At 44.3% G+C, this 115657-nt stretch overlaps 3 protein-coding genes and 1 long non-coding RNA gene across 6 annotated transcripts; 1 reads left to right on the top strand and 3 right to left on the bottom strand.

The window, feature by feature from the left end:
• Positions 1-8785: 8785 nt before the first annotated feature.
• O-fut2 (O-fucosyltransferase 2) lies at positions 8786-52170 on the bottom strand. 3 transcript variants are annotated; one of them, XM_070537790.1, is made up of 8 exons: positions 51908-52169; positions 50165-50461; positions 46979-47244; positions 45873-46125; positions 44551-44617; positions 42769-43075; positions 21615-21738; positions 8786-12389 (listed from the first exon to the last, which is right to left on the bottom strand). In XM_070537790.1, the coding sequence occupies exons 1-8, from the start codon at positions 52066-52068 to the stop codon at positions 12230-12232; spliced, it is 1635 nt and encodes a 544-aa protein (XP_070393891.1). In that variant the 5' UTR covers positions 52069-52169; the 3' UTR covers positions 8786-12229. The 3 variants fall into 3 exon arrangements, with proteins under 3 accessions (XP_070393891.1, XP_065298166.2, XP_070393892.1); XM_070537791.1 differs by lacking the exon at positions 8786-12389 and adding an exon at positions 20703-21022 and having other exon boundaries at positions 51908-52170; XM_065442094.2 differs by lacking the exon at positions 50165-50461 and having other exon boundaries at positions 51908-52167.
• Positions 32069-38428, bottom strand: LOC135910088 (uncharacterized). Its single transcript, XR_010566902.2, has 3 exons — positions 37578-38428; positions 36434-36545; positions 32069-36220 (listed from the first exon to the last, which is right to left on the bottom strand). It is a non-coding gene; the product is annotated as an uncharacterized lncRNA (long non-coding RNA).
• A 188-nt stretch (positions 52171-52358) lies between the features above and the next one.
• Positions 52359-59355, top strand: LOC135910086 (prefoldin subunit 5-like). The gene is made up of 5 exons (XM_065442093.2): positions 52359-52541; positions 53048-53182; positions 57373-57447; positions 58655-58760; positions 59197-59355. The coding sequence occupies exons 1-5, from the start codon at positions 52458-52460 to the stop codon at positions 59271-59273; spliced, it is 477 nt and encodes a 158-aa protein (XP_065298165.1). The 5' UTR covers positions 52359-52457; the 3' UTR covers positions 59274-59355.
• Positions 59356-60750: 1395 nt separating this feature from the next.
• Positions 60751-114379, bottom strand: Start1 (Steroidogenic acute regulatory protein-like). Its single transcript, XM_065442092.2, has 12 exons — positions 114203-114379; positions 112751-112794; positions 102757-103024; positions 100823-100903; positions 91529-91904; positions 80381-80502; positions 77856-78005; positions 76121-76216; positions 73354-73430; positions 68856-68960; positions 65263-65356; positions 60751-60954 (listed from the first exon to the last, which is right to left on the bottom strand). The coding sequence occupies exons 3-12, from the start codon at positions 102973-102975 to the stop codon at positions 60841-60843; spliced, it is 1434 nt and encodes a 477-aa protein (XP_065298164.2). The 5' UTR covers positions 102976-103024; positions 112751-112794; positions 114203-114379; the 3' UTR covers positions 60751-60840.
• Positions 114380-115657: the final 1278 nt, after the last annotated feature.

Raw genomic sequence — 115657 nt, 5'->3', positions numbered from 1 at the left:
AAATCAAAAGATAATTATGTTCAATTGAAGAAAAAGAAAATCTTGCCACAAATGAGATCCAAATGGTTAGCATTTTTCACTGCACTCAAATCTCGTTAATTCGATCGGACGCTATAGTCCCGTCAAAGTTATGTGTATTCCAATGGGCGAAAACGTGCAAGCATTTGCGATGGTTAATTCGAACATACTGCGCTCCGACAATGGTCTCGGCGGCGGTGCCTCCAACCAGCAGATCTGCTGGCAGCTGTTGCCACACCGCGGCAACTTAGACGTTCGATGTTCATTACCAAGCTTCTTGCTGTTCGGTGCCGTGTTTTTCGTTGAAACAATTCGCCACTGTTAACAGTGGCGCCGACTCAGTCTTTGTAATCCTCGCCAACGGCTTCGGAGCGCGGAAAGCATGGCGCGTTGCATAACACCAGTTCCCGAAAGGCAGCTTCGCCATTATACAGCAGCGTTATGCGGTGAAGTACACCAAAAGTTGGAAGGGGGCAATTGCCACGGGACATGGTACGTTTCCTTTAATTATACACACGTGCACCCGCCGTCTCCTATCACAGTACGAGCACCGATACGCCTAATAAGTGTATTAACAGGCCTGTACAGCTATTTCGGACGTGATTGTGACGATTTGCGCCCTTGCGGGTAGTAAGAGGCATGCACTCATTCTTTCAGACGTTTTTCGCGACTGCTAAGGAGTCCGAAAAATCGGACGTTGACTGCAACTTATAAATACGTCTTAATGAATCTTGTGGAACTTCCCGCTCATGTGTTAGCTCAATGCACATGCGCCGCTTCAGGTACGTCCTCTATTCAATTAGCTTCCTTTAATTCAAGACCCGCCGTGGTTGCTCAGTGGCTATGGTGTTGGGCTGCTGAGCACGAGGTCGCGGGATCGAATCCCGGCCACGGCGGCCGCATTTCGATGGGGGCGAAATGCGAAAACACCCGTGTGCTTAGATTTAGGTGCACGTTAAAGAACCCCAGGTGGTCAAAATTTCCGGAGTCCTCCACTACGGCGTGCCTCATAATCAGAAAGTGGTTTTGGCACGTAAAACTCCAAATATTATTATATTATTATCCTTTAATTCAAATTTTTTTACCCCTTCGTGCTCGAATTATCGAGATTCAACTGCACAATTAAAGGGTCCTTGAAACAGTTTGGAGAAATTTTGTAGACGCATAGGGTACAGCTACAGTAAAATATTCGCATGGTGATTTGAGTGAAGCATAGCATATAAGAGAGCTACAAATCGTTTCCAAATTATCCTCCAAGGGAGCCATGCTTTTTCTCCTCAACTCGTTTGCAGAGTGATCGGGGCTAAGCTTCTTCTTCACTACTCTGTGTCATGATGCCTACTTCCGGCGTCTTGGAACCAGTGCGCAAAGCTCTCCAACCTCTCCGCTGGCCGTCGATGCCCAGCGAGATATATAAGCAGCGTTCTGTCCCAGCACTGAGGACCTTGAAGTGGCCTGCATGGTGCAGCCACCTCATGGTGCGGAGCTCAGACAAGGAGCTAATATTGCGGTAACCAAGTGCAAAACATCTTAAAAGACGTGCACCCGCTATTATCCCTCAAGAGAAAAGTGTATAACAGCTGTGTCTTGCCAGTACTCGCCTATAGGGCAGAAACCTGGAGGCTTACGAAAAGGGTTCTACTTAAATTGAGGACGATGCAACGAGCTATGGAAAGAAGAATGATGGGTGTTATGTTAAAGGATAAGAAGAGAGCAGATTGGGTGAGGGAATGAACGTGAGTTAATGACATCTTAGTTGAAATCAAGAAAATGAAATGGGCATGGGCAGGGCATGTAATGAGGAGGGAAGATAACCGATGGTCATTAAGGGTTACGAACTGGATTCCAAGAGAAGGGAAGCGTAGTAGGGGGCAGCAGAAAGTTAGGTGGGCAGATGAGATTAAGAAGTTTGCAGGGACAACATGGTCACAATTAGCACATGACCGAGGTAATTGGAGAAGTATGGGAGAGGCCTTTGCCCTGCAGTGGGCGTAGCCAGGCTGATGATGATGACCCGCTGTCGTGGCATAGCGGCTTTTGTGTAAAAATCCTGGCGGCTACATTTTGATGGGGGCAGAATGCAAGAACACCTGTGTACCGTGCATTGGCTGCATGTTAAATAACCCCAGGTGGTCAAAATTAACCTGGAGTCCCCCACAATGGCGTGCCTCATAATCATGTCATGATTTCGGTACTTAGAACTGCAGAATTTTTTTTTCAATGACTTGTTCACGATAATGATTTTGCCGAAAATTTACATCAGCAGAAAAGTAGAATACACATGGTTACTGCTATATTAGCTCTGCATTTGTCTGGTTGAGCTCTGTGCCACCCGGTGGCTGCACCCTGCAGGTCACATGTTTGCATGTCCACCCATCCAACAAAATGCCCATTTCTGCTTGTGTTTACCGGAACACCACATACACTAAAGCTCTATTGTGGTGGTAATCCTCCAGCGTGAAGTAACAGCTGCAAATGCGTAGATCCTGGTGCTGATCAGATACCGACAGCCCTATGCACTGCAGCCACTCTGCTCGCCTGTTGCTTTGCAGAGGCAGAATGTCGCAGCTTAATGTGTTACCAATCACTAGATTTGCAGCCCACAACATAACAAGGGCACTTCATGGTCCTCACAAAAATAAACCTCGGGACTAACGATGGCTGCAGAGCTTGCAGTAAGATGGAGCACGTAACACAAGTAGACAACACTTGCTGTGTGCCGGAAGTGCTTGAGTGTAGTGATTAATTGACATTGTGTATTCTCTTTCTGTTACTGTGTTCTATAGAAACAAATTAATGAACATTACAACTATTGCGAAAAACCTTTGTTCACCACAAAGTTGGAAAAATGATCAATGACACAACTTGAGCAGCCATGCCTGCTACATAGATGGTAAGGGGGTGGCTAAAAACTCGGGAGAGTGGCACCACTGTGATCAGTAGTGATGCACATTTTTAAAACCTTATGACAGACTACACGCTTTACACAGAGTACTTAAAGGTGTCACTTAATGATCAGAAGGACCTACCCTAATGACTCAGCATGTTTGTACAATATTGTAAAAATTGTTTCAGGGTGCCTTTAAGCTACTACGAATGCCATCCTTTCATCCACTTATGTATGAACAATGCATTGCTTCAAATAAACATTTTCAAGCAGATAAGCAGAGGCTAGAGTGCGCAGTCAAAATAGATCTTGATGATAGCTATTTGCACTGGGAAAAATGGCAAACGGCTTCAGCGAAAATAATCTTTTACATGTTGAGAGGTGTATAGACAGCAAATGATGGCAGGCCATGATACTGTGATGACTCCTGTCAAATGTCTCATGCAAGTCTGCTGATGCCAAGTGGTACTGTATTTACTTGCATAATGATCGCACTTTTTTGTTGAAGAAGATCGATGCAAATTCAGGGTGCGATCATTACGCGGATTAAATTTCCCACGAAAAGAAAAATTTTCTTTTTTCATACCGCATTTGCTCTGGGATGACAAGCAGGCGGCTGCCGCTGTCAGTGCGGGACACCAAAACAAAAATGGCGACCGGCAGAGCAAGTCGAATGTGCTGAACGCGATTATTTTTCTTTTCGTGAGTACATTACACGCATAGAAACAGTTTCTTCCGTATCAGTAATAAATAATACCATTAATATTGGCAAGTTTGCGACAATAACATAGCCATGTCCACTTTGAGGGGACAGAAACAGAGACAGGCGCGCTTAGCTGCCAGTGACAAAGAAACACATGGCGGGCATGCTGCGGAAATTGCGGCATATGTCTTCACTGCTATCCTAATACGGTACGTTTCCGCTAAGGGTGGGCGAATATCTTAGCTGCGTTACAAGCGTCGGCATATGAATAGGGTACACTTCTAACATATCAGTGTAAACATGGCCACTATCATTGCCACTCGCAATTTGTTGCATGCCCACGAGTGCAGATGAGAGGAATCGAAAGGCGCCCTTTATGTCATTGTTGTTGACCAAAACCATTATGAAGCCTACAAATAATAAAGCCGAGGCAAGTTTGGTTGTAGCTTGTTTTTTCATGTAGGTGCGGAAAGTGATAAATGGAATGAAATGGGGGATCTGCTTAAGAATGTTGGGTGCATGCAGTCCGCTTGGTATGTCTTTGGTATATCTTTGGTATGCCTTTGATATGTCACTTGGTATGTCTAGAATCGTTCGCGTAGCATTCGACAGATGGTAAGCACGATCATCATTAGGTAAACTTGGCGCATGACATATCGCTGCGGCAGGTTCAGGGTGCGATCATTACACGGGAAAGAAAAAAAAATCAAATTTTGACGACAAAATTCAGGGGTGCAATCATTATGTGAGTGCAATCATTATGCGACTAAATACGGTACTTAATAATTTTTTTTTTCAAATACTGTTGGCCGTCTTGGCCGTAACAGGGTGGGTACAGCAAGTTTGCACATAGCGTAAAGAATGTAAACACCTTACAAACGCAAATAGGACATAAAGCAATGAATGTTGGAAATACAATGCATTAACCACCAAAACAAATAACCAATACAAATACAATATTTTGGCTAAGAAATGCATGTTTGTAACATCGTGACAGTGATATCGGAAGCAGCATAAAAGAAAGACTATAGTATGTATTCTAGAATAGTCTGACAACGTTTGCACGACACCACTAAGATTCAATTTCATAAAAGATTTTTAACGCGTTCCTCAAAGCCTTTAATGGTACTCAACTGCAAAACAGACGCCGGCAAACTGTTCCATTCCTTAATCGTTCGCGGAAAAAATGAATAAACGTAAATGTCCAGATATGCTTTTGGGATTGAGAACATGCAATGATTGCTTGACCTGATGTTTCTAGCCTGCCTGGGAGCAAGATAGGGTGCGAGTTCAATATTGAAGTGGCCTTTTGATAACAAAAAGAGAAATTTAAGTCTAGCCAACTCCAGCCCTTGAGCCAGTGGAGGCAAATCAAGCAACAGAAGCATTTCAGAAACAGAGTCAGTACGATAATACCGTGAAAGAATGAACCTTGCTGATTTTCTCTGTATCTTCTCAATGTAGTTTATTAATCCTGATTGAAACGAATCCCAAATGACACTGGCATACTCTAATGTCGGTATAATATAAGTTAAATATGCAAGTAGCTTGATGGGTGTGGTTGCTAGGTTTAATTTTCGGCGAAGGAACAATAACTTTTTTCTGCAGCTCCACAAATTCCGTCTATTTCAGCTTCAGTTAGAATTGTTGAATTCATCTCATAATTACACTCAATAACATGCTGTGTCTTGTTTGTAACTCTGAGCATGACTGATTTAGGTTCATTAATTTTCATTTTACATTTTGCGGCCCCGACTTCTACAGCTTTAAGGGCTTGACTAAGTGACGCCTGATCGTTTTGGTTATTGATTTCATGATATAATAAACAGTAATCTGCAAATAACCGGATGTTTATGTCGTTATTTATGTGATGAGCAATATCATTTATGTAAACTAAAAAAAGTAGTGGTCCTAAAACGAATCCCTGTGGAACGCCTGAGGTTATATTTAATTGGTTAGATTTGTTACCATCTATTTCAACGTATTGAGTCCAATCTGTAAGATATGAGCAGATCCACATAACAAGATCATAATTTATATTCATTTCCATCAGTTCATTAATTAATTCGTTATGTACGACCAGATCAAAAGCCTTTGAGTAATCTAAAAATATAGCAGTGACCTGCTTTCTATTGTTCAAGGAAGCTGAAAAATGATTGATCGTTTCTATCAACTGCGTGACAGTCGAAAGGTGCTGTCGAAATCCGTGCTGGTTGGGGAAAAAAGCTTTCTTGTCTTCAAGGTAGGTGTAGATCTTCTGGTGTAGAACTTCTGCTTTGTAGGTAGGCCCAGCAGAAACTGGTCCTTGGTCCAGAAATTTTCATTGCACTGCACAGCAGTGGTTGCGTGTGACACGTCTGTTTGGCTCTAAAATTCCTCCTGACAACTTGTTCCTTCAACGACACTTCCACATTAGTTGAGCTGGTCTGCCTCGCACTGCTTATCATTCACGTGGCACCTCGCAGACCATTATTTCACTAATTGCTTGTTTTTCCTTCTCCGCAGCAGCAAACCGTAGGCTACAGGAAAGCTGGACAATTCCAGGAGCAGCTCTCCTAACTTATGTTGTTACTTGCAGTCTAGTTCTTTCTGTGCTTCCTCTAGCACACTCCATTTTGTCCTTCAGTACCTTTATCATGTCCAATCCCACCACTGTTACCAAAATAAATACTATGAGAGCACACCATGGTGCAAACACTATATTTTGCGCTAAACTTTGCACCATAGAGTCAACTTCACTTCGTCCTTCTCTTTTACTGTAACTTGTCTTCTTCATTCTTGGCCCATAACAGCATACACTAGAATAAGCTAGTCTTTAAGCTGGTATCCTTGTCCATGTAAAACCAACACTACCTCTAACACCGGTGTGTTATATGCTACTTATTTCAGGAGTGATTTCGCTCAAAGAAAGAGCTGTGCACTGAGCACTTCAGGCATTTCCTTGTCCACCTCCATCTTTTACGTTATCGTGTAAGCACATGTTATGAAGCCTAGCCACACTGTAGGCACCATGCAGCTTCTATAAAGTGTACTGCAATAAATATCACCAGCACCTCCTTTGCGATTGGCTTGTTGCATTATGCAGGAGGTACAAATGCTTTTCAACCTGTGCTATTTGAGAAATTTCTGCTTAAGTGAACACAAACACTGCTAAATATAGCGTGGGCAGTCTAGATTCAATATTTTGTGAGGAAATAACCTAAATACAAAAATTTCCTTTGGTGTCTTTAACCATCATTTGGACATTAATTGGAATGTTTTCAATGGGCTCCTTTACACCTAATTTTACCCAAGTGTCACTGTTTGTAAAGCAACTGCAAGTATGGAAAGGCACAAAGTCACTTGGAAATATGCTCAGTCACTCAATCCGAGTATGGCAGGCAGTTTAGCGGTACACTGTGTGGTGGAGTGTTGGCTACAAAGCGGTGCTTGGCAGGTTCCAGAGATATGGAACTTAACCATGTCTGCCAGAAAGTACTATATCCAAAAGCATTATGACACACTTTAAAACAAACAGGCTTCACATTGTATTGGTGCCAAAGCCAGTCGCACGTTTTACAGACCGTGAAATCTGTCCAGGTGATTTTTGATGCTCGCACTCCAAGCCAAGGTGCTCCTGATGCTCACAGGGATGCACTATACTCACTTGCACTTAGTGGCTTTTGCTGCATCACCCTTAGTGCTATCCTGCTGTAGACAAAGGTCAGCTTCTCACACTTTTGTGGACCTGCTGTCAAAATTCTGCTTTTGCTGTTTGCCTTTCCTGCTCCAGCTAACCCAACATAGCTCTTCTTCCCTGTCATGATTCACCCATCGCTGTATCATTTATTCTTCTGTGCCATTTCCTTGGTCATCCCGTTCAGTATTATGAATGCAGACTTTCCCAGGTGCCATTATCCTATTGTGACTGAAGCGAGTTGTGCAATGTGCAATGGGTTACACAGGGAATCATGCAGACAGTCCATTGCTGTTGCGGGGTATACAAGCGACAGGACAGTGAGCTTGAAGGGGCCCTCCAACACCTTTGCTTCAAACCCAAAAGCACACTTTAATATCTGCAATGCCTTTCAATGAATAGATTCCCCAAATAAATTTTTAATAGGACTTAAAAAGAACAGCAATATCCTGTCAGTGGGTGGCATCAATAACAAAGCCCTGCTTATACTCATGCGTCAGCATTGTTAGGGTACTTAAAGAACTTCCCGGGAGCTATGTATCTACCTGGTCTAAGTACGTTTGTACCTTACCATTTTCCTCACAACCTGGCTCACTCTGTAGTCCATAGTTGAATAGTGAAAGCGCCAGGCTGCTGTACTGAGGAAACAAGGTTCGAAAGCAACCATCAGACCAACTTGAGTCACCGAGTATGTGCTAGTGTGTACATATGTACCCCTCTTCAACGAACCTCTTTCACACTGACATGGGTCACTGTAAGTGCAGGACTGGGTAGACACTGCTGTTCGAAGGAAGTCTGTGATGCCGACTGGGAGCATTCGATCTGTGTTGCTCTTCAATGAACCATTGTGATGCCAATTAGGGTAACTTGGCATGTGCCACTGGGGATGTACTTCTCTGCAATGACGAAAAAGATCCCTTAAATTTCTCCAATGCTGAGTGAAATCGAATCCACATCACAAGGGTTCCTCAAGGGCAGCAACCCAATGCATTAGCAGGCTGCGCTGCAAATGCACTCGGAATGTGCCGTTTTCAATGAACGGCTTTCGAGCCAACGCTTTAGTGAGTCGCGCCGTGAATGCACTGGACATGCGCCAATCTTCAATGAACCTCTTGCCAACTTGAGTCACTGAGTATGTGCCAGTGGCAAGCGAGGGAACAATTCTCAATGCTTGGAGGCCACATATGGACTTCTCAGCAGTGCCACTAGATAGTGCAGCATGTCCAGAAAAAAGTGCATTAGAAGAGTCTGGTTGCTACATGACGTGCTTCTCAACGTTTGCATACACTGTTGTGCCACGCATTTCGGAGGCCACGCATAGGCTTCGTGGCGACAGCACTAGATGGCGCCAAGTGTTCCTTGGGAAGCACGAAAGAGGAGTCCCACTGCAGTACATGTCTCATGCATAACTCGTTTCGGTGGTGGCAAGCAATACGTTGTGTCACTATATTGATTCAGTGCTACTGCATTGGTGTTGACAGTCATTGTGAGATGGGTTTTGCTGATCTTTTCTTATTTATTTATTTCAGTTACTCTCAAAGCTCAGGGAAGGTACAGTGCAAGTAAAACAAATCAAATGCAAAAATATATTAGTACCGTCGTTTGATTACGAGTCCATTAACAGCATTCCTGCTTATACAATGCTAGCTAGCGCATCATGGAAATGTTCATTGTTACAATATCGGTGGTAAAGCAGTTCTACTCTTGCAAAGTGTGAGGCACGAATGACTGAAATTATTACTTAGTAATGAATGTGTCAATGCTTAACTTATCAACATGATCAACATGTGATGAAATGTAGTGCGGTGAAGAAATGAAATTGCTCCTTTCTCGCTTTTTCTTTCCGCAATGCACTTAGGCATCCGACAAAGGCACCCCGAGAACGACAATGGGATGGTGACAGGGCAGGCAAGCGTTTGGAAGCTGTCTTTTCTTCTTTTCTTTGTTTTTTTGACTAAACTTTATAAAAGTTCGCAGGCTTGTTTAGTTTCTTCTTTGATTATAAAAATACAATGATTTTTTTCTATGGATTCATTATTTCATGGGTAACTTTTAAAACCTTCCCTTTTGTTTTGAGTACAGCTGACAAATAACCACTGTACAAAAACATACAAATGGCACATGGATTAATACTAGAAAGCGTAAGGCGCACAATGACGGAAGAAATTCTATGATTGGGTCATTTCTTATTTTACAGCACAATGAAGCCTGCTGTTTTGAGCATGGACCTGCAGTGGCCACACAAAGATAAATTTTAAAAACTGTAAGACAAAATGTTTGGAAAATATGCTCCTTAGATTGTCCGCTTTAACCATCTAGCTTCATGCTGCAAAGAGAATTATTCTTCTATTTGTAATAGGCAGAGCCAACTCCCATTAATTTGACCTCAGTAAATTCGACTTTTCACTTAATTGGAATGCACCGAAACATCTCAGCGAGAGACCATACATTCTGTGGCAGGAAAGCTTGTTTAAGCAGAACTCAAAAGCATGCCCTTCATTTACTTTGATCCACACCAACCCACACCAGTGCCCTCTCAGGTGTACAGTAGTTACTACAAGCTTGAAAACAAGACATTTAGCAGGCAGTACTACTGCTTCCCTAGGCATGAAGCTGCTTTATATACATTTATTTTAATCTTTTTGTGGCCAGCGCTCCTCTTACTGGTAAAGCAATGTGCCGCTTGTTTTGTATCGCCTCACACTGAGCCAGTGTTTAAATGTGTTGGCACTGTTCCCCTCAGGCTGGTTTAGTCAGGCTTCAAGAGCAAGAAACAAAATGACAATAAAAACTATTTAAAGCAATAAAAAAGAGTTATTCACATTCGTTCATTTTGCTGCTATTTGTTAATTTTACCTTTCAGATAGCTGATAAAGTATTGTGGTGCCACAAGGGTCAAATTAACAGAAGTCGAATGTACTGAGATATCACAGTAACAGATTTCCTAGGTGTGCAAAAATTAGTATTTTGGGAAAGTAAAGAAAACAAACAAATGTCGTGTATAATCAAGAACAGTCAGAAATATGTACATGTACACACAAAAAAAATTTGAGTAGGCTTCAGGAGCACAGATCAAAATGGCGGCACATGAGGCCATGAAACTTGAGTGCAGTGTCATTACATGTGTGTTGTTTTATCATCAACACAGGCAAAAAATCACTTGCCTTATTTGTTTTAGAACTGATATTGCAAGTGAAATAGCCACATACAAGATAAGGAGCCCTGTCACATACAAGCAATTGCCAGTGGAGCCCCGTCAGAGGGAACCACCCAGGAATAAACCGCGCAACAAAAATCAACATTTGATAATTTTTCGGCCTAAGGACCCCTGTCCCCCTGACCCTTGAGGGCAATGACATTAAGTAGTTATCTGAAAGACCACAATTTATTATACGAAACATCCACATCTCATACTTTGTTCTTTATGTGCACTTGGATGTCCACAGAGCACTTGGCCAGTACTCTGTGCAATGCCAAGCTTTGATCGTTTGCTCACAGCCCCGTGCTTTCTCTTAGGATATAGTTTTACAATTTATAGAAGTGTGATTGGAGCTATTAAAGAACACTACATAAAACAAACTACATCTTCTTTATCCCCCTATTTTAGTGTAAACGATTAGCTAATTGCAAGCATGTCTCCTCGCCTAAAGATTACCGCCAAAATAAACGTAGACACTATGTTCAACTAAGTCGAACCTTGATATAACGAAGTTGTACTTGCAGCGAAAAACTTGTTATATGGCGAATTTCGTCAATTCGAGGTTTTAAAGTTTCAGCATTAAAAACAACTTCACAAATTCCCAGAGCATTCCGGTTGGACAATATCTTGTTAGTAAGCACTTATAAACAAATTGCAAGAAGGTCGGGCCATAATAAATCAGTTATGAGTGCCAGCGGGTACAGTTCTGATCGCATTGGCAGCAATGCATCGACATGGCTCACGGCGTCCCGAGATTTGTGTGTGTTGCGCCGTGCGGCGCCGTAAATGTTGGATGCCATAGCTGACCGCGCTTAGTGCCGCAGCCGGTGCCCACAAATTAAAAAAAGTGTAGAAAGATGCAAATATTGGTCCTGAGCCAAAAAGAAAAACGAAAGTCAGTTTCGCCAGAAAGGTGGAGCATTGATGGCGTTAGCAAAGAGACTACACAAAGTAAGGTTCGTACTTTTATCAGTGTCACACGCGCTCAGGCAAACATTAACAGATCTCAGTCGATACCGCGAACTCACAGTCGTGCACAGCACGAGCGAGTGCTGCGTACCAAGCCTCGGAAACGTGAGATTACGCGGCTGCCAACACTAGACGCGCGGGAACAACAAAATGCGAGTGAAGGCACCATCCATTTCGGCTTGCCGTGGAGAGATGACCTCCAGCGCACGGACACACGCGAGAAGAAGGCAGATAGGAGCACATTCCTGCACCCCCCCCCCAGCACGTGCTTGATCACATTACCGCATGTTCACTCCCTCCCCATCCCTTCTCTGTAGAACGAATTGTCAGCTCTTAGTGTTTATCTGAGTTACTTACCAACGTGACAAATGGTGCAGCGGTGTTACCTGCCTACCGCGTCCCGGTGCACGCGCTTTGACAGCGGTTTTGTAGCTCAAACTTTCCATGCAAAACGACGCTTGCAATAACTTTTGCCTTGGCCGACATACTTTTTTGCTAGATTTACTAACCTAGAGGCTTCAAGTACATGATTGAAATGGCCGAAAATTTCGTTAGATCGAAACTGTGCCATGAAATTACTTCATTAAATCGCGGAAAATAAATACGGGGTTTTCAATGCAACTAAGAATGGGAAATGAAAATAGTTTGTTACATCGCGAATTTCGTTAAATCAAGGTTCGTTATATCAAGGTTTGGCTATACGCTGTCATCTGAACAAAGAATGTAGCTGTAGACCAAATGCCTCCAAAGGCAGCATGCTGTTACTTGAAATGATAATCAGTCAGGATATGCAATTCTCCATCTTGTAGGCTGAGTGCATGTCTTTTGTCCATTTCCACAAAGCCTATTGAATGTCGTGTCAGGATCAAAATTCATTATCTCTCTTTCCTCTTGAATGCGAAAAGAAAATGTTGACTCATAGCTGCCCACAAAGTACCTGAAAAAAATTAATATGCCTGGTGAACACCAATGAAGATGGTTAATTTTGCATAACTCAGTGCTCCCTAATACACAGCTTGCAGCTCTACTCCATTCTCAAGACATTTGTACATTGGCAATTTCAACATCTTTTATTCTGTAGACCCTTTCTTCTCTGTATCAAATTGAGTTCAGCATAAAATAACTAATGCAATGATGGAGTCAGGCATATGTCATCCGTACCAAGGATAATGACAGATCAAGCTGCACGGAAAGCTGTTTACGAAGAGACAGTGTTGTGTGTCCATGCATAAGGTTGAAGGAAGAATGGCAAGAAAAGGGATAATTCATTGTGGATAATCAGTGCTAACAAAGATAACAAGAATAAAGGATAACAAGAGAGGTAGTCTGAACAGTACTTACAAATACCTTAGAAAACATTGGATGACATTTAACAATTTCTTTTGTATTGGCAGAATCTGGCATATTTGAAGTTAGAGGATAACTTCTACTTGAAAGTGCACATTAACATATTGCGCATTCAGCAGTTGCACATCACTGCGAACAGTATAGTCAGTTCCACTTCTTTAACCTTGTTACTGCAACAGCCAATCCATGAGCCATTGCTGCTTTTAGCACTCACTATTCACTAATGTTGTGACACAGCTAGCTTTAAGATCAATTTTCAAAAGAGTAGGTACCAGGTTTGATACCGGTTGCAGTTCTCTATATTTATCATACTTTTACATTTCGCATATCATAAGAAGCCAACACTGACACCAAGGACAACATAGGGGAAATTAGTTGTGCTTAACAAGTGAAATAAAGAAGTGATAAATTAATGGGAATGAAAGCGGATGAAAAAACAACTTGCTGCAAGTGGGGAATGATCCCACAACCTTCGCATTGTGCGAAGGTTGTGTAAATTAATGCAAATGAAAGTGGATGAAAAAACTTGCCGCAAGTGGGGAACGATCCCCACCTGCACCAAGTTGCTTTTTCACCCACTTTCATTTCCATGAATTTATCACTTCTTTATTCCATTTATTAAGCACAAGTAATCTTCCCCATGTTGTCCTTGGTGTCAGTGTTTGTTGGCTTCTTATGATATGACTAATAAAAATCGGGCCTCTTGGTCAACCCCCTTTCTTCTCGCTTTTTACATTTTGTGTGTCACTATAACATAATGATGACCATTTCTCGTTGCAGTAGGACATGGCTGGACAGCTTTGGCATAAAGTGCTGCCTAAAAGCTATCCATACACTAGCTTCTTTAACAATGTCATGACACCGTGGTAATTTTTTGTTGGTTGTGCAAGAAACACAGCCGTACAGCTTTGGCATGTCGTTTAAGAGCTTAAGGTGCAACTTGTGATCTACACTCGCAACCTGCATTGGCTTACATGACCAACACAGCTGTGCACTGTTTTGCGGATTTCAAGCACAAACTGAGCAAGAATTCTGCTGTTTTGCAGATCAAATGTTCCATAAACATTTGACATTGGCTGTAGAAAGCAATGATTAAGACAAGCAGTGCAGGGTGGTCCAACAGCACTGCAAGCAGTGCTACTCCTCCTATGTATCAATGAGGTACATTTATATTTAGCATGCAAGCATTAAAGGGGCCCTGAACCACTTCTTATCGAAGTTGAGATATGCATATGATGTCAAATTAGACTGTTTCACAAATACCTTGGCACAAAATAAAATTCAATCTGTATAGCAGAAGTGAAGCTATTCGCAATCAAGCAGCCCCATCACGGTGCTTCCGTTCCTTCAATGAGTTGTATTGCGAAGGCTACGGGAGCAAGGCATGCCTACAACTGTTAGATACGGGACCTTTTTTTGAGCCCCCTTTGAGTTCCCCAGACCACATCGAATCGCAGCACAGCTAATTGAGAAGCACAGAAACACGGAAAGCACATTCCAGAGGAGCGCACGTGCAAACAAGTTGAAGGCCCCCACTTCGTACACAGCCGGTGGAGCTATTCACTGCTTGACTCTTTCAGAAAACGAGGGGATAGCCCGGCACTGTTCCAGGTAATGTGAGTCCCGAAGCCAGACGGCTGTGATGTACCGGGAAGGCCTGGCAGCTTCGCACCGGCCACCTTTGAAGAGGGCATTTGCAAGCCAGCGAGGCCATACCGCCGGCAGTAGGGGGCTCTCGGACAATTGGGGCCCAAGCGTCGCCCCCCCCCCGTCCGCCTTTGTGACGGCGCGTAAGTCAGCAAGGCAAGACCGCAGGGAGCCGCCGGGTGTGACACCACCGCACGGGCGCCTACCATTGGCCGAACACGACACGTCTTCCAGACCTCGAAGGGTTTAAAAGACGCAGACCAGAAGCAGCAGAAGAGCATTCCAGGATTCGTAGAGCATTCCCGGATTGACCTCTCTCGAACTTCTTGTCGCGGGCCGCAGCGTCCGAGTTGCTGCCGGCCCGTAATGACTGTACGACTGTTCATTGACGTCTCACTGTAAATAATGTAAAATAAACCTCCCAAGTTTTTTCATCCCGAAGTCCGTCCTCAACTCCTACACAACACTCTGCCTACTGAATGTCACCATGGTGCATAGTTCGAATTTGATTTTGGATGTTCACGAAGTGCTACTATTTCCGATTTTGGTGCCTATGATGCATCAAACAGTTAAATGTGGTTGTCCTGTGAGTTCAGCCAGCAGCCGCATCGCGGCTCCACACGGCAGTCCCGTAGCTACGTAGCAGACCGCAGCTACAAGTAACTGCAGTGCATATGCGCAGTGTTGGCTTTGTGCACGACACGGCTAGAGTGCGAGGTCACGCTTATATGCTCCTGTCTGGCTGTGATACGTGGTGTGGACCGGCGTTGTTCTGCACCAGCTTTACCAACAGATAGTAGCAGCATCCAACTTGCGCATTCTAAAGCACTATCGACAGCTCAATTTGAAGCGGAATCTGCCAAGGCGTCTCAGCGGCCAGGAGTGAGCACACACCGGCAAGCGTGCATGTGGCCTGACCTCAAGTTTCGTATCGTTCGAGGCTAGGTGATCCTATAAAACTAGTCGAAAGTAGCGAGACCGATGGCTACGACACAGATAAGCAGGGTGGCCAAAGTTTAATCTCAACGTGGGTGTCCGCAGTCGAGCGTGAGCAGACAATAGCCAGCGTCTTCCAGAAGTACATAATTATTCATCATCATCATCAGCCTGGTTGCGCCCACTGCAGGGCAAAGGCCTCTCCCATGCTTCTCCAACAACCCCGGTCATGTACTAATTGTGGCCATGCCGTGCCTGCAAACTTCTTAATCTCATCCGCCCACCTAACTTTCTGCCGCCCTCTGCTACGCTTCCCTTCCCTTGGGATCCAGTCCGTAACCCTTAATGACCATCGGTTATCTTCCCTCCTCATTACATGTCCTGCCCATGCCCATTTCTTTTTCTTGATTTCAACTAAGATGTCATTAACTCGCGTTTGTTCCCTCACCCAATCTGCTCTTTTCTTATCCCTTAACGTTACACCTATCATTCTTCTTTCCATAGCTCGTTGTGTCGTCCTCAATTTGAGTAGAACCCTTTTCGTAAGCCTCCAGGTTTCTGCCCCGTAGGTGAGTACTGGTAAGACACAGCTATTATATACTTTTCTCTTGAGGGATAATGGCAACCTGCTGTTCATGATTTGGGATTGCCTGCCAAACGCACCCCAACCCATTCTTATTCTTCTGATTATTTCCGTCTCATGATCCGGATCCGCCGTCACTACCTGCCCTAAGTAGATGTATTCCCTTACGACTTCCAGTGCCTCGCTGCCTATTGTAAATTGCTGTTCTCTCCCGAGACTGTTAAGCATTACTTTAGTTTTCTGCAGATTAATTTTTAGACCCACTCTTCTGCTTTGCCTCTCCAGGTCAGTGAGCATGCATTGCAATTGGTCCCCTGAGTTACTAAGCAAGGCAATATCATCAGCGAATCGCAAGTTACTAAGGTATTCTCCATTAACTTTTATCCCCAATTCTTCCCAATCCAGGTCTCTGAATACCTCCTGTAAACACGCTGTGAATAGCATTGGAGATATCGTATCTCCCTGCCTGACGCCTTTCTTTATTGGGATTTTGTTGCTTGCTTTATGGAGGACTACGGTGGCTGTGGAGCCGCTATAGATATCTTCCAGTATTTTTACATATGGCTCATCTACACCCTGATTCCTTAATGCCTCCATGACTGCTGAGGTTTCGACTGAATCAAACGCTTTCTCGACATAATTATTATCAAAATTCAAAAGCACATTTTCGCTTACTTCTGCCTGTTTATTAAACTGTGTCAATAAATATTCACAATAACAGCATCAATATATATTCACAATAACACTGATCCAAACACCCTCCTTCATTGACGGCCGCTATTGGCCAATAGCAGCCACGTATGGGAATCTGCTATATATTGCGAAATAAAGCATCCAGAAAAGAGTGAGTAGCAGGCTTCTGTTGAATAAAGTTTGAGAGAAAGCTGACTTTATGCTCCGATTGCGAGCTCCACACGCCGTGTACGACAGCAAAACATGGCTGAGATGTTCACAGCAGTGTCCGTTATCTGTAGACTATGTTTTTTTCACCAAGCTTGAGAGGTGGTTCAGGACCTTTTTAAGCTGCATGGCATAGTTTTTATTTCTGCTGCAGGGATCACCAAAGGCCATGCTTTTGAATGTTGCAGTCCTGTCCAAAGAAGCTGTACTATGATATGCATTTTATACAAGCACGTAAAATACTTACAGTTGCATTTCTTTTCTTAAATTACCATCAAAAGTGGTCGTAAAACCCCCAATTTCTGCCTTGTTTATTTAACCCTTCGACGGTCATTGACGTAAATATACGGCGCCGCGAACAAGTCCAAAAATGGTTGATGCCGTATATTTAAGGCGCCGTCTGTACGTTTAAAAAGCGCGCCAATTTCGTAACTTTTTCTTTTCTGTCATGTGCTGCGACTATGTGGGGATACAGGGAATTTCTTTCGCGCGCCTCCCTCTCTCGGTTTTTGTTGCATGGTTTGTTTTAGTGCTAGTCTGCTCCCACCCGTCTATATACTACCGCTCGCGCATTGGTGTGCGCGCTGGCGGGCGGCCGTTTGGATCTTGTCTCGCGGGTGGTTTCGGCTTTTCGCGCTTGCGAAACTGATGGCTACCTCGTTCCTAGTCGCTCAAAGGGCAACTGCTGATTTCTCGTTCGTTTAGTGCTCACAGGAGTGCGCATAGAAAGGATGCCACCGTGCATGCGTTTCCGTTTCTTTTCTTTCTTTTTAAGACTCGCAAAAACTAATTGCCCTAGCTGGTTGGCGATAAGATGAAGATTAGCGGAAGTTTGTCACACGTGTTGCTTTTTTTGATGGGCACACAACCGAACAGTTTTCTTGAGTGCGCGCACCGACGCACTTCGATTACGCTATGGACGTACGTATTAGCGAAAGAGCAGGAACATTTGAGGCTTGAGAAATATTCTCGTGTGCGGATTTTCAAAGCCTTGAACTATGTGCATAAAAATGCATCAATTTTTTAAATTCTGATAAGTTTATGCCCTTTTTTATTGTTGTTATTCATGAATGCAGAGTGCATATATACCAACGCAAAATATTTTTTGCTCACTTTACAGTCACCCTAGAAAAATAACGGTATTTTTTTTTTGAAATAATTCCATAAGAAGAATCGGAATCTGCAATAAAAGGAATCGACCCTGGGCGGTCGCATATGGTGAAAAAATTCGACCCTCAAAGGGTTAAAAAAGAACATTTGCTATTTTTCTTCCGCACTGCATTAAGATTATATTAAATTTAGTTTGCATTAATTCAATGTGAGGGGTTGCATAGATGTGGAGTAAAAGGGTTAACGTGTAGAAAACTCTATACCACGCGTTTTTAAAGTTTGTTCTCTATACCACGCGTTTCTCCATACAACTCTATACCACACGTTTACCATGCATGTTGTTCTCAATACTACGCGTTTTTAAAGTTTGCAACGTTTTCCGACTCAATAATGAAATTATCGCACCTTGTCTCAGTTTTCTTGTGCGCGAAAAAAAAAAATTATGTCGGAAAAGTAATTGCAGTTCCGCAGTATGGAAGGATTTTTAAGCCTAATATAAAAATTAAAATAAAATTAAACTATGGGGTATTACATGAAAAAACCATGACCTGATTATGAGGCACACTGTAGTCAGGAACTCTGGACTAATTTTGGGCATCCGGGGTTCTTTAACATGCACCTAACTCTAAGTGCATGGGTGCACATTCTTATATTTCGCCCCCATCGAAATGTGGCTGCCGTGGCCAGGATTTGATCCCGCGACATTGTGCTCAGCAGCACAACACTAAAGCCGCTAATCAATCATGGCAGGTGTGTGTGTGTGTGTGTATATATATGTATGTGTATATATATATATATATATATATATATATATATGTGTGTGTGTGTGTGTGTGTGTGTGTGTGTGTGTGTGTGTGTGTGTGTGTGTGTGTGTATCATCATCATTATCAGCCCATTCTATGTCCACTGCAGGACAAAGACCTCTCTCAGCGATCTCCAATTACTCCTGTCCTGCGCCAACCGATTCCAACTAGCGCCTGCAAATTTTCTAATTTCATCGCCCCACCTTCCTCGACTGCGCTTTACTTCTCTTGGTACCCATTTTGTAACCCTAATGGTCCAAGGGTTACCTAACCTGTGCATTACATTACCTGCCCAGCTCCATTTTTTTTCTCTTAATGTCAATTGGAACATCGGCTTTACCCGTTTGCTCTCTGATCCAAACTGCTCTCTTTCTGTTTCTTAACATTATGCCTAGCATTCTTCGTTCCATCGTTCTTTGTGGGGTCCTTAACTTGTTCTCATATATATATATAAATTAAGTGAAAATGAAAAATATTTGGGACCCATTTTGCAACTGTCCTCATCTGAACACACCCAGCTGTCTCATTTATAGTAGTGGCATCATCGCGCTTTCCCACTAAGCTGGTGCATTGTTTATGTACACGGGGAGCAGACGTAACTAGAGACCAATGCAAGAAATAGGTTCCTCCAAATAGACTATTTAAAGAAATTGCTGTATGCGCTTTCCCGTGCTTGCTACCTCAATGTACTGTAGTAGGAATACGAATGCAGAAATCCTGAAAACTCAAGCGCAACTCATTTCAAGGTTAAAAGAGGCAAAAATGACAAAATCTGAGCCACACTTGGTTACTACAACAAAAAGAATGAGTTCAGAATTCAATATGAGTGCGATTTTTATTTTATTATTAGAATGAGGCTCATCATTCAAAGGACCATAGATGGGTCTTAAAATAGGCTAAATTTTCTCACTTACAATAACATAATACAAAATGTTATTTCAGTACTAGATTTAAGAGTCCTTTATGGGTATTTTATGAAATTTTTGTAAATATCAATAGCGATTATTTTTTTCACAAGCTCTCTAAAATGTTCAAATTTTCGTTATTTTTGTAATTTTAGCATTTTTAAATTTTATAACAAAATAAATATGTGGGGTAGCTGCATACTTTTTCTTTAGTTTGCTAGAAACCCTTTGAAGATTTGTCAGCAATATTTTCAGCTTCATCACCTTAGCTAACGTCGCCCGAAAAACATCTGATTTCGGGGTCAGTCAGACACAGTTGCTCAAAAACCAATGTTTGGCAATTTTTCAAAAACTTACATTGGGTGGCATAAATTTAACTTCCCGTGGGCCAATAGTACTAGTGGTGTAGATTTACCAAAAAGAACTTGGCGTGGTACAATGCGTTAATTTTAGAGTGATAGGCCTTCAAATTTGTAATATCTGCAAGTCATTAAAACGCTTCCACCTTCAGTGAATCACAAATTTTTAAAAAAGAAATCTGTGCCAAGTTTCAAAAAACGAAGGCTGATTCCTTTCTCCTGAGACAATTTACCATCTCACAAATATTTGGCTGAAAACTGTTGCGATCTGGTTTTGGGGCTCGTGGTTAGAACTTGGGCATCAATGAAAGGGTCGCTTGCCTATGCCACAGGGGCGCCTAAAACATGGTAGCTAGCCTGCGCTATGCCAGGGTGCCGTACTAAGCTGGCTAAGCGGAACTACGCCGTTGTTCGTACCAAGGGTTGCTTTCTGACGAGATTAGTTCGAGAGATTGAAGGAAACGAGAGAGAGATTTAATTTACACAGAACTGGCTCCAGATGTGGGAGACACCCCATGTAGGAGCAGTTTAAATGTGTGAGCTACCTACCTGTCTGAGCACACACGTCAGCACACACTCACTGCACCAAAGGCATCCGCTTTTAAAACAGTCGTTTTCCCTAGATAACTGTACGAGGGAATCTGACAACTGTCGCCTTAGTCAATCATAATGGTCGAACTGGTTGCAAAATCTCATCCATGATCGCATCACTTTGCTGGACTCCGCCTCTGATTTCCAACCTTCGAAGCATGGATGAGGCAATCGGGAGACAGGGGTCCACAATCCTCTTAAGAAAGTTGTCGACACTGGATCCTTGCCTTCCGTGACGGTCAGCTTGTCAGGGTCATGACTGGCCTTCACAGTCCTTACCGCTTTCACCGAGGGCAGTGATTTTTGTCACCTTGAAGCGAGCTTCTTCATTTGTGCATTACAGTTGGTGTTTGGCCCCTTTGCCATCCAGGCAGGCACTGGTAAAGGGGCTGCCTTGCAGGAAATGCCCAAAGAATGCACACAGCCATTTTGGGACGCAACAGAACTAATAGTCAGGACCCCCCTTAGTCTGTCTTTGAACACACCCCTCAAACACTGAACTGAAAAAATAAAGCATTCGCCTTATACGATGCACCACTCAGTGTAACTTCTTAGCTACAACCGACTCCCATCATTGCACATATGTCATGCAGAGGAGCCAAACATCAGACAACATGAGAATTGCACAATAAAGACAAATGTAAAGGACTGCTGGAAAGTTGAAAAGGCAAGCTCCCTTTTCAAAGGGAACAAATTCAAAAATAATACTCCCACTTACCTTTCCTTCTCTGTCCATGCAAAAATTAATTTTTATATATGGCAAGCATTTATGCTAGCGTATAGATCTGTACCTCAGTATCATCCAGTTGGTGCAGCACAGTCAATGCGACTTCAGTGCAAGGTTTTGTCATAGCAGAATGGGTTTATACTAAAAGAATCCTCTGTCCTTCAGCTTCACAAAAGAAAATTTCAGTTATACTAAGTAGTACATAAAATGTACGCATCTGGCCTAGTCTGAAGGCTAGTGAATCAAGGGCTTACCTTGCATGCGCTGCTATCCACTGATCAACAATTGCAAGCCCACCATCTTTGAGTTCTTTCCGAAGTTCCTTGCTGGGCTCAAACCGTACAGCTTCAGGGAGGTATGTCTTCAGTGCTTGGAATTCTGAAAAAAAAGAAAGGAAGAAGGATAAATGTGGCAGCAGCACTACTGAAATGGTTTAAGTACAGTAATATCACAATGCAACATCATATGTACATTACATAAAACCAGCCTTGACAAAAAAACAATTTTCCGGCAGGAACCATCTAAGAGTGAATAAAAACGTTAATGCAATGAGCAGTGGAGCAATATAGCAACTACTGACGTTGCCTAGGGGTCAGGTCACCCCCCCCCCCCCCACCCTCTTTCCCACAAAGTAGAAAGTTTCATGAGGTGGGCTCTAAAAGAGCGACATTGATGAAAGGAGAAGCTTGAATGTGAAAGCAAGGCAAGATATAGCAGCAGTCCAGAGGGGAGGAAGGTCGTCATGGGGCTTATCCCCTTGCCTATGCACAAAACACTGCAGCCCCACTCACAGCAGCACGCCTCTACTTCATCCCTGATTGTGTTAACCATAACTGCTGAGGGGGGATCAACGCTAAAAATTCCACACACAGATGAAGATGGGATGAGCGCATGCATAAAACTTGGAGGCATTGTTGCTTGAAAACACGTTCTTTTTTACTGTCAAACGTTTCGACTGGTGGGCCAGCCTTCGTCAGTGACTGCTCCCCACCAGGCTTTCGTGTTGTCGAAGAGCCGGTCATTTCTGGCATTTGACCAAATCATCAACCACGCTGTGCGGAAGAAAAGCATTCCGAAAATATTGTAACTTGCTCATCTAGGAAACACGTAATAAACACCCCCCCCCCCCTTTTTCTTTTTCTTTCCCTTGTCTCTAGCTTCCATTATGTTAATAAACTTGAGAAGAGGGTGCTGTTAGGCTACTTAGTACAAGCTATTAAGAATGAAAATATGGCAAAAAAATAACAGGACAAGAAAGAAAGACCTACAGAACGCTGATTTGCACATGGCAAAATATATCAAGAATGAGGGTGCTGGGCCAGGGAAGCTAAGAAACTGCCACAAGAAACAGGTGGGAGGGCAGGTAGGTGAACTGTCTCGATGTTCATGCAGAAACAGAAATACATAAACGTTAGGGGCCACCACACTGTTCAACAACTCGGTGAATGTTGAAGAGTGCAACAATAAGTAATGGAAAATAATTTTAAGAAGGGGACTGGGGTGATGGATACGAGGAGGAGGGGAGGGGAGACACCAATGAAAGCCGTCAAGAATGACGTTGGCAGATAATTATGGACATAGGGAGAGCGTCTTGTCACTGCCCAATCACTCAACATCAGACGGCCATGGCCAGTTGCCTAGTTGAGGCTCACCTACCTCACCGTAACATGTTCTGCTTGCTGTGGGAAGCCCATCCTAACTAAACATCTCTGCAATTTTCAGAACCGAAGGGTGTCAGGAGACACAACACTTTCAAATCTCTTGGAGCTACTCGCCCTTATTTTACTGTGAAATACGGATGCCATAATTTTCATGAAGGCTTCTAAACAAGAAGCAGCCCTGCTTCATCACTTCCTGACTGTGATCAAACAACAATGTGCGTTGCGTGATGACTAGAATACCATGATCGCGAGTGACTTCCAAGCATCTCTTCCAACAAGTCGGATAGCAGGTCACTGAAAGTGGGTGAAACTTGGATCAGAAGATACTGTCGAAGTTCTAGTGCAAAACTCCGTTTCTATATTTTTAAATCTAGAATAATATAGCATGCCCACAACGCTGAAAGCGCAATTGAGTGATAGGCGACTCGCAAAAAAGTGGCCTCCCTCTTCTATATGTAGCTGTGGCCATACTACTCATTAGAAGATCTGGTCGGAAAACAACGGTTACTATCTCCACTGTTACTGGGGCAGCAACAAGTCTGGCCTGCAAACAAGACACACAATAGTGCACTGTCTTGATTTTGTTTGGCCCTGTTTTTAGTGCTGTTCATTTTTCATCATGTACCAGCTAGGTCATCGACATACATTATATAAATGTATCAATTCATAAATGAAATTTTAGTTCTTTTAGTACTGTTTTGAGCCACCTATCCTACAGACGAAATAGACGTTGCATAACAGACGAGAAAGAGGACAAGCTGTGCCTCGGCCCGCCACCTTTTGTTGTTGTGGTGCCACTTGCTGCCACTGTGTGCATATTATACAAAAACCCTGTTTGACACCTCCCCGTAACATCTTTGGTGGAGGCATGGGGTATATCTGAAGAACACCATGGAGCTTCGCAGTGGACATATTTTGGGTCATACGACCATGTCGACTGAGCAGCCTGCTGGCTCAGCCTCGGCTACGACAACAACGGTCGTCCTGGCCCAACTTCGAGACCCTGGTAACTTCTCCTGTACTGACTCCATGGTGACTGAAGACTGGTTAACTGAATACGAGCGAGCCAGCAAGAACAACCGGTGGTACACAATCATCATGCTGGCTAACGTTATCTGCTACCTCAAAGGAACAGTCCGTGTTTGGTTCGAAACACGCACTGAGGAACTGACTAGTTGGGACACAAGTGCAAGCAGAAACTACAGGAGCTCTTCGGGAAGGCAGCTGGGTGCCAGCAAGCCACTAAGGAACTTTCGTGCCGGGCCCAAACATTACCTGAATCATATGTCATGTACATTCAGGACGTGTTAGCTCTGTGTCGGCGTGTTGATGACAAAATGCCTGAAGCTGATGAAGTCGGCCACATAGTTTGTGAGCTTAAAAGCATCGCCGATGACGCCTTTAATTTACTATATATATAAGGACTACCCAACCGTAGACGACATCCTAAAGGAGTGCCGCTGCTTTGAGGAAGTGAAGAGCCGTCATGTCACGCAACAATTTGTGTGGCTCCCTAACTCCACCGTTACTTCAACGTGTGAGGACGTCCTGCCGCCTGGTGCCGAAAGCTTGCTGTGCCGTGCGCAGTGTGAGATTGAGGCCGCGTCTCCATCTGTTCCTCACGCCTGTTTTTATCACTAGCTGTCGTGCACGAAAAGCTGGCGAATGCAGGCATTCATCCCATCTGTACTATAAGTTGCCCTGAGGTCAGCAATCTCTTTCGGCCCCCCCACCCACAATCAACCTATCCCAGATATCGCGATCCAAACCAGTGGCACACATGTGACAACAGGCCAATATACTTAATCTGCAATTGGATAGGCTATATTTCCCGCCATTGTCACTATTGCCCGCCGTCGTCACCTCGTCCCATGTACACTTACCGTCCAGAAGACAGTCGGTCCTCTTCATTTCGTGCTCGCAATGACCCACCGTACCCTGATGGTCCTGCCCCAACTCTGTGCTAGGACCGATCACCATCCCCACAGAACTGGCGTTGTCGCTCTCCACTGCCCCGTCACTCACCCTCGCCATACCCTCGCCATCCATCTTTAAAAAACGGACCAGTGCAGCTCCCAGAGCTGATGCTGCACTGGCCAACCCACCCAGAAATTGTCTGCTGACTCTGGCTACCTGACAAAATTTTTTGGACGTAGAAGTGGACAGCGCGCCGGTTTTGGCGCTCACAGACACTGGGGTGCAACTATCTGTCATGAGCACTCGCCTTTCTCTTCATCTCTGCAAGGTTCTTACGCCCGCCATGTCGCTTGTCGTTCGTGTTGCCAATGACAGTACACATATGCACTGCGAGTGCACTCATTCCGTCATTCACATATGCACTGCGAGTGTAAGCTTCGCTGGCCACCAGACCTCAGTTCTCTTCGCCATTCTACAGCAGTGTCCCCATGACATCATCCTCGGCCATGACTTCCTGAGCACCCATTGTGCACACAATGACCGCTCATCTGGCCTTCTATAGTTTGAACTTCCTTCTGTACCCAACCGCAACACCAAGTCGCCACTGCATTTATGTGTCATCGAGTTTGTTCATCTGCGACCAGCTATTGCAACGTATGTCACATTGACCTCAGAGCTACCTGTTTGTGACTGTGACTATGTAATCTCCCCTTCTCTCTATGCTCTTTCGACGCAGTGTGTTGCGCTCCCTCAATCTGCTGCGACTGTTGTGCAGAAGAGGGTGTGTTTTTCTATTCTCAACTGTGGATGCACCCCACAATTTCTTGCCAAAGGCATCACATTGGGCAGTATGTCACCTTTAGACAGACGTGACACTCTGGCCCTGACAATTGATGCTCCACAGTCGTCACCTGCAAACCCGGACACGAGTACTTCGCTTTACGACCCTGCTGATGGTATGATTGCCCCTGACCTTAGCCCTTCTCAGTCCGAAGACCTTTGCAGCTTGTTAGCATCTTACCGTGATGTTTTTGATTTTTCTTCGCCCCATCTTGGCCAGACATCACTTATAACCCATCGCATCGATACTGGGGATGCTAGACCCATCCATAGGTGTCCTTAGCCCTTAGCAAGTGTCTGCATCCAAACTCCATGTCACTCAAACAGAAGTTGAGAAAATGCTGACTAAGGACATCATTGAACCACCTGTGAGTCCTTGGGTGTCCCGTCCTCTGTGGTGCTTGTCAGAAAAAAAGAGACAACACCTGGCAGTTTTGCATGAACTATCAGCACCTGAACAAGATTACAAAAAAAAAGATATCTACCCTTTGCCACAAATAGATGATGCACACGACTCTCTGCATGGCGCAAGGCATTTTTCTTATATAGATCTTCAGTCTGGCTATAGGCAAATTGCCGTTGACAATCAGCATCGCAAAAAGACTGCCATCGATATGCCTCATGGGCTCTACCAGTTTAAAGTCATGCCCTTTGCATTGTGTAATGCCGCAGCGACATTTGAACGAATGATGAACTCCCTCCTTCATGGGTTCAAGTGGTCTACTTGCTTATGTTACCTTGATGACATCGTCGTATTTTTTGCGTACATCATCTACAATGACTATCATCTACAATGACTAGTCATCTACAATAATCCAGTCATCTACAGTCATTCTCATCACCCAGTCATCTACAATGACTATCAGCTATTTTACAGCTATTTTGCAATGCCTGGCTTCAACTAAATTCCTCGAAATGCAGTTTCCGACGCTGAGATCACCGTACTTGGCCATCTTGTTGATGCGCTGTTCCCAACTTTCCAAAGTCCCATTCTTTGCAAGACGTCCACTCATTTGTTTGGCCTCTGTTCTTACTTTCGTCGCTTTGTGAAAGACTATACGGAGATAGCACAACCTCTTACATGCCTGCTCAAGAAAAATGTCCCCTTTAACTGGGGTCTTGCCCAAGCGTCTGCCCTTTTGCAGCTCATCACACTGCTCACTACAGCACCTGTGCTGGCTCACTTTGACGATTCTGCTCCCCACGGAAGTCCGTACAGATGCCAGTGACCATGACACTGGCATCAGCACTGCTCAGGCTCAATGTCGATGTAGTCAGGACTGTATCATTGTGCATGCCAGCTGCTTCTTTTCCACCACTAAGTGAAACTATTCGATTACAGAGAGAGACGGCCTGGCTCTTGTTTGGGCCATCACAAAATTTTGCTCTTATCTGTATTGCAGGCCATTTATCGTGATCACTGACCATCATGCCCTCTGGTGGCTATCTTCGCTCAAAGATACCACGGGTTGCTTTGAACGGTGGGCATTGCAGTTTTAAGAGTACTCATCTACAAGTCGTTTGCATCGGGATGCCGAATGTGTTTCCCGGTACCCCGTCTACTAACTGCAACCTGCACCGAGTGACTACAGTCCTTGCATGCTTGCCATTTTCGAACTCTTCAACACTGCTGCTGAAGAACACCGCGACCCAGTCCTATGCAAGATTATCCAACATCTCAACTCACAGGCTTCTGATGCCTCTCTCCACAATGACACTTTACATCGCTATAGTTTGCTTTCTGATGGTCTTGACCTCTTACTTGAAATTCTGGCACACCTCCGCTCAACTGTTCTGAATCAGCTTCACAATGCGCCAACAGCAGGGCACCTCAGTGTTTTGCACATATACGATTGTGCATGCTGTCGGTTCTACTGGCCAAGCATGTCCCACTCGGTGCGTCATTACTTGGCCTCTTGTGACTTTTGTCAGTGCCGGAAAAAGCTGCTACTCCTGCTTGCTGGCCATCTTCAGCCTCTTGACATCCCATATGAGCCGTTTTATCTCGTCGGCCTCGTATTACTTGGCCCATTTCCTCTGTCTGTCTCAGGAAACAGATGGGTCGCCATAGCTACAGACTATTGGACAGAGTCACCATCTGTCGGGAGCGCTTCCCTTACGTAGTATGAGGGATCACGCGGCGCGCTCCTCATAGGTTTGGCTGTTGGCAGAGCCCTCCTGGACATTTCTGTAAGTACTCTCGAAATGACGGAAGTTTTCTACTGTCAAGATAATCTTCAGTAAACAGAAAGCACAGAATAGTTTACAGACTCTACCTTTTTACCGAATACGTACAGTTAACACCGCTGCATGCAATCGCCGCGATGGAGTCTCCCGAACCAGCTTCTTGCGTGAAAGGTAGGCAAACGCTGACAGCAGACGATGTGAAATATGTTTTTATAGTGGGCTGTCTGCATAACGAAATGGAGCATAACAGAATGAAGCCTCAATGCAGCAATTGCACGGGTTCGCAGTGACCGACTGCGTGCCTACATGCCTGTCCTGCGCACATTATTTCACTTTCACTATGAGCGCGTTTTTTCACCGTGCTGTGAGCTTTATTTAGGCCACAGAATTTGAGTATTTGACAGTACACAAGCAATCATTGCTGTGTGGATGCTGTCAGGGCTGTTCAAAAATAATGTCGCTATAGAGACTTCGACGCCTACATCGACTGTGATGTGCCGTCGCGGCGATTCAATGTTTTTTTTTCTTCTAAATTCTGGGACTTTGCAATATTATTTCCCAAGCTGTGTCGTACTGTATGTTTATCAGACTTCTAAGCGTGCGATTTCCCGCTGCTTCTTTTTCGTAATCCAGTGCGTTAATTCATAACACCAACATGACCGCATGCCATGCCTTTTTTTAATGTGCTCCTTAAAACCCTTAGACCCTTTCCATTCCAGTGAACTTGTCGCTGTCTAGCATCAACAAGTTCATAGACCAAACCATCATGACACTAGCTGCGCAGCGGGCACGGGTGAACGTCTCAATGCGCATTTTCTGCTACTCACCGAACATCCCGATGCTGTAGCAGAAATCTTCCTCTCGTCTGTGCTTGCTGCGCACCCGAGTTGTCGCCGATGGCTGTTTGCCGGTTCTAAGTTTCGTGAGCCAAGCATCATGCAGCTTTTCGTTCTGCGGCTACGTGTGAATAAGGTTGATACCGGGCTCTGCTGCGTACGTCCAGCACTGCGGCACCGAGCAGTAGCCTACCATGCTGCATGCCTCCAAAGGCAGCCACTACCTATTATAGTGCTTTCAAGTGTTGTCAAGCAGACACCCAAGGCGGCAAGGCCTCACCACTTAATCAGAACTGCAGCACAAGTGGGACTTCAAACTTTTGTTTTCAGCTCGCTTCAGAGCTTCTGGAGCAGCCAACGCAGCCGCTGTGTCCATGTGATCCCTCATGCCACGTCACGCCGACAGTGGCGGCAGCTTTACCAGTGGTGGAGCTCGCCCCCAATACTATGCGATCCAAGATCAACCGTGCTCTTCCAACCAGCTGCACGACCGACGTTGCGGACTTCTTACTCCATAACGTCATTTTCCAGCATGGGGCACCTCGGCAACTCCTAATTGACCGGGGCAGACAGTTTCTTTCGAAGGTGATCGAGGGCGTTCTACAGTCCTGCTCGACACAACACTATCTGATCAAGGCCTACCATCCAGACGAATGGTTCGACGGAACTACTGAACCGAACAATTACCGATATGCTGGCAATGTGCATGTCTGCTGACCACCAGGATTGGGACACTGCACTGCCTTTTGTGGCATTCGCGTACAACATGTCAAGACATGAGACCGCTGGTTATTCGCCTTTCTTTCTCTTATTTGGCCGAAATCCTAAGATGCCCGTGGACACACTGGTGCCTTTTTCCACATGCCCCCCTACCAAGTTTGCTCGAGAGGCTATTGCCCGTGCTGATCATGCAAGTTGCCTGCGCTTGATTCAGCAAATCGCAGATCCAACAGCAAAAGCGATACAATAGCCATCACAGGACTACCCACTTTGCCCCTGGGTCACGTGTCCTCCTCTGGTCCCCAGCAGGCTTTGTCGGGCTTTCTGAAAAGGTGCTGTTCCTGTACACCGGCCCATATCGAGTGTGCCGCCAAGTGACTAATTTAAGCTACGAAATCGCTCTGTTGTTTTCGTTCCCATTGACTCAATGTTGCACTGACATTGTGCACGTCATCTGCCTGAAGCCATGTCTCAGACACTGATTAACCCTGTGTGTGCGGTGAACCTTTCCGTGCCGTCGTATTTCTATTGCACCGAATCGGTGCTTTCGCCACTGAAGGATAATGCTATGAGCCACGTCCTGCGGACGAGAAAGACTTTGCATAGCAGATGAGAAAGAGGATGAGCGCTGCCCCAGCCCGTCACCTTTGTTGTTGTGGTGGCACTTGCTACCATTTTTTAAATGTTGTACATAAACTATTTTTGACATCTCCCTGAAAAAACATCATCATTTTTAAAAATAGCATAAGGATAATAGCATAATTTGATGCGGAGTGGCTGCGCCTTAGCAATTAAAAACTTTGGTCAGAAGTTAAGCAAAGTGTTGTTTTGGCAATGCAAAAACGTGCATCCTCGATGTTTAAGAATTCTTGTCCGAGGTGAGCTAGGAGTTTGTTTCTGCACAGTGTACAACCTCCATATATATATATATACACACATATGCAGTCAAACACATTTATAACAATATTCAAGCACCACGAAAATTCCATTGCTACAACCGATATTTGTTATAACTGGGTAGCATAAACAAACATCAAAATGGGGGATGGTGCAGCTGTTCCGAGAAAATTATAATGGCCGGAAGGCCACTTCTTCTCCCCACCACCTCCCTCCATCTGGCTTCTGATTGTGTAGATTCATTAAACTGTTTAATTCTCCTTCCTGAGCACTCCAATCGTGTTGTTAACAAGCCGTGGCTGTCGGCATTCAAGAATGGCACTGTTATAACAACTGCAAAGAGAGGTTACTGGCGGCAAGTGACATACGAGCTCCGCTGAGGCATCGCTTTGGTGGCCCCAAAAAGGCATCTTTTAAGGAATGTTGGAATGTTGCTGCAGCAGCATCTCAGTGTGAGAAATCCAGAAGAAAGGCTGGGACAAAATTGCCACAAGCGTTTCTACATGTACTTCTCACAGGTTTGCACGAGAAAACCCCATGTCTGTCAGCCTTGCTTGCTTTACACGAAGCTTGACGACATCCTTCTCCAAGACATCCAGGTGCTCCATGTAGTGAAGCGGAAGGTCCCTCGCGAAAACAATCCCATGAGGGACTGAATCATCTACAGGGCCTCCCGCAGGAACAATGTTGAGGCAGCCTGCCCTACCGCGTAAGCGCTGCCATCGTGGCCGTCACTGTTACTAGCCGATGAAAGCATTGTGACGATTGCCTCATCGGTTAGAAGTACTTCATTTTGAAATCTATAGCAGTGTGTTTTCTTTTCACCAGCAACATAGAATGCACCAGCTGGTGCGTTCTAATTTCCAGGAGACTGAAGAGCCTCTACTGATGCCCATACAAACAAGCCACAAGTGAGTGAACAGGACTCACGACTTTATTGACAGAAGACAAACAGTGCATCTTCTCATACAAAACCAGAAATAAAATTTGCATATCGAGATACGCTGAAACCATTTATGCAAGCTTGTAAACTGCTCACTTTCAGCTTTGCACATGAAGGCCATCATGCAGAGCAATTGCAAAGCAATCGAGTGACTCGTGCATCTGCTGCCACGTCCAATACAGCGACATGGACTACCCTGCATTTTAATGTTACCTCCTTTTCAACCTGCCCATTTTTTTTTATGCGAAGCATATTACGAGAGCTCAACCCAGCTCCTCAGGCGCGGCGGTGTCGCCTTGAAACCACGTGACACCGTGATGTCACGACAGAGGAGAAGTGGCTTTGGCTCAACTCTTGCAAGACGGGCTGGTTGGGAATCGAACCAGGGTCTCCGGAGTGTGGGACGGAGACGCTACCACTGAGCCACGAGTACAATGCTTCAAAGCGGTACAAAAGCGCCTCTAGTGAATGCGGTGTTGCCTTAGAAACGAGCTGTTTCTAAGGCGTGCGTCTCTTGCTCAGGCGCACATTTCGTTGCCGCGCCGAACACTGCTTTGCTCGACGCTCACCGTGTCCAATGCGGGGCGCGTAGTCGCTGCCCTGTAGCCCATTGTCTTACACCCCTTGGCGGGTCGACGGGAACGCTGTCGCGTTCCACTCTTGAAGGCGAAGCAGTAATGCATGAGTTGTTTCTTCGTCTAGCTGAACCAAATATAGCCAAGCAACAGCAGTTCACCAGGCTAAACAGTGGTTCAACAACTAAAATAAAGGCTAGTATGCTTCGCATCCTGGGCTTAACCTTACCTAAGCCACAGCCATTTTTTCTTTCGGGGCCGCTAATGTGTCGCTCACACTTGGTGCCCCACTTTCATTGAATATGGACATGGCCGATTTAATTCGTAGGCATCACCTTCGGTAGCCACTTTTGCGGGCCTTTCCACCCACGTGACTATCAACTTCATACACTTCAGACCATGTAATCACGCATGTTGGTCTCCGTTCACGCCACATCATAGCCAATGAAGGCCCACAAGCATAATTTGCCCACAGCTGCAGCAGGAAAGGACAAACGGGGAGCGCCACTTATGGTGCGTGTAAATTAGGAGTCTTTGTCGCTGTATGGACTTCAGGAGCGGATACTTACCTCAAGAGAGTCTTGCCCAATGCAGCAGACCAGGCCGCCACATCCGAGAAACATAACATAGCGACCATGATAAAGCGAGACTAAGCATTCAATCACTGCATAAGGTTCAGACAATACACTATACAGTGGCCAAGATCCACAGGACAGCAGTGAGCATTCACGCACCATGGGTCGTTTAAGGCACATTCAGCCATCCAACTTCGGGCACAAGGCTTGCCTTTGTCGCACATGATGGTCTGGTAATGAGCGACCACCAGCAGCGCAAACAGATTGGACAAGCAGATCCCACCTGTTTACACCGACGGTTGCTGTTGAAGATGACCAACTAGAATTGTGAAGCAATTGGGTGACTAAGGCAGCTGCTGCCACAGCCAACACATCGACATGAGCTACCTGGCCTTTTAGTGTTACCTCCTTTCCAACCTGCAAGTTTCTTTTTGTTCTTTTGGTGGCTGCTAATGTGTCGCTCACACTTGCTACCCCACCTGCTCTCAATGTGGACATGGTCGATTTTGTGGGAATCAGCACTTTGCAGCCGCTTTTACAGACCTTACCACCTATGTGGCTATCAACTTCACACACTTCAGACAATGCAAACACGTATGCTAGTCTCCGTTCACGCCAAATTGCAGCCAAAGGAAACCACAAGCAAACTTTGCCCATGGCTGCAGCAGGAAAGGACAAACACGGAGCGCCAATCATGATGTGTGTAAACAGGGAGTCTATGTTACTGTGCAGACTGCAGGAGCAAGTGCTTGCCTCGGGAGACTGTTTCCCAATGCAACTGACCAGACTGTCACATCCGAGAAATGTAACACGACAACCATGGCCAGGTGGGACAGCATTGAAATGAGACTCTGCAATCAAATCACTTCAGCAGCATACCTCTAACATAATGTTCAGACTATGCACAATACATTGGCTAAGATCCACATGACACATGAGAACATACACGCACAGGGATCGCGTAAGGCACATTCAGCTGTCTGACTGCAGGCATAGTGCTTACCTTCATCGCATATGGTGGTCTAGTAACAAGCGACAACCAGCAGCACAAGCAGATTGGATAGTGTCCCATCTCTTTGCACCGACAGTTGCCGTTGAAGATGAGCAACTTGCATTGCGAAGCAATCAAGTGATGCAAGCATCTGCTGCCGCAGCCAATACAGCGACATGGACTACCCACCATTTTAGCGTTACCTTCTTTCCAACCTGCACGTTTCTTCTTCTTATACTGCGTGCCGTAATATGTAACTCGCACTTGGCCCCCCACATTCCCTCAATATGGGCATGGTCGGTTTTGTGGCCATCACCATTTTGGAGCCACTTTTGCAGGCCCTTCAACCCACGTGGCTATCAGCTTCATACACTTTGGCCCATGTAACCACGTGTGCTAGTCTCCGTTCACGCCAAATCATGGCCGAGGAAGGCTGCAAGCAAAATTTGCACACGGTTGCAGCAGGAAAGCACGGAACGGGGAGTACAGATCACGGTATATGTAAATTCAAAGTGTATGCCGCTGTGCTGCCTGCAGGACCAGGTGCTTACCTCGAGAGACTGTTTCCCAATGTAACTGACCAGGCTCCCATGCACGAGAAACGTAACATGGCGACCAGGACTAAGTGGGACGGCAATTAAACCAGATTCTGCAATCAATCACTTCAATGTAGCTTGTGCAATAACCCAGGCTATCGAGCAAGAAGAACAATCCTGAATGAGGCTAGGAATTAAATATAGGAATGAGAAAGCTTGCATTCAAGAAAGAGGCCACTCTACCCTGCAAGCAATGAAGTCCAAAAACATTAAGAAAAGTCAAGTGCTACATAGCACACGGTGCAAAGGTTAATGCAAGACACATGCTGATGCCGCATCAGCTATTTCAGGACAGGAATTGCACATGGCAACGTACACTAGAAAATACAGTTGAACCTCGCAGTAACAAAATCAGCGGGGAATGTGAAAAAATTCGCTTTAGCGAGAATTTCGCTGTTGCGAAAAGAGACAGCGCAGATAGGCAATGCATCACAGAACAAAACTTTACTGTCATGGTTCTGTTAGCCTACCTTGGCAAGCTTTGCATGAGGATATATAACTGCATTGCCAACAGTACAAAGTGTGCCGCGTGCGTCAACCAGCAGTGGTAGAACTGCCATGGCACAGTATTCTCAGTCAACTGCTTTCGGAGATGCAATCCCTTTTGTGAGACTTTGCATAACTCGGCACCGGACGCAGAGCAACAGCGCGAGCAGCAGCATTTCTCCAGCGCACGCTGTTGCCCGCAGGCGCCAACACGTCCGGTGCCGAGCACAAGAGTGATCAAATCTCGTGTACGCAAAGGCAAACGATTGAGATAACAGCCCTTTCGCGCAAATCTACGTCCGGCGCCGAATCTGCACAAGATGCCTGTCGTGTGGCACCAGAACCAGCGTTCTTGAAGCAAGGGATGCGTATTCCCAGACGATGGCTCAATCATGGCCTGATGCGTGACACTCTATATGCCGCGACCGCCATCTCAAGCGCCATAAACAATTCTATGTAGGTGGGACGTGAATTTCTTTGTTTTTGCTGCATTTTTCTCACTGAGGCGCCCGTTACGCAGTGTACTGCCGCAATCCGGGATTGTTGTTCAAAACACGCATCCAGTTTGCATTCAGTTTTGCCTCACACGATTGGCCTAGGCCTCGCCGAGTCATCAGCAGCGGGGAACGCAAACTAAATGTGCGTTTCGAACAATGATCTATGATTTCGCCTAGTAGGCGTGCAAACACCGTCGTAACATGTCGGTAGCAACGTGTGTGCCGCTCATGGTGCCACTTCAAACGGGCGATCAACAAAGAAGATGGCGGCCATGACGCGTTTCCAGCGCACTGATCGCTTGCAACGCTTGGTTGCTTTTGTGAAGAAAAATGGCGGCGCCTGCACAAGTGTAACGTGGTAGTACTTTACGCAATTTTAGTGCAAAACGATCGCATTTGAGTACATTTTGAAGCCTGCTAGCCTTACGCAATATGCGGAGTTACGTTCCGGCTAATTTAGTTGATGAGGGATTGCAGTACAGCGACATTTCGTTGCGGAGAGGTATGAAATGCATTGAATCCTATGGGCGCTCGCCAGGGATACGAAAATGTTTCGTTGTCGCGAGAATTGCATTGTTGAGGTATTTCGTTATTGCGGATTCCGACTGCACTGCTACAGATATGTTATGATACTAGACAGTGACTGGTATTAAGTATGAGCAAAGAATCAGTTCACCCTTATGTTTTGATGAGGAAGAGGAATGAGATCTTACAAGAATAGACAATGAAAAAGCTTGCATTCATTGAAAAAAATTATAATACGTGGCACAAATGGAATTTGACAAGGCCAGGAAACTGATCAAGAAAGGGCAGAAGCTGATTAAGAAAGGGCAAGCTGGCGGAATTTTTTTTGGCCAGAATCGTTCGTCTTGTTTAGGGGTTGCAGGTGCATCTGAACACACAGATTTTTTTTTTGTTGAGGTACCTGGATGACTCAGCCAATAACCGTGCTGATGGAATGATGGCCGAGGCTCTTTTAACTTTTGACACAGTCCCCTGTAGACTTGATATCTCATTTTAATACTTCTGGATCGTCTTTGTTCATTGTGTAAAAGCACTGCGGGTTTGGCTCCAGCTCCTTCCTGTTGGTGTAGATGGGGGCTCCTGTGACAAGGACCAAGATGTGCTTGGTGCATACTCTGTTGGAGCAGAACAGTAACACATGAGATACAGCACTCATTAGCCAAACTTATGTAGTGTTTTCTTTTATGTTTGAACCAATTATATGCTGAACCGTAAATATGAACAAACATTCATAGCATCTGCTACAAATAAATGACATGTATCTCAAGACTAGCAAGCCAATACAGCATATATCAAGCATATTTATTTCTGAACCCGGTGCTGTTTACCTTGTAGGAGCAGCAAAAGTCCACACAATGGCCTTGCTGTAGCAGGCAGTAGCTTATCTTTAGTGTGTGAAGTGTGTTGTTTTACACTGGTGCTGTCCTCCTTACTACATGTCTGGAACAGAAATTTTGACTGCATCAGAAATAGAAAAAAAAAAACCAATTTTGCAATATGATATGTAAAAAGGAGTGACATATATGTAATGGTGCGACTGTAACGGTCTGTGACTGCAGAACACATGCAAATGTACACTGTTTGTTCTAGGGTGCTTAAACAACATGTTAATTAAATAAGTATTGCTACTGCCCACAAAATTGATGTCTGGCTGACTACAATGCGTGTCAATAGCTTCAGTATTATTAGGATCACAAACGAGAACGTTTTTGCACTCATTTATCCACTATAAGAGATCACCCTACTGGTTTCGCAAGCAAATGCATGAAAGACATGAAGCTATTAGAAATTATGCATTTTTTTTTCTGCCCAAACGTGATGCACCGCTTGACTATTGCAAAAATAATTGCTCTCAGGTAAACCAAACCGAACAGCAAGAGCACTTGGAGCCAACAGGTACGAAATAGGAGTGAATTATCATGCGTGCCCCAACTGTTTAATACATTAAATTCTGTACTTTCACTTCAAGTTACCAAAGGGTTATTTGGTTTTGTGGGCGAAAGAAGTTGTAGGCGGACTTGAAAAAAAATATATATATATATATATATATATATATATATATATATATATATATATATATATATATATATATATATATATATATATATATATATGTATATATGTATATATGTATATATGTATATATGTATATATATATATATATATATATATATATATATATATATATATGTGTGTGTGTGTGTGTGTGTGTGTGTGTGTGTGTGTATATATATATATATATATATATATATATTGATAAGGATACTTCACCCATGGCTACGGCTACAAAGAGGTGAAAAATGTGACGCACATTCCGATATCGCTCTCTCTTTCTTTCGTGATTGTGTGTGTATAATGACGGCCTCGCAACTAAAGGATTATTTAGGAAACAGCAATGGAGGATCCTGACTGCCCATATGTAATGAGACAAGTACTACATAACAATTCAAACAGCGATGTTAAACAACTTACCATTATCGTCGCAGCAGAATCCGGCTCCTGTTTCGATGCAGATGCATTCCGCATGGCTCACGAGTGAAACCTAGCTTTCGGGCTTACATCTCCCCTCGCAAACACCTCACTGCACCTCAAGTTAAACAATGCATGTTATCGAAGTGCAATAAACTGGTTTTGGCACATAACGAGCAACCAGCTTAAGTGCACCTACCAATGGATACGTGCCCGCCGTGCATGCGAACATACCGGTAAAAATTTAAATCCAGGCCAGAGGTTCTGTGGGTAGTCAATGATGCTGAACGTTATTTTGCGCTTATAATGGCTAAAGAAAAGCAGAGTAAGTGCTCAAGAGTACAGTGTATTATTATGAATATTTTTGTACTCTTCGTCATGTAATAAAATTGCTTCAATTAAGGTGGGAGAAAGCTTGTAGGTTAAAACTGCACTTACTACAGGCACCTCTAGCAGATGATATTGCGCTCACGGGGGAACCTTTTTCATTGTATTATGCCTGTTTTTTTTAGCAGCATCGCGCGGTAAATTTTTTAGCCCTCTGTGGCCATTTGTTGAACTTGAGAGTGTTCGGGGCCTGGCACAGTTGGCACAGTCCATTCGTATTTTGGAGGGTGGCACGGCACAGAACTATGGGCCAGTCCATTCGTGTTCGGAGGGGTGGAAGCGCGCAGCGGCAGTTGTGGTGGCGGGCGATCGTGCAGCAGCTCATTTCACTTTTTCTTTTCAAGGATTTCCCATTCTATTACCTTTTGGTATGGACACCCAGGAGCCAGACTTCATCGTTATAACCGATAATGCAGTGTGAAGGCATAGTAGTAAGCGGATTATATTTCCACAGAAAAGAAACAAAAGTTGAGGGTGCAGCAGCTTTCATTGTTATAACTGATATATTGTTATAACCAGTACATGTATCATAATAAGTGGGTCCTACAGTGTGTGTAATATATATATATATATATATATATATATATATATATATATATATATATATATATATATATATATATATATAGAGAGAGAGAGAGAGAGAGAGAGAGAGAGAGAGAGAGAGAGGTGAAGGAGGGCAAGGAATGGTAGTTGTCGGCGGAGAACCTCTTTTACCCGAAATATATTTCTGGCTAAGCCACTGATGGCAGTACACTGTATTCATACTGGCAAAACACATCATGTATGAGGCGTGTATTGCAGCCAGGCTCCTCTCTCTCTCTTCCCTCTGGACACACTGTGCCATCTAGCGGTCCCACTATGAAGGAAATGCATAGCGCATGTCTGCATATATATGAAGTGGATTCAATTCTGCCCAGCACCGAATAAACCTTAAGGGATTTTTTTTTGTTGTTGTTGTTGAAGAGCAACACACACCCAGTGACAAGCTGGCATCAAAGAGGCCTACTGAGAGGCACATACCCAAGGGCACATATCTGGTGACCCAGGTTGGGGTGAAACAGGTTCATTGAAGAGCAGCACATGCCCTGTTGCACATACCAGTATACCCAGTGACCAAAGTTGGTGAGAGAGACGTGCATTGAAGAGCTGCACATGCCCAGTGGCACATGCCTAGTAACCCAAGGTAGGGTGAACGAGATTCACTCAAGGGCAGCACATACCCGATGTCACTTATTCATGATTCTAGTTTTTTCACTTGGAGCGACCATGTGAGGTTCCTGTCGATCGTCACTCCAAGAAACCTTTGCGTCCTGACGTATGGAAGGGCGCGACCACCCAACACTAGTGGGTATTTTTCCATACACCTCCGCGTGAAAGCCATGGCAACGCTTTTGTCGGGGGACAATTTCAGACCCCTTGGATTTAGGTAGGCCGATATATTTGCTAGCGCTCTCTGGAGGCGTTGTTGGGTGGTACTGCGGGAACGCGCCGCACTCCAAATGCAGATGTCGTCCGCATACAGTGTGATTTTGACGCCAGGGGGCAGGTTTCTTTTCAGATGGATGAGGACTAAATTAAATAATACCGGACTTAACACAGCTCCTTGTGGCACTCCCTTCTCGACGGCATAAAGCGCCGTGGGGCCGTCCGGGGTACACATGAAAAGTTGGCGTCCTTGAAGATAGTCTGCAATCCATGCGTAGAGCCGTCCTCCAAGACCAAGGGTTTCCAAAGCGTCAAGTATTGCTGTATGATAGACCGAATCATATGCTGCCTTAATGTCTAAAAACAATGCAGTAGGTATGTTGCCAGAGACCAATTCCTCTTCAATTGATGAGACCAAGGCAATGACATTATCAATTGCGGATCTATTTTGCCGGAAGCCATTAATTTCCCCCGGGTAAACTTTTGCAGTTTCCAGGAACCAATTCAGTCGTTTGTAGATCATTTTTTCAAATGGCTTCCCTACGCAGCTAAGCAGAGATATGGGTCTGAAGGAGGCGTAATTTGTTGGCTGCTTCGATGGTTTCAATATAGGAATGACTTTCGCAAGCTTCCATTCCGTAGGAACCTCCCCAGTTATCCATGAGGCGTTGTAGTACTCAAGAAGGCGTAGGCGAGATGTGTGACAAAGATTTGCGAGTGCTTCATAACTCACGCCGTCATGGCCAGGTGATGATCGCTTGTTTACGTCGCTGATTGCTGCCGTGAGCTCTTCGATGGTGAATGGTAATTCTAAGTCAGGAAGGGTAGCTCGAGGTGGACTAGGCTGACGACTTGCAATTTGCCGCAAAGGTTGTGTCCCATTGGAAAGGAGCCTGCAGTACTGCTCTGCCACCTCTTTCAGGGATGCGCGCTCATGTAATGAGAGGGCGATAAAAGGATAAAGCTGTTGCAGCTCTTTGCGAATGCCTCTGACGACTCGCCAGATTTTGCTCAGCGGTTGTCGTATGTCCAGTGTCCCACAAAAGTCCCTCCACCTTTTTCGGTTCAGTTTGGTGAGGTAACGTCGTATATGTCTTTGTGAGAAGATTTCCTCGGCGTCGCACGTATTCCGATTTCTAGCCGGATCACAGTGGGGCAGCACCTGTCGATCAATGGTGCTCCTCCATAAGGCCTACGTCAATGGAACACTACGATATTACCTCCCGATCCTACACAATATATCTCCCACAAGCAAGAGAAAACTCGAGGCAGCACGAAACAACTGCCTTCGCGTATGTCTTGGCCTTCCGAAGGGGTCGTCCCGCTCAGGGACTGTAGCAGAAGCTGGATGCCTGCCTCTGGAAGTGCTATGTTCGCAGGAGACACTTCGGATACACCTCCGCCACGTCATTCATACGAAGACTCACTTCTTAAAGGATATTTCCAGAACCCGTGCTACATCTAGCTTTGGGCAGGCCGTCGGAAGCATATCTATTTCGATTCCTGCTCAGGCGTCACAAATTATGCCGCGAAACATTTCACCATGGACACTGTCCCCACTGGAAATCGTGCCATACATACCTGGAATCAGTGCGAAAAAGAAAATGCCTCAAGCAGCGACTTATCAGATAGCTTTAGAATATATGCACAAAGAATACGCAGCCGCAACGCACATTTTCACAGATGGCTCTACAACTCCACATCGTTCATCATGCGGACTTTTTGTTCCCTCTACAGGACAACGATTCTCGTTTCGTCTTGAGCGAGCGACATCATCTACTTCAGCGGAGCTATATGGCATTAAGGAGGCCCTTGTGTATATACTTCGACAGCAGCCGCCAAAGACATGGGTGATATTCACAGACTCAAAAGCAGCCCTACAAAGTATGTGGAACAGGCACAAGCGTTGCAATAATCAACCAGCAGCATTTGACATGGCTTATCTTCACCACAGGGCTAAGATTGCTGGGCATTGCATAAAGTTCCAGTGGATACCTGGCCATGCCGGCATTTCGGGAAATGAAAGAGCGGACGAAGCTGCCAGAAATGGACTCCAATACCGCAAGTTCAGAAGAACATATTTTACAAAAGCCGACGCTTCAACCATGACAAAAAAATATGCCTATCAAGAAAAAGACCGCATCATGAATCTGCCGCTTCACCAAGATAACTTCCTACGTTACATTGACCCAGAAATGAGACCGAAAATTCCACGACCACTTCCTCGACACTTAGAGACATTGTACCATCGTCTTCGACTGAACGTGGCATATACGAACAATTATCTGTACCGCATAGGACTTACCACTAACCCATACTGTGATAACTGTCGCAACTTAGAGACAATTGAGCATATATTACTAGAATGCCCCGCGTACCGCGACGAGAGACAATTTATTGAACACCAAATGGACATGATTCGCCACGAACCGTTAACGTTACCGAGCATCTTAGGTCCAATGCCCGGCCCTTCAAAACAGCGACGGGTTTTGGATTTATTGTTCAAATACCTGACAGAAATTGGTCAAATAGGAAAACTTTAAAAATTGCATCCTTCCTATACAAAAGCCTAAATTTACCCGCCATGTCACGTGTAAAAATTAGTATCAGGTCCACTCGGACATTTCATATTTATTTTTATCCTTTTTTTTTTCTCCCACTCTTTTCTGGAATCTTTTAATCCCATTCCCCATCCCTATACAGAGTAGCATGCCAGCGGTTATATACGCGCCGGCAAAATTCTCTGTTTTTCTAATAAAGAGCCCTCTCTCTCTCTCTCATGATTCTAGTTGGCTGAATGGTCCGGAAATTTGTACCACCTAGGGTTCTGTAGTGTGCACCTACATCTAAGTACACAGGTGTTTTCGTATTTTGCCCCCTTCGAAATGCGGCCACAGTGGCCGGGATTCGATCCCACAACCTCGTGCTTAGCAGCCGAACAGCACAGCCACTAGGCGATCGTGGCAGGTTAGGACAAGCTAGCTTTGCCTGATGTGTCTTATACAGTTGTGGCCACAGTAAAAAACAGAGTAAACCTATTCTGTCAGTATTAACATGTGAAAGTGAAACTTGCAATCTAACAAAAACAGGCTGAAGCAAAAAGGCAGCCCTATGACCAACAAAAACGAAAACTATATATATAACATTATGAGAGAATGAGTGCAGCACAGATTCGAGAATAAGTGCAAACTAATGATATCCTTGCTGGAATTAAGGAAGGACACATAATATATTTAAGAGACATATCCAATGACATAAATACAGGTAGCCACAAGGAGATATCAGTGTTAACGAGAACTGGCGACAGAGTATTAAGTGGTGTGATTCCAATAGGAAACTGACATGTGTACCTATGTATAGAGAGCATCTGCAGTCTTACCTTCATCGCCTGCATCAGTTGCAACAAACACCTTCTTCAGGCCTTGCTTCTCAAGCAGCACTTGGATCTGTTCTGCTGCCCACTTGAGGTCAGGGACATCTTTGGGACGACTCTTTACATAGTCCTGGCGCCTGAGATGAACTGCGAGATATGGGCCACCCAGGGCATGCTTTGTACGGTTGGCAACAACTTTCCAGTCTTCCTCAAGCACTGTGCCATCCCTTTCCTCATCCGAGTTCAGGTTGTCTCGGCGAAACTTGTCTGCCACATCACGAAGTCTCTTTGAGAAGCGCATGCTTCGCCTTATCTGCACATGCGCGAACAAACAAAGAAAATGGCCATAAGCTTAAGAACCAAATGTATCCGCATGTGAAAGTGGTTTCCTCTAAATTAAACAGCAGCATTATCAACATCAGAATTTCAATATAAGCCAACACCTAACGGCATGCAAGCAATAAGGTCGAAATTTAAGGCTTCTAATATAACGATGCGTTCGGTGCCCTCAATGCACATGCATGTGGCTTCCATACAACTTGCTACCATTAACGAGCAAATAGGGCCTCTGTTGTATTAAGCAAGGCCTTAACAGGTTGCAGCTTCAGAATTTGCCTCTCGCAGTAGAAGGGCACCTTCATCATTCTTTTTTGTTTTCTTAAACCAAATTTAGAAATTGGGTGACTAAATATGAACATGGCTGCTGGCATTTACAACAGGAGGTTCACTCTGAAGAACAGAGGTTCACCTACCCTCCAAAACTTCAGTTGAAGAACTAAATTGAGGAACCGAATGTTCCAAAACTGCACAGAAGGCTAGTGGAAAACTTCAGATTAACTTTGACCACATAGGATTCTTTAACATGCACCTAAATCTATGTAATTACAGAAGCGTTTTTCATTTTGCCCCCATCTGTGGCCAAGATTGAATCTTTGATCTAGTGATGAGCAACAGAACACGATTGACACCGAGTCACCATTAGTTTCATAAAACTGTATTTCGAACTTTAAGTGCTTGTCCCTTTTTCCGAATGCATATTTGTACCAGATTTATAAAACTATATACAATTGAGGCTAATAATAATAGTAGTAGTAGTAGTACTAGTAGTAATTATTATTATTGTTATTATTATTATTATTATTATTATTTCTAGGGTTTAATGTGCCAAAACTATGACATGATTCTGAGGCACACTGTAGTAGGGGGGGCTCCAGAGTAATTTTGACCCCTGGGGTTCTAACATATATTCACTGTACAGTACACAGGCGTTTTTGCATTTTGCCCCCATCGAAACATGGCCACCGCAGCCAGGATTTGATCCCGCACCTTCAATATGTGAAGATAAAGATGAAGGTATACTAATAAAATACAAGCACAGGGCAGTTTATTACAGTATAACTGAGAGTTGGGCGAGTTGTTAGTGATTCATTGTTGAACTGCAGTGCGCAAAAAGGCAAAGAACACAGGCAGAGTTACCAACAAGCGTGGAACTTGCAACTCAGTTTATTTTGGGAGAAGGATGGTACATATATATACCAGCTCACTTTTTTTTGCCCTACAATTCAACAATGAGGCAGTTTATTAATAATGGTGCCCATTTCTTAATGTGGCCATGAATAACACTTGCACCTGACTTATAACAGGCAAAGAGCATCACCACAGGAAATAAAACGCTGTACTCATCAAGAAGTCGCATAGAAGAAAGGCAGCCACTGCAAAGAACACTCAATGCTATAGAGCCTGTACAGTTTCCCATGCAGAGGCAAAAAGCCACAAGCAGATGCTAACCTCCCAGTAAATTGGGTCCCCGAAATTATCATGGAGGATAACTTCAGCACGGTCTAGCATGATGGCACTGCAAGAAAGACAAAATGAGAGGAAAAGGCACAATGTAATGAAGCCAGTGCCATCATTTCGAAGCACAGGGAGAAAAAAAAAAGATTTCTATGCCCCGCGTCTCATTCATAACCACTCCTAGAAGGACTGACATAGAGAAGTGGATATAAGGTACCAACACTAACCGGACCAACTGCCTAACCAGCAACACAGAGAATATAATGTGAAGTTACATCAGTGAGTGACTACAAAAGTGGATTTGATTATGTGAAGTAGTTTACCTACCCAAACGTAAATTTGTTATTCTCACATGTGCAATAACATTGGACTGTTTCGTTTTGAGCGCGTGTGTAAAAATACATATTTATTTCTTGTAGAAACTATACTCTAATTTGCTTAAAGTCTGAAGTGACTTCCTCCACTTCGGTCATGCCAGGTATTAACCCTTTTAATTGCTGTGTACAGAATTGTGTATGTCAAGACAGTGCATGAGCAGCACGAGCATTGATGAAAGTAATGATATTTAAAATGTGTCACATATACCTTGAAACAATTCTGATTGGAATTGTGTTGCAAGTTTTAATAATGTGTGCAAAATGTTTTAGTAAAATGAGTTGGAAGGTAGAGAGCTGCGTGTTTTTGCTTTGTGGCGTTGTATGTAGCGGAAAAAAAAAATTAAAATATTATGGGGTTTAACGTGCCAAAACCACTTTCTGATCATGAGGCACGCCGTAGTGGAGGACTCTGGAAATTTCGACCACCTGGGGTTCTTTAACGTGCACCTAAATCTAAGTACACGGGTGTTTTCGCATTTTGCCCCCATCGAAATGTGGCCGCCGTGGCCGGAATTTGATCCCGCGACCTGTATGTAGTGGACACACTTCTTTTAATTGTATTTCACATTGTGTGGCATAAGGTGTAACTTTTGAGTACCTGGAAAGGTGCTTTTCAAGCTTGCTAGATATGAAGTCATTGATGTCATATCTGATGCTCCCGTAGTGAGTTTATACATGAAGTCTACATTTTGTAATCTTGACAAAACAAAACAAAAAAAAATACAGAATTCTTAACCTATTCTGAAGCTGTACACATTTTATGATTCTGAAGATGGAACAAATGTAGCGAAAGTAAGTTTTCAATCGATAGACTTGATTGGCACCTTAAGTGGTCAAGAGAAAATAAAGGGCTTGAGAAAATATTATATATCTCTTCCTTAGTTTGCTGCATTTGTGAGAGAACATCCGCTACTAAGAGAGCGCTGTGACATCACATACGTGTGGTTTGAGTGCTCTTGAAGCAGTGGTTTCAATGTGGAGCCAGACCCTTGGACATAAAGGCAAGCAACTTCCTTGCTTGTGACATCGTAATAGCCCCAAAACCAGCCACTGTATTCTCCATCGCTCTCTTCATAGTAGCCAGTTTCCTCAAGGCATGGACTTTCTTCGTATTTTTCAACCCACATGGACGAGGTAAATGTGCTTGGATAGTGTTGAAGGAAGAATATTTTGTCAATAAGTCTTCCTACGCCTGCAAAGGAAAGACAGCACAGTGTAGGTGAGGCAAGTGTAGGCATCAAATGCAATGGGCTTTTAATGCTGAGGACTGTATAATTAAAAAGAGAATACATGTTAACTGAGTACTGACGCAAAAATTTTGTGCTGCACTTTTTTTTATTTTTAGGTAGCTGTCAACTCCATGATCGCAATATAAAGCTTCACTTTCTTGAGAGCACCACAAATAATTACAGCTCCTGTTATGCGATCCATTCAAAATGTGCGCCAAGGCCAAGTACAGTGGAGCTTTAGACATGAAAGAGGAGACTATTCAGGTCACCAAAATTGGAGGTGGCGGTCTGGAGGTTTCACAAACAACTCAAGAGCACGCTAGTCAGCTCGGTGCGGTGATTGAAGACCATACAGTGACTCGTGTTGCCAGAAGCTGCCAACTATGCCCTTCATTTTGTGTGTTTTGTTTCACCTCATGTGAAACAAAACCAAAACCTGGGAAGGGGGGGGGGGATACAGTAAGTGCCCACCTAGTAGACATGTACATTTCGTCTGCTGCTAAAGTTCTGACTGGCTGGACTGAGGAACATGTCAGAAGGAAACAGGCACCCTCGGCCAATTGGCACTTCAGCAGCAGACGAAGTGGACATGTCCACTAGGTGAACATATACAGAATACCCCACTTCCCCCCTCCCCCATAGTTCATAAAAAAACTGCTATGGTAAATTCTTCAGGGTGCTCTGAGACTTGCCATTATGTTTTTGTATGGTTTTAGGGCATAGAATTTTCATTTAATAAAAAAATGGAAATTCATAAATCTTGTGTCAGTCCCCTTCAGTACTCCTTCAAATAAGTGAATATACAGCCATACTCACTGTGGATGTAATCTTCAAATTCCATGACAGGCACATAGCCAGCTAAGCTGTTTATATCAAAAAATTCTTCCCATCTGATCTTGCTTTGTGAACCTATATCTTTGCTGTGCCAATGGTATAATGGACCCCACGGCGGCAAAACCAGCGTCCATTTTTCATGATGAGAATCTGCATTAAGTGCTGCTACAAGCCTTGCAACTCTCATGTAGACATCTCTTCTCAAGTTGAAACCCTCACCAGGGTTGACATCATGCAGCAGGTACTTCCTGCAACAACAAAGTTGAATGGAACCTAAATGACTGATCTCAATAAACTGTATTGCAATCGCTTTACAGTGTACTAAGCATTGAGCTTACATGGCATTCTTTAAGGTAGAAGCAACATTGAGCTCTATATGTGGCTGAATTAGTTTAAAGGACTGCATTGGAATAGAAAACTGGGCTAGTTCGTGAACATTTATGGTTGTGTGGCTACATAGACGTAAACAAAAGGCAATAAGAAATACGACATGCACTGTCCTGTTTCTCAGAACTGATGATGTTTGTGTTTCTGGACAACACGTCAAGTGAGAGCAGAGAGAGTTGGTCTTTGTACCACTACCATACCACCATAGCACAAGGAATGGATAAATTTGAATGTCATGATTAATCCACTGGGCTTATTTAAAGTTCTGATGCTGACCAGCATGGTTCTGGGCTCTAAATAAACCCCCTTGGGGTCCTTTAAATTGCACCCATGAGGACATTTGCACTCTGGCCTCAGCATAATGTGACTCTAAATGCCACGCCAGGGAGCTGAACCCACGACTGCATGTTCAGTGGCAGAACAAACACCACTGCTACTGAACCTGCCTGGCAGAAAACGACAGTTATCAGGAACTCAGAATAGCACATCCAGTTGTAAACCGATGCCTGCAAAAGACAGTTCAGCATGTTGCATGACAGAGTATGCCTGTGCATGTAAAATTATGTGCTTAAACTAGTGGCACAATGCATCTAGAGTTCTAGACCAGTTACCGACATATTAGTGCTATGGCATAGAAGTACAAATAGAAACAAGACAGGATCACAAGATGGAGACCGGCAATCATCAATAGTAGTTGAACAAGCAATGTCACTGAAAGCTTACCAGGAAACTTGCCTACGTTTCAACAAGGGGTTAAAACATTGGCAAGTTCCCTAGCTGAAACGTTGGCTCCAGTAACATCCCTTGTTTGACCAGTGCTGATCCTTAGGAGTACAAATAGTACTATAGACTGTAGTTTGCATCTTCATTGAAGTTGATCGTCATTGAAATATTCAAATAATGGCTGCATCAAGACTCACCTACACAATCCAACAATATAAAGTGCACCCTCATAGGTGTTGATCCCAATTGGAAATACCAGACACTGCTACATGCAACCAAGGCAGAAAACTCTAATAGATAAATAAGCCTTTGATACAGTAAAAACAACGTATAAAGAATTCAAATAAGACAGAGGCATCCAGGAAGATGGAGACAATGTTATAAACAGTGGCTGAACAAGGGATGCCTCTGGAGGTCCTGGTAAAGGCAAGTCTCCTTGTTGAAACACTGGCTCTAGTTTGACAGTTTGACCACTCCTGATAACTTCAAGTCTCCATCTTGCTGTCAACTTCTGTTTTCTATGGATTCCTTGTGCATGGGATATCTCTAGAGACAACAGGTCTGTTCACTTGGCCTGCACCACCTGAACCAGCTCGTGAGGTGCTAAAAAAATTACATTCTGGGGTCTTACATGCAAAAACCACAATTTGATTAGGAGGCACGCCGTAGTGGGGGACTCTAGGTTAATTCTGACCACCTGTGGTTCCTTAACATGCAGTCACAGTACGCAGGCATTTCTGCATTTCACCCTCATCGAAATGCGGCGCCATGGTCAGGATTCGATCCCACACTGTCAGGCTTAGTACGACGCCATAGCCACTACGCCACCACGGTAGGTCAAGAGCTGCTGCACCTTGACATTTCTTTCAGCGGTGCAGCAATTGCACCTTCTTAGGCACACCATTTGTTTTAAAAGATACCAGAAGGATGCAGGGCTGGTTCACAATTTTTCTGCAGCCTTCCTACCAACAGTGCCAACTTGGTACAGAAATGCAGGTGCGAAGCAGCAGTGCAGCAGACGATGCAGCACATAGGCATAAGAGCTGTTGAAACCCTACTTACACACCTCTGCTGTTTCTATGTAATGCAAGGTGTACTTAACGCCCCTGAAGCCGATCATACCTGTGGCGCAGGACCTCTCAAGCTTATGCAGATGGCACACTATACTACCGTGGATTATGACTTGGTATTCCATCTCACTCACTCTTTATTTGGGGGGGGGCGGTGATGTCTTCTGGGCAATTTTTGGTATTGCTTTGTGTAGTTCACAGAGCTCAGGCATGCGAGCATTTATCTTTTCTCGCATTCCTGAATACCAATTGTGATTGACTTAGCGCTGTGTCAAAGATGCTTGAAGATATACTGTAACGGTGCATGGAATGGTTCTGTAGCATACCTGCTGTGGTTGCTTAGTGGCTGTGGTGTTGGGATGCTAAGCACGAGGTCGCGGGATCGAATCCCAGCCATGGTGGCCGCATTTTGATATGAGTGAAATGCAAAAACACCCGTGTACTTAGATTTAGGTGTACGTTAAAGAACCTCAGGTGGTCCAAATTTCCGGAGTGCCCTACTATGGCATGCCTCATAATCAGATCACGGTGTTGGCATGTAAAACCCCATGTTTCTTTTTTGCTTGTTCTGTAGCAGATTGCGGGTTCGACTCCCAGCAGCATTTCTATAAAACGCTCGTCTACTGCACTTTGAGTGTACTTTAATTTACCCCAAATGTCAAAACTATAGGGCTGTGCATATATTCGGCACTTTCGTATAATGATTAAAATAGTGTTCTATTTGATTTGGTCTTCGAATTGAATAGTCACTATTTGTAAATAGAAATATTCTTTGAATAGTTGTTAAATATTTTAAAATGTCAACTGTTCGCAATGTGTGATAGGAGTTTGTACTATTTGAATGTCGCGGCCGAATGCGCGTGATTGCTGTGCGGCGGCGACGGACGAGGAAGAAGAGAAGGGCCGGTGTCTGGGCGGAGACGGCAGCCATGCGATCTGCCTGAGCTGCTTGGACTGGCCGTCCGAACGAGCCGAGCAGTTAGTCTACCTAAGGCCGGTGTTCCTGGGTGTGCTGGAAGAACAGGCCGGGCTGTCCTTGGGCTTCAACCGGCCTGCTCCACTGCTGGGCGAGCATCCGACACCGGCATGTTCCGGTGCAGCTAAGCCTTCCGAACGGTCTACCCTGTGGCGGGCAGACGTCCCGACCCAGCTAGCGCGAGTGGCTCGTCGTGTGCCGGGCATCCGCCCCCGGCCTCCAGCACCTGCGCCACTCGCCGCTCCAGATTCATCTTTGTGCCTCTTCGTGCCGTGAGTGTGCGATACCGACGCGCTATCGGACGCCTTCCTGCATTGACACTGAGCGTGACTATACTTAACCAAGAGACATTTAGGAAAGGAACTGTGTGTGTGTTATCGTGCATGTTATTCTAGTCCCGTCCCCGTGTCATTAAAGCCTCTCTGTGTTCATTGTGCCATCCCTGTGTGCTTGAGGCCTGGGCCCACATCCTCCTATCACACAATGAAAAATAAAATTTGTGCAGAAGTACGAAAATTTTCAACCCCGTGGGCATAACATACATATAAAGATTGAGAACCTATTAGTGCAACAGGCCCCGCATGCAGCAATTGCGCCGATTTGGAGACACTCGAGCACCTGCTACTTCACTGCCCTGCTTTCGGTGTGGAGCACGTGGACTTGTGTACATCCTATCGGTGACTGGGACTGCCTTTCGATACGACAACCGCGCTGCTATTTCCTGCAGCCCACTCGTCCATCATAAAGCAAGCTCTCTTGGCCCTGCTCGACTTCTGCAATGCGACACACTTGAGAGCGCGGCTCGAAGCCCCGCACTCGCTTTCTTTTTTTTTGCCCTTGCCACCTTCTTCCTGTCTTTCTCTCCATCTTTTTCTCCCCATTCCCCTTTCCCCGTGCAGTACTGTTGAGGTGTCCTCCTGTGAGAGACAGTTACGGCGCTGCACTTATCTCTTCCGTCTCCCTTCAAAAATTAATCACTTCACACACGGTCCAACAGGGTATGCAAGAAGGATCATTCTCACTTTCCGAAAGTCCTGTATATGTGAACAATCTGCTTGTTTCTAATGCTCCGTTCATGCATTAAATAAACAAAAATACTTGATAATGAGCCATGTTATGACAGAAAAATGCTAAGCTTATGACTTTTGGATATGAATACTGTTTTACATCAACAGTGAAAATAGCCGTTTATTATTCAAAACTAATAAAATATTAGATTTGCTTATGGCGCTATTTAATTCATATTCGATTGGTTCTTAAAAATTGCTGTTCGCACACCCCTGCAAACTTATTTCAATTAGCCGCACTACAGCGTCTCTCATGACCCCCGTGTTGTCTAGAAACATTAACTCCAGCACCCAGCCTCTTCCTTCTAGCGCTGCGGAAAAACCACGCTTGCGTAAACAAAGCGGGATCTAAGTCTGCGCATGGTCTGCGCTCTTGAAATCACGGGCGGCAGCTTTTGACGTTTGAGTTTGAACTCGAGCATGCTCGACAACGCCGTGCAAGAGGCGCATTAATGTGCCAGAAACTGAAGTGCATTTTTCGTGCCCGTTTTGTATTACAGCTAGTGTTTCGCGTATGTAATATGATGCCCTGAGATACGCGCTTGTCCAAGTTCTGTGAGCTTTCAGTTGCGAGCTTGCACATGTATCCCCTTCCACGTGTAATATGTTCGAGCACTTGGCAGTTTCAAGTCCAGAACAAACTTGTCCGACAGCGCATCCTTTCAACTGAAAGTAATGCCAGACATACCGTGGCAGCATTTTTTCGAGCGCAGAGACTGAACTGGCAGAACACGGTTGCGATGGGTTTGCACCAGGACATGAATGATACGGATCCACAGCAGAAACAATTAATGACAATACATCAATGAAAATGCAGAAGACTATCACTATTAATCTTAGAGCGGGCATTAGTTAAGGATGGCGTAGACGAGTGCAAAGGAGTATTTCGTATTGGCATTGGCACCGTGTTTTTGAACCCACCCGCACTCAGCCAAAACAACCAGTCGAGGAGATTAACTGATCCCATAACATTTCACAAAGTACAACCTTCTCAGCCAAATATTGCTGAACACTTAGTTTTATGGACAAACGCAATAATTTATGTAAAAATCTAAAATAAAACAAAGTTTTGTTCTCGTTTCGGGTAGTTTCGATTTCAAAAGAAGTTGGAAGGTTGGATGGCGTTACTCGAAGCCAACGCAAGCCACGAACTGTCACATTCATAGCAAGAAGCTCGGTGTTTGTTAGTAGGCAGCGTGCTGTGTTCCTTTGATACGGCGACTGCCCACGCGTAAAGAATGGCTGGCGACAAACAAAACGTGCTTTCTATCTCCATGCTTGACATCGGGGCCCTTGCACAGCTGAAGCAGCATATTGAACAGGTGATGCGGCAATTAAGTCGTAGCAGTACGCTGTGCAGGCTAAGTAACTGAAGAGGTGTGGTGGTTTCATTGCGAACATTGTAAATAGAGATTACGCCTTAAACTATTGAGAATCGCCTCTGTTCACGAATGTTGGGTCTGCACGAAAAGTGTTCGCCTTGAGTGACATTAACGGTGCAAAAAACAGACATCTGGCACAAGGTTGACTGGACGGACGTCGCCTGTTACATTTATGTCCGATTTTTGTGCTGTAAGTCACGCTAATCAAGTAACCAGTTAGTTCAGCCTTCACTGAACAATGCTCGCCTACCTTTCCACGCGCAGCGCGTATTTAGCAGTGCCGGGTATCGTGAATATACGAAAGGGCGTGTGCTTTGGTGATGCCGTTCTCTTTTCGCCTCCAGTAACTCGAAAAGCTTTAGTGTGGGCAAATAGCACACTTTTCTTCTGTTCTGCCTTGTTAAACATTGTTCGTCTGTGCAAATGTGTGTACTTACTGCCCACAGGAACTCGATTTCTTCAGTACCTCCCTGCAGCAGCTCAAATCTGCACAGACAAAGTTCCAGGAATCTGAAGTTTGCCTGGATATGCTGAAACCTTCTTGCGAAGGAAAAGACATCCTCGTGCCTTTGACAAGCTCCGTATCCTTGACGTCACGCGATCGCGTGTGGTACAGCAAATAGCAGAAGCGTTGAAGGAATACAGTGAAACCTCGATATAACGAACACGCATATAACGAATTATTGAATATATCGAACTATCCTGAAGTATTTTTGTCAAACACATGTATTTTTAACTTCCTATAGCGAACGCGGTTTGGCATAAAACGGATATAACGAACTTCGCGACGCCGAGCCCTAACTCACTTTAATAGCAGGTGGCAGGCTTCGTTGCAGTACAAGTGTGTCGTGCGGCGCAGCAAACGTTCAGGACTACCTCGCAGGCGTTGACAGCGCCACAGATTCCACGTCGTCATCGAAAGTTGACAGCCAAAGAAATCGTCCGCATCTCACAACCGCTGCCAGCGCCGCTTCATAAGCGGCGTGATCGAATTTTGCTTTTGCGTTTTAGTGCTAGCAGTGGCGTGGCCATCGTAGCGTTGTGTGGAGGCTCTTTCGGTGGTCGTGTCGAGTGCGGTGCGCAGGTGTGCGTAGTGCTGTGATGGTGATGAATGTGAAAAAAAGAGTGGCACTGACGTTAAAGACCAAGCTCGAGATAATTCAACGTGTCGAGTTTACTGCGCCGCCACTGCAGTGCTATTGAGGGCAGTGGGTTTGCCCTTGTTGAGTGTTTGCAAACTGTGGAACAGGGCGTGATACGGAATGCGATCAACACCAAGAAGCAGGCCGCGATAACGCAGTTCTTTGTGCGTAAATAAATGAACGTGACCCAAGTAAGCATCGTTCGACTTGCTGTGCCTTCTCTGATTGAATTATGCTCCTCTTGCATGTATTTTTTACGAAATTTTATATTACGAATTATGGATATAGCGAACTAATTTCCGACTTTTTAACTGTTCGTTATAACGAGGTTTCACTGTACCTACAATGATATTAGCAGTAGTTGAACAGAGAATGTCCCTGAAGCCACCGTTCTGACAAGGGGACTTTTCTTCGTCAGAGCAGCAACAGTTGCCGATCAGCAACTACTGCTCACCAGTTCAAGCCTCCATCTTCCTGTAGACTTCTGTCATGTTGGTATTGCAGTAACTATGTGCAATGCAACAGACTGCCATTTTGTAGGAATTATGGTAAAGGTTATTGCTTGACCACTGTGTCGGCATCATCATCTGCAGAATGTTTTATTTCTTGTATATACACCTGCATGTGTCATTTTATTTGTGTATGGAGCGGCAATGCATTTATTATTTTTCAAATCCAAAATCAAAGTTTGCTGCCATCTATGTAGGCAGATCTGCATGTCAATTAGTATTTTGTCCCCCCCCCCCTCCCAAGATTCAGTATCATCATCATCAGCCTGTTTTATGTCCACTGCACAACGCAGGCCTCCTCCTGCGATCTCCAATTACCTCTGTCCTACGCCAACCGATTCCAACTAGCGCCCACAAATTTCCTAATTTCATCGCTCCACCTAGTCATTTGTCGTCCTCAGTTGCGTTTTTCGTCCTCGATTGCGTTTTCCTTCTCTTGGTACCCATTCTGTAACCCTAATGGTCCAACAGTTATCTAACCAGTGCATTACACGACCTGCCCAGCTCCATTTTTTCCTCTTGATGTCAATTAAGATATTGTCTATGCCCATTTGCTCTCCGAACCAAACCGCTCTTTTTCTGTCTCTTAGCGTTATGCCTAGCAATCTTCGTTCCATCGCTCTTTGCGCGGTCCTGAACTTGTTCTCAAGCTTCTTTGTCAGTCCCCAAGTCTCTGCCCCATATGTCAGCACTGGTAAAATGTACTGATTGTACACCTACCTTTTCACTGATAATGGCAAGCTTCTAGTCAGAAGCTGGCAATGTCAGCCTTATGCGATTCAACCCATTTTTATTCTGTGAATTTTCTTCTCATGATCAGGGTTCTCTGTGATTAATTGACCCACGTAAACACTACTTTACAGACTCTAGAGGCCGACTGGTGATCTTGAACTCTTGTTCCTTTGCCTGGCTATTTATCATTATCTTTGTGTTCTGCATAATAATCTTCAACCCCACTCTTGCACTCTCTCTGTTAAGGTCGTCAATCATTTGTTGTAACTCGTTGCTGAATAGAACGTCATCGGCAAACCGAAGGTTATCGAGATATTCGCCGTCGATCTTTACTCCTAAGCCTTCCCAGTTTAATAGCTTGAATACTTCTTCTAAGCACGCAGTGAATAGCATTGGAAAGATTGTGTCTCCCTGTCTGACCCCTTTCTTTGCAGGTATTTTCCTGCTTTTCTTATGTAGAATTAAGGTAGCTGTAGAACCTCTGTAGATATTTTACAAGGTATTTACATAAGCATTCTGTACTCCTTGATTATGTAATGCCTCTATGACTGCAGGTATCTCTATTGAATCAAATGCCTTTTCGTAATCTATGAAAGCCATATAGAGAGGCTTATTGTACTCTGCAGATTTCTCGATAACCTGATTCATGACATGGATGTGATCCATTGTAGAGTATCCCTTCCTTAAGCCAGCCTGTTCGTTTGGTTGACTGAAGTCCAGTGTTGCCCTTATTCTATTGGTAAATATTTTATTTAATTCTGGGAGTAAGCTAATGGGCCTATAATTTTTCAATTCTTTAACGTCTCCCTTTTTGTGGAATAGCATAACAATTAGTATAAGATTCAGTATACATGGTGTTATACGACTATGGCATTGTAAATAATTGGGCTTAAATGTATTTTGCAAGCATGTACAATTTTTTTCCTCCTCCAATTTATATTTTGGTATAATGCCATAGCACAGAAGCACTACAAAAGATTGCTGTGTGGAAACACCACATACCTTCTGGGAAAAAGAAATAATAATTGAAAAACTAGAAAAAGTGCCAAATTCTACATTAGTGTTGTCCAAAAAAGTTCCAAAGGCACTGCCCATGTGACCACAGCTTTTGGTTAGCTGAACACTGGAATTGCTGTTTAAAATTGAGGTGCTCCAAAACTCTGGATATTCACAATCTACACCTTTTATTGCCCCAAGGTCTCCAGTGTACAGTATGTTACAGGTGCTCCAACATGCATCATTCGGGTAGAAAATAATTTAATTGTAAGAGATATCAGCACATTGTTATCATGAACTTGAAAAGGGAAGTGAAAACTTATTGCAGTGGTAGAATACTCTATAAAAACTATTTGCAAAATGTGCAGGATGTTCAACAAAGGAAGCGGACCACATACATTGGATAATTTTGTAACTGTTATTTATTCATCTTAGAGACATGAAATGCTAAGGAGAATTTGTAAAAAAGGCAAAAGATGTGTCCTGTTAATGCATCCTAGATGGAAAGACTGTCACATATTATAGCCTACTGCACCTTAATTAAATGAAGCAAAAATAGTCATGAAACTTTGTTGTAAAACAGCTAAGAAGGTGCCTGCATAATAAGTAATCTCACAACCGCAAGTCAGTTGGTGGATTTCGTAGCATAAAACAGGTGACCAACCTAAAAACAAAAAGAAAAATAACTAGCCGCAACCGTGAAGTGGCCAAAGATGAGACTGGGATTCGCACCTACACGGAAGTAATAACCATTACTGCTTAGATACTTAACTGGAAGCCTATTCATGCTACCTACGACTTTTCTGCGGTGTAGTTAACTCACAAATGACCCCGTTTTGTAAAATGGCAAACTGTGGAACTATGCCATACCTGCCAACTTAAGAAATTGTAAAAAATTTCACAGAGACAGCACTGAAGAGGGTTTGCAGGTCATAGTATGCTTCTTTTTTTTAAGTTTGCCCCCATCTTTCGTGGGATACATACACACACATTATTAATAACTTACTTTCAGACACAGCACACAATCTGCAGCAAACTTGGAACAGCAGAGTGATAAGCAACAGTTAGATCACAGCAACTTTTTCCAATGACTTTGCTCTAGCCGGTTTTGCTGCTCCAGGAACATGTCTGAATATTTTTGCTCAAAACAGGGACTCCTCTGGTGTCCTTTCACCATTGGAAGATTCCCTAGGATATGGTCAGGGACCAATGAGCAATACTTTTTCACCAATATAATTTGTTTTTTTTTATGAAACTTGAAGAAACATTTGTTATTTCCTAGGATGCGCACTAATTTGTAAATTTCACGAAAAATTTAGGGGCGTTGGCAGGTATGCAATATCAATACATCCTGTGCCAAGGCACAGCTTTCCTTGACTTTTAATTGTGCAGATGTATGTTCCTGGTAGGCTCGTGGATGTCAACAAAGTCACTGTGGACATTGGAACTGGCTACTACGTGGAAAAGGCAAGTTCTGAATGCTATATATCTGGCTCTGTAAAGTGCTGCTGCAAACTACTCTACATTACAATTTAAGGTTGTGTAGAGCAGTTTCAACATCAGTTTCCCTCCCAAACATTATCGCCCTTTTTCTGCAAGACTTACAGCAAAATCAACCTCAGTACACACTGGTTCTGCTTGCACCACTACTCCCGTCATCCTTTGCATTCCGTGCTGCCTCATCATTATGCCTAGGTGCAAATGTTAGCCACAGTTAAATGAAAGTTTGGTAGGGTTGCTATGGATCAGTTCTGGGGATTTATTTGTGTTGTGATGCACAATTGTGCAAAAGATAGTGACTCAGTGCATGGACAAGTGAGACCCTTATTGCAGTTTAGTAGTTTATCCAGCGACAGACTCAGTGGTACTTTCTTGACTATGTGCTTACAACCATGACCTTTTGTTCCCAGTTGCTCATCTTTAAAGAAAAAAAAATATTGTGCACCAAACCATAGTCGCCAATCATTAGTACTCCGAGAGTACATACTAAGCTACCAACATCCTGCTGCAATGCAACTTGCAAGATTGGTATGTTGTGTTGACTTGCTGCTGCAGCATTTGTTGTTCCGAAGGTTTAACAGTATGTTTTATTAAAGCTGCAACATTTACACATACCTATGTTTGGACCAATACCTACAGGAGTAGTGGTAGGTCCACTACAACATAACTTGCCAGAAACAGTGAAGGAGTATATTAACAAGCCTGTCATAATTGAAGACCCTAACCTAAACAATTTATCAATTGTACATATGTAAAAAAAGTTTTTTCTTAATTTCCAACAGCTAACAAACATTTGTTAGTTTTGAGATTTCTTGTATACCTTGTAATCCTGCATATATACTGCGTAGTGTATTGAGCAGAACATCACAAAGGCAGTAATTTGGGCTAGTTTGACCTACATACTGAGAAACCGAGTAATGCTTAAGGGACAGACATGGAGTGCATTGTACTTCTTGACCATTGTTGTTCTTTTAGCGTTTCTCAGTTTCCCAGTAATGAGTAGAACCCTGCTGGTACGACAGTGCTCACTGGCCAAGCTAATATTGCAGTTTGGATTCACTTCTCCATTGTATAGTTCCTATTCACTGTACGTCCATTTTGAAACTTTTGGTCCCTTGTGTATGCTTTGTTGTAAAATTTCGCTGCTTCATCTGATGCAACTGCTTTTTTTCAGGATGTCAGTGCATCGAAGGACTATTTTAAACGACGAGTCAAGTATATCACAGACCAAATGGAGAAGATACAAAAAGTTGCTCAAGAGAAGGTAGCACTTCGAGAGGGTATGTGAAAATACAGCATGTATTGCAATTAGTGTACTGTAGTGTAGCCTTTACCAGTGAAAAAGAAGAAGCTCACCTTATTGTGGGTTTCCTTCTTCAACAGGTTTGACGTGAATAGGTAAAGCTTAGCATAAAGTGCAAATTAATTGAATGCTGCATGTGCTCAATCCTAGCAACAATACATACTATGGTACCGGCACTTTCAAATCTGTCTCTGAGTGCCCAAAGCGTGCAGCTTTTCCTTTGCTGCTCTCATTTTTTACAGTAATCTTCAGAATGTCATACATTGTTGAAAAACTGCTTCAGTACAACTCTGCAGGTTGTGTCATGCAGTTTAGCTGCGTAAGGTGTTGCAAGTATGAGCTTGTTCATTGCAGAATGCTGCAAATAAGAAACACGATTTTATGACTGTCACTCTGCCCTCTGTATTTTACAGCCATTGTTGAAACCATGGACAAGAAGATCCAGGCAACCTTTGCTGCTCAAGCTGCTGCAGCTGCACCCAAAAGTTGAGACATGCTGTCACAAGACATGTTATATTTATGCCGATATACACATTCTTCTACAGATCAAAATAAAAACCTAAGGAAATTTACTCTGAACTTTGTGTACATAGACAGCTATGGTGGCGCTCTCCCACTCGTAAGAATGAGCTTAAGAACTGCAAGGCAGCAATTCTTTCCCCAAGCTACTGAGCCTGAAAACAGTGTCGCAGCTGCAAGCTCCTTTAGACCAAATACAGATGTGCCATTCAATCTCCCGAGGAGGCACCAATCTCCTTGCATACCCAATGTTTAGCGTATCCTTTGGTGGAAATTACCGCGCATTGCATCATAAACTTTTTGCAAGGCTGGATCTTTGTGTGGGGCAAGCGAGGCTGATACTGGGGAGTTTGGAAGCAGTGACAACACACCTGCCAATTTCTGCCTCTACATCGTTGTAGAGCAGTTGAGTGCTGCCGGCATCGGTTTGGGCGACTTCATGGATGAAGCTCATGTTGCGGTCATTGTCTGTGATGTGCAAGGCTTTGTCTAATTAATCTGATGAAGAAAGCGAGACTGTGGAACCGACACCACCACCTGTAAGCACATCCCATTGCTGAAACAGCTCATCTGCACGAAAGCTTTCAGTGATGACCTCTTGTCTGCTGGAATGATATGGAAACCGTGCTTGTTGGTTTGTTTTTTAAGAAGCAAAGCAAGTTTACAGTGACTTCGTAAAACATGAAATATTTTTGTCATTTTGTTGGCTTTACTGAATGCATTCTGCGTGACCGTGATGTTCGTTACAAGTGGCTTGACCTATTAGGAATCATGCCACAAATACTTTTGCTTGATGCACTAGGCTAAACAGAAGTTTGTTACACTGTAGGAACAAAAGTAACCGAAAGGAGAGTTGTCAAATATATGAGAGCAAAGTACAGGTAGCCTCAAGCAACACCATTTTGAAAGAAAAAAAAAAAGCTCAAACAAACACATTTGCTATTGTAAACATTAGAAGTATAAGTGAATCTGTGCCAAGGGAAGGGAAACATGGTCGATGGCAGTACTGGAGAGGACTAGGAAACCTGGAGACATAGAATGATCTAGGGCTAACAATGGGCACCTATCACTGGAGGGACAGATCTTAATTCTGCAGAAGACTTAAATAGACTCATGATAAAGAAGGGAGAGTTGATCTCCAAGACCTCCAAATGTTTGTCCTGCTACGAATGCGACATCATTAGATACAACCCTCACAGGGATATAGATGGGCAGCAGTGAGGAGTCCATGCCGTAAGAGTGCAAATAATAGGCAGGAAAAAAAAGAAAAAGAACACAAGCATCATCCATTTTCACTGCTACATCATAAACATTACCCAGCTCGCCAAGTTTTCTATTCTTGGGCAGTGAAAAGACCTGCAGAAAGAAGTGGCTGTCACAGGTACTACTCACAGTGCATTGCAAAATTAACGGTACACTGCACCCACAATTCGAGATGCAGTTCAGGCTTCTTCAAGATAATATAAAAGTTTAATCACTTCGGGATATGTGACCTTGTAAAAAAAAATTAACGCTGTTCATGGGATGTGATGAGTGCTTTAGATGTTCTCGGGGGATATTCCAAGGCTGTTGAGATGGGCTTTCAGTGCGTCGGCATACTCGAACATGCTCTTGGCCATTGCTTTGTCTATCATGTACTGCGGGAGCCAGCCCTACAAAGAAAAATGTGTCATAATACACGGAAAGGAAATGAGTACTAACATAGTCACAACTAGGTAATCTGCATGTCTAACGGGTGAGCATGAAACTTTATGGAGCAGAAGAATTTGCGAAGATAAATTTTTGCATATGTTGGTTTATGTAAAAAGTTCAGCACAGATTTGACCATAAGCTAAATGTTGCATACGTAAAAAAGCCAAGTATATGTGGCTTTTCCAGCTAAACGCAACTGGCTCCTTTGAGCTCCAATTTTGCACAGACATGAAATACACAATGCATGCAGCTTAGCCCTTTCAGTCAAGAGTTTTCGTCTCTAATATTATAAAACAACACAGGAGTTTATTTTTGGTTGTGCAGAAATGAAAAAGTGGCATGGATAATGGCAAATGCTCTCCTGGTGTGTTCCTAACATTCCTATCTGACAAAATGAGCATGGCAGGACAGAAACACTGAAATGTACCGTTATGTCAGTGATGCTGATAGCATTAATAACATGTTTTGCTGCAGTGCTTGCCCCTATGTCTAAAATACATTGAATGTATGGGATGTTTTTAGTGATGCCACACACACACACACAAATCGGGCAGGCTGTGTTGGGGATACAACCGCAGTGGGGTACATGAAACATCTTGTGGGTGCTGCTGAGGTCATACGGGCTACAGTACTGCATGGGCCAGACTTTTTGGCCCGGGCCCATTTGTCCATTAATACGATTAGCCAGAGCCCGTGTTTGCATGACCCGGCCTGGCCCAAGCACACTGGAGGAAATTGATGATGATGAACATTATTGGTGCCTTGCACTTTGTAGCAGGCAATTGGACAGAAAATCTGGTGTGTAATTGAAATGTTGCTTTAGCCACAGTGGTAGCTTAGTGGTTAAGCTGTTACACTGCTAAGCTCTAGAACGCAGGTTCAATTCCCAGCCACAGTGGCTGCATTTCGATGGGGGCGAAATGCAAAAACACCCATGCACTTAGGTTTAGGTGCATCTCAAAGAACTCCAGGCGATATGAATTAATCCAGTCCCTACTACGGCATGCTTTGTAATCACATTGTGGTTTTGGCACATAACGCACCAGAATATAAATGAAATGCTGCTTATGCCGTACATGAAAAGTCATTACAATAAATGTATAGCAACAGTAAAGCATAGCAAAAAGTTCTTTAAAAAAAATGTATAAGTAACATGAAAAAGCAGACGGAAGCAAACCGAGGGCATTCTTCTTAATGCTCTTGTCTACACTTCACATTGGAAACAATAATTACAAATTCTTAAAACAGGCTCTTGATTAATAATTTGTTGCAGAAGATAAAGCTTACGGTTATATATGGTGAACAGCAAGCAAAAGCACATGAAATGTAAATCGTTCATATTCTGACTACAACATGAGACGTAACCACTACATACAATATAAGTTGTATAATCAAACTGTCACGCACCATGCTTCAGGCTATCCCACAGTCAAGGTTCATTCCTTCTTTATGAAATGTGCTTAAATAACACGCAGCGACACAAAAGGACTGCACCCGGAACATATATATACACACACACAAACAGTCGGATTCACAAGCATACAGCATAAAATAAATGCCCGAGTAGAATGAGTCGCCCTTGTGTTCACGCTAAAATTCATAATACCGTAGTATCGACATTGGTAATAGTGCAGTCACAAAAGCGGTAACAGGGAAATGGTTTGAAGCGCGGTTTTTTGATAAGTTATTCTTCCTTACGCAGAAACAATGTTCTTGTGGGAAAGAATGAGAACCTCATATGTTTTTCTATTTTCTTTGCTAACATATACTAAGAGCCAGCTTTTGCACATGTCACTTCAGCCTGGCACAGATTGCCTTGGACCATGCAATCCATGACGTTCGTGTGTGCTCAAAGGCCTGACTTAAGCCCGGGCGTGTGGCTTCAAGCCCGAGTCCGGCCCGGGCTTGCGGCTTGATGCCCGGCTCGAACTTGCCGAAAAAAAGCTTTGGACAGCCTGACCACGGCCGCCATCTTGTACGTGTTCGAAAAGCTGACGTTCGGTTGTCCAGGCCACGCCCATATCGCGGCCTAGGTCAATCACGTGAGGTGAAACCAAACGTCGGCTTTTCGAACGCACACAAAATAGCGGCCCAGGCCAGGCACGGGCTTTCAGGTTGACCCAAGCCCGTGCAGCGCTTTGGTATGGGCACTAGAGTAAAAAAATGACATGACCAAACTGGCGTCCCTCTGTATTGCTGCTCAAGTCTCTTTATGCCATTCCTGGACCCTACATGTCGAACATGGGGGCGCCATAACCAAGCAACTATCAAATTTGTGCAACAAGCTGCACACTTGCAAGCCTCGTAACTCCTGATGAGCACAGGTTTGAGTTTGGTGGATTATACCTACTTGACAGAGTGAGCCCTCTCAAACTCAACCACTCCTGCTTGGATCGACAAACACACTGCCGAGCTATACCTCTGTGAAAGCCAAGCAACAGGTTAATTTTAGCTCCGATTCCATCAAGTGTGGAGTGACAATGGCATTATCTGTATCAAAACAGCAAGTTGGGCCAGTTGGTGGTTCATTACAGCACAATACAAGACAAGCACACAAGAAGGTATAAAAACGACGACACGGCGCTGAATCAATATCTGTGCACGCGATATATGCATGATCGAATAATGGCTCCTTTCCTTTACACAACAATACCAAATTAAGGTTTGTGGGCAGTATGATTGCAAAAGTATAGGTCATGTTTTCTTTACATGTGGCTTTAGCAAGCAACCTGCTACGCTGACCGAACTGAAAGACATTTCACATCAATAACAAATTTTGCTTTAACGTAATGGTGACACCATATGTAATTGATATAGAAACACACTGAGTGTCATTTATTGCTGTTACAGTGATGGCACCACTACTCTGTTCCAGCAAAATCCACATCATTTGTCTGGTATTGCTACAGGTGTTGCACATTTGTGATTTATTCTGGACGAAACAGACAAGTAATGCACCCAAACATGGCATTAAACTGCATGCACTAAGAAATGGCGTCTCTGTGCAAAATTTTAGCGCAAGTGATCCAGTGGTGTAAGCTGGAAAAGCCATGCATACCTGTTACTCTTACTTATGCAACATGCAGCACACTAGTCGAGATGACAATTCCAAATAAAGACTTGGCATTTCTTTCTTTCTTTTTTTTTTTCAGGTACAGCACCCTGTAGTCTTTTGGCATTAATATTACATAAATTATTTCCTTAGCCGGGTGGACACCACAATGTTTTTAACATCCTGAATACTGTCCTGTCTAGTATTCTTGAGTCTCATGCAGGAATTTTTCATCAAGTGAGTCAATGCTATGTACGTTAGTATTTTTTAAAGCATGAATTAGAATTTCATTTATTTAGATGGAGCCAAACTCTGATTTGCCTATTGAGATGAACGGTAAATGTTTTGATTGGGAAACCATAGAACAGGTATGATAAAAATTCCTCATTAAGGAAAACATCAAATGCTAATGACCAATGGAAGTAGAATACTGATTTAGTTCCTCAATTATTTTATAATATTCACTGAACATCTGAAATTTTCAAGAAATTGACACAGCTTGTTTACATCTCCTTAGCTCCAATAGATTACAATTCCATAAATAGCACCTGATATAGCATAAAGTCGCATGTATCTTGTGAATTTAAGTTTCCCAACATTTGCATAGATTTAAGGAATGCACTTAACTCCCAACTGGCCACACTCATTTTGTGTAATCTAAGACCAACAACCAGATGCAGCATATAGACTTAAAGTGGTATTTGTTTTTGCTACTCTGTATTGGAGTTGTAGCAACTTCACATCTTAAAATATAAAGGGTACAATTTTCATCCAATTTTTTTACATATTTGATGACATTAACCAAAATTCCGCTCCCACCAGTTACCAGAATTTAACTTTCATATTTAAATGCAGCATACTTGGCACTTTCACTGCAGCAGTAATTCTTTAGGCCTTAATTCCCGAGGGACATGACCCACAGGCAAGTTGTGCATCATATACCTCAGGTGCATTGCAACGTGCCACCGATGAATTGTGTACTTTTGAATCCTTCCTCTGCTCCTAAGAGATGGCACCACTGTGCTTGCAAAGGGAAGCAGCAGAGGTTTTATGTGCATTGATATTACATGCTGCAGGACAGACCTACACAATCATAGTCACACAAGGGGTTGAACTGCTATGATCCACCAGTGACTAATTCCAGAGTGAAAATATTAATTTAACTCAAATTCAGTGGTTGCCTGTAAGCAGTAAATGCATATTGTAATGCAGTCACCTTGAGATTGACGTTGAGCAGCCACTGGAATTTGCTTCGATTCACTTCCGTATCTGATGGAGCCAGCATGTACAACAGAGGTCCCTGTTCACCTCTGCAAGCAGTAGAAAAATGCTTGTGTGTATGCTACAAAAACCGCTCAAACCAACAGAATGGTTCCAGACATGTTTTTACACTTGTAAAAGATCTGCAGACATCAGCAATTCTTCTAGCTCTCAACTATTTTACTGCAGCTCCGACCACCCACAAAGCTCCCAATGTTATGCTAAACCCCTGTAACCCTGTGAAAACTCCCCTGACTGTGATAGTGACACAACGTCTGCTCCTAAAAATGGATAGACAATTGAAAAAAAATGCTGTCTCGAGCTATTACCTGATGTCAAATGTTGCATATGGTGCCCATACCATTTATTAGCTAAACAATACGTTAATCACTGCACAATAATGCACTCCACAGCATGACAGAATAGATAGATAGCAAGAGAAAGTGTCGTTTCGAACTCTCAACTACCGTCACTTTAATATAAAAAACACAATGCACTCACAGCCACTCACACATGGGGCCATAGCTTTCTACTGAAGAGCTTGCAGTGGCAGATGCCAAAGTGTGCACATTGAAATAGGTTTTAGCCATTATGCTTAGGGGTTCTGTCACCAATAAGCCTTCATTTCCTCACAATGCTGCTTCACTGTTCATGGATAGATGCAGATAGAATCCTTCTGTACAAACTTTTGCAGGTGGCTACATTGCATGAGTGCACTGTGTTATGCACTGCAAGGACAAGGTAAGATGTTGGATTTTGCTGCCGCTATTTTTCATGCAATGCAGACACCTGCAGCAGTTCAAACCATTCAAGTAAATTTGGTTCTGTTTCAAAACTGAAAAACAGTGGGCACTCAGAGGGAAGAAACTTCACTAAGCCTGTAACAGTTAAGCTGTGTGAAATAGATCATCGCAGCTATGAGTTTTCATGAAGAACCACTATGCTCAATGGCAGTCATGAGAGCAATTGTAGAGCTTATGTGCAACTACACATGTGGAACAGTTTACATGCAACAAGCAGCATCAATGCTTGAAGCAGCCAAAGGTTGCAACCGAACAGTGCTTCATTGGCAATCAAAAAGAAGAAATTAGCAGAATGCCACACTATCTACACAATGTACACATAGTACATTAATGTCTCAATAAGTGTGCGCACTTTCAATACTTCCATTAGTCAAAAAAATATGTGGGCAACTAAAGTGCTGTTGAGGTTTCTGCGGGACACCAAGCTAGACGAGCGGCTCTAGCAGGGCAACTGTCTTATATACATAAGCACTCACCAGTTATCACCACCCATCCCAGTACTTTCACTCCCCTTCCCTATTCCCCAGTGCAGAGTAGCAGACTAGAGTGCACTAGCTCAGGTCGACCTCTCTGTCTTTCCTGTCAATAAATTCTATCTCAGTTATTCAGTTAAAAAAAAAAAAACTTAGAAATAACACTAGCTAATCCGTTAACCATTTTGGACGAGCCCTGCATTTTAGATGCTCGTCCCCAGCTTAATTGATGTTTCAGTTGACAGATGGCAGTACGTGCTTCGTAATTTTGTTGTTCTAGATCTGGAGCATGTTTTTCTTGTGGTAACTGGTATTTTCAAGATGGTCGTGTCTGACAGAGGCAATGCATGTATCGCTGGCCCATATTCTGGAAAAAGAGGCATTTCTTCATCGTGTTCTTCCTATCTTCCGAAGATGGTTCAGATACCAAGGTGTACATCGTTTCAGGAAGCAAAGACAAACTTGATTAGGACTGAGGTTAGCAAATCCTCAGACAAAGAAGATAAAGAAGAAAACTCAGAGGATAACAATTGCAAGTGCATGTCTGTGGACTAAAATTGACATGAACAACTTAGCGTCGAAGCCTCCACCGTTTCCTTTTTTTTTTTCTGTGCCCTGGAAGCAGTTTGCTACAAGGCTGCCAGCTGAACTGTTTTAATATATTTAGTGTTTTCTACAGGACGAGTTGGTTTTAATGATAGTCGATGAAACCACTCAGCAAGTGACTGTGCATAATACCTTGCTTTGAGCTGTACCACACGCTGCCAAAGCTTTCAGTCAAATAACACACTGTTAGCATGCACAGGTAATGTGACACACACAATAAATTTCTGTATATATTCCATAATTTTTGCTGATTACTAGCAGGTAGTTGGTGCCTTTCTATTATAGCATACAATAAACTTCAGTAACCTGCTTTTATTTATGAGGCAAGTAATATTTTCTGCCTCAAAAAGCTGCGTTATACGTATAACAAAGACATTCATAATCAGCAATAAACAGAAGTATTGTGGGTAAGAAATTTCCTGAAAAAACAAAACAGCTTAAGAGTTGATGTATTTTTGCATGAGGTGTTTGGCAACGCCCTGCTGCCTGAATGGTGCCATGGTGGTCATCCTTGCCTTGAACATTAGCTTTGCTAGGCGCTGAACGCAGTTTAGGTAAGAAAAAGTTACTGAGAGAGCCTTGTATACAGAGGGTTTTATTTCTGATACACTATTAAGTTCGTAGGAGACGTCTGTGCTGTCCACACAGACAAATGGAAATGCCTGTCGGCTGCACATTTCATTGCGGCAAAGCATAAATACCCGAAAAAAAGATTTCATTTAATTTTTCAAGGTTGCTGCACATTCAAAATACAGGGTGCACTGTGCTTGAGCAGTGCAGAAAAGTCCCGTTCATACTGATGCCATTCACATTAACAAGGCTAATGGAGTACATAAACACACGTCTGCTTTGCTCATTTTTTCCCAGTAGACTGTCTGGAAAGTGAGTTCCCATATTAAGGAGGCATAAATTCACTGGAATAAGTTTGGTACCATAAGGCTTATCCATTATTTAAAATTTCTATGATACTGACGGTCAGAATAAGGCGGCATAGCTACAGTACCATCCCTATCACTAATAAAGTAGGAGGAGAGTGGTGCTGTTACCAGTGCCACAGAGGTAGAGGAAATGACATGAACTCTGACACTTTAAACTTTAATGCCATTTGTGCAGTGTCACATAGACATACTCAATGAGATTAAAACTTAAGACCACTCATAGCCTAGTGAATATTGCTTTTGAATGCATGCTTTTGCTCCCAACTTTGCAGATATGGCTAGACATGAAAACACATTTGCAAAGTAACTAAGTGAGTACATAAAATATGCTTATTAATGATTCTAGTGGTGGCATTGCTTAAACTTTTGCCTGTTAAAGAAATTATAACCTTATGGATGAAAACAAGCTGACTGCAGTCACCGCAGCTATTATCGCAGTATTTAATGTTATTAAATATGCACATGTAGCATAAACTTCAGATAAAATAACAATAAGAAACTTAAGCTGCTAGACAAGAGCATTAAGCTTGCCAATGTGGCTTGGGTATCAGCTAGAGGCAGATATAGCTTTACAACGACATGTTGGCAACTGCGCTTCCCGAACATTTGCTTTTAACCTCTGGGTCAGATAAACATGTCTCAAGGTAAAAAGTAGGGGCATTAAAAAGGACCCAGCCTAAATATATGACGAGCAGTGCTATTACACCAGAGGCAAGAAAAGACACTGACCTCACGACAGTTTTCTTGGGTGGCTGCTTGGCGTGCTCGGCACTGATGGCACACAGTAAGTAGGACTCGCCACGCTTCTGCCACATCCTCAGGTTCACAAAATCTCTAGGAAGCGACAGAGGAGGGAACAGAATGCAATCTCACAAGTGCGAAGTTGTACGTAATGGCACACTGCTGCATAAATGACAAAGCTAACTGTGCATTTGGTCAACTCAAACAATTATTTTGGCTCATTCAAGTTTGTTTATTTCCATGGCAGAAGAACGTGGCCAGAAGTGGCCGATTGCACGATATTCATGAGGCACAAATAGTCAAGATGTGTCTACCTGTTTGGCCAGAACACACCGAGTGTTGACTGGCATTTTACAAAATATAAAAAACTGCACCACCAACTCAGATTCTCAGTTGCAAACAAGATGTAGGCATGTACATGATTTCCTAAACATGTTTCAATGGAACATGATCAGTCATTTATATCTTGGCCAATACAAAAAACTGATTCCATTTTCTTGATTCTATCTCTTTGTTATCACCAACCACTTACAACCAGACGACTTGGGTGATAATGCAAGCAGAACACCATTTAGACCACTTATGCAGCACAAAAAGAAAATGAGAACTGTTACATTATCCTGGCCATGATCATGTAAAATACTGTAATCTTCTTTTTAGTCATACTTGTAAAACTTCAGAGATTAAAAAGAAAAAGAATCTGGGGGTCTCTCGCTCTGTGGGAATCGGTTTAAGCAAAGCTTTCATTAGTGTCTGTGAAGAATGGTGTTCCTGCTCTGCGGTCATTTGCATAGAGATCACATGAACAAGTTGGACACATTTTCACTGGGAATAGCATGTTTTCATTTTGTCAATAACGCAGGCACAAGAAAAAAATGTGGGGACTGCGCCTAGGTACTACGAATGCAGACACACTTTCATCCGTTTGTCGCTAGCTGAGCTGCACTACTCGACTGTTGATAAATACTCCAGAATGACAACAATATGATGACAATGCTATAACGATTACAATGGCAAGACAACTGTATGACACCGCCGCCATAAAGACAATGGGAATGACTACGACGAAATGATGACAATGGAATGACGATGATGGCATGATGATGCAATAGTGGCAATGGCATTACGACGACAGAACAAAGCCGATGGCATAATGATGCTGAAGTGACAACAACGTTGCGCAGTTGATAGAATGATGCCAATGGTACGACGATGACGGCATGACGGTGATGATGTTGGAGCTCTTGCCCATGCTTGGGTGCATCAACTGCCGCCGCAGGTTGCCTCAATTTGCACTTCAGTCTATGAATGATTTTACAGACATGCCTTATTAATTCGGACACTTTCATGGCTTCGCCATGTGCCCATAGAGCCAATGTAGAAGGATGTCTGAAATTTCAGAAAATGAAACCCTTTGCTGCCCAATTTTATGGACTATTTACAGAGTGACCGCAGGTCCAAAACGGCAACAACCAAAGCAGCCACCACCGCCATTTTCATTATCTCGCAGCATAGAGCCAGTGCTCTTACATGCTGAAACCCTTTGTTGTTTGACTTTCCAGGCTTTTTGCCGTGACTGCAGCTCCAAGATGGCAATAATTGCAGCATCGAACTAGTGCTCTTGCACGACAATCCCAACGCTAGGCCTAGCCACTTCAACGTTCACTGCCAAGCTTCCTGCTATTCGGTTCAGTGTTTTTTATTGAAAGAATTCGCCACAGTAAGCAATGACACCGACTCCATCTTTGTCATTCTCACCGACAGCTTCAAATCGCAGAAAGAGGATAGTACCGGCATTGCATATCCCAAAAAGTCAGCCTTGCCGGAGCCAAGCATAAGCAATGCATTGCAGAGAAGCATACCAAGAGTGCAAAGGCGCCACTGTTATGGGACAACATATGTGTTCAATTACACATGCCTGCATCCATCTCATGTCACAATACGAGCATCGATGCACATAATTAAGAGTACCAGCAGGCCTTCATAGCTGTCTTGGATGTGCCTGTGGCGATTTGAGCCCTCAATGGCTTGCATTCATATTTTTGGACAGCCCGATTTTTTTAATGTTCTTGCGGCCCCTAGCTTATACGAAAAATTGGATGTTGACTGTATATCCGTGTTTCATTGCACTATGTCCAGTAATGGCCAATCGTCCAAGACTGTAGCTATGTGACAGCAAGAATGACAATGGTACGACGAGGACTGCGTGATGACATCATCTTGTGAAAACTGCGAGAAACAGTGTTTCATTGCTGCTTCAAAAAGCAACTTTTTTTTTTGTTAAATCGCATTTCCACGAAAACATAAATCCCGTGATTTTTCGCGGAATCATGGAAAGCTGGCGGCATTAGCTATAAATATGCACTAAAAAAACTACAGCTGTTCTGTTCAGACCAAAAAATCTTAATGTCACTACAGACTTAACATTACAACTCAATAATTCGATTATACCCATTGTCCCTACTGTTAAATGCGTTGGGGTTGTATTCGAGCAACGTGTTGTGGAACACACAAGTAGATTTAGTCGCTGCTATAATATCCCATGTGAGTGGAATTTTGCACAGGTTGAGATTTTTTTTCCCTGAAAGTATCAAGCTTCTCCTATACAAGTCGTTACTTCTCAGTCAAGTTAACTATCGCCATCTTGTTTGCAGTACTGCTACTCTTACTAATATCACCACACTACACAGAATACAAAAAAAAGGCTGTCCGTGGTATTCCTGATGTTCCCCACGACACCCATATGCACCCACTTTTTAAAAACAATTTACTTCCTGTGCCTGATATTTATGAGCAAACACTAATTAACTGGTATAAGACAGGTATTAACAGAAATAATAACACATTAAATACTATCTCGAACTTAAAACATAGAGGTAGGAAGCTGAATATGCGCAGTTGCGAACTCTGGGAGAAGCCATGGGCAAGGACTAACTACACCTACCAAGAGAGAGAGAGAAAGCAAGGACAGGAAAGGCAGGGAGGTCAACCAGAAGAGTATCCGGTTTGCTACCCTACACTGGGGTGGGAGAAAGGGGAATAGAAAGAAGAAGAAAGGGAGAGAGTAAGCACAGAGTACGTGTGGGAGGGACACTATGCACAGGGACACTATAAACGGTCACTTAAACCGGTGTACCTCAAGTATTGCAGTAATGCACGATTCGCTTTTCGTGCCAGTGAGGGGTGTGGCCACGGTCCGAGTATCTTTGACTCGGTGAATGGTTGTAAGTCTAGTCGGTGTAAAGTTTCCTGCAGAGAGAGGCGTTGTACATCGTAGCGGGGGCAGGTACATAATAGGTGCTCGATGGTCTCCTCGCACCCACAGGAATCGCACATCGGGCTCTCGGCCATTCCCAAACGAAAGGAATATGAGTTTGTGAATGCTACTCCCAGCCACAAGCGGTACAGCAAGGTTGCTTCACCGCGGAAAAGGCTAGATGGCACTTGTAGCCGTAGCGTGGGGTCCAGTTTATATAATCGGCAGTTGAAGGCACCTGAACTCCAGAGATCTTGCGAGATTTTGCGTGCATGTAGGCGAAGTTCCCTGGCAGCATCAGACCTCGCCAAAGGTACGGAACGCGTCTGGGTATCTTCGTGGGCAGACCGGGCAGCCTTGTCTGCTAGGTTGTTGCCGACAATGCCACAGTGAGCAGGAATCCATTGAAATGTAATGGTGTGTCCTCTTTCCAGAGCATGGTGGTGTACTTCCCTGATGTCAGATATCATCTGCTGGTATACTCTGTGACGTAATGCAGACTTGATGCTGTGAAGGGCTGCCTTAGAGTCACAAAATACGACCCATTTCTCTGTGGGCTCTTTGGTGACGTACATCATAGCAGCATGATGACACCTACCAAATGTTGCGCTTTAGATTACCGTTTTGTCTAAACAAATCTACATCGTCTAAACATTCATTATTGTGCTTTTTTATTTCTTTTCTTTGTTTCCGCAAAAACAAAAAGATGATAGCATTTTTTGTTAGTGTGCATTTGCCGAATTGTGCATTGCATTATTTATCGCCTTACATATTTGTTAATTTCATATATATATATAACGTGCATGCATAATTAGCGTTCTCTTCTTTTTTCTGTTTCAATTGTATCCTTACATACATACATATGTGCATTATGTTTGTCAGTCATCTTACTGGGCCTCAGTTGACTCTTATTGAATACGTAATATGCTCTGTCACTGCCTGTTAAAGAGGGCTGCTGACCATGTCAAGCCATAGAAAGGCTTTTTGTTCGCAGTCCTCAACATTTTGGTGTTGAAATAAAGTGCACTGAATTGAAATAGTTGTGAATCTGTGCAACTAGACTTGCCAATCTGAGAGGCTTGTCAACTGCCATTTCACCATGAATGCAAATTCGTGAAGGATCGTCTTGAACAGACTGCAGTGACAAAAACCAATTTTAAGAGAACTGTCAACACAGGCATGTATTGCAACAGTCTTCCAAACGGTCGCATTTGCCAGTAGCCAACATACCGAGAAGAAATGACTCCTTTTGCACCATCTGAAAGTATGTACACAATGTCGGTCTGACTGTCTATGCTCTCTATTACCTGCAAAAAAAAAGAAGGGATGGGGGAAGGAATGTAATGAAGAAGCAAAGACACACTGCTGTTATAAAGACATGAACCGAACTCTGCCAAATGACTATATTTTTAACACTTTCAGCGTTTCACTCGCAGACAACTTTCTGTGGCTATGAAGGGAAAACTATGGGTGCGGAGCTTCTGCACATGTGTTACCACGCCAAGTAGGCCGGTAGCATTTGACAGTGCTTTTGGTTGCTCGGAACAGATGGTGGATCAATGCAGCTCCGAGTGCCCCGGTTTCGCATTTGGCCAGACATGGAAGGGAAAAGCTGCGAAATAAGTTAACTTTTACATTCAGTGGTGTGTTTTGCCGTATTTGACTATTGATAATAAGGTGTTCATGTTTTCTCTTCCCCAGCTTAAACTAATATGAATGAAAACACGGGACTCTTTTCAGAAGCACGCTCACTTGTGCACGCTTTGCCTCTGTAGTTTTCCCTTCATAGCCAGAGAAAGTTGTTTGCGAGTTTAGTGATGTACCAATATGTTGCTGTGTTTCTATCCTGCCCTGATGTATGTCACTGATGTACCCATACATTCTCCACCCTTTCCAGTAAGATGTGTGCAGCAACACGAAGTCAGCATGGTCTGGGGTAGTTCCGGCATCTGCTGAATATATTTCTAGAAGCTATTTCTATCTAACCTCTCTGGGATTGCTCAGCCTGTGTTTTTGCTGGTGCACTGCAAAATACGCCTCTTCGTGGGCGTGGTTGCACTGACGAGCATTCACAGGTGAGAGATTAGGCTATTGGACTTTGTGTACCACTACCGCGGCTATTCTCCATTCAAATATTTTCGCTGTAGTGCAAGGCCACCACTTTTGCATGTTTCTGCCATCTGCCATACATTTACAGGAAGTACTCTTTTTTTTTTATTCTGATGCAGCAGTGCTATCATGGATGTGTGCTTGTCAGAACGAAGCTAGGCAGGAGATACAAAATGAAGATAAGAATGTGACGACCATGCCAAGAGTGCATTGGCCATTATTCGCATCATTTTTTCCCTTCTACATAACCAGAAATATACTGTTGTTTTCATTTTAGAACATCTGAGAAAAAACTTCGACGCCAGGGGTGTATCAGCTCCGAAAGAACAACACTAAAAGGGTTAATAGAACTGTATTAAAAGAATTATGTCACTGTAATAATCTAGTGTTCTGATAGTACAACATTTATGGTGCTAGACAAAAACTAAATGTAGAAGTTGTTGTATAATACATATATTTAAAAAATTGGCTATAGAGCTTAGCCTCATGCAACATATATGTACAGAAATATACTCATGCACACACATCTCCAAATATTTAAAGCATGGTGTTAACACTTGTTTGTTCTGTCATTTTCTAGCACACGAGAGTTTGTTTCTGCTAAAGATAGTGCATCTTGCAGCAATACGCACAGGATGCTGCCATGAGGAGTGCTGCATAGGGCCACTTCAGTGATAAAATATGACCTAGTGTTAGCAGAAACTTCCCAGCTTTAGATATGTGTGTGAAAATAAAATGCTGTAAAGTATGTACATTTGTAGATTATGCAATTTTGTAGAGGATTTACAGAAATCATCCAATAAAGTTTCTAGAGATGCTAGAAACCTCCACAGCAATACAAGTGAACATTTTCAATTATTGCACAAACTGAGCAAGAACATGCAATTTTATTATTCATTTATAACTAAGTGATGAAAAATGGGTAGGTAGTCCTCTCCAGGGCACATGCGATTTCGGTCATGTCTTCACAGTAAAGCACTGTAATTAGATATTGATATTGTGTTCTTGACAGCACTTAACTAGTACAGAAAGGGAAAGGAGGTATTTGCCCCCAGAAAGTATAATTTTCACTGAATTACTTCAGCCATTTGAATGCATGAAGGCACTGTAAGCAGAATAAACGAATGAACTCTGGGTTTTACGTGGCAAAACCACGATTTGATTAGGAGGCACGCTGTAGTGGAAGACCTCTGGATTAATTTTGACCATCAGGGTATCTTTAACATGCCCCCAATGCATTGGACACAAGCGTTTTTGCATTTCACCCTCATCAAAATGCAGCTGCTGCAGCCAGGATTTGATCCTGCGACCTCATGCTTAGCAGTGCAACACCGTAGCCACTAAGCCATCGCAGCAAGTTGACAGTAATTAGCAGCACTGCATTGACACAAAGTGATGCACATGAACATACATAAATCCAAAAGCACGATGGCATGCACCCATCTTATAACATCATTTTAGCATACACTTATACCTAATGCTAGCTGCTGCAATAACTTACTAGCAGAAGGCACTAGCTATAAGCAACAAATGTACAGTACGATCCGCTGTTAAGGAGAACACCAAATTCATGCTTCGGGACTGATTACAGCTCAGTTTTGATACAGAGGCCTCAGCAGTAACTTGTTTCCATTAGAGGTCTAGGCAACGCATGACATAAGCATCTTTTTCTTCCGAGTTTATATTTTCAAGTTATGTTGGTTTGAATGATAATTAGCTGTCCCTCTTAACAGCAGCCCTTACTGTACATCTTGTGTAGTCAAAAGTAATCAAAGTCCCATTCCAAAGTCAAGCCTCCCAGCTCATCTGTGGATTTGTGGCATGAAAACCTGTCAAACAGTACTCATCACACATAGCACTGTTTCTACGTAGAACACAAACAGCATACCCTGGCTTCTTTCACTGAAGGGTTCCACAGAACTTGCTCCTCCAGTCGGTTGAACAGAATGTCCAAAATAGTTTCTGGAGGTGCTGGCAGTGTACCCTGAAGTGTAAATGAAGCATTTCGTTGAGTACGTGCATTACACACTGCAAACATTTGAAGCTACGAACTCGTACGGAAAGAGCACACGATTAAGCACCTTTTGACAAATATTCCCTTTAACTCTGATATTGAAAACACCTTGTACACTGAAAGTGCAAACAAGGTCTTGAATATAAAGGCAGTCTTATCAATGCACCTTAAACTGCTGAATTTCTGCAGGACCTTGAATATTGTGTTCAAAATTCAAAATTAAGAAACCCATTTGCTAATGAAGAATTTATGACATTCCTCATTAATCACAAAGAAGTTGTGATGTTCTCTTGTTTTGAGTGAATAAAAAAAGAATTTAATTATCGCTTTTGAAGAGAATTATTGAAACCACTTTACATAGATATTCACAACAATCCACCATTTTGTGCTGCTGCTGCTGCCAACTGAGAAGTCCAAAAAAAAGCAGAACATAGAAGCTACCAAATGCCCGATTTTTGGGCTTAGTGTGTCTGATGGTTCATGTAATGGACACGGAACAGTCATGATTATGCATGGTGACTGTGTAAGATGGTAAAAGCCTGTTAAGTGTAAAATTCAATGCTGTTAGATTAGCATTTGTATATTTAGACAGTGTCTTCCATTTGACAGCCTAATAGTTTAACAGATAGTGGAGTGACTAAGATTTGCTGCTTCCACTGACAAAATACTAATACAATGCCATGACTTATTATGTGCAAACACTGGGAAGATTAGTTCCAATATTGCCACAAGGTTATTGGCATAAGTTGGCAAAATAAACGGAACTCACTCGGACTCGTTCACAAGATACATTTTTTTTTTTTTTGCTTAGATATCACTCAGACTCGGACTCACAAAATTCTACTCAGCTTGGCCCACTCCGACTCAGACTCACCAATATTCCACTCAGCCAAGCTCACTCAGACTCACCAAAATTCTACTTAGCTGGACTCACTCATGAGTAACTGTGCCAACTTATGGTTAGTGGCAGCTTCAGTGAAATCATTAAGAGGTGAAATAAAGTCCTTTTTTTAAAGTGAAATGTATATGTGAATTTGAGAAAGGGGATACCAGCGAAACACAGAGGACGTAAATACAAGGAAAAGGCATTAGACACGGATGAACGCTGGACGCTTCACGACATGTGCTAGCTAATGAACAGAACATTCTCTTGGCACATGTTTGGGTAGATATTTTGGCTTATGCAATAGGAGTTATACTTGCAATATTGAAGTATGGTGCTTCATTTGTAGAATTAATGTGCTCAACATCATCGTTAATGTATGTGGACTGGGTTTTCAAGCTTGATTTTTGTGTTCACATCCAGCATGAACTGCACCCAAAATCCTGAGCTTTAAATCAGATCCAACTGCATTACCTGCAATACTGTCTGCAAGTGCACCTTTCCAGGAGAAACAAGTTGGGAAGCCCTGTCCGTCACTGGGTAACACAGAATGCCACAGACACACTTGTTTTACTTTAGGTAGCACTTGGGCAGAACAAGAAGAGAGGATGAGAATGCATGATTGCACAGTCTTCACGATGTTAGAAACACATAATGCTCCAAATATAGCGTAAACAGTGCCTCCCCTAAATAGGAAGCCAAAAGCAAGCAGTCCGAGAAACATACCGCATATTTGTAGACTTTGCCGAACTTGGAATGGTGGCACGTCTGAATGGCACTGCTATGGTCCATCTTTTCAGTTTTCCAATTGCTCTCATGGAAGATCTTCAAGGCTGTATCCAAGGCCTCCTCTGCTTTGCGCTTGTATGAACGCTCCTGTTGACACCCCCATGTGTGTAATGGGCATAAATTTACCACTCCCACACGCGCTAGCCATTCAAAAATGCACGGATTCAAAGGCGGAATTCTCAAGTAGTCATTTCTGGTGTTACTATGCATCACTGTTGTGAGCTTTTGCAGGACTCAGCACCAAATGCATCAGCATATATGACCAACAGCATTTCTGGCACTGTGCAAAGCTTGCTACCAGAGCCTGCAACGTTGCCAGCCATAGATGCCGGCACTGGACATGCCAAAGTATACAGCCAACAGTGTTTCTGACACTGTGCACCGATAGCAAGCTCGCCAGAGTGTCAGAAACGCTGCTGGCCATACATGCTGACGTGTTCAGTCTAACATCACATGCACTCTTGAGAAAGTGACACTGTACTGGCACGACTCTACCACGTCCCTGATTGTAACGCACAGTTACATTACCACCCAAGCATCCAAAGAAGAATTTGGTGCTGATTCTACCATGCACATAAAGTAATGAAGCTTGAGTCCACACGTAACGTACTGAAACAACTTTATGGAACATACAAAGACACACAGACTTGCACACAGCTGAACTTTAGCGGCTAGTTGCTGTCAGATATATTTTTCTTACACAGAAAGGGGCCGCGGAATCTTCCGAATTATACGGCAATAGAAAAAAAAAATTCGATAAGAAAACAAATAATTTTGATAAATTTGGAAGCCGGCAACAAATGATGCAGTTTCAAGCCACGCTGAATATCTTCTCATACGCAGTACAAATTAAGTGAAGCCAGCAATGCTTTCGGCTGCACTCTGACCTCGTGGCTGATAGCGTCACCTGCACTGGGACGATCTTATCATGAAAAAGCGCCAGCAGCGGAGAGCAAATATTTCGTCTGCCTCTCGCTCCAACGGGTCACCGAAACTCTAGATTATGCAACCTTCAATACTAAATGCATGGGAAGACAGCTTACATCATGCCACACTGTCTCAGCACACCACTCTTCGCACACGCGGCAGATTACCTCTAAAGCAGGGTGCGCGTCTGTGTATGCGCTCAGCCGCGTTTACAGCCATGCGCAGCTACGGCTGAGATGCGCACCAGTAATTGTGACGCTCGCCAACTTACCCTCCCCCTACTACAACCTCCGTGCGCGCTTGATCATGTTACTGCGAGCTCACTCCCCTCCCCCTCCTTCCCATAGCTGGCGCGGGGAGGCAGCACATGTGCATGAAGCCACCATCTTTTTTTCACACCATCGTACCCTTTCATTTACACCTAATGCACAAAGTACGCGGGGCACGATAGGCTCTTATCGCACTTGGATTTTATACAGAACATGATGTGGCTTCACTTCAGCGGTCACTCTTGTCATGCCACGCGTGATCTGAGAGGTGCGTTTGTAAGCAGCTACTTGTAATTCAATCAGTTCTGCATCTGCGGAAGTTTCCATTTATTATTTCGGCATTCCTTAGCTACGGAAGCGAAATTTCGTTATACTGAAATCTCATACAAACACACTTTGTTATATTGGGGTCCTAATTACATGGTGTTCTTTGGACAAGAAGTTATGAAAAGTTAAATACTTTGTTAAATCGAGAATTTTGTTATGTTGAAGTTCATTATATAGAGGTTTAACTGTATTACCAAATTCAAACGTATCCCTGTATGCACACCCAAAATCTAACACACTACCAATTTAACAAGGGAAATGTAGCATACCTCCAATTCTGGCAATCAGGAGAAGGCGAAATTTGCAGCGTTTACCATGACAGAACAAAAATTTACACTTAATTGTCTATCATCACTCTCAGGCAGCTCTTTATTGTCATTTATAACAACAAGCGGTCTTTTATGCGGTCCAACCTGTTTTATATCCAGTCTTATACCCCGCATTTCTTTTAATGACTCAAAAACCTCTATGAACAGTCTTATATCCCGCATTTCTTTTAATGACTCAAAAACCTCTGAACAGGGTAGTGGCCCATGCCTAGACCATTTCGTTAGTGTCACGTGACGCAAGACTCCGACATGCCAAAATATGCGACAAGGCTCCATTGTTGCTAGCTTAGTAGATAAAACAAGTTCTCTTTTGAATGCACTTTTGTCACAAAAGCAGCCCATCGTCATCACCAACCTACACAAAACATTGTTCTGTTACAAGCTCGTGATGACAATCACGATGACGCGAACACCGCGAAGTAGTTCCAGTTTCATATCTAATCGTAACACACAAGCAATTACTGACCTATCTTCTAAAAAAAAAAAAAAGTGTGTTTTAGAATAGGGTAAATATGGCAACAATTCATTGCGAGCTGCCATTTTTACTTAAATCTTGGCTGAGGTGAGGCAAAATCACAAAGTGATAGCACCGAATATAAGGAGAACTCACCTCAGGGCCCAGCAATTTTGGTGCACACTCTGGCTGCTCAAACCTGACATGCAGGTCATGAGGTAGCTGAATATCACTTCTAACATGGACATCATCTCCTGCTAAAGACTCATTTTCCGATCCTGCAACAAAATATATACACAAGGTAAGAGTGTGCATGTTTGAAAAATGTTCTCTTTGGTTTTACAGCAAATACATCCCTCTAATATCAACACCTTTTAGAGCGTAGCTCTCAATAGCCCATTCCTGCCACGAGCGGCGATGTAACCGAGTGAACGAGCGCCACGAAGAATGAATGTGAATGTGGAGTGCAGTGGTAGATAAAAGACCATGGCAAAGAGAGGAGGAAGAAAGTGCAGGAGGGAGGTGCAGTGGAACTAGAGCACTGCATGGGCCCGGGCCAACTCGAAAGCCCAAGCCGTCCAAAACGTTTTTTGGCAGGCCCAGGCCAGGCTCGGGCATGAGGCTGAGAGCCGGACCCATTAAAGGGCCTAATTTGGGCCTTCAAGCACCCACTAATGTTATGCATTGTACAGTTCAAGGCATTTTGTGCCAAGCTGAAGCGACACATGCAAAGAGCTGGCTCTTAGTATACCTCAGAAAAAAAATAAAGAAGAAAGAAAAAGAAAGGAAGAAAGAAAAAAACAAAGAAAAAGGAAGAAGCAACGAAGCTCTCTCTCTCTTTTTTTTTTCCCAGAATAAAGAACATTGTTTTCACGTAAGGGAAAATAGATTATGCAAAGAACTGCTCCTCAAGCCATCTCCCTGTTACCGCTTTAGCAATTCCAGTATTACCACTTTCGGTACTATTATATTATTTTAGAGCTAACACAAGGGGTGCCTCTTTCTACTTGTGCGTTTATTTTATGCTGTATGCGTGTGAATTTGCCTGTTTTTGTATGTACATGTATATATTTGCGTGCTAAATGACCTCACAGAACATAATCGTACAATCAAGCAAAAAAAAAATAACAATGCAGGCACTGGGCCAGATCACTGATACTTCCATGGGAGAAACAAAGATTTCAATCTTTTATTGCTTATACACTGGAGCTGATTAGGACCCAAGAAGGTGAGGCTGACACATACAGTACAATCTATAATTAGCGAGTGCAGCTGGGTAGGTACTACTTGAAGCCGGAGAGCCTGGACAATCTGCTGTTTTTGCACAAGAACATGTAGATTTTCGTCTTTTTGCTGGCCTTTGCACGGTCCTATTCTTGTGGCATCGTTTTTGGGGAACAATCTTTTTCTGTGACTACGTGTTATTTTAAGCATGGTGTGTGACAGCTTCATTATACACCTTATATTGTGCATTCTGATTACATTTTCATGTCAAAGTTAGAATATAAGCGATTTACATTTCATCTGCTTTCGCTTGCTGTTCGTTGTAGATGAGAGCATTAAAAAGAATGTCCTGGGTTTGCTTCTGTCTGCTTTTTCATGTTAGTTGTACACGTTGTTTTAAATTTTTGCAATTTTATTGTCACTGTAATTTATTGTATTGACGTTTCGTGTACCGCATACGCAACATTTCATCTATATTCGGGCGTATTACATGACAAAACCACGATCTGATTACCACGCATGCCGTATTGGGGACCAGATTAATTTCGACCACCTGGAATTTTTGAACATACAGCTAAATCTAAGTGCATGGGTATTTTTGCATTTTGCCTCCATCAAAATGCAGCCACCGTGGCTGGGAATCAAACTCCCATCTTAGAGCTTAACTCATGTCTTAGAGCTTAACTGCTAAGCTACCAGCATGGCTAAAGCAACATTTCAATGCATGTACACACCGCATTTTTCATCTGATCACCTGTTGCAAAGGGCAAGGCACCAATAATCGTCACCATCATCATCAACAACTTCCCTCCAGCATGCCCGGCCGGGCCTGGTCATGCACACGCGGGCCTTGGCCAAGTTTAGTGATGAACGCCTGGGACCTGGCCGGGCCTGGGCTTAGAATCATGGGCCCGGGCTGTGCACCTGGGCCGAGCCCAAGCTCGGGCTTTGTACCACGCTCCGGGCTGTGCTCTGGCTTCATAAAGTGGACGCAGGTTGAAAAATTAGGCCCATGCAGTGCTCTTAGCGGAACAATGAGGCAGAAAGCAGAGGAGGAGCGGAGGAGAGAGGCCTGCACATGCATCGAGTTGCTGGCGGCCGCGGCATCCGCACCCACATGGACGATCTCATCCATAGAGTTTCCTACAATATATTAGAGGGAACTATGGTGCTGCAATTGCTGAGCCACCATGGGAATGATGGGAAGTACATGGATTTGTCTGACCTTCATGCTTGTGGATTCAAAGGTTCTTGCGGATTAAGTTTATTACGCTTTGTTAGCCTTCACTGTCATAAATTTCAAAGCAATCTATACTTTTCCAAGTGCAGAAGACGCTGCAGGCATGTCAATCGCTACTAATTGCAATGGTTCAGCCCGTTAAGGTGGCCAAATCGAAATATGCCAAGCGTCTCAAGGCACTGGCTCGCCTGCAATAAATTCATAAGGGTGTTATATGTCGCTTGTTGATGCATGCGTTCGTGGCGTAACGGTTTCAATATCAGGTATCTGTGCTAGAGGTCCTGTGCTCGAATCCTGTTGTCAAACAATTTTCATGTTTATTTATTTATTATGCAGTACATTGTTGAAAGCGACGAGTTTACAAAGTCACGAAGCCGTTTGAAGCCAGAAGGACGAAGTTTAGGCAAATCCATGTACTTCCTATAATTCCCATGCTAGCTCAACTGCTCCCATTGCAGCTTCCATAGACACTAGCACCAGAGTTCCCTCTAGTAATTATTGTGTGAAATTCTATGATCTCATCTTAACTTCCGAGGGGGGACCAGGGTGCCGTCAGGTGGGGAACGCTACGCTCGTCCACGGCGTCTATGGCCGAGATCAGTCCGCGATGCCACTGTGTGTGACGGGGATCACTGCTCCTGCAAGGGGCGATGGCGAGCGGCTATAAGTAAGGCTCGATGCGACGCTCCCTTGGGCGTTGTCGCCGCTGGCACTGGTGGCACAACTTCTCCGCGATGAAGGGCCGCTCTTGTCATTCGTGGAATGAAAGCGTGAGAAGAAAAGCATAGTGCTGCACAAGACGGGCTGTGAGGTGACGATGGTTACGATATGGCACCGGAGTAGCGTGCGTCGTCTGTGTAAACAAAGAGCTGCATGAGCGCAGGTCTGTCTGTGGCGGCTGCTGTGAATCACACCCAAACGTCACCCATGCACTGCCTCTCATGATCTTCCAATTAGTGAGGCAGGCTCGGCACGCTTCGCTCCGTCTGGAACGTGCTGCAAGAGACAGATTGTCTGCGCCAGCCAATATATCACAAAATGAAAACCTTGTTAGGAATGGCCGTACGGGGTGACAACGTGCCAGCTTTCAGCCCGCTGCACGTGTTCCAATCCCACCAGACGGGGCGCACTTCAGAGAATTGCGGATGACCGGCAGCCACGTGGCGCGCGGTCAGCTCAGGAATGTGGTACTCGGCCACGCCACCCGGGACAAAGCAGAGTTCTACGAAGCCCTCTGACGTGGGCTCCGGACCTTTGCACCTGTGTGTGTACGCGACACGAGTATGTGAGCCCGCCTCCTCCAAAAGGGCAGGTCATCTTCGGTGACGTCGAACGGTGACGTCGAACGATGACTGGACGAACGTTTCCGTTCGCTTGGAGTCAAGAGCTTATAAGCAGCGGTTGCCGGCTGCTAGAGTGTGCTCGTCGTAGGGAGCTGAGTGCTTGTTGTCATGCTAGAAATGTACTAGTGAGCTGTGTGCTCGTAAGCTGTTTGCTGTATGTTAGTCTTGCGGGCTCCATATGGGAGTCACGCTACACTGCCAATGTATCTTGCTTAAAATGTAAATACTGCCAGTAAATTCCTGCTCACCTAGTCCTGTTCACCCAAGGTCCTCCGAACGACTACGACCGCTCCAAACTGCAATAACTGAATGGCAGCTGTGAGATCGGCCTACGGCTCCTAAATCGGCCTATGACTCGGAGACAGCAACGGCAGCTGACGGACGTTGGCACACGGCAACCGACCGGGATCCTGATCAAGTTGGAGGCGACGTGAGATTGACCCCCTCTTGCAACTGAATGGGTACGGCGGGGAAGGACTGGTGATATGGTGCTGCTTCAGTGGGTAAGCGTTTGGTTTTGGCTTTAAGATTTACTAGGCTTCAATTTCTCTGTGTTTTTGGATTTGATTCGCTGGGGATCTTTTACTTGTATTTTGATTTGCATGGGTATCGCAGCAAGTATAGTGTGACAGCAGAGCCAAAGCTTAAAGTAGCGACCATGGTCCTAATGTGTATGACAAGAGCTGACCTGTTGTGGTTGTGTGGAGAGATCAAGGTAGACGTAGAGGAGGACTTGACGGAATCAGAAATTCCTAAGACAATTCTCGAAAGTGAGAATGATTCGAAATTCATAGAACAAATGAGTAAACGAGTTCCAAACAAAAACGGAACGGAACAGGAAGCAATTAGGCAAGAGCAGGAAGAATTTAAACAAGAACAGGAAAAAGCTAGGCAGGAACTGAAAAGAATTTCTCAGGAAGAAGGCCTAACAGAAGTAACGAGGCAGTGCATTGATGCATTGAACGAAGAGATTCAAGGCTTAGAGAAGGCAATCGAACTAAGTCAACAGCGGCTGGAGAAATCTGTAGGCTGGACGCAGTGAAAGTGGGAGGAAGTAGACAGTAGATTTCAGTCGAAAGCCGAGGAAAGTAGCAGTACCTGTGAGAGTAGCAGCACATTCACAGGTGAACTCGAAGTGCTAGCAGCTAACGATGCCTTAGTGGCAACAGAGGCCGTTAAAGGCCAGAGTGAGAGCGACGAGGTGCTGTGCCAACAGAGGACTGTAGAGACAGCTAGGCCAACTGCGAACAAATTGGCACAGTTACCGCGCGTGTGCGTTGCATCTCATGGTAGCGAGGTCGTTAGCGAGGTACAGAACACTGCGGACTTGAGAGACGCGAGCACCCATGTCGAGTCAGATCTGCGTGCAGAAGTGAAGTGCGAGCTGAGCGATGCAGTTGAGAGTAGTTCTCGGGATGGCGAGCTCCGTAGCTCACGAGAGAACAACTGCATTGTTCAGGGATCGGTGCAGCTCTCCGCCAGTCTAGGTAGCCTAGAGATGGATGATTTATTTAGGAATAATTCAGACTGTGCACGTCAGACAGCGATCAAGACCGACGGGCTGTGTGTTGATGCACAGCGTGAGCTGGGCAATGCAGTAGAGGGCAGTTCGCAAGAGTGCAAGTTGCATAACTCGAGTAAAGCCTGCTGCATTGTGCCAGATCCGGTTGAGCTGTCCACCAGTCGAGGCAAAGATGAGTCGATTTAAATGATAATCACTCGGACTGTGCAGGTAAGAGACCGATTCGGGCCGACGAAATGTGTACCGGCCAGCACGAGGCGCGAGAAGGCGACATGATAGAGAGTTCAAAGAAAAAGCGTCACAGAAAGAAGCACCATGAAGATAGGAATGCGGTGACTAATGTAGCGCTGCCAAAGATGGCGACAGACCCAAAAGGGCAGGGCGCGAAGAAAAGAAAGGTGCGGTCGTCACTGACGATGTTGACGCACCAAACACGTTCGAGCCACCGGTCAAAGGGAGACCGCGAAGCATGTTCTGCACGGACGCGGACAAAGGGCACGGGGCAGTTAAATTCCTTGTCGTTCCGTCGTTCTCTTCGAAGCTCAGCGTGCAGTATGAAGAAGCGCAAGGTGGCAAGACGAGACCAGGTGGGGAGTAGCAACGCGGTCAACCGAGGTCATGATCAAAGTGGGGCGCCAGGACGCAAATTGGCAGGGGACCGTAACGTCTTGGGGGAGCTGATAGTGAGTCAGCCCTTTTGTTGTTCCCCGGTAGCCAGAATAGCTTTCAAACCGCGACCCCCTCGAGTACGGCTCAAAGTATGATTCAGTCGTAAACATTTGAAACGGGAGGCGAAGGCAACTTCCATAGAAGTGAAACATGTTGTTTTGTTTTATTTTGAGCATCGGATAATTTTTGCGATTTAAGTTTCTTTCAATATGTAAAAGTATGAGCTTTGTTTGTGTTTTGTTAGAGAAGCTCGAGATTTGAAAGACACTTTTTTTGTAAACATGTAGTATTGCGAGTTGTTAGTTATTGAGTAGATAGGCTTTCCTTTTTGTGTGCGAGTAACCTGAGTAAAGGTTATCGTTGAGAGGCCTATGGTAACGCGCGTGTGTTTTAGTTAACCTTCTTTTTTATGCGTTTTTTATTTTCTAAGGTTAAGCGCGTAGGTATTCAGTAAGTGCGTGATTTGCACTGAAAAGAGCTCTTAGGTCCATTAGCGCGTGTCCTGTGCGGACGGAAGGAAGCAGGAGGTTTATGACTGGGTTGCTCGTGTGGGTTGAGGGCAGCCGCGTTCTGACTTCTCTAGCGAGCGTGTGTGGAACGGGTTATTAGCAGACACATTTGTTTAAAGGTTCCTCTGTGTTGCGTAAGTCACGCAAGTTTGGTTGTTTGTTTAAGGAACGTGTCCTGTGCGGATTAATGGAACAAATGTGAGTAAGCGTAATGAAACGTTTGCGCAAGACACAAGTACGCGTTCGGAATAGGGACCACAAAGTTAGCGCGTTTGTGATGACGTACCTGTGGAGTTGGCCAGACAGTTCAGTGGCAGCAGTACATGAGATAAGAACGCCACTGTGATAGGATAAGAACAGGCTGTTCGCGACGTTAGGCTGCTTAAGTTATGTTTGGGTATTGGTGTTTGAAAGCCTTCGGTTTATTTCTGCGTAAACCTTTACTCTTGTGCAGTGCGACGGTCGGGTTTGGTCGAACTCAAGAGGAACGTGAACGCTCGCTTTGGCGGCACAAAATTTTGGGGCAAAATTTTGGGTTTCCCAGTTGAGTGACTTGCATTGAAATTTTGATAGGAGGCCTGGTGGGTTAACAGCTAATTCTGTCGTTTGAACGCTGAGCGGTATTGTGTTGCCGGGTCGACTCTTCTGTGCCAGTTGTTGTGAGATGGTTGAAGGCATTCCAAGTACGCAGGGGTTGCAGAGAGCGAAGCCATCGCCTTGCTTGCCAGTCATTCTCCTCCTGCCCAGCGGTTGCCAGCACTGGCCAGGCGAGATTTTCCGGGCCATGGAGGAGCTGTTAGGAATAGCCGTACGGGGTGACAACGTGCCAGCTTTCAGCCCGCTGCACGTGTTCCAATCCCACCAGACGGGGCGCACTTCAGAGAACTGCGGATGACCGGCAGCCACGTGGCGCGCGGTCAGCTCAGGAATGTGGTACTTGGCCGCACCACCCGGGACAAAGCAGAGTTCTACAAAGCCCTCTGACGTCGGCTCCGGACCTTTGCACCTGTGTGTGTGTGCGACACGAGTATGTGAGCCCGCCTCCTCCAAAAGGGTGGGTCATCTTCGGTGACGTCGAACGATGACTGGACGAACGTTTCCGTTCGCTTGGAATCAAGAGCTTATAAGCAGCGGTTGCCGGCTGCTAGAGTGTGCTCGTTGTCGTGAGCTGAGTGCTCGTTGTCATGCTAGAAATGTACTAGTGAGCTGTGTGCTCGTAAGCTGTTGGCTGTATGCGTCGTCTTGCGTGCTCCATATGGGAGTCACGCTAGACTGCCGATGTATGTCCTGTTTTAAATATAAATCCTGCAAATAAATCCTGCTCTCCTAAGTCTCGACGAAGAGTCAAGCTCCTTCCTACAGCTATGACTGCCAAATCTTACATCTGAATGGCAGCGGTGAGATCGTCCTACAGCTCGTAGATCATCCGACAACTCTAACACAGCGGCAAGATCGTCCGACGAATCTAATAACATGTACAGACAGAGCTACGCTCAAATTTCGCATCAGGGAGTATCGTAATAGTCGGTGAATTCCACCCCCCCCCCCCAACATAGATTCGGAGTAAATATAGTAAGTGTGTGGATATTGTACAAATATTACAATTTTTTAAGTTTCTTTCCAAGCAGAGCTAGGGTTGTGGCCGCTGCAAGTTCATATTGCAGAGAGACCCTTTGCCTATCGTGAATATGCTAGGCTAACTCGCTTCTTTTAAAGACTGCCTGCCTCCCCACCAACTGCCCTTGGACATGCTAAATTCATTCAGGTGAAGTGAAATTACACGAGTATCATGAAAGGATCAAAAGATGGCTGCACTCCATATTCCTTTATTGCAAGTGCTGTCATGACTTTGGGAGCGAAAGGCAGTTTTGTGCAACTTTAGCAATGTTTTTGATTGGGTCGTAATCCTAATTTATTGACCCTTTTGGCCCCTTTCCATGGAATACATAGAAGTGAGAGCATGTGCAGAAAGGGCAGGTCACTTGCACAATACTATCTTGCAGAAAGTAGTGTGAAAGCAACAAAAACAATTCATTAAGAACATGAAATATTAAAAGCAGGCAAACACCAAAATACATATGCCTGTGCACTTAAATAAAGGTAACTTGGTGATGAAAAATTAACAGATCAAAAGGGTGCTAACTGCTTAAAAACTGACAGGTTATGTTCATTGTTCATGAATTCAGGCAGTTCATTTCATTCTATGAAGGCAACAGGTAATAAAGGCTCGTAAAAAGTAATACTTCAGCCACTTAAGCAATGAACATTTAAGTGTTGAAAAGACGACACAATGTGTAGGCTGGGGTTTGAAGAACAGGGTTACATAAGGTAGAGAAGGGAATAATACAGCATACGAAAAAGACATATTCAAGCTATTTTGAGATGCAGCACCCATGGGGGAAAGGTCACGTGATTTTATGGCTGTGATGCTAAGCTGGGAATCGTATTCTGATGAGATAAATAGATCAACACAATTTAGACTTTTTCTAAAGAGTTAGATACATTTGATGCAGAGACCAAATAGTTGTTGCATATTGCCGTTTCATGTAGATTACTGTTTTGTAAGCTTATGTTTCGTAAGCTAACAGCAGCTTTCATAGTTTCAGCTGCTACAATAACTGCAGCATATGCTAAATGAAGAAAGGTCTTATAATTTTTTGTGTGTCCACAATTCTGTGGTCATCAACATGTACCATCAGCATCAACATCGATGCTGATAAACACAGCATAATAAGCATATGTATCATGTAATCAGCCACTCAAGGGCTCAAGCGGTCATTATGCAAGAAGAACACCATATTGAAAGTTCACTAACACCTGCACACCTTCAAAAGTTGCCAAAGTTGTCCTTTAAAGGGGGCATGACACAGTAACCAAACAATTTGTGGTTTCCCATGAGACATTGTAGCAGAGGGATTATTATGGCTGTACACGCATAAAAACTGGGCAGTAAAAGCACATTCCTGTCAAAAATATGAGCTGGAACTCGCTGGCTCAAAGCCCCACCCTCCAACGACCAACGCCATATTGCTAAGCCATGTGTGACGTCATGTACTGCATGGAACCGAGCCATCTTCTGCTACAAAATCAGCCACCGTGCCATGTGAGGTCGGGGCACAGCTGCCGTTTCTTGCCGTATTTGCTCCAGATGTCGCGTGCATGTCTTCGGCACTGCCAACTTCGCATGACGAAGCAAACGAGGAACCTTTGAGCAGCATATGCAGCGATGGTGTAGTACACGCTGCACATTTTGACTTCGACCTCATCCCCACCAGCTCAAGTGAAGAAAGAGGGCCTCCGAGATTTGCACGTGCAGGCTGGCTTGCGTGCAAATCTCGGCCATGGACGAAGGCCGCGTGGTAAACATGGTCAATATAGATGGTGACATTGGCGTTGCGCTAAATGCTGCTGATGACTTACCGCACTCTTGATATTTATTGCGTTCACCATTGCTTAGCCATTCATTCACAGGAGGGGAAGTCTGCTGATGCTGCTCCGCACAATGCAAATTGTTAGGCAGGTAGATTGTTTGCTGGCAAGCATTTCTCTAGGATCCGTACTCAACAAAACTACGATGTTGTTCAGCTGCCGCACGCTCCCACCAGTTTTTTTTTTTTCCACTGTAGTTGCGTGCACCATATGGAAACAAATGCCCGCACACATGTGTCCGCGGCGCAAGGATTTGGTGCGATGTACGCTTTAGCTGAACCTTCACTTGAACTTGCTTTATCGCCCCCGATATCAATAAAACAAAGAGCAAGGCTAACATTTGGCCGGGACGTTGCCTACCGGATGGGCCTGTGCGTGAACATGGTCGGCATCACGTTGGCTGTAGCTTCAGCTTTTCCACGGGTATCCCAAACTCAATGAGCAGGTGCAAATCGTAGTTGTAGCTGTCTGGCATAAAGTGTTCTGAGAACAAAACAAAAGCGTCAGATGAACGCCAGTCCTTCCTGTCCACATTCATCTTCGCAAGCCGTAATTACGCTTGACGGGCTCCTTGGGGAAACTGAAGAACGATATGGAACACTCCTTGCTCCATTTGCTCTGGCAGCCCAAAGCACCACATAGGCATCGCTGAGGCATTGTTTCAGCCGCTGCAACTTGAGCAATGCCGATGTCAAGCTGAACAAAGCAGGAGTTTCCCGCATGCGCGCACAGTTGACGCACCGATTCTTCATCGGAATATACAATATACAGCCGCTGGCTCGGCAGGCATGCAGCCTGTGACGTCATGGCTCGGGAGCGTGCCAGTGTTGCCCCACTGTTATGCCGTTCGAGTGTAATATCAAAAATTCAATTACAAATTACATGCTGGCTCAAATGCGCTAAAATTTTGCCAACGTGTTCTTGAACGTACAAAGACTGTCTCACACAATACAGATCATGATCGAAAATTGGGTGACATGCCCCCTTTAAACATTTGAGGATCATTATGGTGTTCTGTAGCTATATTTTTATAATCTGACACCATCATCTATTTGAAGGTGCAGGCATAACGGCATGCTTCTCAAGCAACTGGCCAAATCACCGGGGAGTGCTATTCAAGTGGAGCGACTACTTCACTCGCAGCACAAGACTAAGCTACACTTCCAGAAGTCTAGTTGATGCTTCAAGTGGAAAAATATCAGCCAAATAAGTTTAACAAAAATCCACAAGGTTAGCAAGCAGGCAGAAAATTCATGTAGTCATAGCAGAAGGTTACACAAGCTTTTTTATGCAGCTCATTTGGCTGATCCCAAAACTGCTCGCCTAGCAACAACACCACAAGCGAGAGGAAACAATGGCTTGTCTCACCGCTTTCGGGCGAATAAAAAGTGGTGCCACCATCTTCACTGCGCACATTCCCTCGGCCAACAGACGATGGAACAGGTGGGAAGGCATCGTTAACTATACGTGCAAGCAGCTGCGAGGCCCGGTTCTCGCTAGGCACCACACGAAAATCCAAAAACCAGGCCTGCCCCCAGGGCAGCACGAATGATGTCACGAGGAGCAATACTCCAGCAAGGACACCAGAGTTCACTGCCAACTGGCCCTGCCAGTCATACAGAAAGGTCTTGCAGATGACAATGGCACCACTCAGTGTGGTCATGAGTGCGACAAGAAGCCAGTGCTTCGACCGAAACACAATGTATGCCAAAAGCAGCACCACAAAACGAAGGGCAGATAGCACCTGGAAAATGAGCAATGCAGGAAACAACATGACAAATCAGCCCTGCAGAAATCCACAATGTGCAAGAAGCTTTACAAAAGAGAAAAACTGTTATACACCTGACAGTAGCACAAATCTAAAACGGAAGTGCAATACAGGTTTCTGAGAAAGTTTCATACTTGAAGAAAAATCTGGCCTGGTCCAAGAATCAAACCTGGGACCAACACAAATTTAGCGATGCTTCCTTTCTCAGAAACTTTCACTGCATTTACTTTATAGCTTTTTGCCGCTGTCACAAGAATTAAATTTTTCTTTTTCATGAACAATATGCAATGCATGTCTTGAAGCGCACATCGCCTGGAAACTTCATAAACTGTGCATGCTCAGGTATCAAAAGGGCCTATAAATTACACAACAAGGGAAAACTAGATTTATTTCATTACTGAATGTTCCAATCTTACCCTACGGTGTGGAGTGGCTTTGATTAACATTCCTCAGACTAGGTAACATGTAGGAGCACAGGTTCAGCCAACTACCAATTCAGAAAAGAAAACTGTCGAGGTCAAAGGTGCCAAATTGGTGGGGGGTGCATGTGTGTGTAATGGGTACTCTGTCAATGCGATGCCTGAGGGCCTGTGTGCCTACCCAGGCTCCTCAGTCTGTTTTATAGACTGAGGTGCAGAAGTGGTTATCTCCCTGCTGCCCCGCACCTTCAGGCACCACTGCTCATCGCTATTGCACACAAGCTGGAATCGATCAATGCACTGTAAGTGAATGTCTGTATTAACACACAGAAGGTAAAAACCTGTGACAGTCACCGATAAAAGTAAAAAACTGTCCATGTCAAGTTTTGGTAGCATGCATAGACAGAATGAAAATTTTTATTACTTTTTAACACGAATGAATTGTATAAATACCAAAAATTTGTTTTCATTTCCTATTTAAATGTGCAAAACACATTGAGAATAAGGATTCAAGAAAAAAAGAAATATTTTACAGAAACTTTTCCGGCAATCGGTAGGAAATGCCAGGGAGAAAACTGAAGTGCGTTTCACCACAAGCCACACATGGCTTCGTTTAAAATTTGTACAGATAGCTGTCATCATATATGAACAATAGGTCTACATTTCATTTGGTTTACATCACATGAGTGACACTGCAGCCGAAGATGTTGGATCGATCTGTCTCCCTTGACCATGTTTTCAAAAGAAAGTGAGGCGTGTGCCAAACTTCTCCCTCATCCTTTGTTCTTTTTCTAAACCAACATATAGCGCTTGCTGCCTGTCACTCAGTGTTTGCTGAAAAGCGAAACTCAGCAAGAAAAAAATTCATTTATGGTATGTTGCCTGTAGGCAACACATCTATAAAAGAGATGAGAGAGGTGCCGTGCACATAGCATTACCATTATGCTACACCAATCTTCTTGTAAATTTTGAGGCAGTTGTTGAAAGCACTTATTACTCAACATTTCAAGTGGAGTTTCCTTTCTATGCCCTTTTCTTGTATTATTTGCTACCCATTGCCGCCGCCAAGCTGCGGTGACCCTTTTGCGCATGCAGGCACAGAACAGGCCACAGAAGTACCGAACCCACGACCGATGACCACCTAGTAATGGGTACCAAGCGAGTGCCGAGTGCTCCCAGCTGTTTACTGCAGAGCGAATGGAAATTGTCAAATTCCATGGTGCAGTGTGTCCAAATTGTTAGGTTGCAATCGCGTTGCTGGTGTCCCCTGTGATAGAATCTACACGAAAATAAAGTTTTCCTGGTGCTTTGCGATGCCAGAAAACTGTGTTCTCTTCGATGCCAAATAGTGGCTAAAAGACCGTGGGCAGACCTGCACCGTAGCAGACCTGCACCGTAGCATTCCATGGGATGCACTCAATGAGCAAAGTTTTACCACTCTAAAGAGCACTTCTGGTGCTGAAACATGGCGAAAAGCACAAAAGAAGTGTCCCGCTGATTATAAGTACCATGTTCGACGCGAGGAGCTACGTTAACAAATAGGGAAGATGACTTTGGGGAAGCTGGTCTAGAAATTTGCTTTGAGCTCGCCATAATCGGCCTGCATTGCAATAAAGCACCGCCCCTAGCTTTGTTGCACTTCTGACGGTGAAAATCGACTGATAACTAGACAAAAACACAAAAAATCCGAGCGTCGCCAGCAGCAGGCCGTCAACATAGTGGGTCAATGCAGGCAATGTTTGCCTGGAGATTTTCTCGAGCTGGTCATGCTCGATTCAAGCCATCTGACCTTAGAAAAATGGTCTAAATACGTGGTAGGTCACTGAATTTTGTTCCTAGACATTTGTCAATGGTGCGGACGTGATGGTGCACAAACACAGACAATCAAACCATAGAATTAGCACAGTGTCGTCGACAATGGTGCGCCAAAAAACTCTCGTTTTGCAAACTTCATGGCTGCACACCTCGGGAAAAGTTGCCCAGTGATAATGCAAAGCCCCTACTGCAAAACCATTCAGTTTTCACGATTGCGCTGCATACCCACAACGAGCAGCTAATCCTTTTTTGAGCACAATAAACACAACCTCAGATTCGAGCCATGGCAACTGCGGCACATTCCAGCGCGATACCCTTGTAGTCTTCTATGACCTGACCTCTGCACCCCCCCCCCCCCACATATAGAAGTGGCCCACTGCCTTCCCCTCCTCATTCACTCTTCAGTCTGCAAACAATTTGAACGCCAGTCACTCCACTCACTCGCCTTCATGTTAACTCCTCCTCGCTGCCAGTTATGCGCTGCTCCTCCAAAGCTCAGGAGAACATTCATTTGGGCTAGATGGTGCATACTTGAATTAGGAAAGAACAGCGCCAACTAAGACGATCACAAGAGGGGAGAACGACACAGGACAAGCGCCAACTTCATCTATCTTTATTCACCGAAAAATTCAGCAAATAAAAGGAAAAACACAGACATGCGCACAATGACCATCATGCGTCATCTGCCAAACCGTTCCAGATAGGTCATTTCACTTTTGAAGAGGGTCACTGAAGTATCACTAACACAGTTTTTTCCTCTTTTCTTTATATGGAATGCTTCTAAAACCTCACGTGCCTTAGTTTCCCTACTTCTGCCAAGAATCTTTATCTCTCCGAACCGTGGTTCACACTTCTTGCAGTACTGGCATGCAGAGGAAAAACTGTGTTAGTGATACTTCCGTGACCCTCTTCAACAGTGAAATGACCTATCTGGAACGGTTTGGCAGATGACGCATGATGGTCATTGTGCGCATGTCTGTGTTTTTCCTTTTATTTGCTGAATTTTTCGGTGAATAAAGATAGATAAAGTTGGCGCTTGTCCTGTGTCGTTCTCCCCTCTTGTGATCGTCTTAGTTGGCGCTGTTCTTTCTTAATTCCTCCAAAGCTGCCCTCTTCCAATGTGCCCTCCCAAGCACAATCTTCCACCAACGGGTGCCTTCTGCGGTTCCTGCTTCTTGGTCTCCACAACTCCGATCACCTTTCTTCCACAACATGTGAAGTCGATGCCAAGCCCGCAATTGCAACCTTCGCCATCACCAATGCGCACTGACGAGGAAAGTGAGATGCCCTGATGACATTTTGATACTTCTGCCTTCTGCGTTGCCAGCCGCGTTCAGTCACTTTGGCACCAACGGCGCGCGCGTTTAGATTTGCACTGGAGGCCATGTGATTATGTCTTATTCGGAGTGCTTTGTTAGGCATGCCTCGCGTGTGCTTTTGTGGTGTAAAGTGATAAATGGCTCTGTCAGTCTCCGGGTGAAAGTGTCCGACTTTGGAGCAGAAAGTTCTGCTGATTAAAGAAGTGGAAAAAGGCGCCTGACAGAAAACTGATATCGTGAAGGAATTCGGCATACCGCCATCTACTTTATCAACTGTATTGAAAAACAAGGACGCTGTGCTGGATGGCTTTGAAAAGAGTTTCTCGGTGAAGAGAAAGAGGAATCGCAATTTAAAATACCCCAAAGCAGAAGGTGCACTTCTACAGTGGCTGAAGAACACCAGGAGTGCAAACCTCCCCAAACACCTGCACTTACTGCAAAAACCTAAGCTCTCGCCCTCCAAGTGGGCCGTAAAGATTTCAAGTGCGGCAATGGCTGGCTTGAGTGGTTCAAGAAACAACACGGTGTGATCTCGAAGTCAATCGCTGGCGAGAGCACAGCCGTGAACCGTCACACTGTAGACATACAGTGCCAACATCGGCTCCAAGCTTTACTTGAAAAGTATGAAGACAAAGACATCTACAACCTACAAGTGAGGCTGCATTTTTCTACAAGATGCTACCGAATCCCATATTCGCTACCGACGGTGGATCTTCATCCAGAGGAAAACAGAGCAAGGAACATGTCACGGTGCTGTTTGGTGCTAATACAACAGGTGAGGACAAGCTTCCTTTGTTGATATTGGGGAAGGCAGAGAAGCCGCAGTGCTTCTGAAATGCGACTCTTCTCAAAGAATGCATCTACAGAAGTTACAAGTGAGCATGAATGACTGCTGCTATCTTTGAAGACTATGTGTGCCTTCTGGATAGATGGTTCAAAGCAAATAATTGGCAAGTGCTTTTCATAATTGACAATTTTCCGGGCTATGGGAAGATCGACAACCTCAAGGCTACAACTGTGGAACTTTTGTCTGCAAACACAACCACGGTACAGCAACCGATGGGTCAGGGCATCATTGAGACCCCCCGGAAGCTGTACGGCAAGGCTCTTTTGCAGCGAATGCTCACAGCATATGACGCCAACAAGAGGTACAGCATTAATTTGCTTGTTGCGGTCCATTTGCTGAACTTTTCATGGAAAAAAACTCACACCTTCGAAGTCACCAACTGCATTACGCACACCAGCTTTTCCCGCACCATCGTCAGCAACCCTGACGATAACCAGCCTGACAATGACCAGACTTGCAGCGATCTGAACGCGGCTGTTCATAAGTTGCTACCCAAGAGGTAGAAGGCGACTTCGAGACATTTGCGTTGGCTGTCGCTGCTGGTCCTGTGGTCGCGCCGGTGACGGATGTGGAGATACTAATTGACACTGTTGGTGGCCCCAACGAGCACGAAGGGCCAGCAGACGGAGAGCCATGTGAAGTGCCAACTATTGTGCAGACGTGGGAGTACCTACCCCTGCTGCAAAATAAGGTTGAATGCATGGGCGGCAACCACAGCCATGTGCAATGCCTGGTCACATTAGAGCAGGGGTTGTGTGCGCCCGGTAAGAACTTGAAACAGCCAAAGCTCACTGCCTTTTTTGCACCTGAATAAAGCTTTGCTTCACTGAATACATTGTATTTTGACTTCCTCGTAGTTTTGAGGCGCAACTAATTGAGGCGCAATTTAAGGTCGACTGCTTTAGCTTTTCTCGAGTGGTCACTTATATCGAATTACCGCTTACAACAAATTTTTTCGCCGTCCCTCTGACTTCATTATAATGAGGTCTTATTGCAGTAAAGTCAAATCCCCAACTCAGCGGCCATTGAACATAATGCGTTTTGCATCCGCATATACCATACCAGCTTATTGCATACGTATCAGTTAACAAGTAGTGTTTGCACTTTTTGTGGCACAATCACGCCAGTAGGCCGGTAAGGCAGAAGGAGCCTCAGAAATCACAACGACCTCCGAGCGGAAACGCAGAGGGCGCTTGGAAGGGTGGAGGGTGAATCAACATCATTTCGGCACCGAGCCAGAGAACATTGTGGCTGGCTAGTGGTGGACTGTTTTGTGGCATCGTGCAAGCTGGGACAAAAGCTGGGTGCTCAGCATAAAAGAAAAATTTGACATTGTTTGTGCTATCAAATGTGGCACGAAGTAGGCGCTGGCACACGAGAGGGATCTACTGTTGACTACGGTGCGTGGCATTTGGAATGCGAAGAAGATGCTCAGCAGTGCTGATGGGACTGCGAAAAGATGTCAGCTATAAGGTTCAACTTTTCGAGGTTCAGCTTTTCGCCGTCGTTGCCTCTGTTACTGCCGAAGTGTCGCCTAACGACAGTGACAAGGACAACACGAAATGCGACAGCACGGTGATTCAGGCCCAACAGTGACAGAAGCTGCATGTTACGTCAGCCTCATGTGGGTGTTTGCTGAGAAGAGAGGGCTGGCAGAAAAGCTAGCTTGCAGCTTAATGGAGTTTGAGGCCACTGTCATTCTTGATAGGCTGTTGTAAAATAAATGAAAATAACAGACTTTTGTCGCGTGAAATGAATAAATACTGCATGTTTTTTGCCCTTTCATTGCACTTTCTCTGAGTTCTGTTTTTGACAGGTAAGTGGGCAATCTCACGCTATTTAGATTAAGCAGTACTACAATTTAGTACATACTTTTTGCAAGCTCCACCCAACTACAGTGAAACGAGGTTTCACTGTATAAGCAAGGGTCGTTATCTGACCTATCACCATTTGCCATAGACTCCTGGTTTGCAACGACCCTCTCTGAATGTGGGGCTCATGTTTCGCTTTTTGTTGACAAAGCTGTGAGAGTAGGTTTACCAATTTATTGTTAAAGTATCATCATCATCAGCCGGCTTGCGCCCACTGCAGGGCAAAGGCCTCTCCCATATTTCTCCAACTACCCCAGTCATGTACTAATTGTGGTCATGTCGTCCCTGCAAACTTCTTAATCTCATCCGCCCACCTAACTTTCTGCCGCCCCCTACTATGCTTCCCTTCCCTTGAAATCCAGTGTTGTCCCAGCAAACTTCTTAATCTCATCCGCCCAGCTAACTTTCTGCCGCCCCCTGCTACGCTTCCCTTCCCTTGAAATCCAGTCCGTAACCCTTGATGACCATCGGTTATCTTCCCTCCTCATTACATGTCCTGCCCATGCCCATTTCTTTTTCTTGATTTCAACTAAGATGTCATTAACTTGCGTTTGTTCCCTCACCCAATCTGCTCTTTTCTTATCCCTTAACGTTACAACCATCATTCTTCTTTCCATAGCTCGTTGCGTCGTCCTCGTCTCGTGGGCCCAAGATGTCACCCCCTACCTGGGGAGCCACACTAGGCCTACCTGCCCTAACTTCCTACCCTGCAGTGGCAAATAAAGTTGTTTCTCTCTCTCTCTCTCTCTCTCCTCAATTTAAGTAGAACCCTTTTCGTAAGCCTCCAGGTTTCTGCCCCGTATGTGATTTCTACTTTAGTTTTCTGGAGATAAATTTTCAGACCCACCCTTCTGCTGTGCCTCTTCAGGACCGTGAGCACGCATTACAATTGGTCCGGAGTTACTAAGCAAGGCAGCGAATCGCAAGTTACTGTTACAGTAAAACCTCGTTAAATCGTACCCACTTAGGCAGTAGTTTCGTTTTAAAAAGTCAAATGCCCGACTCAGTGGCCATTGAACATAATGTGCTTTGTTACCATACAAACTGTACTAGCTTATTGCATACGTATCAGTTAACACGTAGTGCTTCCAGTTTTTGTCGGGCGAACACAGCGGTGCATCATCTCCATCAGGTCACCAGGCAGAACAAGCCTCAGAGATCAGAACCATGGATCAGAAAAACGGCCTCTAAGCGCCCTGTGCGTTTGCGCGTGAAGCCACATCAACATCAACATCATTTCGGTGCCGCGCCAGAGAGTGTTATCTAGCCTGTGGCGTCGTGCAAACAAGGAATCGCATCATGCCGAAGCTCACATAAAGAAAGACACCAGGTGCTCAGCATAGAAGAAAAATTAGACACCATTCGGGCTATCAGACAGAACACGAAGATGTCAGTGCTGGCCCGCGACAGGTATTGACTGTTGCCTACGGTGTGTGGCATTTGTAATGCGAAGCAGTTTCTCGGCAACGCTGCTGCAACCATGAAGAGATGTTGGCTACGAGGTTCGACTTTTCACCATCGTTGCCTCTGTTGTTGCCAAAGTGTCACCCAGCAACAGTGATGAGGACAACACGAAAAGCGACAGCACGAGCGACTGAGCCTTCATAGTGGCAGAAGCTGCATGCTACGTCAGCCTCATGAATGCAATCGTTGCGAGGAGAACAGCACCACGCAATGAAGAAGGTGTCCCGCGACATCTGTTGTGCTACCGCACCCGTGCACAAAGAATATGCAACGCCAACAAGGAAACTGCCATGCGAGTGTTTGCCGTGAAGAGGGGGCTGGCTGAAAAGCTGGCTCGCAGCTTCAGTAAGTTTGAGGCCACGGTCGTCACTGTTAGGCCGCCGCGGCATCAAACGAAAATAACACTTTTGTCGCGCTAAGTGAATAAATACTGCTTGTTCTTTTCCCCTTTCATCGCACTCTCTCTGAGTTCCGTTTCTGACAGGTAAGTGGGCGATCTCATGCTATTTTGGTTAAGCAGTACTACCGCTTAGTACGTACTTTCTCCGAGCTCGGGCCAACTACAGTTTAACGAGGTTTCACTGTACTGGCTTAGCAGGAAAACTGGGTTTTCCTTCAGCAAAAGCTACTATAACTGCAATCTAAAATTTGCTCTTCGAGTTTTTTTTTTTCATTAATTCTTATAGGTCACTAAGAAGGAATAGAACATTTTTTGTAGTTGTGAAAACGTCACTTAAATTGTGTTCAGAGTAACGAGATTCAGCTGTGTGTGTCTGGACCCTGGCTGTGTGCAACATGTTGCTGCCCAATAGTATCTTGTGATGACAAGCTCTGATCACAGTGTGGGCTAATATAATTTTTTTGAAACTTTCCATTTACAGCCATGTCAGCTTTGACGATATGCTTAGCTAAGTCCAGTTAGAAAAGCATTGAGTTTTTGTAATGCCATTATTTTTTGGAGTTTAGTATCACTAAGGAGTCTCTTCCATAAGCTACATGGAATAATAAGAATCAAGATTTAGTGAAAGTTCAAAATGCATGTGAACTAAACTATGTATAATTGTGTCAGAACTTAGCTGCAAAACATGCAATCCTATACACAGAAACAGTTTCTATAAACATAAGCACTACTTTTGTAAAGATCAAAGTATGTACTTACAGACATATCAAACAAGGAAGTTGAAATTCCATATCCAAGGATTTCTTTCTCATAGACTAGTCTGACTGACTTGTACTGCAGCTGAAATATAAGCATACAAACAATAGTTCACAATGGCACAGCCAGGAACGGGGCCCGCAACTTCACTGCCAAGCAAGGTTGTCATTCAGCCGATTGAGTAATATTGTTAAAAAATACATTTAGGATATGTTACAACAAACCAAGTTAGTTTAACGAGCCTAAGAATAACACAGGCAAACTCATTAGGAACAAGCAACCCTATGCAGAAATGGGACACAGTTGACCAGCATGAAGGTACAATAAAACCTTGTTGATACGTTCCTGTTGTATTTCCCCTGCTTTTATGCTCCAAAGCAGCAGTACCTTTTAGCTTCGATAGGAGCATGTGCATTAGCTTCTTGTTGGTTAGATTTCTATTCCCAGTTGCTGCAAACAAAGGCTACTGCAGTGCACCATCATCTATCAGTGGCACCTACGTCGATCTCCACGTCTCACCACAGAAAATGGTCATTTGCAGCACCTGCCATGCGGCACAGAAGGATCGCAACTGCCGTGTGCAGATCATAACCAGTCACTGATCTCAACACAGCCCACACATCAAGAGGAGATTAACAAAATACAAAGGGTTAGCCACACATCCACGCTGGCGCACAATGTCTTATAAACTTCCATACCTCACCCACTTATTTAAATCTACAACACAGCGAGGGAACTAAAGAAAAAGTATTCGAAAAGAGGCTGTTATTAAAGGTTCAATCCAACCACTAGATGAAAATTACAAATTTCATTTACTACGATTCTACGACCGTACTAAAAAGTGTTTAATGCTCAACCTATCTGCCAGTTAATAACAACCTTTACTGAGAATGTTTTAAAAGTTTATTGGATTCCTATTCAACTTCAAATAAGGTGTTGTCGGAGAGTAGGTTTTTGGCTCATCAGTAATGCTACTGCAAGTGTCTTCTGGTGCTTTGTTTTCCTGGACAATACGTATTGTCTAACATGGTCCCCCAAAAGAGATTGATCAATGGGGCTCTGTTGTATTTCTAAACACAAAATGCCATTCTGCAATGAGTCATCTAGTTATATCAAAATTTGTGAGGTTTTAAATGAATCATGCTTTCATCCATTAAATACAACTGACAAGTTTGTCAGATATTGTTATCTGCCAGCCAGGTGGTGTTTTTGAAGGTTTATATTAGATTTTCTTAAACAAACTGCTGATGAGAGCCAGCGTACTGTCTTGGTGTTTCTGTTCTCTGTCTGCGTCCCTGGTGCTGTTTTATAATTGTTTTTTTCTTTCATAGACACCACAGGATTATCAGACTTTCAGTAATTTGGCTTGTTCCATGAATGTCGAAACCTAACTGGTTAACACATTACAAGGCCACTGGTAGCTTGTGAATTAACATAGGACAGTGCAAAACAACATGCTATATGCACTGCTAGTACATCAATGTATACAATCAACAAAAAGTGAAACATGCTTTGACTACACGACCTTGTATTTATTCTTGATTATGCAAAGGAAATCTTTTCACTTAGACAGCTCAAGGCTAAAGTTGTGAGCTGCATACCACCCCGTACATGTCAGAATAGGTCAGAGCAGGCCTGTGACCTTCCATGTGTCAATCTTCTTGCCTTGACCCATTCTTTAACAGTGTTTCAACTCGGAGATGTGCATATTGCTTGGTTATTCTCGCAGCATGAACTTCACCCCAATATGGATCATAGTACAGAATCTGTGTTCTCCTCTTACTATTTTGTTCATTTGTAGCTGGCTGTGGATGCCATCTCCTACCAAGCCTTGCTCTAGAATTTCATCAGCATTTGCACTGCCACTGAGCTAGCAGGACGATGCCCACTCCCTTGAGAGAACAAATTTTACAAGACATGGAGAGAGTGCCACTCACCATTGCACAGAGAATCCAGAGGAAGGTACAGAAGCAGACATCAAACGTTGCCAGTAAGGCAAAGAACCTCCGCACGGGAGAGATCTTTTTCCCCACAGAAGCACCTACTTTGAGTGCCTCGGCTGGCACTTCATCCTCCAGGTTAATGGAGCCATAGTGAATCCAGTGGGGCTCCGGCCTTGGGCAGCCAGCATCATGGGACGAATTCCCTGCCCCCATTCAGACTTCTTGGTCCACAGCCGGTGCTTATCACCTGGCACCAGAGGCACTGGAAGACAGCGAGATCATTGCTGTATGACAGCTCTTGACTGGCTGGCAGTAAATGCACTACTTTAAATGTATGTCAATACTGTGATTCCATTATGCTTGAGTACACTGGTATGTGGTATCAGGTATCTGGTACTACAACAGGATCGTGACAAAATCACTTTCTGGTGGACGCAGTGAACAAGGCTTCCGTAGGGAAGCCGAAGCGTCTTTTAGATTGATTTTTTTGAGTACTTATTTTTGTCAGTGTCTGTCGTTTCATTGCTTCATGCTTCATCCCGACCAGACGGGCTTCCGTCGAACCCTCTGCTTCAAATGACAGTTAACACTGACAAATACAAACTAATGATGTTCAACCAAAAGCAGTCAAACTCGACTTACACATACTCTCTTAACAATAACTTTATATTGGTAACGCCCAACTACAGGTACCTTGGTATTAACTTCACTTCTAATCTTTCCTGGTCAACACACATTGAAAAACCTACTGCCACGGCATCACACACACTATAGGGTACCTGAAACGTAATCTTCATGCAGCACCTTCCATAAAATGGAAACTAGCATACCAGATTTGTTCGTTCACAACTCGAATATGCATCATCCATCTGATCACCTCACCAAGTTACCGTATTTACGCGATTGTAAGTTGACCCCCATTCTTAAGTTTGAAAATCTGAAGTGAAGGTCGACTTACAATCGAAACCAAAACATGGCACTGCCAAAAAAGCAAGACCAACGGGAGCTACAGCGTAGTTACGATTTTATGTTTGTGCTATCCCGCATGTTTGTTCGCTTTTCAAAAGGGTTTCTCAACATTTTTGAGAGTTTTACAGTGCACACAACACTCATCAGGGGGTGTCAATAGTTCATGGAAGCGCCGCTGTTCCATTCGCGGCGGCACCCTCAGAACGGCGGCGCTTGCGGGGAGTATCGGTAGTTCATGGAAGAGCAGACACCACTCGTAAAGCCCCTTAAACTTTGTAAAGTAGAGCCACGCTTTGAAGAATGCCGCCTCCTCCTTGTGCGCTCTGGCCGAGGCCGACGCTGCATCGCTATTGGCCTAATAGCATCACGTGGGCCCTCGCACCGTCCATCAGCGCCATATTTGCTCGAGAAGCATCTACGGAGTGGCGAGGAGCATAGAGTTTCCTACAAAAATTACTAGAGGGAACTCTGGCGCTGCAGTCGTTGTCCTACCATGAGAATGACGGGAAGTACATGGATTTGTCTGATCTTCATGCTTGTGGATTCATACGTTCTTGTGGCTTTGTATATTACGCTATATAAATCTTATTGCCGCAAGTTTCGGCACAATTTATATTCTTCGAAGTGCAGAAGACGCCGGAAATGCATACAATTGCTATTAATTGCAACGAATGAGCTTGTCCAGGTGGCCAAATCGAAACGCGCCAACTATCTCAAGGCACTGGCATGTTCGCGATAAAGTCATATAGGCATTTCATTCGCTTGTGGATACATGCGTCCGTGGCTTAATGGTTTCAATATCAGGCTTTTGTGCTAGAGTCCCTGTGTTCGAATCCTGCCGTCGGGCAATTTTAATGATACTTATTTAATTATTTATTACGCCATACACTGTTGAAAATGACAAGTTTACAAAGTCACAAAGCCGTTTGAAGCCGAAAGGACAAAGTTTAGGCAAATCCATGTACTTCCCATAATTCCCATGATGGTACAACCGCTCCCATTGCAGCTCCCATAGACACTAGCGCCAGAGTTCCCTCTAGTAATTTTTGTAGGAAACTATGGCGAGGAGCGCATGTTGGCACCGTTGCTATGCTCGAGCAGTGTAGGCAGCATCCCGGTCGAGGAGGGAGCATAAAAGAGAGGAGAAACGAGGTGAAGGCAGTGGAGGAGCGTGTGACTACTTTACGAAGTTTAAGGGGCTTCAACCGCTCGCGGGTTTCCCTTAGCCTGTTGCGCTTAGCTTTCTGACGAAAAGCATTGGTTTGAAGCATTGGTTTGAAGCATTCCACTTGATTGCCGGCTACGTGCTACTTCTATTCTTCCTCAGTCGTCATGAGTGCTCCAGGCCCACTAATCATTCGGCACTCGTTCAAAGCAGCGTTCAAGAGGGCTGCCATCCTTTACGTCGAAGAAACAAATCACTGCGCAGCGGGCCGCAAGTTCGATGTTTCTGAATGGGTGGTGCGAGAGTGGCGACTGCAGCGAAGCAAAATATTCACCTGTGACGGCAAGTGAGGAATCTTCCACGTGCCGAAGTCTGGACACTTTCCGGAGCTGTAGGCTAAGCTTGTGGCATACGTTGCTGAAATGCGCTATCGGTCCCTGCCAGTGAAGTGCGACATGGTCATGATACAAGCCCAGATCTTCGCCTTTTAAGGACCGGCTCCACTGTGAGTACAACAAGTAGCTGGCGGCAGAAGACCGCGAAATTACGCCAACCGGACCTGTCAAGAGAGTCTCCCTGACGGCTGCATGTGGTTGGGTGCTTTCGGCGTGGGCTGCTGTTCCACAAGATGTCATGGTGCGGTCATTTGCCAAATGTGAAATTTCGTGGGACGACGACGTGCTGTGGGACCGTAGAAACGATGACGATGGCAGCACTAGTGAAGACGAGTAGTCCAGTGACCATGTCAGCTACTAATAAATTTTCGTTATCGAATGTGCCCTTGGGTGTGCTCTCTTCTTTTTTCCTGTCACACGATATGGGGGGGGGGGGTGAGGGGGGGGTCGACTTACATTCGAGTTGACTTACAATCGTGTAAATACGGTATCTAATCAACTTACTGGAATCTGCAAAACTGCGCTGCACATTTCATTGCTCGAGACTACAACCGACACTCCAGTGTGACTAACATAAAGGCTTCATTATCACCATCGTCCTTGGAATCACGTAGGGAGATAACCACTCTCTATTTATTGTATAAAATAGCCTACAGCACGCAATCAAATACCTTGCCACTATCAAAACCACATTACATATCTTGCAGGCTTTATAATCAACACAGTTTTATTCGTCTTTTCGGCTGAACCGAAGCCTTTAACACATCTACGCTTCCACGTGCAATGGAATGACCTCCCTGATGTCTGTATTCATGACCATGTGGCATTTAGAAATAATGTACTAACCATCTACGACTGTTTTTGCTAACCATATGATCACTTAAAATCATGTTTATAGATTTTACAGGGATATCATGTAGGCCTACTCAATTTTCCATAAAACCTATTAAGTATTTTATTATTACAACATTACACCATATCTACTACATTTTTACCATTGTATAATACCTGGTTCTTGAATTTCTTTTGTTTGTTTTCGTGTTCTTGTTAAAAATGATCGTCTAGTCCCCCTCACATAATACTCCTACACAGAGCCTGTGAGGTGGTATTTGTAAATAAATAAGTAAAGCACATGACATTTTGATTTGCACAACTCAAAGTGTGCTCTTGAGTCTACATAAAATTTTTGCATACTGTAGGGGTTGGAGGACGGACGTCGGGATGATAACCCAAAACTTGGGAGGGATTTATTCTACATTATTTACAAGGAGGTAAGCGTCAAGTAACATTCGTACAGTCATTACAGGCCGGCAGCAACTCGGACGCTGCGGCCCGCGGCAAGAAGTTCGAGAGAGGTGAATCAGGGAATCAGGGCATGTCTCAGAATGCTCAGGTCTCTCTGGAAGGCTTCTTATAAACCCTTCGAGCACTGTAAGTCACGTCATGTTTGACCAATGGAAGAGTCCGCTCCGATGACGCCACTTTCAGCCAATGGTAGGCGCCCGTGTCGCGGTGTCACACCTGGCGGCTCTCTGTGGTCTTGCCTCGCAGACTGGCAATGCACTTCTAACGAGGAGAAGGGGAGGGCTGCTCATGCTCCATTGTCGGAGGGCCCACCTGCTAATCCCGGCGGCGCACGAACTTGTTGGCACGTGAACTTGTTGCCTTAAACTTGTTTGCTCGGCCGCTCCTCTGGAATGTGCTTTCCTGCTTCGGCATTCCTCAATTAGCTGTGCTGCGATTCGAAGTGGTTTGGGGAACTCGAAGTAATCGCAGGAAACAGCTCCATATCTAACAGCTCGTCCTCGCCCCGGTTGTTCTGAATGGCCGGTGAACTCAATTCGCTGGCCATGAGGAACGCTGAAAGAAGCTGCAGGGTACTGGGGTCGAGCCTCGTTTGACAACCCTCGGGATCCTGGGCCCTGGAGAACATACGTCAAACAAACCAAACAACACAGCGCTGCACCACGCGTAAGCGCAGGCTCTTCACCCCTGACTCGCCAGGCTATTACTGAGTCAAAATCAACCCTGATCTTTTAGTTCCCCAATTTTGACAAAGCAGTTCCAACCACCCTTCCAAACAGCTATCCATTTCTCCTCGAATGCCGACAAGACCAGAGTACTATTGTTGTTGCAAAACAAAAGGGTCGTTGACGATGCAAACAACAAATGAAAACAGCCGAACATAACTTAAGTGGCCTAACTACACGAACAGCATGTTTCCAATCTATCGCAGTGGCGTACTTATCGCACGTATTGGTGCCACTGAACAATCTGGTCAACCTCACAAGTACGTAATCACAAGCGCACTAGCCTTGTGGTCACTAAACAAAACGCGTACTTGCGTTGTAGGCAAACTTTTCATTTACGCTTACTCACGTTTCTTCCCTGAAAGTCCTACAGGACACGTGACGTAAACGAACAATTAAACTCGCGGGACTTACACACTCCGCAGAACTCTTAAAATGATGCGTCTTCTACTAACTCTTTCCACGCACGTTCACTAAAGTCAGAATACGGCTGCCCTCAACGCACACTAGCAACCCAGTCATAAATCTGCTTCCTTCCGTCCACACAGGACACGCGCTAATGGAACTAAGAACGCTTCTCCGTGCAAATCATGCACTCACTGAAAACTATGCGGTTAACCTTAGAAAAACCAAAAACACTTAAAAAGAAAGAAGGTTAAATAACTCACACGCGCGTTACGATAGGCCTCTCAACAATAACCTTGACCCTCAGGTTACTCACACACACACAAAAAAAGCCTATCTACTTATTAATGAGCATTTCGCGAGACTACAGGTTTACTTAAAACACACCTTTCAAATCTCGAGCTTCTCGAACGAAAACATAAACAAAGCTCAAACTTTACACATTGAAAGAAATCCCAGTCTCAATTCGCGAAAACTTTCCGATGCTCAAAATAAAAAACGAAACAACATGCTTTACTTCTGCGGGAGCTCTCCTGGCCTCCCTTTCCAAACGCTTATGTCTGACTCATACTCTGAGCCGTCCCCGAGCTGGTCGCGGCTTGAAAACTGCTCTGGCTGCCGAGGAGACACAAAAGGGCTGATTCACTATCAGCTCCCCCAAGACGTTACGGTCTCCTGCCAATTTGCGTCCTGGCGCCCCGCTTTCAACACGAACTCGATTGACCGCGTCGCTACTCCCCACCTGGTCTCGTCCTGCCACCTTGCGTTTCTTCGAACTGCACGCTGAGCTGTGAAAAGAACTACGGAACGACGCGGAGTTTAGCTGCCTCGTGCCCTTTGTCCGCGTCCGTGCAGAACATGCTTCGCGGTCCCCCTTGGACCGGTGGTTTGAACGTTTAGGATGCGTCAACATCGTCAGTGACGACCGCACCTTTCTTCTCCTCGCGCCCTGCCCATTTGGGGTTCTCGCCATCATTGGCGGCGCTACATTAATTACCGACTTTCGGTCTTTACCGCGCGTCTTTTTACGGCGCTTTCTCTTTGCACTTGCTTTCATGTCGCCTTCTCGTGCCTCGTGCTGGCCGGTACACATTTCGTCAGCCCGGATCGGTCTCTTACCCGCACAGTCTGAGTGATTTACCTTTAAATCAACACTCTCTCTGCCTCGACTGGCGGACAGCTCAACCGACTCTGGCACAATGCAGCAGGCTTTACTCGAGTTAGACAACTCGCACTCTTCCGAACTACCCTCTACTACATTGCCCAGCGCACGCTGTGCATCGGCACACAGCCCGTCGGTATCGATCGCTGTCTCACGCGCACAGTCCGAATGATTAATAACTGAATCATCCCTCTCTAGGCTACCCAGACTGGCGGAGAGCCGCACCGATCCCTGAACAATGCAGTTGTTCTCTCGTGGACTACGGAGCTCGCCATCCCGAGAACTACTCTCAACTGCATCGCTCAGTTCGCACTTCACTTCTGCACGTAGATCTGACCTGACATGGGTGCCCGCGTCTGTCGCGTCAACAGTATCCTTTCCTTCGCTAGCAACCTCGCTAACATTACCAGCGACGCACACGCGCGGTAACTGTGCCAATTTGTTCGCAGCTGGCCTAGCTGTCTCTACAGTCATCTGGTGGCACAGCACCTCGTCGCTCTCCTTGCTGCCTTTAACGGCCTCTGTTGCCACTAAGGCATCGTTAGCAGCTAGCCTTTTCCCTTCACTTTTGAATCTGCAGCCAATCTCACAGGCACTACTCTTTTCGTCGGCTTCTGGCGAAAATCTGCTAGACACTTCCTCATTCTTTCGCTCTGTACTTCCTACAGAATTCTCAGACAGCCGTTGTCTCTGTGCCAATAACTGATCACAATGCTGTATCTCTTTGATCAGTGCTGCCTTCTCTCTCTCATACTTTTGCTCACGCTCACGTTCGCGTTCATTCTCACGTCCGTGACGCTCACACCTAAGAGTAAGTTCTTGAAGCTCATGCTTCCGTTCATTCTCGCGTTCTTCACGCTGACGCTTACTCCTAAGTTCACGACGCTCTCGCAAACGTACACGACGCTCCCGCTCCCGTGGCTCCTGTATCACCTCCCAAGCAAGTTCAATGCTTTTGTCATCATTGCCACTATCCTTAATCGCCTTTATGATAGCTGGCGTTTTCATCCGTTCGTCCGCCTCAACTCCCAAATCGTCGCACACCAACAACAAGTCTAACCTCGTCAACCTTCTAAGATCCATGGCAGCTGCCCCGACAGGTGGTTAAAACTGTTTTCCTTAATTAATTTGTGCAAATACACAGTACATCAAACTCCCGATTCCCAGAACTATCAAAATTGAACACACAACCTTTGAGTCTGGCGAATCATAAGGAAAAAAAAACCACGCGCTCACTTACGGTTGCAGCACCCTGCCATCCGGTTCATTCGTCCGCTGTTTCCGGTTCCTCCGGACTCCCTGGGTCGAAGGCTCGCTCCTTCTTCGCTACTCCCAGTTTCTTCGGACCTCTTTCGACGAAGGCTCTCTCTTCTTCGCTCTTTCCGGTTCCTTAGGGTCTTTCTCGACGAAGGTTGATCCGTAGCGCTGCCACCAGCTGATGCATTCGGAGGCGATCCTACCGCTGCCAACCAGATGTAGGGGTTGGAGGACGGACGTCGGGATGATAACCCAAAACTTGGGAGGGATTTATTCTACATTATTTACAAGGAGGTGAGCGTCAAGTAACATTCGTACAGTCATTACGGGCCGGCAGCAACTCGGACGCTGCGGCCCGCGGCAAGAAGTTCGAGAGAGGTGAATCAGGGAATCAGGGCATGTCCCAGAATGCTCAGGTCTCTCTGGAAGGCTTCTTATAAACCCTTCGAGCACTGTAAGTCACGTCATGTTTGACCAATGGGAGAGTCCGCTCCGATGACGCCACTTTCAGCCAATGGTAGGCGCCCGTGTCGCGGTGTCACACCTGGCGGCTCTCTGTGGTCTTGCCTCGCAGACTGGCAATGCACTTCTAACGAGGAGAAGGGGAGGGCTGCTCATGCTCCATTGTCAGAGGGCCCACCTGCTAATCCCGGCGGCGCACGAACTTGTTGGCACGTGAACTTGTTGCCTTAAACTTGTTTGCTCGGCCGCTCCTCTGGAATGTGCTTTCCTGCTTCGGCATTCCTCAATTAGCTGTGCTGCGATTCGAAGTGGTTTGGGGAACTCGAAGTAATCGCAGGAAACAGCTCCATATCTAACAATACTAAGCTTTCACACAAGCATGCTGATGTCTTTGCCTTCAAAACAGGGATAGTAATTCCTGTGTGCTTATGGTTTTCTAGTAAACATTGTGATAGGAACGAATAGGAATAATTACCTGTGTGTGTGTGTGTGTGTGCACGTGTGTGTGTGTGCGTGCATACGTGCGTGTGTTCTTTCCATTTCTGGCCTTCTATTCTTTGCAAAATGTTTTTCATGCCACTTTTTAAAAATTAAACACCCCTTAGCTCATATAACTTTCAATAATGCTAGTGGCTAGGCAAGTGTACCGAGGCAAACCTGCAAGTAAAGAACAAGCTATGTTCAGCAGGCACAAAGGCATCGGAGTCAAGCGGAAGAAAAATCGACATGGGGACAACCACACAGCACATTAGTTGCGAAGTGAGCTCCACAATATTTGAAGTCAATGAAAGCAGCCATGTGGAAATAACATTACAGTAATATCCCATGTCATTGCCTATTCCCCACCGTTAAGAGGTATAAGTGTGAAAAAAGATTATGGGCATTGTACTGGTGTACAAGCAGGATAGGTATATAAATTGGAGCATGAAGAATTACCAAACGAGAGTAATAATAGGCACACTTTGTAAATGTTTGCCAATGGCATACAATGAGTACTTAGGATTTAGCTATCCCTATCTAATCTGCCACATGTGGATGACAGCACCCTATCTCACATGCATGTGTGAACCTGCAAATAAATATGCACCCTATATGTTTAGATGTTTTTGTGAACACAGGCAAAAAGAAAATACAAAACTCCACCACCAGTACCATTGCTTATAATGAGCAGATGTAACTGTGCCAGTGCATCCATGAGGCGCATGAGGCTTCCAATAACTCATTTCTTGGGGTAGTCTGTCGAAATAAAACCTTGCGAAAAAGAGAAGCAGGTGATGCCTTGGAAGAGGTCAATGACCTAGGATATTACATTATGCACAGTGTCAGTGCAATCTGTTGGCACTTTTAGTAGACTGTGAGAGACGTCTGAAAACTCAGGTAAAGTGATGATACCAGACTTGTAGTAAATGATGTATAAGGGTGGCTAAATGATATGAATGCTCACTGCTACACACATAGCATTTTTGTTCATTATTTTTCTTGTATGGTATATACATGCAACAGCCAAATCACCAAGTGATTACATGGCAAAATATAAAAGCAACATTATGGCTCCCATCAACAAGGTTTCTGTGTGAGAGACAAAATGTTTGGTTAATCTGTTTGTGGTCAACATTGTCACTTTTATTGGCCACTGTGCTTTATTGCAACCAAATAGGCTTACATCAAACCTTGAAGTCATTAATTCAGCACATTGCCTAGCAAGATGCTTACCAGGAAAAGCCTGACACTGAAAGTGTTTACACTGTGGGATCAGGTATTCAAATAATCGAATAAGATATGAAAGGTTGATTCAACATGCAAGGCCCTGTCTTGAATATTGCATCTTACTTTGCTTTATTACAGCTTACCGAAATACAACACATTAAACAATACAGCTGGCGAAACAAACTGGGAAGCTTTCTTTTCACTAAAAATGACAAAGACGTGTAAAAAACACTAAGCACGAGATTTATTGATGGCAGCTCAGTGCTGTTGAATGGCAGTGGGCAGTATCGTGCATAAGATCTTGTTCAGTTCTGCAGCTTAATATGCATCCGCTCATGCAATAAAAGCTACAATTTCGTTGTCATAGATTAACATCAAAGCTCCATCCATTTACTCAGCCTGCTGATAAGTACATTAAAGGAAAAGGATGTCATACCTTTGCATTGTGAAACTAGAACCTTGGTCCCTGCATTCTCTCACCTGTGGATAACAAAAGTTATCAGTAAGAGCAAGCTACATACGCCAAAAATAAGACTGATAAGGTGCTTTTGAATGCACACAACCTTGTCTGTATCAATGTGCTTTCATTTAAAGGATGAAATCACACGTACATTATCATTCGTGATGAAGATTACTACAGCGGCACATCCTACAGGTAATGAAAGTAGGAGTGAACAGGAAGGCGGATAACTATATTATTGAATATGAAATGCTGATAACTTTTCCAATAATTTGGGAAATGTTAGGCTATGACTACGTTGCTGTTCCTTCCTTTTTTTTTCTTTTGCAAAAAACTCCATCATTGTTTTACCATGACTGGATTTGGGTATATTTAATGACAATTTGACATGCCAGTTGTTCATGGTTGAACAACTCTAAACGTCGATGAGTGGAGAAAGGTAGGAAAAATGACAAGAAAGTAGTTCTAGACATGACTTGCATTTTCTTCGTTCCTGTGACATTACCATAAAAAACGACCGACAGCGTCAGCATGTCATCCATGTGAGCGAATCTATACGATGAAAGACTACATGAGGTTTTGGCAACTTGATCCAGGATAAACGGACACCGCATTTAACCTGGAATAGCAGCTTGGGCTTGTTGGTTTTCCATCCTAGTGTTAACAGCGCAAAACGTAGACGGGACACGATAATAATAATAATATTTGGGGTTTTACGTGCCAAAACCACTTTCTGATTATGAGGCACGCCGTAGTGGAGGACTCCGGAAATTTTGACCACCTGGGGTTCTTTAACGTGCACCTAAATCTAAGCACACGGGTGTTTTCACATTTCGCCCCCATCGAAATGCGGCCGCCGTGGCCGGGATTCGATCCCGTGACCTCGTGCTCAGCAGCCCAACACCATAGCCACTGAGCAACCACGGCGGGTGACGGGACACGAGACGAGAAAACACCACAAGCGCTGTCAGTGCTTCTAGTGTCGTCTTTTAGTCTCGTGTCCTGTCTACGTTTTGCGCTGTCAGAACCAGGCACATTTAACCTGACACCGCCACAGATACGTATTCCCTCACGCCCTCTGAAAACACCGTAAAAGATTATCAAATGATACTGAATAAGAAGACAAAGCGGCAGCTTGTGAAAGTAGTATAATCACATGCTTGTGGCTCTGAAAAAGAGTGTTGCTGAAGGTGCCGGTTTCTGACAAGGCATGGTTAAAAAGAAAACAAGTCACAAGCGCTTAATGGGATGTCATCAGTCTATCCTAGCTTTCTCAGGCATTTTGAGGATGACAAACATACATGCTGCTGAGACTACTTTTAAACATAGGGCAGAGAAAAATAAAAGCAAGCTTAAAGTTGCATGCTGAGCCATTCGAATGAGCTGCACTTCGCGCAGAGCACACAGACGTTGGCATGACAAACTTACGTTCTTCAATAGTAAATTTGGCACAGGCGTCGTCCGTTTCAGCACTTAAGGCAAACTCATGCTTATTTTCAGTACCATAGCGGCTCCGAATTTTGCGATAAGCTGACAAGCAGTCATTCTGCCTGTTTACATTTCTGCGCCGTCTGGCGGACCGACCGACCGACCGACGCAAGGCGGGTATGGCGATACAGCTGACGCGGCTGTCTGCTTTCGCGAGCTGCAAGCCACTGCAAAATTCGTCTTTCTGTCAATAATAACCAAACGTAAAATAAGTACGGCCACAAATGAACTTTTACGCTAAACATAAAGCTCTCAAACCGTGCTTATAAAGTCTCTTTCACTCAGGTTCACTCAAATCGAATAGCAAGCTTTGAACTTTCGGTTTCGAGTCAATAGCAACCTTAGCTGGGCGCGTTTTTCGAAATATTTTTATACCGGTGTCCCACGGCTACTTTCGGTCGCGATCATGCACGATCTGGATCAAAATTATTGACCGTGATTTGCTCCCTCGCGCAGCTTGCGCAAAAGAACCAATCGTGATCGAAAAATTTGATCGGGATTGGGCTTGGTCGCGATGAAAAGGGCGCCGTGCGTGGCACCCGATTGCCACTTATATATTTTATTTAATATAGATAAGCTGGAAAATAAGCTTTGATGAACGAAGTATGTTCGCAGAGTCAATGCTGCGAAAATGTGACATGACTGAATGTATTGCTGGGTCGTGCGCGTTACGCTCGTACGTGTTCCTACAAACTCAGGCTCTACTAATGTGAGCGTCGTCTTCATTCTCCAGTTCTTCGAAGTCCGGAATAAGAAGCCCCGGTGCTGACTTAAGAGGTATAGATTAGAATTAGTACAAGCCTACGCTCCAACGTCATCTCGACGATGAGGAAGTAAATCAGTTTTATGAAGATGTTGAATTAGCTATGAGAAAAGTGCGAACTCAGTATACTGTAGTAATGGGCGACTTCAATGCAAAAGTGGGGAAAAAGCAGGCTGGTGAACAAGCAATTGGCAACTACGGCGTCGATTTTAGGAACGCTAGAGGAGGGATGTTGGTAGAAGTCTCAAAAAGGAATAAGCTTCGAATAATGAACGCCTTTTTCAGGAAGCGTAGCAACAGAAAGTGGACCTGGAAAAGCCCTAATGGTGAAACAAGAAATAAAATTGATTTCATACTTTCTGCTGATCCCAGCATAGTGCAGGATGCAGAAGTGATAGGTAGCGTAAAGTGCAGTGATCATAGGTTAGTGAGGGTTAGGATTCACCTCAATTTGAAGAGAGGAGCAAAATTGGTCAAGAAGAAACAGGTCAATCTAGAGGCAGTAAGGGTAAAAGCAGACAAATTCAGGCTGGTACTACTTGCAAACAAATATGCAGCCTTAGAACAGAGAGATGAAGATGACATAGAGGTAAGGAATGAAAACGTAACTAGGCTGGCTTCAGAGGCAGCAA

The sequence above is a fragment of the Dermacentor albipictus genome, chromosome 4 (assembly GCF_038994185.2).
Source record: "Dermacentor albipictus isolate Rhodes 1998 colony chromosome 4, USDA_Dalb.pri_finalv2, whole genome shotgun sequence".
In the NCBI taxonomy this organism is placed as follows: Eukaryota; Metazoa; Arthropoda; class Arachnida; order Ixodida; family Ixodidae; genus Dermacentor; species Dermacentor albipictus.
Note: the sequence above shows the minus strand (reverse complement) of the source record. Positions and strands in the feature narration are given on the sequence as shown.

Coding starts and splice junctions, on each gene's coding strand:
- O-fut2 (XM_070537790.1), bottom strand. CDS start 52,068: ATGCCCGCTCTAAGATTAATAGTGATAGTCTTCTGCATTTTCATTGAT. Junction 46,126..46,978: donor ATTTGAAGATTACATCCACA/GTGAGTATGGCT, acceptor TTTCCTTTGCAG/GCGTAGGAAGACTTATTGAC. Junction 43,076..44,550: donor GGGACCCAATTTACTGGGAG/GTTAGCATCTGC, acceptor GCGCATGTGCAG/ATAAGGCGAAGCATGCGCTT.
- LOC135910086 (XM_065442093.2), top strand. CDS start 52,458: ATGGCTGGCGACAAACAAAACGTGCTTTCTATCTCCATGCTTGACATC. Junction 52,542..53,047: donor TGAAGCAGCATATTGAACAG/GTGATGCGGCAA, acceptor TACTGCCCACAG/GAACTCGATTTCTTCAGTAC. Junction 58,761..59,196: donor GAAGGTAGCACTTCGAGAGG/GTATGTGAAAAT, acceptor TGTATTTTACAG/CCATTGTTGAAACCATGGAC.
- Start1 (XM_065442092.2), bottom strand. CDS start 102,975: ATGGGGGCAGGGAATTCGTCCCATGATGCTGGCTGCCCAAGGCCGGAG. Junction 100,904..102,756: donor TCTGGATTCTCTGTGCAATG/GTGAGTGGCACT, acceptor CTTATATTTCAG/CTGCAGTACAAGTCAGTCAG. Junction 73,431..76,120: donor CTTCAGTGAAAGAAGCCAGG/GTATGCTGTTTG, acceptor TTTTTTTTGCAG/GTAATAGAGAGCATAGACAG.